At 45.5% G+C, this 106126-nt stretch overlaps 2 protein-coding genes and 1 long non-coding RNA gene across 5 annotated transcripts; 2 read left to right on the top strand and 1 right to left on the bottom strand.

Annotated features, from left to right (window-relative positions):
- Window positions 1-15805: 15805 nt before the first annotated feature.
- On the bottom strand, window positions 15806-21287 carry LOC130190751 (uncharacterized). Of its 3 annotated transcripts, XR_008831029.1 has the most exons (5): window positions 21114-21287; window positions 20934-21031; window positions 17947-17981; window positions 17282-17503; window positions 15806-15893 (listed from the first exon to the last, which is right to left on the bottom strand). It is a non-coding gene; the product is annotated as an uncharacterized LOC130190751 (long non-coding RNA). The 3 variants fall into 3 exon arrangements; XR_008831030.1 differs by lacking the exon at window positions 21114-21287 and having other exon boundaries at window positions 17282-17365; window positions 20934-21106; XR_008831028.1 differs by lacking the exon at window positions 21114-21287 and having other exon boundaries at window positions 20934-21106.
- A 10139-nt stretch (window positions 21288-31426) lies between these two features.
- LOC130191942 (myb/SANT-like DNA-binding domain-containing protein 2) lies at window positions 31427-39699 on the top strand. Its single transcript, XM_056411704.1, has 4 exons — window positions 31427-31858; window positions 34874-35129; window positions 35203-35266; window positions 36987-39699. Exons 1-4 carry the CDS (start codon window positions 31427-31429, stop codon window positions 37828-37830), a joined length of 1596 nt encoding a protein of 531 aa, XP_056267679.1. The 3' UTR covers window positions 37831-39699.
- Window positions 39700-44101: 4402 nt separating this feature from the next.
- esama (endothelial cell adhesion molecule a) lies at window positions 44102-104780 on the top strand. The gene is made up of 7 exons (XM_056411488.1): window positions 44102-44534; window positions 97074-97225; window positions 99072-99273; window positions 99396-99551; window positions 100752-100874; window positions 101061-101199; window positions 101960-104780. The coding sequence occupies exons 1-7, from the start codon at window positions 44468-44470 to the stop codon at window positions 102465-102467; spliced, it is 1347 nt and encodes a 448-aa protein (XP_056267463.1). The 5' UTR covers window positions 44102-44467; the 3' UTR covers window positions 102468-104780.
- Window positions 104781-106126: the final 1346 nt, after the last annotated feature.

Raw genomic sequence — 106126 nt, forward strand, 5'->3', positions numbered from 1 at the left:
GCACCTCCATGTTTTGGGCCATTTACAATAAGGAAGGGAGAATAACGAGCTCCTCTTCCTCCAGATCATCCACCACAACAACCATCTGAAGCAGAACTTGCGACAACAACAGGAGCGTCACAGACGAGAGCACCGCCAGGCCAGAGAGTGAGGAGTCGTGTGTGTGTGTGTGTGTGTGTGTGTGTGCTCTCCACCACAGTTGGTCTGGCCAGTCCTCCCGGTCATCTGACATTCTCTTTCTAGCTGACTACAAAGTCCCGGCTCCGGCTCCGGCACACTGAGAAAGGTCACATCTAATGATCCGGGCGTCACGCCGCGTCGAGGTCACGCTTTGACAGGAAGTGTTTGTGCCCGAGTACCTGGCGGCTTTGAATAAGCGTGCGTCTGTGCATCATTGAGTTGCTGAGCGAGGCCACGGCCGCGCTAACGGCTGGCGGCGACGGCGGAGTCGGGCTGAGGTGAGGCCGAGGGGGGAGACCACTGGTGGTTCAACTGGTGGCTCTCGGCTCATGCTATGAATAAAGATCTTCGGCTTCCCAAATGCTCCCTGGAAATCAACATTAATAATGCATCTCCACCAGCTGAATAAATGAGCAATACAGCAGCAGTGTCGTGGATCTGGTGGAGAGCGTTCTGGACCGGAGGAACCGTTTTGGTTCCGTCTCTTCGTGACTCCTCCATCTTTACATGTTTGCTCCATGCCGGTACCGGCTGGATCCACGTGGCTCCAGATTGACAGTCGGCACCAAACAGCCTCCACGTGGTGGAGATGAGAGAAGCTGACCCCTCCTCTCAGAGCTCCTGGTGGGCACCGTGTGTGTGTGTGTGTGTGTGTGTGGGGGGGGGGGGGGGCTCCAGGAGCCTCTTTTTGGCTGCAGCGCGTCTCCGTCAGTGTGCAGGCGGGGCAGGTAAAGAGTCTCTGCTTCCCTTCTGCACACATACACATCCGTTCAAATGATGGGATTTGCATATTGAAATATTTAGATGGAATTAGCTGGGAAATATCTACACACACACACACACACAGAGAGAGAGAGACACACGCAGCGTTAATGACTCCCTGGCAGATTTATGGTGAAGAGAGCAAAGGGGAGTCTACTTGACCTCCATGACGGGACAAATGGCTGCATTAGCGCCCATAAATTACAATACATTCACACATGCAATTACACGGCACACAGCATCAATGCAATGGTGCCATCATGTGTGCCCCCCCCCCCCCCCCCCACACACACACACACACAGAGGCACACTTTTAAATCCAAACCACAAGTTTATCTGAAAATGACCTCACACACACGTTGAATAAATCACTATGAAATGATATTGATTGTTCTCTCTCATTGTCCAGCCTCACGGCGGACCCAGATCCGGCTTCACGGCCCCTTCAAGCTGCACGGAGCTCCGGACACCCGCAGAGCAGAGCTGCAGTCAGATGAGGGTTCTCTGAAGGGCCTCTGGGGCCTGGAAACACCGCCGCTGTTGTCCACAGGGACCCCCAAAATCAACTCCATGTTTAACTTAACGACGTATTAATATGGAAGATGTATGTGGTAGTATATATAAATATATTTTGTTTTTTGTTTTGTTGTTTTATTTTCTTCTTTATTTTATATTAATTTGCTGATTTATTTTGATTTCAATTTAGGATAGGAATTTATAAGCATTTTTTGCTTCTACCTATACCTTTTCAGTCTTTCTCTTTTGTATATTATATAGGATAATATTGTGTTGTATTTGATTTGATTGACTGAATAAAATACACAATACAACACAATACTTCCACAGTCGCTTTAATAAATGCTTTGATTTTTCAAAATGTGTCCCTCTCCTGTTCCCTTCGTGTTTGTTTTGTTGTTGGGCGGGGTAGTAATGACACCGTCGGTGTAAATGGGGGAAATCAAAGCCTAAAGAAGTTTAGACCACAGAAAGGATCGAATGTATGAAATGTGCAGTAAATACAAACATACATGAATCAACCTTCATCTGTGACTTGACTGTTGGTTACGTGGTGGTCAAAGACAGAATGTGTAAATATGAGAACCTAGATGAACTTGTCCGGCCCAGCAGTCCACTGCTGTGTTTCAGTCAATTGTCCCATTATTTCCCAGATTGGTTATCGGGCCGCATCGATTTCCCTCTGAGCTCCACGGCCGCCCACACAAGCTGTCCACCCACTGCCCGGCTATTGAGCTTCTCGCCCAGTTACCCACGGTTTGACCCCCCCATACACACACACTGATGAATCAGCACATAATGGTCGGCGAAATACATCTCTGTTATGCCAAACAAATATATATATTTAAATGGGGTATCAATTTGTATCAGGGCAAAATCAACAAAGGAAGTGAAAAGGCGAATAGTGTGTTTGCCGAATGAAAGTATTGATGTGTGTCGCACCTGGAACGTTAGATATCAGTGTTTGTCTTTCATTCTCTCCATGCGGTCGATCAATTACCTTCACACCGGTTTACAACAGATACTTTATCTCATTGATCGCTGATTAGCAGAACTATTACATTCACCCGTCTGCATTTACACTCCCAGAATGCGTCGATGCCCCCTAAAGATCGTCGGGAGGAGATGCAGTTTGAGGGGAGCTCTGGGGAGAGATCTCCCGGAATATGAAGCCATAGATTCATTGCTCCTCCTCGCCTCCCCTGCTTACGTTCTCATCAGGCCGCTATGGATCCTCAGTCAACCCCGCGCTCAATCTACACTCCATTAGAGCGTGAGGAGGAGAGGAGGATGCAAAGAGAGAAGGAAAGACAAGAGAACAATGACAGAGGAGCTATAAAGTCTGCAGACGCAGTGATGCGGCTGAGGCTGCTTATCAGCACATCTACCTCATCAAAAGATCTCACTCACCTCTAACACAGATCCTTACACACACACACAGTGACACACACATACACACACATAGGCCTACACACACACACGCAGTAACCCTGCCACTGGCTCCAACCACCAGTCGATGCACACAAGCTGGGAAGCAGCTGGATATTTTAGAAACCAGCTCGGAATATAAAGTGGGATAAAAGAGACAGGATAGGAAGGAAGGAAAGAAGAAAAAAGGGAGACAGGAATGAAACAATAATGAAATGAAGGAAGGAAGGGGAAAAAAGAGAGAGATAAACTAAGGAAGGAAGAAATAATCACTTGCAGTTTAAAGCAGGTAACATTTGTGAACATGTTAAGATACACTTGACAGTGGTGTGTGTGCGTGCGCGTGTGTGCGTGTGCTCGTGTGTGCAGGCGAATGCAGCTTTCATTGGTATGCACTGACATGGAGACAAAGCTAGGGTGCTCATTATAGTAGACATGAAGGTGATGTGTTAACTTAACTATATCCTATAGGCTACTATACCCCCCCCCCCCCCCCCCCCCTACACACACACACACACACACACACACTCATGTATATCGCTTCCATTAGAGCAGAGCGCAGCAGGGACAGCTCGTTACAGTGTGTTAATAAGCCTGTGCAGACACACGGTAAAAAAAACACGAGACTTTTATGAATCCCTCCCTCGTGGAGCCGAGCGGGCACGAGCCGAGCGGGCACGAGCCCCCCCGGTGAGCCAGGTGGACACAGTCGAGCGGACACGAGCCGCCCCGGTGAGCAGAGCGGACACGAGCCGAGCGGACATGAGCCCCGGTGAGTCGAGCGGACACGAGCCGAGCGGACACGAGCCGCCCCGGTGAACCGAGCGGACACGAGCCGAGCGGACACGAGCCGCCCCGGTGAACCGAGCGGACACGAGCCGCGCCGTGAGATGGAGCTCCGCCGCTGACCGAGAGCCCGGGGGCAGAAGTTACGGAGCAGTGTCCGCTCCGGTGCGTCGTGGTGACAGCAGCCGGCTCCACGAGCAGCAGACAGCGGGAACAGCACCGCGTGTTACTGGATGACGCCGGTTGTCACATTTGACTCACAGCTCACAAAGCACTGACACGGTGTGATTGAGATTTGGGGGGGGGGGCATTTCTTGACTGAACGACTTTAACTAAAGGAGCATTGCTGCTGCTTGCTCAAGGGCAGCAGCCACGAGACGAGCATCCAATGGCTGATCTCCCTGACCCATTGAACAGGCTCTCACTGAACTGATGTCAACACTTCAGAGATGCTCATTGTGAAACCAGGAGGCGCGGGACACTCACACACTGGAGCTTTATCCTGGAATCAGCTTTAAAAAACTGCGATTATCAACTCAGCTGTCGGTTACGAGTTCTTCCCGCTCATCTGAGAGCAGCACATCTGATCTCCACCTCATCCGATCGTCTAACAGCCATTCATCTCCCATCTCAACTCCACATCTCCATCACAGACAGACCACTCATCGGTGTTTTATATCTTTTCCCCAAGAAACCCTGCGAGTCCTCTGCGTTGGGGGATAGGGAGTGGAGGTTAAAGTGTGTGTGTGTGTGTGTGTGTGGGGGGGGGATTGGTGCGCTTACCGTTGAAGCCGGTGAAGTTCCCCCAGTCGAGCAGGGAGCCGTTGAAGGAGGCAGGGAGCCGTTGTAGAACGGGTCGGTGCCGTTGGACGGGTTGCGGCCGCCGTCGGTGAACAAGTTCATCTGCAGCAGGGTCTTGATCAGGTAGCGCAGCATCTTGACCCCCGAGGTCCCCCCCCCCCCCTCTCTCTATACCCGCCTGACCTTTCACCGGCTTTGGTGCTGAAGGAAGAGTCAGAGATGTCCTCTTGATTCCAAAAAGTTGATTCAAATAATTCAACCGATTTGAAGCAAACGACAAATAATTTTAAAAAAAAGTAAGATAAGTCTTGAAGAAAAAAGTAGCCCAGAGGAAGTCAGGAAGCACGTTTTGGCCGATTGGTCGTCGCGGATGTCAGAGTGGGCTTTCGGGGGCCCCTCGCTGTGCTTCCCTCCGCTCCCTTCCCAGCATCGGATTGTTCCTTCCTCCGTGTTCCTTTTGTTCTGGGATCACATAACTTCACACGCACTCAACAACAGCCTCTCGCCGGTGTGAAAGAATCCAGCGATGTGACGGTGACCCCTTCGGATTTGCTGCTCTCCACACTCCAACCCCTCATTCTGGCTCCTCCTGTGTCCCCTCCCTTCCTCCCCTCTCTTCCTCCCTCTCCTGCTCTCCCTCTCTCTGATGGGGTCCCCGGGGGTCCAGAGGCGAGCGAAAGAGAGGGAGAGAGATAGAGAGAGATTGAGCGAGTGAGAGAGAAATAGAGAGAGATAGCAGGTGCTGTTTGCAATACATGTTTAATTATGACATTAAGAATCATCCCAGGAGGCTCAGAATCAGGGCGCTGGAGAGAAAGACTTCCTGTCACTGTCTTACACATAAAGCACACACACCGACTCATACACATAACGGCATACAGTATGTGTTCGGTAGACAAACCCCCCGAGGCTGTGTTTGTTCTACTGTCACGCGTTGTGAAAAAGTCCCTGAATGCATCTTCAGATTCACAAACTGGACATTGCATCATGAAAACGGAGATCAGAGTCCACGTGTCTTTGAGAAAAGCTGCATGTTTCCATGTTTCCATGGAAGTCGCGGTTTTGTGCCATGAAATGTTGATTGAATAAGTTCAATGCAGCATACTGCAAACATCTCGACATTTCAAAGTCTGCAATGCCAAAGAAATGGATTTAGAATTGATTTGAAAAGTTTAAGAAAAAGCCGGAAACATCCGGTTATCCGCGTGGGAGAGAGCAGAAACAATACAGCAATATAAATCTGCTGAAGCTCTCCTTCTCCAGCGTTACTGAACTGCCAGGTGCTTTGAGGAGGAGAGTGAAACCAGGCTGCCCGCATACCTTTGAGCCCTGATGCCCGTCTACATATCATCATCGTCGCGCACGTGCGGTCGTAGCAGCGCGGTCGCATGTGGCGCCCGGACGCCCCGCTGACAGCCTCAGTGTGACTCCTATTAACAGTGCCCGTCCCCCCCATCAGGACTCTGTCCTCCCGCTTCATCACCGGGACAATGGGAGCCGGCCTGCCGACAAAGTTGCCGTGACGACCCCCAGTCCCGTGCCCTATTCCCGGAGTTCTCTCTCCGACCCCTTCCCCTCCCGTGCACCGCCTCATTTCACAGGGCCTTCTATTCATGGGGCATCTGTGCCAGCTCCGTCCACACATGTGAGTGGGCGTGCACGGGCACGGCCGGGGAGGAGGGCGAGCGGGATCAGAACCTGTGAGGGAGTCGCCTCGTCTGATCCAGATGTTTCACGTGGACGTGCTTCCAGTGTTCCGGAGGAGGCTGGGCGTGTCCCACTCAGATGAAGGTACATGGAGGATTGTTCGGAACAGCGTGACCCCGGACCAGCAGAGTGAGAGAGGAACGCCGTGTTCCACTCAATCCATGTCTGAATATGCAAATAGGGCTTTATCTTATCAAATACGTGATCTTTGGAATACATTTCCGGAACATAAATCGGATCGTTGGATAAAGCCAGGTGCAAAAGTCTTGTTTCATTTTGTTGACGGTTCAAGATTTCCACTGAGGTGATTTAAGATATCTCTTTCCATCACTCCATGAATCAGAAAATGATGTCAACAGACAATAAAAATGAATTTCCATCCAGTAGAAACCCTCAGAATACAGAGAGGAAAGAAAGTGTTAAGAGCTGCTTTCTGTCTAACTCCTTTAGAGAAAACTAATAGATGTCAATAATAAGAAAAGCAACTTCCCCAGTTGATTACGACATTATGACAATTATGTTTGGTTGACGAGTTTTCTGAAGTTATATTAAAATCTGCAAATGAGGCGTTATCTAATAAATGCAAACAAAAAGTATTAAAATCAACACATCAATGTGTATTTTGGATGTTTTCTTGTCTGAAAATATCTAAAAGAAGATGTTATTGAAGCAATATAGCCCCAAATCTCTCCTATTAAACTGAGCATAATAAACTATGTTTATACCTGAAGGTTCTCCCCTTAAAAGATGACTTGTCTGATGTATTTTTCTGTTTGTATGTACACTCTCCCAAAAATGTTCAATGTTATTTAATTTGAAAGACAGGATGGTATAATTTGAATACTACACCTGTGCTGTTGTATACTTTATAAATTAAGATACAATCCTAAAACGAAAGAAAAAAAATTATAAAAAAAAAAAAAGATGATTTAAGAAATTGTGTAAAAATCGAGAGAATTAGTCCAGTTATATTGTGTGGGAAGAGTTTATAGTGGATTATAGGTTGGACACAAGTATCGGTACAGATTGCAAAAAAGTGAAATTAAAGGTTGTCTATCTCTACCGATACTTGTGTCCAACCTGTAATCCTAAAACCTAAAATTGCAAGATAGAAACTACGAATTATTCACAGCGCAATATGCTGGGAAAAACACAGGAGACAGCGAATCATGACTTGCACATGACGATAACGTCGTTGCAATTATCTTCAAAACCAAATTGTCTTTTTATTTCACTCATAAACTAGCCGTAATGAGGCGGCTCTGAAGTGCCACTGCAGAGAGATGTGTGTGTGTGATTGGCCGCTCCCCCGTTCCTCTCCTCACACACTCAACCCTCAGCGAGGACTCGCCACGGCCACCGGGCGTCTTCCCAGAATAGACGGAGGCGTTCTAGTCCGGGCTTTATGGCCGTCGTGTGTCGTTTCATCCATGTGACATCAGTGGCGTTGTGCGTGGCAGTATTAAAACATGGCACTTGTTTTTCAATCTTTATTTAAGGCTTTTCCATGGACAGTGGTCAGTGTGCCCACAGTGTAGGCCAGCAGGTAGCTGCACGCTGACCTTGCTGACCTTGCTGTTTTGTCAGCGACACGAGGAACTCCGCTTGAAGCATGAAACCACATTTCATGCAGATCCATCAAACTGAGGCATGAATGGCGGCCCTCTTTCATACAAATGTAAATGCAGAGCTGGACGCAGGTGGGTCATTAATGTCAGCGTCCCGTCTTTGTCTCACAATGACAGTCATTGCGATTTAAAACCTTTTTCTACATTCCCACACTGCTCTTATGAAAGATCATTTCATGACTGACATTTCTATACATCAGTGTGATTCCTTGAATCACTACGCGTGTGTTTGGCCTCACGCGTACATCTGGACGAGTACACAATGAGACACAACCCAAGTAGAGCAAGCATTGTGAATAATGATCCTTATAGTTAATAAATACTTGTCTTTCTTATTATTGCAATCACTTAGCATTGCAGTGTTTGCTGTACAAGAAACTCTTTATGTCCCTGTGAAACTGAAGCGTCTTTATCTTCTGTATGGTGGCGAAACTGAAAGTGTGAGCGATGTACGGAGGGATTTCAATCAAATCTTTTAAATATGATTTGACCCATATTGAATATTGGATATGGAGCTACAGAGGACTTTGACTCCAACAATCTCCCAAGAAGAGTGCCAGGCTTTATAGCAGATTTGACCACTGTTGGGTCCGTCACGGGGCCCAACAAGACGATTCCCCATCGACGTGCATTGACCCAGCGGATCGTCTCGTTGAGGTGAATCAACTCCCCAGTGCCCATGAGCAAACGTCCGCTAACATTACCACGATGACCACGCCAATGTTTACCATGAGGAAAAGTCCACCACAGTCCAGGCGACAACTTCCGGCTGTTCTCATAGTGTACGTGGATCTCTTCCATCCCCGTCGTTTCAACCCATCCCTGCATGATACGGATGCAGCATTAGGAGGTACCTTCGGGTCAATACATCACAAGAGCGCATGACGAGGTAGAGAGGAGCTGTTTCTCACAGGTGAGAGACAGTTTGGAGAATGTGGTCTTAATTAAACTCTTATTATCCACTTTTGTTTCCCACAGCCCAAATCTATCGACAGAACCTTGATTGATGAAAAGAGTATTAAACAGATTATCTTTTGCTGAAGGATTCTACAGTTTTAATGAAGCGCCTCGGCTCACAGAGAGCTTTGCTCTACTAGCTCTATAGAGCTGTCCTCTTTAAGTCTGCAGCATCCTCTTTGTCCATGCCCAGTCCAACCCTATCTCTCTGTAAGCGTATGGACATGTGTGCAGTTTCAGAGTTAACTCCATTGCTCAGAGCCCCCCCCCCAAGCTGTGAATAAAGGGAGACGCATTTGATTATAAAATGTGAAAACATATTCAATGTTCTGATCCTATTAATATTGCAGGAATAAAACTGCTTCAGAGTTTGAAACTTTAATGAAAGAGCTGTATCATATTAGGCGAAGGCTATGACCGTTTTAGATTCATTAAACTTGGATTAGAGCCATGCATGTTTCATGAGCCACACTTGTGTTTTATTTTTTTGCGCATTTCATCAAGTTTTCTTTCTAAAAAACAAGAGGACCGTGTTGATACGTCCGGCCAGGGGACCGGGGAGCTTCACCTCTTGTGTGCACGACAAAGGCAACGCTGGTGCCGATTCTGAACGTGGAAAAAGGAAAAGCCTCTGGCCTCGTCGCAGCAGCTCATTGTCATGTCTGTCGGAGCGATGACAGGGTGCGGGGTCCTCTCGCCTGGATGAGTGTCAGCCGGGATGAAGGGCGGCGCGAGTCTGACTCGTCGTGAGCAGCGAGACGTGATTGCTGCCAGCGCCTGCAGTCAGACGGGCATCCGGACGGCAGAGGCCAGGCTGGAACATCTGTGCCCGGGTCTGGGCGCGTGCACTTCTTGGGGTCTGCTGCTGCAGTTTGCCCCCTTGGGGACCTGAGCTGGGGTAAAGACAGCCGGATGCATCCCCCACCCCTCCTCTCCCAGCTGGATAGTGGAGGGCAGGCAGACTGCAGGTGTATGAAACTCCCCCCTCGCCCTTTGCCTCCTGCACTGATACATCTGATTCACTGATACACAACTGCCATCAACAAAGGAGGTAGCAGTAATTGGGGGCTGTTTTTTTAGTTTTTGGCAAGAAACATGTGTCACTGACCTGGAGCAGTTCCATCCAACAGAGCTGGCCGCCCGGCACTGCCCATATGCCAAAGTGCCATAATTGGTGCGTCTGTCCTATATATTTAGCGTGCACAGCATGCTTATTTACAGCACATGTCAGCAAGGAAATTCAAAGGGCTTTACATCAAAAAACAAAAGAAACATACGTGTCACGTAATAGTCGGACATTTAGGTACAACTATATTTGTTTTAAACACGTTGGAATAAAATAAGACAAGAACATAACAAAGGAAGGATAAAAGATAAAGTCGAACAACGTGTTTGGTTAAAGTCTTCAGCCTTGATTTAAAAAATGTGAGAGTTTCAGTTGACCTGCAGTTTTCCAAATAGGAGTAACCTGTTCCAGATATAAGTAGCATGACTGAGCGCTGCTTCTCCGTGTTTAGTTTTGACTCCAGGGACATGACGAGTCCCACATCACCTTAAAAGTCTGGATGGTTCATAATGCAGAAAATAACCACTGGCATTTTTAAAAATCCATACTTTGCCCGACAGGATGCCGGAATAAAAACCTCAGAACTGGAGTGATGTGATCCACCTTCCTGGTCTCAGGGAGGACTCCACAGCAGCGTTCCCAATCGGATGTCCAACACATTCTTTAGGGAGACTCTCTGTCTCAGCACAGAGTCTTCTGAAGAAAAACAGATTAAAGATTAAACAGCTAAAACATACATCATTGATTTAATCTCCAAGTGTTAGTAGGCAGACTTTGTAATTGTCTTAATGTGGCGGGTGAGATTCAGGTCTGAGTCCTTGACGACACCTCGATGGTTGTCTTGGCACGGACTTTTAATCGTTTCTCCAAAAACAACGTCCTCAGTTTTGTCTTTGTTTAAGGGGAGAAGGATTAGGTCAGAAGGACTGCCCCCCCCCCCTTCTCCCCTCCCCTCCCCAGCAAAACCTCCTCTGGCTCCCTTCAGGGTTCTGCGTCCAATCAGGTCTCTCACAAACCGGCTCTCCGGGAAACACTGGGGCCAATTTCCTCATTTCATCCAATTGCCTCACAACTTCAAAGGCGACTTCAAAGCGTTCGGACTGCCCGCTACCACGGCTGGAAGCTAGACGGCCGAGCCTCTTTAAGAGCAATCTTTGTGTCATCTATATCCATTTCTTCTCATCGACAGTCATATCGCAGGCAGCGTGACTGGGAGTGACGGAGCCCATATGCTTTCGTCGGGGGATTATCGCTAAATTACACGGGGGGCCACGAGGGGAGGAAGTCAAACAAAGCCCGAGCCACAACCCCAGAGCCCGACTATCTAAACCCTGAGCAAACTCGGGGTAATTGCACAACAAAAGCACAATTAGCCGCGACCTCACGGATATTAAGTGGTAAAAGATGGACCTGCCATTTATCCCATCGTACATTTGCATCTCATGAATTCCCCTCCACACACCTCTAAATATACATTTTCATACTATTTTATTTTCATGCAGATGAATGCAAAGTAGTCATTTAAATATGCATTAGTATTATGAGCGGTCCCACCTGCCCAAATCGAAGGTGGTAATCTTAAAGAGCCCCCGACCGTTTGGACCCCTCCCCTCCTGCAGCGCAGCGCCACCACCTTCAAGTGCCGTTTGGACCCTGTGCAGCCACACTCTGACGTGGCTGGCCAGGGTAAGGACCTCACGCCGTTTAACGAGGTTGGTTCAAGTTCCCACAATCAGTGTGTGAGTGTGTGTGTGTGTGTGTGTGTGTCTGGATCTCCGAAACACTGAAACTCTTTCCAATTAGAGTTGGAGAAAGAGGGAAATATTGCTCAGCAAGAAAAAAAAAGGGTCTGCGTCGTATTGATTGGAGTGAAAAAAGACGAGTTATTTGTCAGCCTACAAATTTGAAGGAGGAGAAAACTTTTGAGCTTGATTGCTTTTGCGCAGCGGACAACAAACGTTGAACATTCCAAGAGTAAATCAATGGCAAGCCGCAGTCGCAGCTTAAAGTGCTTTAACCGGGATGTAATCTGATGAATCTGAAATCTCTTTACATCCATTAAAAGCCTTGATAAATAGTACAGTAATATGCTGTCACCGCTGCCATGGAGCCCAAACTGCCACTAACTGCACTCCCTCAATACATATTGTCAAATTCTTGGGAAAACAAACGAGTGATTTAAGAGAAAAGCAGTGAAAACATGTTAAATTATTTTTATATTATTTTAAATTTATTTAACCAGGAAATGCCTCATTGAGATAAAAAATCTCCTTTACAAGAGTGTCCTGGCCAAGACAGCAGCAGTAGCACGTCACACAAAGTTTCAGACAATATAACATAAAACAGTGACAGACAATATAAAAAACAAAATCACAGCATGAAATAAAACCAAAACTAAGACTCAAGTCAACACAACCCAGCTTACACAGGAGCACATACCTCCGTCATAGAAAACATTTACAACTAGATGAATTTCCCTCCAATTCTTTGAAATAGTTAATAGTCAAAGACAGAAGCTAAAGCTCCACAGTGTAAAAGTGAACCCCCCACATCACTTCCAGACAGAAGACAATGAAACTAAGGAACAACACTGACAATGATAAATGGATCTGTACCTGTTTTGATCCTTTCTAGTCTTCTGAGGCAAATTTGTAACGTGTGATATTGGGCTGTACACAATAAACTACATTGAATTGAATAGTCTTCCGACCACTCAAAACTCTGTAACACTACTTGTCATCATTCACACCCATTCATACGCCGATGGGAGGGGCTATCATGCCAGGTGCCAGCTGCCCATCAAGTCTATCTAATCATTCCACCTACAGGAGCTATGTGTGGTTAGGTGCCTTGCCCGAGGACACATCAACATGGACTCGCGGTGCCGGGGATTGAACCGCCGATGCTCTGATTGAAGGAAGACCCTGACCTCCACTGATCCACAATCTCCCTCAAAAGCAAAAGCAGCATGTGTATCCATTCATATACCTTCATTAGCTAGCTTAGCATAGCATAGAATTGCTAGTAAATAATGTGCTAACATACTCTGCTAATGTTAGCTCCACAGGCTTCTATAGAGACGTGCGGTCTTAAGGTGCGTTCACACCAAAAGCTAAACTATTTTTCGCGTCGCCCAAAACGCGTGAGTTTACTCGCTCGACCGTTCACCGTGTTCACGCCATGAGCATCGAGACGCTCCGTGAGGGGCGGGGCTTATCTCCGTGTCTCGTCTCCGTAAAGACCGTTATCATCTCCTTCATCCACCAGAATAACTAACCACTAGTTCTGCTTTATACTTGTTGTGGACGTCTCACACACTAACGCCCTCAAGTTTGGGTTCATGACATCACCCGTAGGCTCACTCAGCTCGGTCACTTTCACCGATGAAGTTACGGTTACGTCTGAAAGACTTCCGCCTCCAGCGCTACGAGAGCGGAACTCGAGAGCTGATTGGCCCGAATTTCGAGATGACCGCCTCAAAGTTGAAATATTTCAACTCGGGGCGAAAATTGTGCCGCTGTAAACGCGTCGCCCACATCGCGTCGCCCCAAACGTCCCAAACCTGCCGCCCGGGAAAATATCGCGTCTATCGCAGCCACGTGCGTCTGTACGTTGACTTTTCATGGGATTCGGTCGCGCGAAAAAATAGTTTCGCATTTGGTGTGAACGCACCTTTAGAAATGTATGTATCTCCTTCCAACCTCTCCGGGTAACGAGTATCACCAGTACACGACGTTTAACCAACGACGAGCTCCGGATCCACGAAACCAGCCTGAACACGAAGAACATCGGAAACATCGGAAAGAGAGGAAGCTTAAGACGTCGATGTGACACTGCTGTCGTGGCAAATATGATGAGATGCATCTCGTTTGTTATGGTTTCATGCATGCAGCATTCCTGAGAGGGATAAAGTGCATTTCAGCAACTTGATCATGTGGGCACGCTAGAGATTGAAAACCCATGCACTTTTAAATGCACATCTACCGAGGTGTGCCTTGCTTAAAATGCCCCAGGGCTGCTAAAACAACTGCACCACATGCACCAGTGGCTGCCACCCCGCCTCTTCTCTAAGTGCCAGTGCAGGCCGGCCAGCTGCCTGCCCCCCCCCCCCCTCTGCCACCGGCCTGCCTCTCTCTCTCTCTCTGTGAGGCTGATGAGCCAGGCGCTGTAACAGGTAGACTCCCCAGGTGCTGAGACATCCTCCCGGCTCGCCAAACTATTGCACCCCAGCTCGACAAAGCTGAGCCTAATTAGCCAAGGGGGGGGGCAACGACTGGCCAATAATGAGCCATGGGGAGAGTAATGTCATCGCATGAAACCATGTGGAAGGGGGGGTTCCAGGGTGGGGTTTTTTGGGGTTGGGGGGGGCGGTGAATTATGGATTTTAACCATCTGGTCGTGTAGGAGGGGCAGGGAGAGGAAAATGATATGCCTGACAGACGACTTTAACAAAGATGTGGCAGGAGAGAGGGGCGTGTCCGAGATCACAAGCTGAGTTATAGCCAGCGTGACTGGGCTATTGTTCGGTGTGATGGGTTGCTTATTCACAGCTGGGGCAGCCCAAATTGTTCTTTTATATTCTTTTATTCTCCTTTATTGACGCCGGAGGGGCTTGGGAAATGATTAACAGACAGCACAACACATCAGAGACACTGTCAACCTTTCCCTCTTAATTTAGTCCCCATCCATTTATGTTCACCACTGTGATGCAAATGCACGGGCTTGCTTGGTTAACTGCGCTGACGCCGGTCGGACCCCGGAAAATCCGTTGGGATAACACAGCGGGTTCAGCGCGGGGGCCGACACCTCGACTTGTTTTGGCCTCCGTTTACATGCAAAACCTCAGAATGTAGAATGTCTCTGGTTTTTTTTTGCGAGAAGAGTTTTTCCTGGAACTTTACAAAAGTCTTTCAGCAGCCGGCTTTTTACAACGCAGCCTTCTTCACATCCGCAGTCATAATCATCCCGTGACATATGCGCACACAGCTCGAGAACAACAAGGCGCACGCAGCCAGCCAAGTTGCCCACCGTGCTCCATGCTCAACCCCCGGCCTCCTTCTGCTCCGCTCCTCTGTTATGCTTCTTCCATCTGGTGCCCATTTTGCACCTCTGCTGGTCCTTGGAGTGGGGTGGGAGTGGGGCAAAACCTCCCAAATTCACCGGTCCCCCCGTCCACTCCTTAAACCCAACTAGATGGCGTTTTCACAGCTATTAAGGGCGGAGGGATGAGGCGCCTCTCTTCCAGGCACCCACTGGTCCTCCCCTGCCGCTGGTACCAGCGCTCTCACATCTTCCACACTGAAACCATTAGCGCGGCGGGCCTCCGGCAGGGACTAATTGTTGGCCTCTCAGGAAGTGACAGTAGTTCTAATGGCCGCGTCGCCATTTAGAGGATCAGAGACAGTTGGTTTACAGCTACTGGAGGTGCTGACATGTTTTTTTTTTTTACTGGACCCATTTCAGACGCAGTCATTGGTCATTTGTGTCTGCTGAACTTACAAAGTACTTTGATCTCGTCTTGACGTGTTGAAACGGACCCATCCTGCACATTGCATTCCATTAACATTGCGCATCTACATTTACAATTGGTGTCAACAAACATGGAACATTTCTGTTCAGTTTCTGTCGTCGGGCAGAGAGAAGATGTGTGTGTGTGTGTGTGTGTGACTGCTGATTGTTGGATGTGGAGTGCGTACTCGCTGCAGTTCCTTAGCAACACCTGAGTGAACGGCGTTGTCCTCTCGTGGACAAACGGAGCCAACGAGACATCAAAGACATTAAGTTCTCTGAATTAATAAAAGAAATATCTTTATAAAAAAAAAACATTTAATGGACAAAACAATGTGGCACATAGGAAATACATTTCAGATTTTGGACATTATTATGCATATATTTTTCATTTGAATTGTTGATAGATAGCCTGCATCGTGCGAACATGCATTGTTTTGTAAAAGGGGGACATGACAGGTGAGACTTATGAAGGATTAAACCCAACGCTGTGTGTATTAGCCAAGGTCCGAGGCGGCCTGTTGTGTAGGCTTCCAGGGAGTGTTTCTGCCAGGCTGGAGAATCCATGAAAAGAGAGAGAGAAGAATAAATAAAGTTTTCCCGGCAGGGGGGGCTAATGATATCCCATTGTCCCTAAGTGCCCCCCTCCTCCCCTCTGTCCCCCTGCAAACCACACACACAGGCAACTCTCATCTAATTAAGTCACTGAGCATTTCATTGACATCGTTAGGAGAGTCTTGTTAAGATGTGATGCTTGATCACCCTAAAGCTGCAGCCTGGTGGTGTCAGACACAATGGGATGAATACGTTATGGTATGTGGGGCGCATCGTACAGCATGAGCATGTGTTTTGGGCAGAGAAGATGTTGTAGCTGAATGCTGGAGTGGGACTTGTGGTCATAGCATGACTTAAGCCTCTGTCACACATTCACTACAATCTCGATGGGTCCTGGAGGAGCTGCATGTGAGGACAGTTGGAGCAGACTTTGGACCAACCTTTTCCCTGCCAGCGCCCTATAGGACAACGTATGCTTATTGTCTGGAGAGGTCACAGAGAGCATTTCTTCCACGCCGCTGGTGTAAATAATAATAATATAAACATCCATAAGAGCTGTCTATATGAATGCCTGTGGCAATAAGAATGTCTACCTAAAGAGACGATGAGATGGAGTAACTTCTGTTGGTAAGGGCGTCGCCAAAATGGCCAGACAAGTTCCAGGAACGGTCAGAGAAGCGCCTCGTGTGTTAAAGCTGCATTATCTCTAGTGACCACTAGGGGGACACTATAGAAATCAAGAAGAAAATTATTCTCTCTTGATGTATTCCTTCAGTAAACATTGAAAACATGAGTGTATTGTCTCTATCTATAGTTTAAAGTCTTCTTCATGATGTTCATTTAGTAAATTGTGGTATATATAGAGTCATATACACCATAAAGCAGGGTATGCTTTAGGGCGGGGCTACTTTGTGATAGACGGGTAGCTCTGCCTGATGAAATCGCCGAACTCGAGGCTTCATGACAGCAGTCCACAAACTGACAGGTGACTTTGCGATTACTACGTCCACTTCTTATCCTATGTTTACGACCAGTATACAAGCTACCCGGGCGCCACCTCTCACCGGGACAAACAGAGTATTTCTGTAGGTCTGACACTGAAAATCTCTTTTTGTGTGCTCCACATGTGTAAAAGGAAGACTTTAAAGTCTTGACCGGATTCTCCGGCCGTTGTTCATTTGAGAAAACGGCTGTCGTCTCAATGTTGTACAAAATCACAAGCTTAAAGCTGAAAAACTATTATTACGTATGACTCATTTAAGGCAAAGATACAGCCTAGTTGGTCTTCTTCATCGGACTGTGACTGCGATGCTATTAAAAGAATGTCTGCCCCTTTTTTCATTCTACTGTTCATTCTCTTCAGCATGCAACGACAGCAACGACGTACACATCTCTCCATGGGCGAAGCCTATTGAATCCATCCAATCACAGCAGGTCTGAGCTCATGGGGAAACGCTCGGGTGGCCTAACTCTGCAACAGCAAAAAATTGTTAAAAGTTTTCCTTAGGATTATATGTCTGGGGTGATGAATAGAAGAAAATAAAATGGGTACATAACCATAAATATTGCTGTAACTGTGGTTCATTATTTTGTATCTCTCACAGGTATCCTAAACAGACAAACACACATATTGATTCAGGATGACTCATCAGTGAGAATCACACATTAGAATAGAGAGTTTGTTTTCCAGAGGAAATGACCTGATTATTTGCATTGTGCCCTGATGTGATGAAGAGTTTAGCAGCGTGGCCAAGGCAGACCTCAGTATATCCACTCACAGTTTGACATCCACCAATGGAACCATCAGTTCTCAGAATGCAGAGTTCACTATAGGAATAATAGCATCCTGTGCATCTTTTTTGTGTTATTTTATTCACTTTAAATATGAGTTCACCTCCTGCAGAAGTATACCCATTAAACTTTCACGTCTCTACACTTTTTTGTTGGCCATTCTTGGATTAGGTGTCTCAACTTTTTCTTTTGGGACTTCTTTGCCTGCAGTGTCATGCCCTTATATGGGGATGGGCCTGATGATTACAAAATAATAATTACCTGCTAATGAGGATCAACTCGCACACGCCTTCAATCTACGAGGACAAAGAGATTCATTATAAGAGCACAGGTGCGATTCTGTGGTTTAACAACACGGCATGAATCGGTCTCAGACTTTTGTTTGGAACTTTATACAAAGAGGTGAATACAGTAAAAGTAGAAACATGACAATCAATAAATCAAGTCTTATTTCTCAACTTGTGCTTTTACACTGTCCCATTTCAACCAGTATGTTGTGATCCAAAGTATCTTGTGTGTTTGCAGGTCAAATTTTATATTTTAAATTCAAAATAATAACAATCAAAAGAATATATAGGGCTTTTTTATCCATTCATAACCACAGAATATATGTTTACTTTATTTGTTATCCCTTTAAAGGAAACTTTTAACTTGCTGAAAATCTCTTCATCAAAATATAGGGTGAAATATGACCCACGGCTTTTTAATAGTATAGCATGCAGCAATAAAACATTCTGGGTAGTTTTGTGGATCAAACACAATTCAAACAAGACTTTGAGACACGTTAAATAAAAATGTGTTCGCCACAGAATTACCAAGACTTTTAAAATATTTTCTTCCGGGTCACATTTGATCCCCAAACAGGACCGTCAAAATCAAATAATGAAAAAAAGTTCCAATACAAGAAACTGCATGCGATATCTTAACTTGGAACAGATCAAAATGACCTACAAAAAAAAAGCAGGGTTAATTGTGTTTAAAGTATTTTTTAAAAAACTGTCTCCAACCGTCTCTTCTCTTTATCTGCTTCTTCCTCTTCGCGCTTACACGTGATAGGTAAAACCAAAAGAGGATAATGGCTTTAACTTGAATTCACATCATTAAGGAACCGTTTCACAACAAAAGGAAGTGCTGACCTCATACCAGTGTGTATTTGTTCTCTCTTTATGCTCTTATCCCCTGTTTGTTCGTCCACACAAAGCTCATGTCTACCCTGAGCTGTGAGCGATTACGGTTTATTGGAAGGGGCAGCCCTTTAATTAGTCGGGGGGTCTCCGGGGAGCCATTACCACGGGGGAATCTTGCCCCTCTTTATTAGCCAATTTTAATATTGACTATAAGGAAAGAGATACACTGGGTGGGGCAATTTGGTTCCCTCAGACGGGACACCAGCTCCTGTGAATATGCATGTCGGGATGTGGGCTGGGGGGGTTTGTTGGAGGGGGGGCGGGTGCGTGTGACAGGGGTGACGGATGACACGAGTCTAGCATCATCTGGGGCCCCTCACACCGTAACAAAAGGGATGCGAGTTCCGTTGGACTTAATGAAGAGACTGCGGAAATGGAGCAGCAGAAAAGAAGAAACACTTCAAATGAAAGGGAGGCGAAGTAAAGGTTTGAGGAAGTCACTGAGATAGAAAGGTGTGCGCTAAACATCTGGATCCTGAGGCTCAAAGTGAGGTATGGATGAGTTGCTCATACAGATGCTGTGTCCTCAAGCAGCCCTGTGTATTCTACAGGAACAATGTTCCTAGAGAATCAAACTGAATTGAGAATTAATTCAGAAGGAATCGTACTTTTTCGTGTTTTTTTGGCGGAACACAAAAACTTTTCAAACGAGTCCACAGAAGTTAACACGAGGAGGAGATCGGCCGTAAAAAAACACATTCTACGGCAAACTCTGAACTGTAGTGGCAGTAATTTCTCCCAAAAATGAAGTCCTTCCCATCAAATTCGGCCTTTTTGTCTCACACCAACAGACGAGTGAGCCCGTCGCGGTGCAGACCTGATCTCTTTCAATTGCATCCCTACACCTCATTGAAAGCTGCTTTAATTAAAAGTCAGGGGGGAAAAATTAACACACTTCCCTCCACCACGCTCTTGTCTCTTACTTTCCTTCTCTCTCTCTCTCTCTCTCTCTCATCTTGAGTACATGTTCATGTGTCATTGTTCCTCAGCTGCTCATTTCAAACCAAGTCAAATCGAGAGGGGCGTCTGAGGGTCTGACTAATTACCAGCCCTGATGCATGTATTTTAGCCATCTTGTTGTGGAATAGAGGGATTAAGGAATTGAGAGACATATGTTGTCAAGCTCCGACCTTGGAGAGACCTGAGACGCGTCTTCCACCGCTAAAGTGTCTTCAGTGGGATACCAAGCCTCTCAGAAACCTCCCGAATGCAATTACAGCAGGGGATTATGTCCCTCACTCCATACTAGGATAAACTCAAATTGGCCACAGTGTGTCCAAGTGTATGTTTAGTTGTGCATGTGGAAGTGGAAGTGCTTGTTATTGGCAGCTGATCCCCCCCCCCCCCCTCAAGGTTTTGTGATGCAAGCCTGGCATCCTGTTTGGGCCGGAGCAGCCTGGCACACACAGAAGACTTTAATATTCGGTTTTGTCTCATGTTTATGAGATGGGACATCAAGCGGTGAAGACTGTGTTTCAATGAGGGCGTGGCTGAGTCTACATACATATTTGGAATATTGCACCGCAATCTACCAATAAAGGTTGATCTATCCAGGTTAAATATAAAACAATGATTTTGGGGGTAAAATTCAACACATCAGTAGAAGAAAGTCGATATTTATCGTGATGAATAGAGTGAGGTTGATGAGATACAGGCAGAGGGACAGATCCAGTGATGGTGGAAAAAAGAAATGTTTTACTGCTTGAAGAGACACATGTTAGAATACACAGAGCTTGTTTCAGGCATTTAGCCAAAAACACGTTAAAAAAACATATCGACTTTGAGACGAGGGAACCATATGTGCAAAAATGTTGACTCGTTCCTGGGTCTTATTACATATCCTTGACAACGATTTTGTATGTTCTGCACGTAATCATGAACGAAGAAGTTTAAAGACTGCAAAAGAGCACACACAAGTCTGACAGAGATCTTCCAGCCAGGAGGCGAATTTCCACACTTGAACCGAGAGGCCGATGTGGATTTACTGCTCACAAATCATGCATAATGTAAACTCACGTGGTTATTTTATTTTGTCAAGTGACCATCTTTTCGTATACGTACCGAAGTAGTTTGGTTGCCTAAACCCGAGTTGTTTCCTGTGTAGAGGAAGGTTCCTGAAGCGTATAGCCACGGTCACGAGCGGAAATTGACATGTGTGGCTGCGGTGTTCATAAGAAAACGCACAAAAACTGACGATGAGATATTAGCTGAACCGTTGTCGGAGGAAACGTTGCTACTCACGCTAAACATCCTCCTGCTGAGATATTAACCAAACACAGAAGTTCCAGAAACGGCAGTTCTTCGGATGTTCCACAGCTAACAGTACGGGGGGAGAATCTTATATGACTCACACTTTATAATTATATGAAGTGAGCTACTTAAAGTTAGGCATATTTGAGGGCGTGGCCACTTTGAGTGACAGGTGGGTGCCACCTCAGGCCACTCGCCATGAGCTGTCCCCTCTGCTGAGTCACCGACTTTGAGCTTCACAACGACCCTTCAGAAACAGATAGGTGGCGTCAAGGAAACTACGTTCCTATTTATAACAGTCAATGGTTGAAGCTGAATATGCTCGAGGCCACGCCCATTGTGGTCACAAGACCGCACCCCCAACTTCCCTGTCCTGAATTTCACCTCAAAAACAGCCGTGAAGGTAGAAAGTTGAGTTTTCCGTAAAGTAGCCATGAGCTCTCTTTAGGTACAAACAATGAGGGACATTCACATTTCCTTTTTGGGAGAAGAAATCAAATAAAATCAAAAGGAGAATGAGTTAGCTGGCTGGGTTTTGATTGAATGCATGTCACACACCTGAGTTACCAAATACAAGTTATTTAACGTTACTCTGTCAATTTCTTTGTCAAATTTCATTTTAACTCGAGAGAAATCTTACAAAACAGGACTTTTCCATCCTTGAGCCGACACAATGCAGCTTCCCGTTGATCTCCTCTCCACCTCTCAGCTACCGGGTCACATGTGCGGCAGAGATTGAGAGGCATTAGTGCTCCACGGTAATCAAAGGCAGGGGATAGAGAGGGAGGGAGGCGGGGATATAAAGGGACTCGGTTGGGCGCCAAAGCAGCCCCTCTGCACCCAGTTCCTTTTAATTAGGCTCACAGCAGGGACGCCACACGAGACACACACACACAAACACACACACACACACCGCTCATCACTCACACACAGATGCATGCACATGCTCATATAAACTGACAGCCGCGTACCTTTTCCTGCTTTATTATTCCAGATTCATCTCCATTTTCTGTTAAACTGGGGGTTGCTGTGTTCTGACGTTGCCTGACCCTCTTCTTTCAGGTGATCCCGCTGTGTCGTGAGCTTTTAATCTAACAAAGGGATTCAAGGTGTCCGACATGTTCAGCTGAAATCTATGTATAACCTCGAAAGTATTGCAAAGTATCTGTATCTGCAGAGGAATGAATTAAAGAAAAGGCTGTTTTTTGTATCTAAAATGATTTTTGTAAATTCTACACTGTAATACTGGAGGGAATTCACTCATAAATTCTCCTCCATGAACATAAACTTTAGTATCCCAGCTCATTTGATGTATTGACAAGATCAATATTTTTCGAAGCAGAGGCATGAAACACAGTCGGCCATCTGCCTGTATTCCTCTGTTTGCTGACATTTGGTCAGCGACCTTTAACATCGCAGGGAAGGGTCACGACACCAAAAGTCACAGACCCTAAAAATCATATATTTAATGGGTACAACCATTCAAAGTCGTTCCTCTGAGAAACACCCTCACAGGACCAAAAACAGCTCAAATTAGCGCTTGGATATTTTTTAGTTTTCCACCGGGACTGTGATGATTTTTACACGCCAGGTGCACACTACTTCACATGAGTTCATGTCAGTTGAGGAGTGCTGACAGTGAATCCTGGGCGGGGGGGCCGTCTTTGATAGATGAAGGTACAAAATGATACACTTTCATCCGTTTCCTTTCCGTCACATTAAAAAGGGATTCAGTCTGAGCGCTCAGGATATCATCACAACTTTTTTTTTACCTGGTGTGTGCCGTGTCTGAAAAGAATCTTCGGGGGGGGGGGGATTTTAAATCGTGTATAACAATATCCGCTCATCTGTGAAATTATTCAGCAAAGGCCAATTCAAGGCCATGCCAGTTACTCATTGATTGCAATCTCTTTGCAAGTGTAGAAGCAGCTGCTGAAGCCTGTAATAGTTTGACTTGTTTTGGACTGAACCGATCAGAGGTCTCCTTGTCCGTCCTCTGTGTAAGACGAGGGCGAAACAATGGGGAGAAGTTCACACTGACCACGTTTCCGTCAATGTTGTTTATGCACATTTTAAAGTATCGCACTGTATGAAAACGGCACATTATAAAACATCCTAATTGGTACTAAAAATGTTCACGCTCACTTGAGCTGCTTTGGGCCTTTGTCGATGAAGGGTTGGAAACGCCTCTCCCAAATAAATTCTGACGCAACGAACATTTAACTGAAGAATGATCATCCGTTTCATCTGTAAGCGTCTTCACAGATATATTACATTTCATTTAGCTAACACTTTTATCCAAAGCGACTCATACACCGTAGACACAGCTACGGGGACCATTTCAGGGTTAAGTGTTTTCAAGGACACATCGACTAGGAGTGAGCGGGCATAGACCTGCTGCTAAACATATATATATATATGTATATATATATATATACATATGTATATATATAATATATATATATAATATATATATCTTCGTCTCTGGTCAACATGAAAGAGCTCTTCAAACTTGCCCAATTGAAACAAATTCCTAAAGACCTCTCTCCATTTTTGTTAGTAGATGGTTCAATCACCATGGTTTTGTTTCACAACCTTTACTTCTTCTTCTACAGTAATTACTGCCAGATTATACAAATGTGTAGCCTATAACAACAACAATTAATTTGCTTTTTTTGGGTGACATTTGGCTTTAAAAGGCACTTGTCACTTGCCGAACAACACAACAAAATAAAATGTCTCTCAAAACATCCCAAATCCCATTGACCTTTTGTAAAAGGAACCAGTTTTCTGCAAAGTTCTGTTGGCCATCAAAAAAACATGCGTGTGGTTAAATTATTAGTACATTATTAATGTACAGACTCCTAAAATGAAGTATTTCCCATTAACACAACTGACACACTGCTCCGTTGTTAAACTTGTCTCCATAGGCACCAATTAGTGCGTCCTCCGGCGTGGACAGTCGGCAGCCAAGTGGCCACACCGGTCAGGTCGGCTACAGAGGCTAATGGTGTATTGAGCTGTGGGTCAAGGGGCCTATAGGTGGTTCAGCTGCTCCACACCTGGGGTCCAGCAGGGATGAGGTGGGTGGGGGGGGCGGATCTCAACACTCCAATCCAACATGAATCATCCCTCATCGAGTCCATCTCTCCATCCAACCTCATGAATCCCCCCCCCCCCCTCTTAACAGCCCTCTCTGAAGGGACAGCAGATCAACAGAGAGCGATGACCATTCGCCGTCCTTCATTCCTTTCTGTCAACTGTTTTCCTTTGTCTTTTCCCTGATGCCTGATATTCTGGGGAACCAACACACTCCATCTCATGCGGCTGACTGCAGGAACACCTAATGGGGGATTTGGGAGTGTGCATAACCAAAGCTCTGTCTGAAATCATGTACATCTGTTTGCCATGTTAACTCTCTCATAAAATAGCACAATGTGCGGCCTTGCACTAGAAAAGTCCCTCATCACTAAAACAAGAGCACCGCGTTTCGATTGGGGATTCACGAATATCGTCTGTGATGACGCTGCAAACCACATCATCACCGGAGCAATTATTTGCCTCTCGTTTTAACATTCATGAGATGTTAATGAGCTGAGAAATGCCTCTAATTCAAAAAGCTGTCTGTGATATTTCGATTTAATTTGGTAATGGGGCCCAGCTGCTGGACATTTTGCTTTCAGAAGCACGGGTCACAACATTGTTTTCGGTTTTCCCTCCCATCAAGTAGATTTGTTTCACAAACAAGGCGACATTTTGGAGAAGGCTGATTTTGGAAGAGGTGGTTGCATTTTTGCTGCTCTTTGATCAACACAAATTCAAGACACTTAAATCGTGCAGTGACTCCCAAACCCAAATCTCATGAGACCCTCCAAACAAAGTATGGATGGATTACCTCTGAAGCATCCACGAGACAAAGGGCAGCTCTCGACTCAAGTCTGCTGCGCTGTCACTCCGCATTCTCCTTCCTCAGTGCTTGAACTTGGATTCCCTCACTCCATCCCCCCCCCCCTCCTCCACCTCCTCCTCCTTTAGAGGGAGGGAGGTTGACATGACTTTGTCCCTGACCCCGGGCCCTACCTGGATGTTTTGTTTGGAACGGGTGGAGATCAGATGTTTTTGGTCATCACATCGCCTCTCATTAGGTCTCCCGTCTCTTCCAAGCAAACCTAATGAGACAGTGTTTAATGTCCAGAGTCCCTCCCCGCCCCTGATGTGTGTGTGTGTGTGTGTCAGGGCGCGCAGAGCCAAATTACCCCGACGTCTCGTTCAGTGATAGCACCTGGGCCCCTTGTCGCTCGGGGGAGGTTAGCTCAGGGTAAGGGAATCCACTGGGGTTGGGGGGGGGGGGGTGCATGGACCCAGCTGGAGGAAGTTAAAGAGCTAAATGCTGATTGGGGTGGCTTGGATGAGAGAGGTGTTTGAGTTACAGCATCAGGAGAACCAGCGGGAGACTCATGGGGGTTCTTTTGTTTGAGATCATGTTGGAGAATCCAACCCGAACAGTCCTGTGGACAATTCAAGAGTTTTTAATTCAGCGTTTTTAGGCACACACCACAGGAGACTCTGTGAGCCAGACCTCTGGGACGTCAGGTGTGTGACGGGCAAGTAAACAAGACCAAAATTAAAAAACAGAAAAGTCCCACTGGTCAGCCCTTCACTGGGTGTGGAAACTTGAAACCTATAGTAATGTGCAAATAGAGAAATCCAACGCATGTGCTGCTCACATGCATGTTGTGTCTGTACACAGCTACTCAGGAATAGAAACTACCGGATTTAGATAGTCAATCAATCCTTTAATATATTTGAGGTGTGCAATAAAGAACTCTGAGTGCAGTATGTTGCCAGCTCCGGACTTACAGAATAAATATCAAGCTTTTAAGTTGTTTGGTTTTGTTTCATCCTGCAGGTTGCTTTCATGCCGTAGGAGTGCAGGGCACACAAACACAACATGCAGGTATCTAATGGAAGAGCAATGTTTGCCTCATTACTTTTCCAAATATTAGGCTGCAGGCTAAATGAAGCTGATAATTTATGAAAATAAATGATTACTTCCTGGGATATTCGGGTTGATGCTTTGTGTTTATTATTACAGTTTATAATATTAAAAAATCTACCAACTCGTATGTATCAGTGCAGAGCAGGCATGAACCACACTCACAAAGAATGAATCAGTACACAATATGACAAAGGTCCAGGTGGAGATGATGATTCAGTGTCTTTAACCCTAAGGTCACCAGGGTGCAACCGATTAAGAACAAAAAGCAAATATTTAAAAAAAAATATTTATTTAACCAGGAAATGCCTCATTGAGATTAAAAATCTCCTTTACAAGAGTGTCCTGGCCAAGACAGCAGTAGTAGCACATTACACACAGTTTCAGACAATACAACATAAAACAGTGACACACAATATTTAAAAAAAGAAAGATCATTGTTCTAGATGACAGCATGAATAAAACCAAAACTAAGACTCAAGTCATAATAACCCAGTTCACACAGGTGCACATACCTCAGTCAAAGAAAACATCTACACCAAGATGAACCTACCACCAACTCTTTTAATCTATTTTTAAAAACACCTATTTTTTTTAAAGAAATCATGGTTTTGTTAGAATTTTATTCAGTAACAAGTTACAGCAAAAGAGTATAGTTTACTGCTTTCTTCTTTTCTCCAGGACAGACTTCTCAGTCCTTCTTCTCCGTGTGGTTTCCTGGTCTGCATGTGAAATGCAGGGGGCACAGACATGATTTCCACCATGACGGCTCTTTTTCAGCCCGGTGTGCTAAAGACGACACGTCTCCTGCAATCAGAATCAAGGAAGCAGCTCATGGTCATGGTCCTTTCACACCTATTTGGTAATGATCCAGGAGCAGCACTGGGATGATGGGAATGGGATGGAACTGAAATTGATGGAAGATATGAAAAGCTTTCTCTAAAACTGATGGCTCATTCTCAAAGACGTCATGAAAAACTAGGGGCGGGGGGGGGCAAAATGACTAATTATAGCTGAGCAATCATTTTTACCGCTTTTCACACCATTTAAATGCTGAATGAATATTCAATGTGATGATACGAGAGCACGCCGGGCTGCAGGGCCGAGGGAGCTTACAGATGATGTTGTGACGTGTAGTTTAATGGATTCATCAATGGATCAGTTAATCAATAAATCAAAGCGTGCAGCCTATCCACTTTAACAATAAAGTGAGTCGTTTCTAAAGCACATTGCAGTCCAGGAACAGGATCCATCACGGAGAACTGTTAATAATTCAGACCTAAAATATCCTGCTGCATCAGATACTATTTTAATGTCTGTCACATGACTTTTACCACTTTTACCACTTAACAAAAGAAACAGACCTGCAGGTGCTTATACCTGATCACATGACTACCTGATCGAAAGTTATCTGACAGGCCTTACCTTCATAATCATCGCGTCACTTCATACATGTAAAGTAATGAGTTTGGAGCCATAAGTCGGACTTCACTCAGATACGCCTAAATGAAAACACTCCAGGGCATTCCTGGCACTGTCATTAATACTGAGGCTCATGGGTAACAGATGTGGTCCGATCAAAGATGAGCATGGAGACGGAAATAAATCCATCACCCGACTGAAGGGGGGAATTAATCTTGCAACCGTCAGCACAACAAAGGTTGATTTTCAGACCCCTAATATAAGCCTCCAGATTCAGACTTATGAAAAAGGACCTTTTGGACAATTTGTTTCATCTGCAAGCCAAGGCCACGTAATTTAATGACAATCGTAACCAGCTCTCTCTCCGGTCAACGAGATTGCACGGACAACAAAAAACACAAATTCCAACGTGAAGTTGCAGACAATGACAAACGTCCTTCATGGCCCTGTCTACACGTAAACAGATAAATTCTCTTGGTCGACACAACACTTGTTTTATTAAATATCTAAAGTCACACTAGAGTGCAAAACGGCACTGTGGCAGCTGTCCCCAATTCCCCAATCTGGCCTCGGCTGCTGGCTGGTTGGTAATCAGTCAGCAGCCGATGCTGCTTGTATAAAAGGGCAGCAGAGCTGGAGGGAGGGGGGAAGTGAGCAGAGGCACAGTGTTGCGGTCTGCTCGGTGTGTGTGTTGCCAAAATAAACATGTCTTCGAACGAAACCTCTTGGTGCCTGGCTGATCCTTGGTGCTGGTGGGGGAAACCCACGGGTAGCGGCGTGAGACCTGCTACAGGCACCATAAAGGCCATAAATAAAAGACCAGAGGAGAAGAATATAGAGGGGTGCAGCAATACCAACACAAGTTTAGTTCACCTGTATGCTAACAGAATGGAAACAAACCGGTAGTCGGCAACGTATAGGCATACACAAAATAGAGACAACGTCATTGTTTCCCAAAAGCTGCGTTTTAAACTTACAAAGAAACCAGAGGTTTAGAAAATCTTTACTTTCAGATGGCATTTTCAGAAATCTCAGTTTTAGTAAACCTAAAGAAAAACCTCAACATGTTAGGTCGAGGAGCAACACAAAAAGTATTAAATAAAATGTTAACTAAAATGTTGTGGTATGCTTACTCCAATATCCTCGCTCCATCTGTCAATTCAGTCTTAGCATTCAAATACAATGTCAGAAGAGCAGTCCATCCCTCAGGTGAGAATCCTAATGATAAAAAAACATCTTCCAATTACCCAAAAATACCTTTGAATTCATGAGGCGTCAGCAGAGCTGCTGGTACTAAAAGGTGAAGCCGGTGTCCTGAACATGTGCAAATAAAGTCCCATCTCATTAACTTTAAGTTATGTCCATACATGTCCCATGGAACATACCGGCCGTCTCTTGACGACGCGTAGATTAACAGATCCTCACTATTTTGTCCGCCTGTGCTTTCAGGATTATTAAAACACAAATGAGGCCACAGAAGACTTGACCTGCCTGATTTGGAATGTGCCAGTGGAAAATCCAGGTGGTGCCCACTTCTCTAACAAGTTTAGTGTTTCTCATTCAGATCTCAGCCCATAAGAGCATTACGTAATGGAGGACCCATGAGCCATGTGAAAGAGGTGATTGTGCACACGGCATCTGGAAGAAATGAAGGGATTGTTCACAGCTTGACAGGCGGAGTGTGTGCAGGACAACCACACAAGTGGTCAGACAAGTTGTAAGCAGTCCCCGGTCTATCTGGTCTACATCGGTCATCTGGCCGTCGAGACGAGAGACATTCACTTGATCAGCAAACTTTCGTTCCATTTGCCACTTGCTGATTTGTGGTGTGCACACAGATTCATGATGCCATGCACCATGAGAGCGGGTCTTGTGGCTTCAGTCTGTGACGGGAAAACAATGTTTTACTTTGCTTCTCAGAAATATGTTGCGCTTCTCAGAAATCTGTTATGTTGTTTTCACACTTCTTGGGGTCCTGTCACAAATCACCTCGCTCTTCTTCCTCTATGACGCAATACTTGTTTCCTGCCACCAACCACAAGAACTTGTACCAGAGCGCTCTGGCTCTTGCGACTCACCCCTCCTTTCTGTTCTATGTCTGATTCAGCAATTGTGGAGGAAGTGCACCAGAGCGGCCTCTCGCTTCGGCATCGCCCCTTTGTCCGACCTCGCTTTGGAGACACACTTCTTCCTCTTCTGCAGTGTGTCTACTTTTCGAGTTATGATGATAACAAGTGTTGTGTTTTTCTGAACTATCTATGTGCATTGATGAGAGAGAGACAAATACATAGTGTCATTGTTGCATGTAATCACATCTGTACATCTGTGCATTGCTTTTTCTATGACCCGACCAACCTTTTCATCCAGATATCCACACAGCTAGTGTGTCAGTTAAAAAGAAGCAGCTGAACGGTACTTAGAGAGCACTAAGCAGCACATTTGTAGGGGACTATTTTCAGCTGAGCATTATTACACATTCTGACCACTGTTCGGGTCAGCTAGACATTGTATGTATAGGATTGACTGAACATAAACTAGAGTGTGTGTGTGTTCATGAAGGAATATTCAAGCAGTGTGGCTCTGTGGCACAGAGGCAGAAGATATATATCTTCTTGAGTACACATGATACATTATTTCATGGTCTAGTTTTGGTGTTTTCACATATTTAGAATATCCCCAAAATCATAATTTCTTGTCGATCCTCTTCCAGATAGTCGTTATTGGGAAGAGATACTTCAGGCACATATCATGGCACTCTGACAGCACACATGACAACTCATTGACAGCTGCAGCTTTGACATGGAAAGGTTACACTGGCCACTGTTTCCTGTCTTTGACCGGTATTTGACAGCTAGTGTGTAGACCCCATCCTCCTGTCCCTTTGGCCAGGTCAGGACCTCACTGACCACACACACACACACACACACACACACACACAAACACCGGACAGATGGCAGAGGAGGCTAGAATGACTTGTAGTCCCTGCGGGACGCTAATCACACATTGTCATGGAAAATATGAAGTAAACAATGACATAATCCATCACTCGAGCCATCAAAAGACCAATTATACACTCAAAATCCAATAAAATGTATCATATAGGCTAGTAGGCTCCGGAGAGATTGCAGGGACTTGTTGGACAACACATCACTGTGAGCGTGACAGATTCTACTCTTGTGACTTTTTAATTGTATTGTCAATTGGCATTTTTTTAAACAAATAAGACAATTATCCCAAATGTTCCAATGTGGACAATAAACATAGGCTATTGTGAATATAATATGTTTCCTAACTTTTCTCAGTTAAAGAAGCTGTACAATTATAATCACAATGTCTATGAAATAGGCGAATACCATCTTTGTTTGTCTTCTGTTTGGTTGAGCCTGCAAAACTCTAATGTCATTCCCATGGTTTAAACTAAGCACGAGCATTAGCATGTTAACACACAGTGGTGAAGGAAGTATCAGATATACATGTATTTATTTTTCAGAAAAAACACTTTCAGTATGAATAATACATTGCAGTGGGTTATTGGATATTGTTACTTATGTTTACCCTTAATGTGTATCAAAATAAGTAACGATGCACATATGGAGCTATAGCGCAAGTTCAGACCGGAAGTCCAAACAAACATTACATACATAACGTTATATGAGGCGGTCAAACAGAACTCTGTCACAGTTATAGGGCGCGAAAATGACTCGGTCGACGCGTCGGGTGTTTATTTGTTTGTTTTTGTTTACCAGCAACTCAAACAATCACAGGATCCCCCCTCCCTCCCTCCCTCCGCTAGGATCCACCCCGTGTTTTCCCCATGCCTTCCAGCGTACAGCCCCGACGTCACCCTCCCTCCCTCCCTCCCCCTCCCCTTAGCAACAGAGGCAACATGGCGGCGTCCAGTACAGCGGGGCATTCTCCAGAGATATCGACGCCGTTAAAGATACCGAAAACCGAGGTGCCATCCCCCGAGTCGGAGGATTTGAGTGACGGCAATCAATACCACTCCAACCCCTCGACGCCGAACCGCTTCTCGCCTCTGAACGTGTGCTCGGGGACCGCGGGCCGGACGGCGGCCTCATCCTCCTCCAACAGCTTCACGGCTTGCCGGGGGATGTCGTGGACCCCGTCCGAGACCAACGCCCTCATCGCGGTGTGGGGCAACGAGAGGCTGACGGAGGCGCGGATGCAGCAGCTGGAGGTAGCGGGCACCGTGTTCTCCGGTAAGGCCCCCGGGCCCGCCATGTACGAGCGGGTGTCCAGAGCCCTGTCGGAGCTGGGATACGAGAGGACCCCGTCCCAGTGCAGGGAGAGGATGAAGGTAAATGGGGAGGGGAGGTGGGGGGGGCGGCATGTCCGTCCTCCATCGTCAGACAGGGACGCAGACGCCGGTTGTTGACCTGACATGACGTCAGGGCGTGTTCAAAAACACACAGCTCTCTAACTAGAGGCCGGCATCGGTCATAGACATCACTTTCCCCCCCTCCTTTTCATTTAGCTCCGTTATTTCCTCGTGATGATGAACATCATTTCTTATCTTATTACAACATTGCTCTATTCGGGTTAAATCAACACGTCACCAACGCTTTCATGTCTGAATCATTCATCCCCATGCTCCAGACAGACCAGAGACACCTGTCATCACAGAGAACAGACATCTGTTGTGTCGACATATTAATGTGACTTTGCCATCGTCCCATATCTTTTACTTTTCAGCTCCACTGTATATTAAATATAACATAATTAGATTCCAACAGGTTGACGAACATGAGCAGTAACGGAACAGATCGGTACGTTCTGCAGGGCCTCGTAGGTGTTGCGTCAGGTGTTCTCATGAAACTCGAGCACAAGGCGCAATCGGCCAAAAGCTCTTTTTTTGTTAAGTTCTCTGCTGGCTGAGACACAGCCAGGAGGACGGGGCTAGAGGACAGCAGGTTAAAGGATAGAGGACAGGATAATAAATGGTGGAGGACAGGAGGATTAAAGGATAGAGGACAGGATAATAAATGGTGGAGGACAGGAGGATTAGAGGATGGAGGACAAGATAATAAATGGTGGAGGACAGGAGGATTAGAGGATGGAGGACAAGATAACAAATGGTGGAGAACAGGAGGATTAAAGGATAGAGGACAGGATAATAAATGGTGGAGGATTAGAGGATGGAGGACAGGATAAAACATGGTAGAGGACAGGAGGATTAGAGGATGGAGGAGAGGCTAATAAATGTAGAGGTCAGTAGGATTAGAGGATGGAGGACATAATATTAAATAGTAACGGACAGAAGTATTAGAGGATGGAGGACAGGAGGATGGAGGACAGGAGGATGGAGGACAGGAGGGTAGAGGACAGGAGGGTAGAGGACAGGAGGGTAGAGGACAGGAGGATGGAGGACAGGAGGGTAGATGACTGATCCTGACAGATAGCTGTATTTCATTCTTTATTAACTTCATCCAGGAATGTAATTTATTTCATTAATATTTCTTCATTTGTTTCCAGTGAAATATGAATTACTTTACAGAGATACTTTGCTGTCGTAAACATAACTGTTGGTGGTCTAGAAACAATACGTAGTTACATCTCAATTATAAGTACTTCTAATTTTGTTGTGATGTTTAGAATTTATCTTTTTTCAAAAACTATTATTTAGTCATGTTGAAGAACCGAGTATTGGTCAGAGTAGCCCCTCTTATTAAATTCCTCTCCCTACCTGCAGTTCTCTGAAGGCGCTGAGCCGAGGGCTACCGGTCACAGACCGCTGGACGGCACTAACACACACACACACACACACACACACACACTGCTCCTTTCACTCATCATTTGAATTCCAACAGGGACAACTTGAGGTAACAGAGTTTGTCTCGTCATAATCCCACCGGTATACTCCCCCCTGTCCCATGAGTGGACACAACATGGCGTCCAGGCTTGTCTTCAGTCAAGTAACGTGTGTGTTGCTGCTTTATATTCTGGTGTCGTGGACCCGACCGATTTGGACCCGACGAAGTTAAAGGGACGAGAGCTGATGCCCACAGTAGATGTCCGTGAGATTCAATTCAGTTTATTTGTATAGCCCAATTTCATAAATTACAAATTTGTCTCAGAGTGCTTTACAATCTGTACACATAGACATCCCTGCCCCAAAACCTCACATCGGACCAGGAAAAACTCCCAAATAACCCTTCAGGGGGAAAAAAAGGGAAGAAACCTGCAGGAGAGCAACAGAGGAGGATCCCTCTCCAGGATGGACAGAACAATAGATGTAATGTGTACAGAAGGACAGATTTAGAGTTAAAATACATTCAATGAATATGACAGAGTGTATGAATAGTTCATAGTAGGCATATTCCACGATGGAGACCTCCACGATCCATCAGGCAGATGGAGGTAGAGAGGAGGAGTGGGCGGAGTCTCAACAGATGTCTTGTTCGTCGGCGCTGACGCTTGAGCCGTGAAGACTGTGGTCTGGTTTCACACCTCGTGTAGAGAGCAGAGGGCGTGTCCCCGTCACATGTCGGACTGGCAGAGAAAAGAGACGGGCCTGAGCCAATTGAAACCCTTTGTTGATGCTCCTCTGATGAGTCCGCCCTGGCAGCCGGTAACGACAGCCTATCGTTTGTATGTAGCTAGGTAGCCATCAACCTTTTCACGGAGAAAATGACGAAAGATAAACAGTCAAAAGTGTGGCGGCATTTCTCAAAATGCAACATAATTGATTGATTGATATTCCTTTATTCGTCCCACAGTGGGGAAATTTCAAAAATCACAGCAGCAGTGCACATCAGAGCATCAATGAAAATAAATATAAAACACTAAACTTTGGCGTGAGCCCGTGCCGAGCACACCGGCAGTCTGGGCCTCCCCGGCACCGGCAACGGAGAGGCCGTTCCCCCTGGACACGTGGAGACCGCTGATGACAACAGCAGCCTTTTAACTTGTATATCATGTATTTATTATGATACTTCTGTTGCACTTCTGGTTAGATGCCAAACTGCATTTCGTTGCTCTGTACTTGTACATGTGTAATGACAATAAAGTTGAATCTAATCTAATCTAAAATTAACTCTGGAGTCTCGAGTCTAAATGAGACGACTGGACGTCCTCACTTGGACACTGGTCCTCTTTCAGCTTGTGGTGGGACATTCACTTCCTGGTTTATCCTAGAACACGACATCGCCCCTGCTGCGCTGTTGGGTCCATCATGTTTGCTCACCACAAAGAGCATTGTCAACAAACGACGCCTTCACACTTAACACGTCTCGACTGTGCAGCTGTGCTCCCTTGCGAGTCGCTGTTCTGTAGAACTGACCCAAGCCTCCCTTTGTCCCGCCCCCGCTTCCAGACGCTGCGGCGCTGCTACAGCCGCGTGAAGGAGCACGGCATCGGCAAAAGGAAGAGCAGCTACACCATCGAGCAGCTGGAGAAGGTGTTCGGCCAGGGAGGCTGGGACTCCCAGAGCTGCGCCCCGGTGCTGATCAACAGCAGCGGGCTGTACCAGGAGATGGAGTCCGACGGCAGCACCCTGGAGGACTTCTCCCAGGAGGACTGGTGCAACCAGGTGCTGGACTCGGCCTTCCAGGAGGGGGACATGGAGACGGGTGAGTGCGAGTGGGCAAAGAGCCGCGAAAGACCCGGAAATATTAGCTTTCACCTCTATTTCTTTCTCTCTAGAAGAAATGCAGGTGCCGAAAAGCCGAGCTCTGCAGATTCAAATCGAGCTGTCGGAACAAATCCAGTAAGTCGAGTAGAGCACACTTAAGTTACGCATGTGAACATATGATATGAACCTGTGAGCCGGACGTTGGGAATGAGCCTCGTCATGGGAAATAGCCATTAGCGAAACCAACTTTGTCATTTGTCAGACACCCAAACACACACACACACACACACACTTTAGTTCTCAATCTGCCACTTAAAGCAGGTCAGGACCCAGTATCCCAAAGCTATGTATTACATGAACATAGCTTTAAGATATTTATAGAAATGGGTTGGATCTGTATTTCTTGAAGAAGCTATGCTGATTCCCATGTCTATAAGGCATTATAATCTGCTCATAGCATATATAATTATTGTTATAAACACTCAAAACTATTACAAACTATTCATAATGCTATACAACAATAAGGTAATATATCATAATACTTTATTATTGCTGGTCTCTGACTAAAATTTTTTCCACCAAGGATCAAAGTAAACTATAATTCTCATTGTTGTCGTATATTATAATCTTTTTATGAAGGTTTTTTTTAAAGATACATTTTTGGGGCCGTTTATTAGCCAGGCCCTATTGAGAGAGGAGTGAGGTGACGGAGCCCTGCTCCACCAGGTGAGCTGCTCCACGCCCCATCTTTGTTTGTGTGCATTATAACTTTGTTATGAAGTAATATAATGTAATGTGATATTTAGTTACTGAACTTTATACTGTGGGGGGGGGGGGAAATCATGAAATCTATTATAGTTATAAGCACTCATAAATATTCCTCTTGCTTTTATTCCAGTAGTAACTAGAACAACGATCCAAACGCGGTTCAATTTGTAAAATGAATTAGTACTTTACTTAAAGAGAGCAAACCAGGTCAACAGGTGCATGAGAATATAGAAGAAAGAAAACCTCTTAATATCTCAATTACCACTTGGAACTAGCGCTTATACTCATAATATAATGAATTACAACACAGATTATAATGCATTATGAAAATATAATAATGTGATACAACTGGGAATTCTATATCCTTGCAAAAGAAAATAATAACATATGCTACTTGACCTTATTTGTTATAAAAACCCTTTATTATGTGTTAAGACTAGTGTAATAAAGCATTGTGAATATGTAGTGCTATTACTATAATTATGCAATGCTATAAGCAGATTATAATGCATTATAAGTAATGCATTACAGATAAGAGCCTCATAGATGTTGTTACCCTCGAGCAGGGGTCAGGAACCTTTTTGACTGGGAGAGCCATAAAAGCCAAATATTTCTAAATATATTTCATTGAGAGCCATAAAGTATTTTTAACGTCTAATAAATTCAATATGTCTTGCTTTTAATGCGACTTCTGGTGCTGCAAGAACAAAGACGTCTTTAAGAAAAGGACCTTAAATTACTTCTGCTGTAATCTGGCGCTATAGAGAAAATTACAGGGGGGCGGGCGGAGGTTTTTTTTTTTTTTTTTCAACTCAAAATTGTCTGGGAGCCATATGCCGTCACCGAAAGAGCCATAGGTTCCCGACCCCTGCCCTAGAGGTTTTAAATCCTCTTCTTTGTGTTCTTTTGTTTTACATGTGCATGTAGCCCCTATATACTGTGTCAAAGGCCATTCAATACTTCACGGAGGATAACAAGGTGCTCTTTATTACGCGTGACAGCTCACAGTAATATCTTTTCGCACGTTTCTCAAGGGAGATATTGTTTTACTGCCGACTCATTGTTCTTTACGCCGGGTTCTCTGCAGAAAAAGGGAAACGATGCAGACCGTCATGCGCATCCTGGAGTCGGTGCAGCTGAAATGGGAGCACTTCCAGACGTGGACGGAGTTCTCGCGGCTGCACCTCTCCAACAAGCTGGCCATCTTCGGCGTGGGCTACAACACGCGCTGGCGCGAGGACGTGCGCTACCACTACGCCGAAATCAGCTCCCAGGTGCCGCTGGGCAAGAGGCTCCGCGAGTACTTCAACCCGGAGAAGCCCGAGGGCCGCGTCGTGATGACCCGGGTCCAGAAGATGAACTGGAAGAACGTCTACTACAAGTTCCTGGACATCACCATCAGCGAGGCGCGCTGCCTGGAGCTGCACATGGAGGTGGACTGGATCCCCGTGTCCCAGTCCGTGGCGGCGGGCTGCGGCAAGGGCACCTCCCACTACCTCCTCCCCGGGGACATCCCCAAGGCGTACGGACTCTACGCCATCGGCTACGAGGCTCCCGGCGACGGCGAAGACCGCGGCTCGGAGAACGGGGCGCCGAGTCGGGCCGACGGGGAAGCTTCGGAGACGTGGGACAGGACTGGGGGTGAAGTCACCTACTGCTACCTGGGCGTCGCGGAGGAGCGGACCATACAGCAGAGTCTCTTCCAGCACTTCCAGGGCTCGGGCAAACACTACGCCCACAGCGAGCCGTCCGCCGTCACGCGCTTCCTGCAGGAGAACTGCCGCGGCGGGGACCGGGGCGCGGCGCGGCGCGTCGCCATCCACGTCAAATTCATCGAGGTGGAGCTGGACTTCCTCTCGGCGGGCTCCCTGCTGGAGTGCCTGGAGACGGCCGTCGGCTGCCCTTTGAAATACAACAAAGAAACGTCGTAAAAAAATAAATAATTTTAAACGCAGCCGGCGCCGTTTTTGGATCGGGCTCGAGATCCGACGCGCAGAGCGGCGTCCGTCTGTTTGAACGCATGGATGTGTGCGGGAGTCCGGCTTTTGTTTGCAGCCTGTTGAACTGATTTGTCATCGGACCCTCGTGAAGTCTAAAAAGAGCTGCGGTTGAAGCGGATTTATTGTGCAGAGATGCGGGAACGCCGACTTCAGTATGACAGAGCTGCAGCGTCCAAGAAGTATGTCCCTATTATTTAAGGCTTATGTGCACTACAAAGGTTTCCGTTGCTCGTTTCGTGTCGATGCGTATTGCCTCATCGGGGAGCGTGGGTGGGGTCGGCGAGGCGACGACGGCAGCATGCATCCGTCTCCCTCAGGAGGACGGAGCGAACAAGGCAGCGAGGGACCGCGGCGTGGATTTATTCTCAAACCGTCCTTTCCTTTGACCGTCCAGGTCTGGACCTGAACTCAGAAGCATGGCAGAGCAGCCAGAGTCGTCGGTTTACGCCTTGTGTTTTTTTGCACGTGTTGCACCGTGCAGCTGGGGATGCCTCCATGCAGACGAGCGCGAGGACGAGCCCTCGACCGACGCCGATACTCCGGGCACGCCGAGCCAGACGCGTGACGACGGCGCTGTAAATACCGCTGACTCATGGAAACACTGTCGATCCGATACCAGTGCTTCACAAACAAAAAATATACATATATTATTGTATTTTGCGGAGGAGCTTTGGATGCTATCGCTCATGTTAATCAACCCCTTTTTGTAAAAACGTGAACAAATACAAAAAAAAGTGAATGAACGCCACTTCGTTTTGTTTTCTAGTTTGACAGTCGTAACTGGAAAATAATTTTTAAAAAATGTAAATATTAAAGTATAAAAAAAGTCGAGTGGAGATGGGAGCAGCTCAGGAGAGACAGTGGGCTTCTTTCTCATCTCCGCCGAGTGGCGCGCTGCGGTCGGGTTTGCCGGTCGGCCTTCTCACCGGCTTCGTTTCACGGTCTTTCAGAGCTCTCGGGCACATTGGCGTGCCCGACTCGGTCTGCTCCTGCACGGGCGGTCGCGAGATATTGTGAAACACTGCCACACCAGTTCAGGGCGTTCATAATTATGTTTCGAATCACCGGTATGAAGCCGATCTGTTTTCCAGTGGACCTTCACAGTTACATTGGGATCCACCTGTCAACGATTCGCTGTGTGCCATCCTCAACATCCACCTTTTTGGTTTCGGAAGTGCTTTAAAAAAAAATAAGAATCTGACGACGACAGCATCTGTGAGTACCGGTAGGCCAACATCTCCATGGGTGGAGAGCAGGCCTGGGCGCCGAGCGTGAAGCTGCAGGGGTGAACTCGTCTTGGACCTGTAACTTTTATGAATCGGGTTCCTGGGGTGATGTGCAATGTGCCAGGAGAGGACTGGAGAAGAGAAGAATCAAAAGGGAAAAGTCCATATTTAATCTGTGTATGAAATCTACCTTAAATATCTATAATGTGTATATATATATAATATATATATACATATATATATTTCAAAAATATCAATGTTCTTGAGCATTCCGGCTTTTGCAAACTTGCAATGTTAATTTGTTTGGGTATACAGTATATGAAGATGAATATGATATTTTCTATTTTATTGGTTGGCACCATGTCTTGTATGTGATTGTTTTAAAGTCACCGTCTTGTCTGTTTACATGTTTGAAAAAACAATAAATGGGGTGCTCACTGTCATTTGCCACACGGTGAGAACGGGCCGGCGAGTGTTTGTGTGAGCTCACGGTGGAGAAGAGGAACAGCGGTCCTCCACCACGCCATCGTCCAGGCTCGCCATGTGGACGGTTCGTGCTCCGCAAGCATCTGGAGTCACCTCGTGTTTCTGAGCTTCCATTTATTCATAGAATAAGCTGAAAAGGTTTTAGAAGGGACATTGTCTCAAAAGAAACTCGACATTTCCTAGTTTAATGTTGTCAATTTATGACAACAAAAACGTGTTCTCAAAAGATTAAAGTTGTAGATATATTATTATTATTTATTTATTTCCCCCCCTAGATGTCAAGGAATAATCTGTTTGTGGAAAATGCAAAATAAAAAGTTATTAAAAAAAGATTAAAGTGGCCAGAAAACAATTTGGAAAATTACTTATTATTAATAGAAAGGTCGGAAGCTCGATGACCTCAACTCAGAGGTGGATGTTTCATAAGGATGGCAACCTTCTTGCATCCAATCACAATGTCCTGATTATGGGAGGAACATGTTTACAGAAGACATAAAGTTTCAAAACACCTAGCTGTGCATGTTGCCTCTATTCATAGAATACAATGACAGCTCTGTTGGGAGAATTTACATTCGTATGTGTTGTCGTATTTAAACATAATGGAAGAACTAATGTCGATACGGCACGCTGATGAAGATTTAAAAAGGGTCCTCTTAACAGAGAGGTCGTGACCCCTGATGCACACCAGCGTGAGGCTGCAGCAGCTGGTGGGAGCGCCGGGCGTGGGCAGCTGTAATGCACCCATGTGACCAGCAGATGGCCCCCGGGAGCTGCTGCTGGAAGGCCGGTACCTGATTTCAGAAGCACGGAAGACATGAGGACCCACGCTGATGATGCAAAGGTTCCTCTGGGGAGGCTGAACCCACGATGACAGCACGCATGCGCATGCGCAGAGAGACAACAAGGCCTCACACCTTTCACAAGTCTCGACTTTGGAACAAATCTACTTTTTCTTTTGTTTTATAAAGACATGAACAAAGTGTCGGCTGGAGTTAATGATTGATGTTACGTTTTTCCCTTTTCTGTTTCTTTTACAACATACTTCTGACTCAGTGACATACTATTTAAGACAAATATGACATATCTTGAAGATGTATATAGAGATCAATCAATCAATGTGTAACAACCTAATTGTCGCTGAATATACATTTGAATAATCTCCATGTGTTGTCATCGAGGCGTCATGGTTACTGAGCTACTGAGCGAAGTATGGAGTTAAACTCTGAAACATGGAAACATGGAGAGCTGACGCCAAATCAAATACAACCTGTAGTGTCTGTAGGTCCAGAAGAAGGAGGAGGACACGACTCTTCCTCATGTCTCCGGTCTTCCTCATGTCTCTGATCTTTCTCATGTCTCTGGTCTTCCTCATGTCTCTGATCTTCATCATGTCTCTGGTCTTCCTCATGTCTCTGGTCTTCCTCATGTCTCTGGTCTTCCTCATGTCTCTGGTCTTCCTCATGTCTCCGGTCTTCCTCATGTCTCTGGTCTTCCTCATGTCTCCGGTCTTCATCATGTCTCTGGTCTTCCTCATGTCTCTGGTCTTCCTCATGTCTCCGGTCTTCCTCATGTCTCTGGTCTTCCTCATGTCTCTGATCTTCATCATGTCTCTGGTCTTCCTCATGTCTCCGGTCTTCCTCATGTCTCTGGTCTTCCTCATGTCTCCGGTCTTCCTCATGTCTCTGGTCTTCCTCATGTCTCTGGTCTTCCTCATGTCTCCGGTCTTCCTCATGTCTCTGATCTTCATCATGTCTCTGGTCTTCCTCATGTCTCCGGTCTTCCTCATGTCTGGTCTTCCTCATGTCTCTGGTCTTCCTCATGTCTCTGATCTTCCTCATGTCTCCGGTCTTCCTCATGTCTCCGGTCTTCCTCATGTCTCTGATCTTCCTCATGTCTCCGGTCTTCCTCATGTCTCTGATCTTCATCATGTCTCTGGTCTTCCTCATGTCTCCGGTCTTCCTCATGTCTCTGGTCTTCCTCATGTCTCTGGTCTTCCTCATGTCTCTGGTCTTCCTCATATCTCTGGTCTTCCTCATGTCTCCGGTCTTCCTCATGTCTCTGGTATATCCTCTACTCCCACAGGATCCTCCATACTGTTTCCAGGGGGGTGATGGTGGTGACACATGAACTACAAACAGTTTATTTATGCTCTGAAGAGCTTGTGTTGAATGACCAAACATGACGGGTATAAAGCCGCCACACCCCAGCACTCTTTCCCTCTGCGGCCGTGTCCATTGTCATGACCTGCAACAGCAAACATGGTGACTGCATGTTGCTGGTTTTCAGCGTTGGACTTAAGACCTTGGTGGTTCCCTCTCCCCGGTTATGAGCATGCAGAGCTGTTCCTCATTGGAGGGTTTCCAGTGGATAATAAGTGGGGCCCAAAGTGGACCCTGATACGTTATATGCATAAGACTTCCCTGTTGGACATGTTTCACGATCAAATCAGATTCCTCTGGTGAAAGTAATCGTTAGTTGCTTCCCGATATTCCATTATGATGAATGTTCATGCTCAGTCTATGTTTGTAGATATGTATTTATGCACACTTGTCTATTACAATGTGCCAATAAGTGAAGGCTGCATATTCATATATAAAACAGACCAGGTGTGTGTTCATATTTATGTATAAATAAATACACTTGTTAACATTATGATCACATGTGAATGTGGCATGTTGGTGTGTGTGTGTGTGTTTAAGATGACAGTCGGCAAAAGTACTAATTCTTTATTTTCGTAAGTATTCTTTTATTTCTTTTATTGGGAGTTGGGTTTGATAGGATATGGACGTTGGTATAGTTGCATATTTAGATGATGGTGAAATGCTTTATGTTTATTGCTGCACTTTTATGTTCTTTTGAGACAAAACAATATATCAGATTAGGAAAGACAAAAATGATCTTTAAAGATGTTTTATACGAGAGGGCCTCTCAGGGCTCTCAGCATGGAGACGGCTGAGTTGGCAGAGGCGGGGTTGTATAGGTTTCCACGGCGATGTGTGGGCCGAGTATCATTACAGCGGTGCAGAGAGACGTAAGCAAAGCACGAGAAGCTTGGGTTACAACACACACAGAGGGGGAGGGACTTCAGTGCCTCAGTTATTACTCCACATTACCTTTACATACAACAGCTGATTGGTGCTATGCAGATGCTCTGAGTATGATATTAAACTATTGCACCAAGCACCATGTTTGGCCTCCAGGTGTCAGGTTTGCTCGTCGTTGGACCGGACTCATCTGTTTGGATTAGAAGCGTGGTCCAGAATCCAGGATGAGCCTCTCTGGCCAGCTCAAATGATTTTTGCAGCCAAATCAAAACAGGCCTGTTTTGACAGACTGGCCCTGAATGCTGCAGATTCAAGCTGAAGGCCCAGATGCAAGTTTACAGCATGACAACAAAATCTCATCCCTACAAGGCTTGGATCCTGCTCCTTTGGATTTAATCACAGGAATAACCTGTGTTCACCTCTCATAATTGAGCGGTCGCCCCGCATTAGCCTCGCTCTTGTTGCTGGGGCAACAGGGCAACGTTAGAAAATGAAATTAAAAGGGTCTGACCGTAGTGGAGAGCACAGGTCAGGACATATTTTTACATCGGGGGGTGAGCTCACCTTGGGAATTCACGTCAAGCTGAGTCCGGTCTGTTTCTCTGCTTTCAGGCACACCTCTTCACACATGATAGAGCAGGAGCTAAACATCTTCAAGGGGAGGCTGGGAAAAGGATGGAGCTTTAGTAGTGTGGGTTTGTTGTTGACCAAAAAATGCTTGAGCCAGTGTATTCAAATTTGGCAAATAGCACACGTGTATGGCTGCCGAGAACACCCTTTTTAGTGCGGTGAGACATATAAACTATGATGTTTTTATAGAAGATGCCTTTATAAGTAAATTATTTAATCTGTATTTATATATCTGTATCTGAGAAACATGAAGCATGACAGCATGTTTTTCACAATCATTTGGCTTCTAATGTCAATGCACACAGACATTTTTATAATTTGTTTTAACAGCCACCGCCACTGTTTTACATTGTTTTATTTTATTTAAGTTAATATTTTTAAGGAACTTTGGGGAAAGACATTTACATTGTTCACAGATCGTATGACATGAAAAGTAGTCCGTGCACCTGCACATGACCCACACAGGTGTTCCTGCGTCGAGCTGCAACATGTCGGCGGCGAAAGAACGAACGTTAGACAGCTCGTCCTTTCACAATAAGAGCACACTTTCATGACAAGGCATGTAATTGAAGCGTGTGCGTAAAGACCGGCTTTTATCTTGAAGCTGGCAACCGGAAGTTGCCTTTAAATTATGACAAACTTGATGCCAAGCAAGGTGGTACAGTACAGCTCTTCTCTCTCTCTCTCTCTCTGTCTTTCACTCTCTCTCTCTCTCTCTACCACCCCCCCCTCTCTCTCTCTCTCTCTCCCTCTCTCTCTAAATGACAGAAGACCACAACTTGCGGAGTTGTTGCTACTCGCTGCCGCCTGGACACGGAGGGAAGTGCGGATGCAGCGGAGCGTTGAGAGGAGGAGGAGGAGGAGGAGGACAAGTGCCGCGCAGTACCTTCGGCGTCGGAAGCGGTGATACGTGCCTCTCACTTTATCACCAGCTCGCCGCAAAGTCAGCGAAGAGGGGCTCCTGCGGCGGCCGCGGGACGAGACGGCTCAAGACATATTCTCACCCCGGAGGAGTGCCTCCCCCCCCCTCCCCCCTCACTCCTCGCCTCACCTCACCTCACCTTGCCCGACGGACGTCTCTGATTTGACGGGAAGCCACTTGACGGACTTGGAGCGGAGCTGTGGCCGGAGGCGACGCGGAGCTCAACACACTGAGCCGGGGAGACCGCGGCTGCGTCCACCATGGAGGTCGGCACTACTTGGAGGAAACTTCCTCTGCTCTCGCTCACCTTGCTGTGGGGGCTCTCAGGTCAGTGCGCCGCTCTTTTTTTAATTTAACAAACAATGCTTGTTATTTCGCACACCACACAAAATTCACTTCACACCCAAAAGTCTACATTATATATTTTACAGTATGCTTATAACACATTGGCCCTCAAACTGGTCTCGTGACAAGGTGACAAGGTGACACTAATGCAACACATTTTCATCCAGTGTATCAAAGCAATAGTCCATATCTCCTGTGAGTGTTTTCAACATGTTTCCTTTTATCATATGTTTAATTGTTGAATATGTGAAGTGTATTCCTTCCAGCTGAATGGTGTTTGAAACCGCCCTGACGCCCCTAATAACTGATCTCAGGTCTGCTCCTGGGGGGGTATTTCCTCCTGTATGTGTGCAGGGAGGGACTTAAATCAGAAACACCTGTCCTTTTTTTCACAGGATTTGAAACCAGTGTGTTACACATGATTATGGCTTCCAGGGAATAATAATCCCTTCATAGCCGCTGCAACATTGGCCCAACCGTCACTCTCTAGCAATGTATTAGACTCCTACTGTAAGCAGCCTACTTTCACCCCCCCCCCCACCGACACCACCATATCTCTGATATATAAATTGGGGCATGGTTCAGCAGCCCGAGCGTTTTGCAAATGTTTTAAGGAATGAGAAGTTTTTATAAATTATTAATCGCGTAACAATTTTGACAGCGCTACCGAGAAGGCGAGCATCGTTTTACAGGTACAGGCCGCTGCGGTTTCGTCGAGAATTTCTTCAAACGGTAGTTTTCTGTGCAACTCAAGGTCAAGTGAAGGCTTCTGATTTGTCCTCCCGAAATAGCAATGAAGGGATGGCTGTGAGTTTGCACTAATCTGGTCATGCATTTTCAATCGTCGTCCCGTCATTCCTCTCGCCTCGACCCTCGGCATCGACATTTCGTGACGGTCGTGAGTGCCTCCAACGTTTACACTTTCGCAAACCATCCGGCGTGTGCTTCAGGTGAGTGCGTATCGACTCCAACAGAGGACTTCCGGGAGACATGAAAGCATTTTCCGCTTCGACTTCTCACTGCGCCTGAATTGATCAGAGCTGCCCCCGAAAGCCGGTGTGTGCTTTTCGGCACTGTTGCCAAAACAAATCAATGTGCTGGCATATCTGCTCGTTCGGGTCGGGCAGATGACCTGAGGAAGGCTGCCCATCTCCCACACAGAGGCCTGGGATGGAGTTACGGTTCAGGCCTTTTAACCCTCCTGTTATCTTTAGGGTCAATTTGACCCCATTCAATGTTTAATGTCGGTGTTCTTTGGGGTCAATTTGACCCCATGCTGTTTTTCACTGTGTCAAACATATAAGAAATATCAACTTTTTTATATATTTAAAGGGCTATTTAGGTAGTCAACAAACAAACATAAAGTACCTCACACTTAAACTTGGGAAACAATATTAATTCTAATAATTTTCTGGAGGTTTTAATTGCTGGGGTCAAATTGACCCCGAGGGTAAAATATGTTAGTAAATGTGAAGGTAACAGGAGGGTTAAGGACAGGTGGCTAGTAATGCCTCCTGCCGACTAACTTGTAGGTTTTTCAGAATAGTTGTCGATTCGTAGCCACTCGCGGTACATCGGGACAATACAAGCGCGGGGGCGGCGGCCTTGATCTCGGCAGTGTATTTTTCCATCAATCGTGCCGCAGGTGTGTCCTGAAAACACGGAACGGTCACGATGCAGGCAGGAAATGTTCATGAATAGCAGCCCGTGGCAACAGGAAAAGCCAAGCGCTCCTCGGGCCCCTCGATGCGGGGCGGGGGCAGGAAGCGAGCGAGCGGCCGCCGGACGCTCACGCCGAGGCCTCGTTTGGGATTTCTCGATCGAGAATCCGAGCAGTGGAGAATGTTGTCAGACTGTCGATGACGGCTGGGAGAATTATTTCAGCACATTTGATTTGTGTGTTGTGAGTTTTCTTCGAGTGAACGGCGGGACAAAACTAGACATCTGGTGACGCCCACTTGGGCTCTACAGAATCGTGACGTGGCTATATCGATTAAAAAAAAAATAGCGATTAGTCACAAAAATATCAGCCGAGGAATCAAATGGAAAAATCTAAAGAGCGCAAGATGGATAGATAAAATGGGGCTGAGCAACTGTGGACAAAATATATAATTATGATGTCATTATTGTAATTATCTTGAGGTATGATTTCCGATAAAAAAGGTAATAATTCTCCTTTTCTCTAAAAACTATTGGGTGTGATGGGGATCTGTATTTTTGTTGTTAATGTTCAGGTAGAAACAAGCTGATAATACTCAGTATTAGTCAGTCATGCACCGACTTCAATATGTCCCTCGGTTCTGTCCACTGTTATTTGTTTTACTTGCCTTTTTAGTACCTTTAGTGTGTAATAGTTAACGGTGGCAACGATCCATTGAGATTGCCTCAGAGAAGTCCTGTTTGGATCAATTATGCACCGGGTTCTGATTGCGTCAATTCATTTGCCGAAGGCAAGTCAACGCAAGAGACGCACGGGGAGAATTTAATCTTTTGTCTCGTTTTATTTCTCTCTTGCCAGTAAAAGCGTGTAATTCAGTTTGTGTATGTAATTCATGGGAGGCTTAGGGCCATGCAGACAGCAACACGGTCTCACTAATCAGGGCCAAAACTGAAGTGGGTGTTCAATCTTGTTCCCATCCAATGGAACTGCATCGTTTGTTTTTTAACTGTCAGAAGTATTTTTCTAATGATAGGATGCAGAAACAAACCTAACAGAGTCGTGTGGTTTGTCTTTTCTTTGTATTAATCTACAATTGGACAACCACATGTTTAAAACTAGAACAGGCACTCGGTAGAGTGCATACCTTCGCATATCACAAGATTGGGCATTGAATTATGAATAATTTGGCATTAGTTGCATGCCAATTGGATAAAAATGGCTATGGTAAAAAGAAGATTTTGACCTTTTTATGACCTTGACCTTTGACCCGATCGATCCCAAAATCTAATCAAATGGTCCCCAGATAATAACCAATCATCCCACCAAATTTCATGCCATTCAAGAATACTTTGACCTTTTCATGACCTTGACCTTGACATTTGACCCGATCGATCCCAAAATCTAATCAAATGGTCCCCGGATAATAACCAATCATCCCACCAAATTTCATGCAATTCGGTTTAATACTTTTTGAGTTATGCGAGTAACACGCATACAAATAAATAAATACATAAATACACTGCGATCAAAACATAACCTTCCGCATTTTCAATGCGAAGGTAATGATTTAAAGCTGCGACTATAATCTGTGAGTAAAAAGCTTTCCTTTGAAACAGAATGCAGAAGGCAGTTTAGTTGTATTTAAATGTACATTTTGTCGGAGACATGGTTGGTTCATTGGCGAAAACCTTTACAAGTGCTTCAAGGTGCTATTCATAGGCCTTCTCATGAGCTCATGCTGCTGCCACGTCACAATGTTAGGAAGTCGGTGTATTTGACCGAACAATAGGAGAATAGTTTGAGCCATTACGTCGACACTCGGTCCTCCAACTCTGAACCTGTACGACCACAACTTGTTCTAGAGAGAGGTCATCTTGAAGCCAGACGTCCCTCTGCAAAGGTTTCTCAAAGCAGTGTGTAAGCCATGCCTTATCCATTGACCAACAGTTGGACATTTGCTCCTCTATCCTGGACACACCATCCGGTAGGAGAACGTCTTCATTTGTTTTCCAGGTGGGTCCCACAATGGACTTAAGTTATTGAACAAGGTCAAACCAGACAAGCTTCAAAGAGTCCATTGGGATCGGGGGGCGGGGGGGGGGAGACATCTGTGCTGCCACTGCTGATTTTCTGTGGTGACTTTCGGTGATTTTGAGTCGTGACGAGGGCTGCCAGCGTTATTTTTAGCTACAAATATTATTTTAACCCGGTGCCATTTAGGGCCCTGGTCCTTCCCCCATTATACCATAACAAGCCTTAAAGCTTGGCATACTGGCATACTCTATATATGACAATCTGACAACTGGTTTGCTTCCTCTCTCACTCCCCATTGTTACCCTGACGACACTTCATCCCAAAATATATTCGATGTCCCTGGAGACTGCCAAAGGGAGGGCCACGGAATGCAGTTCGCCCAATTTACGACTATGGCCTTATCTCTAATTGCCTATTTCTTAGAATAATACCCAATGGATGTGCGGCAAAGCCCCTTTCCACTCTGAGCTGGGATTACAGCAGTTTGAAGCATGTATGCGTCCCCAGCAACTGGTGCAATGTTGATCTGAGGAGGGAGATTGAGGGATTTATCAGGACGTACGTAATGACACAGAAATACAATATTGCACTTTTGCGCCTCCGGCGAGACAGTTTGTGCAAGTGTGTCAGTGCCTGTTGTAATCCCATGTATTTACACCCCCGGAGAACAAGAAGCTGCCAGGGAGATTAATGCAGGTTCAACCTGACAGTGACACAGGGGGGGGGGGGGGCATCAACAGTCTCACCATACTTCTGTCTCAGTCTTCTTCCTCATATCCTGTGAAACATCCCCCGTTTGTCGATATGTTATTGGCCTATAATCATAAACCGCTAGTGTCCAAGTACGTGACTCTTGCAGGGCTACAAGATGAAAAGACACAGAGTGATGTCATGGAGTCGTTTTGCAATTCATTCTGGGGATTTTGCATCTTTGTGTCGTGGCTTTGTGTCTCCCTCTGGCCATTTTGTATCTCTCAAGTCTTTTTGCATCTCTTTGTAGTCTTTTTGTGTATCTTTGTAGTAGTTTTGTTTCTCTTACTGGTCATTTAACATCTCTTTGTAGTCATTTTTAATCTCTTTGTAGTCATTCTGTGTTTTTACGTCGTTATGCTTTTCTTGGTCGCTTTGTCTCCTTTTTTGTTGTTTTGTAGCTCTTTGTTCGGTTGTTTTATCATAATAGTGCATCTCTTTTTAGTCATTCTGTGTTCTTTTGTAGTCTTTTTATGGTTGTTTGCTTGAATTTACAATGAGAAATGTGAAATCACTTTAAACAGAGTCATGTACATCAATATCTCAATCTCAGTTGGATTCTGAAATGATTAGGCCTGGGGTCTTGTCAACACCGCAACCTAATTATATTACTTTAATTAAAGTCACATTCACAGGATTAATGCTGTGATTAAAGAATGTGGAGCAGTGCAGTGTAAGCTGTGTGTTGTAAAGGCTGCTTTGACCTCTAAAGACTAATCAGTCGAGGTTTGGCAAGTTCAACCGCTGCCCTATATTCACTGACATACTACTATTTTTAAGTCTCCACAAACATTCATGTTCAAATCTGGGAAAGAGGCATGGGAGGTCACAATCAGTCGCTCGTTCCCTGGAGATGTGTCGATGTGTTCTTGTCACTGAACTTGCGACCTATGCACACTTTGTCCGTGTCGTCTCTCTGCCGGGCTTCCTCCGATGTCCCATCTCCATCCGTGGACGCAGAAGGAAGAAGGCCTCCTCACAGGGGTCATGAGAAAGGCACTCGGCGACTTTCCCAACGTTTGTCCCCAGGCCTGAGGTCTCTTAAAGGCACAGGCGCACATACTTTGTTACGTCACCTCTCTCCTCCTCTTCCCTCCGTCTCTCTTTCCGTCCCTCCCCATCCGCCCTCTCTTGAACGGGAAGAGTCCTCCACCCAGCACACATGGGCATCGTGTTGATGTTATCCCCGTCAAAGTGATTGACGCCTGGAAAGATGCCCGTTGATAGAAATCTCTGGTTGACAGTAAAACATGGGTTTGTGTATTGTTTTGCGTATGGGATACATAAACAGAGCTATTCCCAGCCGATGTTAGCTTGTCGCCATTTGGGTACAATAATAGTTTCTCAACAAGGCCTTACGTTCGTTTCTATAAATACATGCAAGAGGTATAGTATATTTATATATTATCTCGATTTCTGCAGGCTTTACCGAAAGTCATAATAGTGGCGTAGGTTGCTGTATCGCACACACAATACAAGACTGCAGCGTCAGCCTCACACCCAGCACTTAATTTAGGGACTTCTGTGAGGCTGCCAGCAGTGACAGCACACCGTCTAACAACTATTTACAGTCAAGAGAGCCACGCAGGGCGTATCAGCTGCTTACGGAGGCCAGTCTGGTTGCTTTTCTGGCCATTCTCCCTCCACTCTCAGCCTCACGTCGGACTGCTGATGTCAGAAATCTCTTCCTATCACGCTACAGTATAATAGAAACCACGAGTAATAACTACTAATAGGTGACCGACTTGGCGGTCCAGTGACGGTTGATTTAAAGCCCTGCAGGAACGTCCCAAATTTAGGATGAAGTTGTGCAATAGCTGCCTGTTCTTCCTGTCTTTTACCCCCCAGCATCATTAATAAACGTCCAGAGCAGAGCAAGTCCGCGAAGGGCGGGAGGGAGGGGTGCCGAAGGGGTTTCAAACACACACAGGACTTTATCATCCGGCATTCGTAGCTATACCCGCAGAAAATACTGCACGAGATATCCCATGAAACCGTTTGATATGTTATCTGATGGGCGAGGAGAGCACTGTCCGGCCCCCGTGAAACGAGAAGGCAATGTTGATGTTTTTGTCTCGGAGCTTTCCACCGTAACGACACCGCCGGAGTTATTTTACCTGAATGACCATCTTTTCCGAAGCCTAACCCTAAACTGAGTAGTATCTTGCGACTACTGAAGTTTATTTTGAAAAGATCATATGCCGGTTGCGAGCGAGAAATGAGTGCAGGGCTCCAAACTGCGACCAAATGGTCGCATTTTGCGCCTAAAATTAGACACAGTGCGAGTACATTTTTCATCAACTCGCGCATGCGCGACCAGTAAATTAGCAGATTTTTTATTTTTTTGTTGCTGACAAAACTTGTTCTACACTTCAGCCCACTATAGTTAGCGGTAATGCCTGAATGACTGGTTTGCTAACCGACATTAACTCCAGAAGAAGAAGAAAGGAGACGAAAACAGAAGAAGAAGTCTGGCCTGTGTGTGAGAGCGGGGGGGGTGGGGGGGTGACCACGGTTATAGGCTAATGTGTGAAAAGAGGCGGGTCTTGGGGGTTATCGCGCAAATCCAAAGATTTTACATAGCGGTGTCTCCTGTAAACAATGGACAATGGCGAAGCGGACTATCAGTTCGTACTTTCTTCCGAAACAATAATGATATAGAGAAGATAAATCCCGAGAATGAGTCCGACTCAGATTGTGAGGAAACGGTCGTGGCGAAAAAAGGCAGGAAATTCAGCTTTCGCGATGAGTGGCTGCGCGAGTTCACCTGGCTGAGGTATTTCAGGGAGACCAACTCAATGAACTAAATTCTGCTGTCGATTCCCACAACATGCGGGGAACACGACATGTGCTGATAAGACCGGCACTACACAATTAAAACACGACACGCTGATCAAACACAACGCCAGTCTGAAACATAAAATGTGCCGCGACCTGTGCAATGAAAGTGCAGCTCCACTCCCAGTCGCATTTAGAAGACAAGAAGCTGCTAACCAGTGCGCCGAGGAGGCCGAATTCAGGGCTCTCAAGTGTCACGCATTGAGCGTGACACTCACGCATTTCGGTCTTAAGTCACGCACTCCCGCCACACATCGTATTTCTCACGCTGAAAAAAACTCGGCTATTAAATGTTTTAATGTGCCGCGCCAACATGAGCCGCGCTGCCCTCACCGTGGAGGAATCAAGCGCTCCCCTGGAGTTCTGCTGTGAGGTGCCACTTATCAGCCAATCAAAAAAAAGAAATGGGCTACACAATAGCCAATCAGAAAACAACCCGTATCTGGGTAAGATTCAATCCAGCAACCAATGAAAATATAGCATCCTGGAATTGCGCGCGACTGACTAATATACGAAAATTAAGTTCTGGGGGGGGGGGGGGGGGTATTTATCAGTAAGTAAAAATGATGGGAACACTTTGCAAATCGATTTATAGCGTGCGCCCCTAAATTTTCTGCTTGCGCCCCTAAAATTTTAAGTTAGGGGCCACTGTGCTCCTAGTAAAAAAAGTTAGTCTGGAGCCCTGGAGTGGCTGGCTGTCGTAGGACAACACACACAAAATGTAACGAGGAGAAAAGATAAAACTTTATTACGAACAGATGAAATGTTATGATACAGTCTTGACAGAGTCTTCGGTGCTCGGACTCCAGGGAGATTTGTAATGGAGGGCCGTCCTCCCTGGTGGTGGTGGTGGCTGAGGAGGCTCTGAAGATGGGTGGAGATGGGGAGGTGGAGAGGCACGTAACAGCAGCAGGAGGATTCAATTGGTTCAGAGTGACTGAGGATAACTCATCTCTGCAGGAAGAAGAATATGTTTCATGTTTTCTGAAAAGCTGCGTGTTCCCCGAAGGTCAGGGTTTGTAGAATTGTACCAACCCTGGGGAGACCCCAGTGACTAAAACCGAGCCCTGATGCTGCGAAAAGGATACGCGGCAGTCTTGCCTCCCAGTTAGCCAAGCGAAAGCGCCGCCGTGAGCAAAACGCAGCTGGCTTCCAGCGCCGCCGACAGATGTCGCAAGCAGAGGTCAACATCAGCCGTAGCCACACGCATCCTTCTAAACCTGTCTTTCAAAAAAAAAAAAAAAGAAGCTGTGGACAGACGGGAATTTAGGGCACGGGCTTAGACAAGATGGGCTGTTAAATAATTCTTACTTGGAGGTACTTGGGAGGGTGGGGGTTAGAGCCTGATGCATTTGTGACTTCAGGGTCGTCTTCAAGTGTTTGGGCGGCTCATAATCACACGCCAAGCATATACCCATTCGTGAGCTGCTGAATTGTTTTAATTTCCCCTCCTTAGCGACAGCCTCATTTTATATTTCACTTTATATTTCATAAACAAAGTGTTCCTTCAGTTAATCGCAACAGTGTACGCAATGTGAGGATAATATTCCATCAGTTTAAAAGCCTTTTATACAGGTTGTAATTCCTCACAATGAGCACAAGGCGTGGTCACAAAGTACACCAGGCCAACACAGTGTCTTTACACACACACACACACACACACACACACACCCAGAGCCAAGGAGCCCTTTTGTCATGGATGCTGACATCTCTGTGCTGAGAATATAGCAGTAGTATAATTACGGGGGCCCACTGAAAGCCACACAGGGTAATTGTGTACGAGGTGACACTGGCAGCGGGCCGCTATGGAGGAAAAAGTAATTACAGTCCGACTATGAAGCAGAAGCATCCGGGCCGATTCCTCAGCGAGGCAGAACGAGTGAAGAAGTGCAGACAGAAAGGCAGTAGGATGCACAGGTAAGGATGCTACCTCTCGTCTCCAAACCGATGACACCATACGATTACCCACAACAGATATTCCTCAAAGTCGACTCTCATCGCGTGATACGCAACTCTGCTGTTACCATAGCAGCCATCGTCCGACTACTTCCATGACAACATGCTTTATCGGACAACTTTATTTTATTAATCCCTTGAAATCTTAATTATTGTGGCATGTCGGCCCCTCCGACACAGTGACACCCATCCACCCGTGGGAGACAGTCCCGTGGTGGAACTGCTCTGAGTTGTTCTCTCCTTCATCGAAGTTCCAGGGAAGCTCGGCTCTCGCGGAGCACACTGTCCGCCACAGGTGCGGCATATGTCAATACCTGACATGGATGGTTCCCTTTTGCCCGTGGGAAATGATCACAACATAGGATACAACTAGAACGGGCACTCGGTAGAGCGCATACCTTCGCATATCACAAGATTGGGCATTGAATTATGAACATGTTGGCATTAGTTGCATGCCAATGGGATACAAATTGACCGTGCTATGGTAAAAAGAAGATTTTGACCTTTCCATGACCTTGACCTTTGACCCCATCGATCCCAAAATCTAATCAAATGGTCCCCGGATAATAACCAATCATCCTACCAAATTTCACGCGATTCGGTTTAATACTTTTTGACTTATGCGAATAACACCCAAACATATAAACAATAAATAAATACACGGCGATCAAAACATTACCTTCCGCATTTTCAATGCGATATTTTCCTATTGGCTGCCTGAGCCAGGTTTGACATTGACGAGCGGTGCGACTCGGACACTGAAGAGTTGAGAATATTTAACATTTAAGGCGTGTCTAAAAAAAAAAGTGCACTGCAAGAGAGGAGCGCACGCCAGATGCACCGAGCATAGGAAAACTACGTGGACGCGTTTTGGTGTGATCTCACCTCATTTCCTCGAGCGCGTGTGTACACTTTTTCGAGATCACATTTGAACACATCGTGATAAGGTTATGAGTCACCTTTCTCTTATACACTCCATTACTGAATGGGTTTAAACGCCCAGTGTAAACTGCACATCCATTAACTTTCCTCACACAGCTTTAGATCAATGTCACCACCCCCACCAGAAAAGTATGGGATATTTTTTTATGAATGGTGGATTTGGCCATAAACGCGTCAAAGTGTAACTTCACACATCCATTAACGACCTTCACACAGCTTTGTAGATAGATCACAAGCCTCACTCACCAGAAAAAAGTGGTGAGATATTTGATATGGATGGATTTCGTACATTTTAGTAGTCGTTCCATTAGGTCTCTCATTGGGTCCCAATAACATCAGAGGTGTGGTTCCTATGAGCCAACATGGCCGTCACTGAATGCCGGCATGATAAAGCACGGCACTGTGGATTCAGCCGGATTAAAAGCCCAATTCTGAAGGTGCGTTCACACCAAAAGCGAAACAATTTTTTCGCCCGACCGAATCCCATGAAAAGTCAACGTACAGACGCGTGTGGCTGCGATAGACGCGATATTTTCCCGGGCGGCGCGTTTACAGCGGGGCAATTTTCGCCCCGAGTTGAAATATTTCAACTTTGAGGCGGTCATCTCGCAACTCGGGCCAATCGGCTCTTGAGTTCCGCTCTCATAGCGCTGGAAGCGGAAGTCTTTCAGGCGTAGCAGTAACTTCATCGGTGAAAGTGACCGAGCTGAGTGAGCCTACGGGTGATGTCATCAACCCAAACACGAGGGCGTTAGTGTGTGGGACGTCCACAACAAGTATAAAGCAGAACTAGTGGTTAGTTATTCCGTGGTGGATAAAGGAAATGATAACGATCTTTATGGAGACGAGACGCAGAGATAAGCCCCGCCCCTCGCGGAGCGTCTCGACGCTCATGGTGAGAACACGGTGAATAGTCGAGCGAGTAAACTCACGCGTTTTGGGCGACGCGAAAAATCGCTTTGCTTTTGGTGTGAACGCACCTTGAGGCAGTCAGCGCCGGGTGGAACGCCTCTACAAGAGGCAACTGTCTTTAGAAGGCTTCACAAACTACGGCGATGGTCTCGGAGCTCAACTCCCCTGGTTGGAGACGTGAGAGAAGCTGGAGCCTCTCGCGAGGGACTCGTGAGAGCCGGGGTTCGCAGTCTCGTGCCCACCGGCGGGGGAAAAGAAACCGCTCCATCAATCACATTACTTCACTCGCTCGTGGCTGCGATGTTCCAGAGGGCAGGACCTCCTGTCAACTCAGCACCCGCTGCATTAAATGTCCCCCTGCTCCCTCCCTGCAGCGAAAGCCATTTAATGAATAACATTTGTTGTCACTGTTCACGGAGGAAGAGCGACAGAATGATCGGTTGAGAAGGCGTCTTCTTTTGTTTCCCCTCTTGTTGTTACAGTAGACCCCCTCTCCTGGCCCCATGCGTCCTTCATCAACATAATTGCACCTCTCCCTTCCTCTTCCACCCTGCCCACTTATTTTCTTCTTCATCTTGTCGTCCAACCTCTTCGTCGTCTTCTCCTTCATTCTATCCCTCCAGCATCAGGGCTTTGGTACACCAGCATGTGTGTAGCTGCTGATTTCTACACATGTTTATGTCAGTGTGGATAGTTTTGTTTAGAATGTGTGTTTTTTTTTTTTTAAGTGTACGTATTTGTGTGTATGTCCTCCGCCCTTCAGCCTCCTACTTTTATGTGTGTATACTTCCTTCCTTCAGCTATCCTCCATCTCTTCATTTCATTTTTCTGTATTTTTTTACTGGTCCATTCCTCCCTGGGTGGTGTGTGTGTAATTATAAACTCGTATCTTTTTTTTCCGTCACACATAACTACACTCCGGAGAGAGCTCAGTTGATGTCATTATCTCCGATAATGGCTCAGAGGTGCAGCCCCCCCGCTCTCCTCCATCCTCACCACGCTCCAACATATAATTGCTATTTATTGAAAATATCTCCCACTTTGCTGTCCTCCACTGCGCTCTCCTTTGGCTGATGCACCCTCTCCCACAGACCGTCATGAGAGCGGATATGTTATAATATGCAGCTAATAAGCTCCTTTTTTTTTTTTATATACGAAGGGATCTCTGCCAACACTCCGAATTAGATTTCTTGTTCTTCATTTTTAAGTCCAAGTGACAACAGCCCTCAGTGAAAACATGTGTGCTGTCATCAGATTAAGCGCCTTCTATCTACCTATCACACACCGACATTCATCTGCACAATGATTCCTCTGAATGAACTGGCAGAATGAGTCATGGGTCCACATCAAGTCCCAGACAACTAGAATGTGTCACTGCCGTGATTAAGGTTATGGAACGAAACCAGTCAACGTCCCCACTCACATCTGAAATGACGACACAGAAAATAAACCCCGGAGCCCAAAATTATCAGAATCCTGATGCATGAATCCACTGAGGAGAATGGAGCTGAAACAAGAGGTTTGATAACCAGATATTGTAACAGTTTAGCTCCACGCCTTCCTTTTTGTATCAGTTGTTTTCATCCTGTCACTAACTATCATGTCATTCCAGATCCTGCTTCCCATCTCGTCAGTCCAACTCCCCTCACCTGCCTCTGGTCACTCCCTCGTTAGTCCCTCATTACCTTCACCTGGTCTTCATGCCCATCTCACCTGTTGCCCATTCCCTCGTTAGTCCCTGTCTACTTAGGTTCCCTCACTTCCACTTGTCCTCTGCCAGATTGTCTTGTGTTTCTCAGACCAAGCCCTTGAGCGTTCCACTGTGTGTTTGTTTATTCGGTCTGTTCCGTTCCTGACAACACTTCCAGTAAAGGATCTTTATCAGCATTATCTGTCTCCTGAGTCGTGCATTTGGGTCCACCCTAATCCCGCCTTGACAGATATAGTGCCTAGATACAAGTTTCCTCTTGTTAGAAGATGAGAATAATATGGATATTGTGGCTTTTTTTGATTGACATCACTTCACACCTGAATTAACAGAATTTAAAGCCGTCAGAACAAAGACACAATTGTTTTATTATTAGAATATATACACATATATACAGTTCATTATGAAATCCGACCGTAAATATCGTTGAGATATGATTTCATTTGATATTGATGTTCCGGACCATTGCATAAGGGATTCTCTCACTGGGCCTTGCTGGATATTAATTGGATAGCCCTGCCTTGTTCTCTGTCCCCTGGCTTCCCGTCATGACGACTGCGTCTGCTCGAGGCAGCGCCGCGTGTCCCAAAGTGACGCTTGACGGGTAGGCGGAGCGCCATTGTACTCCAAGCTGCCGTATTTGAGGAGTTGGGAGTGAAATCGTGTTGTGCCGGGAGCCTCCCCACCCCCACACACAACCACTTTGAAGTAAATCCCTTTTGTAAGGTATCCGCTGCTCAGGTCCAGCTGTCCTCACATGCAACCATTGTTAATTGTGAAAGTCACCGAGGACCTGTGGCCCACGGAAAGGCTAGATCAGTTTCCTTGCAGGGAATGTCTGACGCAAGCTCTATTTTCTGCCGCTCCGGCCGAGGACAATGGCAGACAGACTGTCATTTAACAACAGGGGAGCACAAAGGGAATGCTTCGTACTTGGTGTTGAATGCACGGCCCAGAAGCCTGGACGTGCCTCGGCTGTGGCCCCGACTGCCACATTACTCCACCTTCATTCATCTCTCTGAACATGTCTCCGTATGCAGCGGCGCCACCGTACACGGGCACTGAAGTACAGTACGGCAGAGCCGCAGAAAGCCCCCATAATCCCCCTGCACATGTGTTTGAAGAGGTGGACGTCTCTCAACTGAATGCTAAACAGGATCTATAAGCATTAAGTCGGGATTTCAGGCAGTTTAGCTTATTGCTGATGCTGTTTCAGGACTGGGAATTTGGAAACGCTCGCTACTTGAACCACACAGCGGCAGATTTCTCTCATGTCGCACGCTGAGCCACTCTGGCACACAACTTTTTTTCTTTTCTTTCTTTTTTTCCGAAAGCACCAATGGACAGAAAGCCTTTCGTTTGAGGCTCATCATCGATGTTTTGGGCGTTCATTAGTGACCGGTCATTACGCTCACTGATTTCCCGAGGCCAGCCGTCCGTGAGAGCCCATTAACCCTAGACATTAAAAGGTAATTAGGCATAAGTGCTCACTTTTTGTGCAGATATTGTTCACGTGGATGTGTGCACGGTGTGCTGCAGGGCAATTGGCATCTACATTAGGTTAGAAATTGACCTCCTGTTGCTCTATTCCAGTATTACAGAGCGACGTGAATTCCTATAGACGTGACTCAGTCAGATTCAAGAGGGAAAGGATGAAGCATCATTAGTCGCGGTAGTGCTCGGAGGGATCCCGTCTCACTCACATACTCCGTACATACTGTACATATACATGCTCCAGGCCTTATTAAATGTATTCGTCACACTGTCATATGAAATGAAAATCCTCATTTACATGCAACATGTTTTGCGTCCTCCTCCTCGGAGGCGGTGCGCCGCAGCGGCTTCCTTCCCCCTCCCTCGTACCGCACCGTATCCACGACACTCCAGCCGGTCTCCTCGATGGCAGCACTTTAATCAAGATGGCAGATCCATATAGCCCTGTGTAAAGAATATATATTATAGCTTAGCATAGCCTAGTAGTGTATTGTGCATAAATGTTATGTGGAAAAACACTGGACGAGAGTTAGAAACATCAGCAGGGCATTCCGGCGCCTGAACTGATCAAAGAAGATAACAGTGACACACGAAAGTACTTTATGCACCAACGCTCACCCTAGATTTGAATAGAACAACGCAACACTCATGAACAGGAGAGCAACAGAGACAACTACTGAGCGCAGATAAGATAAGGAAAGGTCCAGCTTTGACAATTAATATCCGGATTCAACCACAGCCCTCACACACACACACACACACACACACCTACACTGGCCCTTTGTAAATATCCTGGGAACGACCTTCTCGCCACAGCGCATCCCACCTAGGAAGAGATAAGACTATCTTAGAAAACTCCCCAGCTCAGTCAAGGAAGCGACATGTGAATTCCATCTTCCTTTCTCACACTTTCACAACATATGCTCTCATTGGCTGGCCACAAGAACCAATGAAGGAGCGACAACGGCGGAAGCAGAGGAACAAGAGCCAATGAGAAAACCCCACCCCCTTATCTCCTGACCAATCAGAACTGTTCCTTTCGGCTATTTAAAATGGCTGCACACTCTGAACCGGCGTCTTCTCTCCAGCGCTGGGGCCACTGGTCCCAGCTGAGGAGGGGGGTCCATGCATGATGTCTACTTGTATCCTGATTTCTGAATAAAACGCTAATAAATGTAATGTAGAAGTCTACCGCTCTTTCTTCCAGTGAGTCGTCCAGGTGGTGTGTCGCTGCATAACTCCAACACCCGCCTCTTGCACACACACACACGTTTTAACAGTCATCCTCTGGGAGGACGAGAGGCAGGCCTCATCTGATCCGTAATCGCTCTCTCGAGTGTCCTCCTCCGCTGTCGCGAATAGTCGGGACAATTATTTTCCGCATTCCGTTTAATAACATCGTCGGCATGCACGCGGAACCCCACAGAGGAGTACTAGTCTCTGGCTCAACCCCCCCCCCCCCCCCCATCAGCGAGCAAGACATCGCACAGGAGAAGCGATCAGAACTCCCCTCATCCGCCGTAACCTGTCGCTCATCCGTCTTTTACCTCCTCCCCGTGATAAAAATAGTCTCCAGTGCAAACCACAACCCCTCCCCCCCCCCACACCCCTCTCCCGCCAACAAGGTGAAAAACCACTTCAAGGAGCCATGACAAAGGAAGCCCCAGAACGCCCGTTGGGTGTCATCTTTGAACTCGGTCTTGAGCGTGCGAGTCATCAAGGCGACACAAGGCGACTAGAATGCTCGGTGGGAATCAGTGCTGAGCTCCTCCATTAGTCAACTGATGGAGTGTAAAGAGCGAGGTAACGCGTGAAGTGTGTGGGAGGGGAGGTTACAGGCTGGCTGTGTGGTAGAAGTAGAGATCTGTCAATCACCTTGTAGCCACGCCCAAAGGCATACCCTGCTTTACGGTCCGTTTGACTCTCAGCGGACCATCATTTACTAAATGAACATCATGCCGTATTGAAGAAGACTTGAAACTAGAGATTTAGAACATAAACTCATGTTTACAATGTTTACTGAGAGAAAAAATCAAGAGAAGTAGTCATTTTATATAGACTTCTAAAGAACCATAGGAGTCGCTCCCTGTTGGGCATTCGAGAGAATGTATGTTTAATACATGAAGCAGACTTCTATACAACCATAGGAGTTGCCCCCTGTTGGGCATTCGAGAGAATGTATGTTTAATACATGAAGCATGGACTTCTATACAACCATAGGAGTTGCCCCCTGTTGGGCATTCGAGAGAATGTATGTTTAATACATGAAGCATGGACTTCTATACAACCATAGGAGTCGCCCCCTGTTGGGCATTCGAGAGAATGTATGTTTAATACATGAAGCATAGACTTCTATACAACCATAGGAGTCGTCCCCTGGTGGACATTAGAGGAAATCCAGCTTTAAGACACGTTTCAGACCTGAGGTACTCACCTGGTGAAACAGTCAACATTGACTTACTATTTCTTTTACTTTAAATGTCATACTTTGCACCCAACCAAGTAGCTGTGTTGCATAAGTAAACCTAAAAACTAAGTTCATGAATACCTCTGTGAATTGTTTTTGATTTAGCTATTTATACCCAATCAATACAGAACAGATATAATCAAGAGATACATTTTTCTCAACTGCAGCGCGAGTTTGTATATGTTTCATCTGGAGTGGATTTAACTCGACTGTGGCAGCGTGATCTCTTCCCCTACACGTCATGCTTTGCCACTTGGACAGAATTATTTTGTTTCGTTATTCCGTTTCACCAGACACAAACTATGTCACCTCATTACAACACATATACTGACACACACACACACCGTTTTAATGTTTGATTGTTATCACAAACGGTTGGTTCATTTAGTGTTTGATGAATGGGTTGTGTAAATAGCTGGTAGTGCAAATGTGTGTCTGCATGTCCAGATGGATGAGTGTGATTCATTGCGCCACGGCTTCTGAAGTTAACCCTGTGTGAGTCGGCCATTTTCAGAGTAACATTTTTAAATTCGAGTCTATAGTCTGTTTTCTGAAGTGCAGGATTCTATAAATGTGTACATATTTAGCGTGAGCGGAAAGAAGATAAGGACTTTGCATGAAATACATTAGCATGAAATCAGTTTGTGGTTCACAAAGAAGTCCTTTTGTTGTGGGATTGATGAGGCGATATCTGAAGCGCCGATATGCAAATGTGCTTCACTTGAATGTTTTATCGACTCTTCGCTCGCATGTAATGGAACTGAATGAGAGATGACTATCATGTTTTTTGTGGCCGTGCTTTTGACAGTTTCCACTGAATTAGAATTGCCAACTATTTCTGCAATTGTAGAAAAATGTCTGACAAATTAAAATGTATTTTGAGCAGATTTGGGGTATTGAAACCACGTGACAGTGGAGTGGCACAGAGTGCACTGAGGTGTATTGGTCCCAGCCTAGTTACCTTCGCATTGAAAATGCGGAAGGTTATGTTTTGATCGCCGTGTATTTATTTATTTATTTGTATGCGTGTTACTCGCATAACTCAAAATATTAAACCGAATCGCATGACATTTGGTAGGATGATTGGTTATTATCCGGGGACCATTTGATTAGATTTTGGGATCGATCGGGTCAAGGTCATGAGCTTCTTTTTACCATAGCGCGGTAAATTTCTATCCAATTGGCATGCAACAAATGTTCATAATTCAATGCCCAATCTTGTGATATGCGAAGGTATGCGCTCTACCGAGTGCCCGTTCTAGTTTGACTTGTACTCAGTGGGGTGATGTCAGCCCAAGGTTAAGTACACTGAGGTGGTGCGTTGACACCGAATGTTTTCAATAAATCATAAACCCATAGAGAGGAGGAAGCATGGCGGTGTAGTGTCAGAAAAAAAGCGTATGAAATAATACAGGAAGAGTAATTGGGCGACCAGAGAACAGGTTAAACACAGTGAGGGGGTCTTGATCCAGCACATGGACTTCCAGGCGGATGATGAGTCTCTCATGCTCAGCAACAGTTGTCACCTTTACCCCAGAGCTGCAATAGTTCATGAAGACATTTCTACAAGATGCACATTGGGATAGGAGATTGTCCACGAGCCGAGCTCGAGGTCAGAATGCCACTGCGGGTCTCGGATTCCTGTTTGACTAAATAATCGTGTTCTTCCTCAGCGGAAGTCGTGTGTTGAGTCGTCATGGAGATGATTTAGTTCATCAGCGTGTCCTAAGTATATCATTTCATTGGAGATGGTCGGAAATGATCTTCAACGTTGGATGCGAATGTCCTTGATCTTACAGACTCCTGTTCGATGACCTTTGACCTCTGGCTTGACGATTCTTTGAGCGGTTTTAGTCTGGCGTTCAAAGACAGCTGCTGTTGGGGGGGGGGGGGTTAGGGTTTCTGGTGTCCAGGGTCAATAGTGTTCCTGAGTGGCTGCGTGGGCGTCTTGGTCTTTGTTTATTCGTGAACAGAATTGACACGAGAGACCTGAGTTCCTGTTTTAATGTATTTCAAGAACATATTATTGCTGTCATTACAGCTGCCTATGGAGGCGAGCATAAGCCAAGATGGCTAAACTTGCACATTTAGAGAATTGACTCCTAAAATGTTCTGGCCGTGTTTTACACATTTAAAGCACAATTTAAAAACTGGACAAAACCGTGCTAGAGACCTGTCAATCACCTGGCAGCATACCCTGCTTTATGGTCTGTTTGACTCTAAATGGACCATCATTTATGAAATGAATATCATGCTGTATTGAAGAAGACTTGAAACTAGAGACACTCATGTTTACAATGTTTACTGAGGGAATAGGATAGACTTCCATTCGACCAGCTCCTTGTTTCCTGTTCTTGCTCTTTTTGGTGGCTGAACCAAACCACATGTGGCTAGATGTGCAGAGGACGGACTGGATTATTGCGGTCTGCAGCAGATCCCGAGGCTGGTTGAACTTCCCGAGCTGGCGCAGGAAGTACATCCTGTGCCGGGCCGTGTTTTCCTGATGGCGTCTGTGTCTGACCATCACATCAGTCGGATGACATCATTTGTCTCTACCTTGCAAGTTGAAAAATGCATCTGTTATATGACGGTACCAGGCTATCTATCAGGCACATAAAGGACTCGCTTGCTTTGGGTGAGAATATGAACTCTGTCCAGGTCAGGCGACCTTCATCATGATGGCTACAATAATGACCACGTGTCGTGGTAAAGTTTACAGAACGCTCATGGTCATGGTCAAAAAACGGACCGATCCATCCACCCCAACCTCGTTCGTACTTTATCACTCTATAAAAACGCCACCTGGCTCCCTGCGCTGCTCCTGACACGCGCGAGTCATAACTCCTGTGGCTGCCGGAGCATGCTTGTCACCGGACGGTGGACACGTTGCTTAGGGCACTTGTTTGCCCTTTTTCTGCAGAGGAAGGTCTCATTCCGTGAGGCAGAAGGCCATTTTATTTTTTATGTTCAAAGTCAAGACACTGAAGGTGTGAACAGAGACACACGCGTTAGTATTTGTACACTAGAAGCACGAAGAGGTCTTAGTACACCAGTATGAGCACGCCACACAACCATCCATATACACATATACACAACCATCCACATCCACATATACACACAACCATCCACATATACACACAACCATCCATATACACCTACACACAACCATCCATACACCTACACACACAACCATCCACATATACACACAACCATCCATATACACCTACACACAACCATCCACATATACACACAACCATCCATATACACCTACACACAACCATCCATATACACCTACACACAACCATCCACATATACACACAACCATCCATATACACCTACACACAACCATCCACATATACACACAACCATCCACATCCACATATACACAACCATCCACATCCACATATACACACAACCATCCATATACACCTACACACACAACCATCCACATATACACACAACCATCCATATACATATACGCACAACCATCCACATATACACCTACACACAATCATCCATATACACATATACAACCATCCACAAATACAAACAACCATCCATATACACCTACACACAACCATCCACATCCACATATACACCTACACACAACCATCCACATCTCTCTGGCTCTCTCCGAAGGCGGTCGCATTTTTTCTCTCCCCCCCCCTTCCCATGACCTTCCCTTCCCTGCTTGGCTTCTCGTCATGTCTTGTCTGTCTCTATACTGGAGAGACTCTCACGATCGCTCTTCGAACTAAAACCATGGACGTAATCAACTGGTCCTTAAACGCACTGACACCATCTTCTCGACGAAGCTCGGGTTCGGGAACCTGCCTGTCCTGCTGGGACGAATGTTGCTGGATACACGATGGACGCGTGGGCGAAGTGGCGGGTCTTGTGCCTAGCACCACTCTCCGTGGAGGACGTAGAAGACATCTACCTATTCGGAACTATGATTACAGGATTTCTGCTGTTTGGATTTGGCGCTGCCCTGGTTTATCGGAAAATTAAGGAAACGGTGACAGCTGTAAAAAGCCCCCTAAGGCTGCCCGACATGATTGACGCTGGGTAGAGTTGTTGGCACTCAGACTGTGGCATTAAACCGCCAGAATGATAACATCGTGGAGAAGCTGACGGCTCTGCAAATGAAAGTGGATCGATTTGAAATCCTATTGGCAAACGGGAGGAAGATGGAGGAATAGTGGTTGCAAAATTGAAATGCAGCTACTGGAAGACCAAACAATCCCAATCTTATCTGCTGCTCCTTACCAGAACGGGCCTTGGCCAAGGCCGTTACTGGAACAACAACTCCCGAAGATCACTGAAACGAGAATCTCTCTCATTCCTTCCCCTATCCACAGACACCTGTGGTTGTTTTCTTCCAGCACCCTTCAAGGCTATCTCCATGGCAACGACCATCTTGCGGACTCAGAACTTTGTCTGTTGTGGCCTGGGGAGGACGACATAACAGGCCACGCACACGAACTTAACATACACTGAAATGCATTCACTACCCCTCCCCATCCCACGCCTTCGTCTGCTTCTGTCCCCAGTGTGACAGGACGGGCCTGTGATCGGCGCTGTAATGGCTGAAGGACGGGCTGGCTGCTTGTCGGTGCTGGTCACCTCCTGCCCCAATGGCTGGGCTTAGATCACCCAGTCTTTGGCTTACCTCCCCTCCCCCCTTCCTACTCGTTGCAATTTATGTTTAAGATGTATGTGCTTATGTGCTAAGGTGTTTTTTCCTGCTCCCACACTGTACCCCTAGGGCATAGTCGGGGGTTGTTTTTTCTCGCCTCTCTTCCCTCATGTTATGCTGTAATCTTCCATCCCCTTTCTTTTCAATTTCGTTGCTTCTGTACCTGTACTCTATGCAATGACAATAAAACCCATATCATATCACATATACACCTACACACAACCATCCACATCCACACCTACACACAACCATCCACATATACACACACAGTAGGGGACCGATTTATGATTTTTTCTGGACCAAAGAGATCTAACGGTGAGCTCATCGAGAGTTGTGGACCTAGTTTCCCAAACTGAAGCCCTCTGAAGGTGAACTCGTGCTTCAGTTCACTTCAGGTTTCATCTGATGTACGAGAGGCGTCTGGGCGAGGCGGAGACCCAAAGAGAAGACAGTGGAGACTCAGCGGCAGAAAGGCTGAAGGCCATCAAGACTTTCTGTTGAGTCCAGAGGGCATGGGAAGGGAGACAAAGGGAGAGCTGGGAGAAAGTGGAGGAGAGTGAGGAGTTTGGCAGATAGAGCCAGATACTGAGCTGGAGATTTGACTGTCTAATCGAGTCGGCGAGGATTATACCCGGATTATGTAGGAATTGCAACATAGCAGCAAATTAGCCCGGTATCTTTAATCTGAGAGGCGGACAAAGCCAAAGTACTTGACCAGACACCAGTGTGTGTGTGTGTGTCAGTATATGTGTTTAATGAGGAGGTGACAGTTTGTGTCTGGTGAAATGTACACACTTCCCTAACTGGCTTTGTGGGCTAATAATTCTGTTAAAAACGTCATAACAAATGTGATATGTGCTATAGGTAATGTAATAGGGATGGGGAGTTATTTGCAAAATATCAAATTTAGGAAAAATGTCTTAGTAAAAAAAAAAGGATATATTACCTTCTTATTAAGAAATACATATTTCTATTTAATTAATTTATTAATATATATGTTGGTAATAATATTACTACCAGGCGCTGGTGAAATGCATGTGGCACGTTAGGTTCATTGTTTGTTTTTCACTGTTGCTGCAGTTGTTGCAACTGTTGCTGTTTTTGTGTGTGTGTGTGTCTGTCTACACCACATTCACTGTCTTAATTTTCTAACAATTAGGTTAAAATAAGTCCCTAATTCATCAAGTTAGAACAACTGCTAAATGAACATTAATTCAACCCTCACGTATAACAAAATATTCCGGCCCAATCCATACTCCTTGTTCCTAAGACTTTTAAAACCGTTTTCCCTGCGCCCCTGTAGCCTTACAGGGCCGTCGAGCAGCAATCTGACAGGACCACGAATTACATTATACAACCAGAATAACACAATATTTTCTTCATAATATGAAAACAGACATTCAAATCTTCAAAAGAAAACTTCAATCAAAGCTTCAATTGTAGAAGAAGTGACATTGAACACAGCACTGACAATGAAATTGTTCTTAATCCACAGTCCATAAAAACAGTAAACAGCCCTGCATATTCCGACTAGTTAAATCTCCAATATTCACGAAAACATATCCCTAAATGTAATATTAAATGTAGTGTGAAATCTATCTAACATACATTTGACAGTATGTGTCAGGTTCTTGTGACGGGGTGAGGCTCAGGCGCAGAGTGACAGGCTGGACGCAATATGAATAACAAAAAAAGCACTCTTTAATGAGGCAAAACAGTTTACAAAAAACAAGGTCCAAAAGGGGCAGGCAGGGTCAACAGGCAGAACCAGGAACACGGACAGGACGACGGGAAAATGACACAGAACCATAGACAACAATCCGACAGCAGACAAGGGAAAGACTGACAATATATAGGGGGGGAAACACAGGTGTACGACATCAGACAGTAACGAGGCAAGAGTGGCTGAGGGCAGGTGCAGGGAATTAAACAATTAAGACACATAGGAGACACGGAACACAGGGGAAACAGAACAGGGTGTTACAGTATGTTGAATTGTATCCTTCCGTGAACTATTGGTCAATGGTAATGACATCTGTAAACATCTGTTTCTAACTTATGGAGCAATCTTTTCCTTGTACAAAAATAAAATGCAGACATCTCTGTTGTCTTGACTGGATTTTTGACCGTTAAATATCTCCCCTTCAGGCGACCCTCGTAGTGATCACGAGGGCTTGTGAAGTGTGAAGCCATCCATGTTTTTAGCCGGGCACAGAGTCTAACAGGACCCCGTCGTGTCCTTGGTGTTGAAGGTCGTGAGTTCGATCTGGGGGTGATGCAGAGTAAACCGGCTGATGCCTACCCAGGCGTTGTGCTGCGTGAGTTCCAGACGCACAACTTCTCGTTTGAGTCACAGTTCTGCTTCTTCCTCCTCAGCCTGACCCCGGCTCACCGCTGCACGGCAGACACAATCTATATTTTATTTAGTTCCCTTCTCGGAAAACAAAAGAGATTCACAAATGAAAACACTTTGGGGCTCCGGTTTCCTCACTGACTCACATCCACAGAATTAGAGCGGCAACCGTTCTTCAGTCGATCGGAAGAAAATTAACTCTTGATAACCGATTCATTGTTTGAGTAATTTTTCAGGCAAAAAACGTTCTTTTGGTCAGACAAGAAGTCAATCGAAAATATCACCTTGTGCTCCAGGACGTGATTTAGTTTTTATTTTGCAGCCCTCTGGGTTGAATGCATCTGACTGGTGAATCAAGTGATTTACATTTACTTTTTAGAATGCGGGTCACTCTGAAAGGAAAAAGCTCCGTAAATCTCTGAGCTCCTAGCTATAAACAAGGAAGGGTGGGGCGGGGCAGCAGGAACCAGCAGTCCAGCACCAATGAAACCCGATCTAAGCAGGTAGGTCAGGCACCCATGACGGCAGACACAGCCCAGTGAGTCCTGCATTCAGGGATCAGCGTCGACACGACGCACACGCATGCGCACAGCTCGTACCGCCTCACACCTGAGTGGGTCACACACACACACACAGGAAAAGAAAAAGATGACAAACTGACTGTCCACCTCTGTGAATGAGGATAGATGGGGTGTAGAGGACAGCAACATATCTGAGTTATGACTTATTAAAGGTGTGTGTGTGGGGGGGGGTGGTATTATAGAGGACAGGCTGAAGTTGCTTACATAAGAGTTCATCTCCAGTCCATACAGTAGCACCTCAGCTATAGAGAACCTGTGGAGCCGCCTCGCGTCCTTTCAACCACCAGGACCCAGAGCTCGGCACGCCTCACTTACAGGCTGCAGACATCCCTCACACACACTCCACCACTGGGGCGTTGTGGGCAGTTGTTTTCATAGGACCGGGCCAGGGCAACTTATTCAATGCTTGTGTTGGTTTGCTGCTCTTCTAACCCATTTCTCATCTTCTTCGGCGAGATGAGAAGTGAGGAAACAAAAGAATTGGGAAAGCTGCAAAAACATTCAGATCAGCTGTTGGGTTCCCTCTGGGCTACAGATGTTCTCTGTTCATTAGGAAACTCAGATGTCAGGTTATGATGGGATGGAGGCACTTCCCTGACCAAAAGGTTGACCGAAACTATGTATCTCTCCATTGAGCCATAGATATAATTCCATTCTCATGCACCCAGGGGATCTTTTCTAATTCTTATGGTTTGTTTATTTTAAATCACTTACAATGAACTTGAGCCCACTTGACCTGTGAGCAGCACATCTTACAAAGCAACTTTAGAGGTAGATTGTGTCCGTAAGGACAAGATGAAGTGATCACGGCTGCTAAGAGCTAATGATTGATTATTTTTAATGGCAGAACTAAATCGTCTCTCCCAGTCTCAATCGTGTTGATTCAGACAGATCGGCTGGAGGTTTGCGGAATGGACAGATTGGGAACCAAATAGAAATATAACAAAGTGGGGAGGGCTGTACCGAATAGCTCGAAGCTTTCAAAATGTTTGAAATCAAATGATTCTTATAGTTTGACTAACAGAAACGTTACCTTCCGCCCTCTCGGTCTCAAGCACACACACACGTACACCCACCCACACACACAGTGACTACAAACTGACAATACAAAATATTCTGGGTCAATCCATACTTGTTGTTAAGCCTTATCAAAACAAATTTTTCTCTGCGCACCTGTAGCATAACAGGGTCATCCAGCAGCAACCTGACAGGACCACAAAATACATTACGTAACCACAGGAACACATTATATTTTCATAATTGTCCTGTGGTAAAGATGAGTATAACATAGGAAACTAGAACGGGCACTCGGTAGAGCGCATACCTTCGCATATCACAAGATTGGGCATTGAATTATGAACATTTTGGCATTAGTTGCATGCCAATTGGATAAAAATTGACCGTGCTATGGTAAAAAGAAGATTTGGACCTTTTCATGACCTTGACCTTTGACCCGATTGATCCCAAAATCTAATCAAATAGTCCCCGGATAATAACCAATCATCCCACCAAATTTCATGGGATTCAAGAAGATTTGTACCTTTCCATGACCTTTGACCCGATCGATCCCAAAATCTAATCAAATGGTCCCCGGATAATAACCAATCATCCCACCAAATTTCATGCGATTCGGTTTAAAACTTTGTGTTATGCGAGGAACACGCATACAAATAAATAAATAAATGGCGATCAAAACATAACCTTCCGCATTTTCAATGCGAAGGTAACGACAACAGACAGTCCAAGCTTCATTAGAACAGACTGACGTTGGATACAGCTCTACGATGATGCCCTTCTGGCTCCCTGGCTCAGTGGATTTGAATATGAGGAGAGACCAGAGTGGGAACTTCAACACTGGGTTGACTTTTGGTTTCACACGTGACGCGTGTAGCAGTCTGCTACGTGAAAGACCTGTGTTTGTTTAAACTTCGTCACCTGACTTTGTCTTGTTCGCCCATCATGACATCATGATACTCGATAATTGATATTCATCGAATGTGTTATAACTCTGTAATGATTCCTTCTGTACACATGACATCTCTTGCTTCCGTCCATCCGGGGAGAGGGATCCTCTGTTGCTCTCCTGAAGGGTTCTTCACTTTTTTCCCCCGTAAAAGTTTTTTTTCTATTTTTTGGGAGTTTTTCCTGATCCGATGTGCGGTCCTCCTGGGACAGGGATGCCGTATGTGTACAGATTGTAAAGCCCTCTGAGGCAAATTTGTGATATTGGGCTATATAAAATAAACAGAATTGAAAATAATGTAATTGAATTATTACTCTGGGCCCCAGAAGCAAACCAAAATATGGTTGGTAATAAGCTGCTTGTAAAGACGACTTATGTGTTATGAGGTGTCACGGATGTCGCAGCGAGAGAGTACCCAAATGCCGACATAACTTCTGCAAAACCAAGATTTAATTTCAACAAACTAGACAGGACGACAAAACGCGGACCAAACGGAACGACGCCACCCTGGGAATGAGACGAACAGGGTTTACATACACAGGCAAGGTGAAGGTGATTGGACAACGGGGAACGAGACACAGGTGAACACAATGAGGGCGGGGCCAGCAATCACACAGAAGGAAACAATCAGGACCAGGGCAGACAATCACAGGGAGACAGATGACACGAGGACTTCAAAATATGACACAAAACGAGACACAAACTCCAGATCATGACAATTTGTATCAATGAAGACGCCCTGAACTCCACCGTCGCCTTTTTTACAGGACGTGATTTGAGAAGGACTTTGACATCACAACACACACTTTGACATCGAGGCGACAATAAGCACATGGCTCCTGGTTCACAACTATTTGAATATTCCACTGTTTTATGACACAAAGCGCACACTTTCTGGCTGACACGGCCACGCCTCAACCTCCCGTCTTTCCTCTGCAGATTTGTTTGTCTAGCAGTCTAACGACACGGCAGGGTTGTTCCCGCCACCCGTGGGACCCGCTCGGCAGGTCGAGCGCAAACGACTCGCTTCCGTGGCATCGGGCAGGAGATCACCATCGTCGCCCGCCGCGTAGCGACGAGCCCCGAAAGGGGCGCGCGGTGCCGTCGGACGATCGTTGTCGCAGAGCGGAGACGCTCAAACCGTGGAGCCCCCCGGCTGTGGACGGCTTTTCAGGAGGGACGGCGACGTCCTGCAGAGTCCAGAGTGCTCGGTTCAGTGGAAGGAGAGTGTCCTGCATAATGCATGGTGGTTGTTATTTTCATCACATGGCGCTGTCGGGCGTCACTGTCGTTCCTGCCCCGTCGGCACAAATTGCAGTGTGTTCACAGACTGCTGTTTTGGTGTCTAGTTTACCCCCCCCCCCCCTCTCTCTCTCTCTTACTGCCTCCATTTTGGTTCCTCCCTCTCTACTCTATTCCACTGCGTTATGGAAATAGGGTGAGGAGAGCCCGTGCGTTCCATTAACTGGTCCCTGTCTCCAGAGTGGGTGTGTGGAGGGACAAAGCTGGCCCTGGCTCTCAGGCCACTCGGGAGGGGGGGGGGCTGCTCTGGAGTCCATGCATTATTTCACACAGCAAGTGACAGCACAGCACACAGGCACAAATGCCAACAGACGCCGTGGTGTCAGTGAGAGGTGTGTGTGTGTTGATGTGCACACGGCCTCCTGAACGTGTGTATGTGTTTGTGTTTTCCAGCTTTATGCCACTGCTCTCAGCATACAGCATCCTCCGCAGCCAAATAACCTAGATTAGGCCTGGACAGAATTCCGTGAAGTTGTTGGACTAAATCTTCTGAGGCCGTGTTTGGTAAAGATGAGTGTGTTCCTCAAAGAGCTGTTCCCAGGTTCTCAAAGCACTCCGTCACAGTCTAGACACAAAGGAAAAGTGATCCGAATGACTCGGATCAGCCACCCGGGATGCACTTGTTCATCCGCTGTGTGGAAACTCGATTGTTTTTCCGGAAGAAGCCTTTCATGATGGAAACCTATTTGTTCAACGCTCTCTTGAAATGACATTGGTCTATGAAGGCCCGTTTCATGGGAGAGCGACTCACTCGTTTGAAATGTGAATGTGTGTGATGCATCATTATGTCGGAGCTGCTCTCGATTAACACCAGACTCGAGGACCAAAAAGAGTGCCGAGCGATGTACTCTAATCCCAAACACAAAAACGGTTGAAAAAAAGATCCAGCTCCACCATCCAGCGCCATATAGCCGCCCGCTTGTCAAATGTATTCAGCGATTCCTTTCTAAAATCTATAATGTGTTGAACCCTATCGTGTCAGGCGGGTCAACCAAACAGCCTCCCTCGGTTCGATATTCACTATTATTGAATATCTGTGATTATGCTTTCCCTTTGTGTCCCGCCCATTCCATTTATTCTGTCTAAATAATGCTGATGCAGTGAAATAGGAAGAGAGAGAGGGAAGGGAAACAAGAAGTTGGGAGATAGAGGAAACAAAACTGAATTCACAGAGACAGGATAGAGATGGGAGTTGTCCATCCCTCCAGCATTGCCCATTAGGCAGGAAATGGTGTGTGTGTGTGTGTGTGTGTTCACTTGGCTTTGTACACGCCGGGCTATACGTGTGTGTTTGTGCGTTACATCCAAGCCCACTTCCTCTTCCCCCCCCCTGACGTTCCACTTCCTGTCACAGAGGCCTGGCGCTCCCAGATAAGGCCCCTCCAGTAATTCCTCCTTCCTGTCGTCGCTCTCCTCTCCATCCACACCAATTCCAGGCCTGCGGCGATCAATCGCTCCGATCACGATTCGCCACCAAAATAAATAAACGCATTCTGTCTTCTCCACATCTCGGCACAAAAGGCCGTTCGTTGATAACGGCCTCAATTGTCGTGGGCGGAGCGCCGGGAACAACGAGCCGTCCACGGGGATTCGCCGCTCGTGGTCGGGGGGGCCTCAGCTGCTCAGCGAGCGCGGATCAATATGTCCTCACCTTTTTAAGGGTGATGGGAATACTAAGGTTCCACGGACTTGAGTTAGTCTTCAAAGGGGCAGAGATTGCTGGTGTTGGCCAGTGCGAGGCCGGCGCCAACCCGATCCCCCCGCCGTGGCAGGAGGGGGGGGAGGGCGGGGTCAGGCCTCGTGGGGAGAGCGCGTGCACGACTCGTCTCCCGTTTCTGCTCATGAGCGCGGGCGGGGCGCACAGGTTGGTCGGTAACTGGAGTCGGACCCCATTGTCCATTGTGTGCCGAGGGATTCTGGGTCGTGGAGCGGGCCGCGGCGCATACAATGGCTCCATTTAGAGGGAAGGGAGGCTGTTACCTGGAGAGCTGAGGTGGCTGCTCACGCTTTAGTGCTGGATCACGGGCGTGGGGATGCTAGCGCGGCAACTTGTGTGACGGCCTGCTCCTTTCGAGAGGAGACGGATCCTATTCCAGCAGACGGCTGAAATGAATAGGGGGGGGGGGGGTATGGTACACTTTGCTCAACACCTTGACGTGGGGCAACATTTCGAGCCATGCAAAAACTGACACTTGAAAAAATTTAACTAATATTGACCTTATGCTTTCCTTCATACTTTTTAAAAAAGGAACTGGCAGGGTTTTTCCTGCATAGAGAAAATGTGGGCGCGCGCCTAAGCCGTTTTCCCGAGCGCCTAAGGCAAAAAAAAGTCCGCAATGGGAAAAAATAAATAATAAAAATGTGTTCATCACGTTGCATGTCAGCGAATATGTTCTCAATAGTATGTTTCAATTAGGCTACAGCCGAAGCCTCGTTCTGTTTTGATCAACAGTAATCGAGTTGATAAGCGTGTCTTCTTGTCCGATCAATACGCAACTGTGAGGTGCGCGAATGGACAGAGCGGCACAGACTGCAAAAAAAAATGTTGGGAGCACCGAAGACTCATTTTGACCCAAGAAGAACCCTGACTGGTAATGATGCGGGATCCAACCACATTGTAGTGGTAAGCAAATTACATTGAGCACAGAATAAGCACCGTATTTTCAAATAAGCAGGAATATCCAAAGTTCTGTTTTAGGGGTCCGGAGGAATTAACAGCGAGTGCTGCCACCATTGACAACAAGCATGATGCCGAATGAACCGCGAAGACTGAGCCCCGGCAGAGTGTCATACGCTGACCTATCGCCTGACCTACAGGGGCAGACAGTTGTGCGGTCCTGTTCCGCTCAGAGGAAGCTTCTCCGCTCCTCTCGCTGCTCCCCGAGTCTCGCCTCCGCCCACCGTCTGTGTTCAGGACACGGTCTGCTCACGCTGACAGAACGCATCCCGTCACACCGACGCTCACGGCTCACCTGTTGCTCTCAGAGTTCACTTTGTGATTCTCCACGCAAAGGTTTTCAGTGTGACCTTTGATATCCACACCTTTTTAATAAATGTCATCATCTCAACGGTCATTTCGTCAATGTGAATGCCAGAATTTCAGTTGGAATTATTATAATAAACCAAGATTTGTATTCGCACTTCAATCCGACAAGAATTTGAACATTTCAAAAAATGCGATCTCTTTTGTATGTATCCTTGTTTCTCTTCTTGTATTTGTAATTCAATTCTATTCAATTCATATTGGTACAGCCTAAAATCCCAAATGTGTCTCGGAGTGCTTTAAAATCTGTACACATACGACATCGTCTGTCCCAGGACCCTCACATCGCAATGGAAAAAAAGCCTGAAATGAGTTGTAACTTTACCTTAAAAGCCCCGGACGCAAACCCTGAACATGGTGTTGATGTTGCAGAATCGGATCGTACGAGCACAGGAGTATGAAGCTAAGTTCAACCGCTTCCACCTCTGATGCCTTCCGGACTAGTTAAATAGTCCTGGTTAGCATGGACCAGAATATAATATTTGTTTTAGCAATGCTATCTTTCCATAAGCTTTCAGCCATGCTAGCGTCGTGGATCAGTGTTACTCAGTGCGCCCACCACTTTGCTCCAGAACTTTTGCTTTATTACCTTCGCATTGAAAATGCGGAAGGTTATGTTTTGATCGCCGTCTATTTATTTATTTATTTGTTTGCGTGTTACTCGCATAGCTCAAAAAGTATTAAACCGAATCGCATGAAATTTGGTGGGATGATTGGTTATTATCCGGGGACCATTTGATTAGATTTTGGGATCGATTGGGTCAAAGGTCAAGGTCATGAAAAGGTCAAAATCTTCTTTTTTTTATCCAATTGGCATGCAACTAATGCCAAAATGTTCACATGACATCAAAAAAGTGGCTGCGGCGAAGGTATGCGCTCTACCGAGTGCCCGTTCTAGTTTATGAGTTGTACCAAGTTGAACGTTGGTGATCCTCTGATTTTTCTTGTGTCCAACAAATTATTTATTTTTGTTTACGACCAAATACCTGCAAAAGCATTGATACCAGCCTGCGCTGTGTGATGTGTTTGGTGCTGATGAGGAAGTGTTAGCACGCGGACACGCTACTGACTTTCGACTTTCGACAAACTACAGTCCCGTTTGTACTAATAAACAAAGTTTGACCAGTGTGAACCCATCAAACATAAAACTCTGATCCTGATGAGACATACGGCCAGTGTTGCGTCCACAGCCTTCACATACGGTGGCTGTTCATTTGTCTCGAGTCCAATAATGTTGTGAGTTGCCTCATAGATACATGTGCTCCATGCAATGGGCGTGACGACACTCACTGTCGTACACGACACTCGTTTCATTTCAACCTATGCCGTCTCATTAAAAGCATCTCCTGGTGACAGGCCGACCGTCTGCTCGCTGATCGAGAGAGCACTCGGCGGCGGCGGCGCAGCTCGGCTGCCGGTCTTCAGTCGGCAGGAGCAACTAATATTTCTCACTGGGAGTTTGATTCCCATCAGTGACATGTTTACTGTCAGTCACTTTTATTTATAGCTGCCAGCGATGTTTCATTAGTTCGGCCACACATGTTAGCAGGTGGATGTCGGTGTGTGTGTGCCTGTGTGTGTGTGTGTGTGCCTCCCTGTCAGTCTGCTGCTCCCGTCCCTCCACCCGGCACCAGATGTGCTCGTCTCTTCGGGGAGCCTCACCTTTAGCGCTGCCTTTGAGCGCTGATAGGATTAGGAGTGTTGAGGCTTAGCACAAAGTCCTCGCCGCTTTGCCATCTAACCCAATCAGCTCAGAGTGCAGCGGAGATGAGGGGAAGAGCTCCTGTGCCAACAGCTCCGTCCACACGCTTTCATGTCGCACACTCACACACACAATATGCATTCCCAGTTTTTTTTCTTTGTGAAATCCCTCGTTTTTTTGTGTTAATGACTAAAGCGAGACATACTGTATATCCTACTGTGCTAAACTGAAATATATCAACATGTGTTTGACTCACAATGCCTATTCCAGTATACTGTTATATGTCTGTGACTTCCAGCTAACGTGGCATAATAAGAAGACTATGTTCCATGATTTGAATTTTAATAATGTCATATTTTAAGTTTGAAATGTAAAGAACATGAGGGTTAAAATTCTACTTTAGATTGAAACCTTTTTGGTTGTTGTCCCACATGTCCGGATTTATATTTCACATGTTGTCGGCCTTCAAAGCCGGTCAAATATTCCCAATGGGGACTCTGGTGTGGAAACTCTAGCTGTGTTTCCAATAATATATTTGTATGCACATTTTGACGTTTCACATACAAAATTATAAAAAAATTAAACAACTTTTTAAATTGCTTAAAATATGTTTTACAGTCGCTCAATGTGTTTTGGGACCTTTAAAAAAAATATATTTGGCACTTGAAGGACGACCCTGCTCAACACTGAACCACAGTCGCCCACAAATGCGGTGTGTGGAAATGAATTGTGGAAACACTTTTCAATTTATTCAATATTTTGGTATTGACTGTGTCTCCAGACAGCATGAAACATGGCCAATACAGCTGATACAAAACCATAAAAAGTCGACCAATTGAAACACATACCTGAGGACCTCTCTTAATTTGTCTCTACTGTTTTGTTTCCTGCTCTCAAATTCTCCTTCTTCTAGTCAGCTCACTGGCGGATTACAGCCATGCTGTACTGCGCTCTCACTAAACTACGCTTTGTGTTTATTCTCTCCAAACCAGCTGATTTTGATTGAGTGACTGGAAACATGGCTACTCTGTGTTCAGTGTCGTACCGTGAACCTGTCCAGGTGAAGAGAAATACAGATTTCAGTGTTAAAGCACTTACATTTTCCACTTTTAGCATCATTGCACCTCCCGTCACAATCAAAATATACCACATCTACGGTTTAGACCTTTCTAGTCGAGAGGATTATTCTGGCATTTGGACTCAAGGTACTTCATTGATTCATTTCAAATTCAGGCTATATTTAAAGTTCAACATGGGGTTTTGTCCAGCAGAAAATCAAACTGCCGACTCAGCTAACCTCTTAAGCAAAGGTCGCAAAGGAACACTGACCCTGAGTAGAATACTCAAAGGGTAATCTCTATGAACAGATATCTGCAGAATCGAGTCCGAATCGTATGGACCAATCTCATTTGAGCAAGCTTTGGTGGTTTGTAGTTAAACGGAGTGGATAGCAGAAGAGGAGCATCCTGGGAACCCTTCAGCTATCGTCTGGTGATGATTTAGCTGTGTGTTAGCGATTGATAAAAAGGTATCTGCCTAAATATAACAATCCGTTCCTAGATGTCGTTTATAAACAGTTGATCAATTTGAAATAATCAGCATTTTGACATTCAAATGGAACTTGTAGTAGTGTATACGAGCTGAGATCTAAATACAGCGGGACTTAATGGGCCTCCATAGATTTGTATTATACAACTCAAAATGAATGATAAACTGTACATGTCACCATGAGGAGCTTATTTAAAAATAGATCAGCATGTCAAAAATAGGACTGGAATTCATAGCAGAGAAATAAATACAATAGCTGACTGTGGTATTATAATGTAATTTAAAAAGTATCAACGTTATCAATACGCTTTACATTTACAAAGAATTACATAGGATTTACTACGTCAATCATCGTGGTCGCAATCAAAAAGTGTAGGAGGAGATTAAATTAAAAATTACCTTACAAGTGTGCAAATTCATACAAATGTATGGAAGAGACTCGTTGCATTGAACGTGCAATTACACACATTGATATGACAATGGTATATTTTTGGTCTATGCCTCTTCACAACAGCTGACAGGAAGAGACTAAACAAACTGGAGAAGGCCAGCAGTGTGCTGGTGCCCAGTGGAGGTGGTGGGGGTGGTGGAGGTGGTGGGAGACAGGACGCCCAGCAGACCACACAACAATTCAAAACACTCCAATCACTTCATTCACTCCAACCTGTGCAATAATTCTATCAATACACTGTGAAAACAGCCATATTTATTCTACTATTGTATATATATTGTTGTATTTACTGTTTACTGCCTATTGTTTATATCACTTGTTTTGATCTTACTATGCTGCTGTAATCCTGTATATTCCCCCTCTGTGATACATGATTATCATAAAAGCTGGAACCAAAAAGTAATTTAGACTCTGGGTCCAGGCCTCTTTGACCTTTGAATTTATAACACTGAAACATTACTTGCAGTTTTGGGACCAGCAGAGGTTTTTAAAAGCATAGATGCCATAATATTGATGAACTAGTACAAAGAGTATACATGAAGTATACACGTTAAATGAGCGATCTGGGTTGAGACTCTTCTGGGATCAGATGTACTCTTGTGCATACTGCCATTGGTGTGTTAATGCTGGCTTTGTGTCCGTGACAGGGGGGTGTAGTCTGGTAATTATATTCTCTCCAGTCATAGCAATGATTACAGCATAAAGACAGGTTCCCTCCCCAGGAGTTGATTCTATTACTACCAGCAGGCCACACCAACAACCACATCCATATAATTACGTGGCACAATTGCTATTATTATAATACACATTTCATACATAATGCCTGGAACACTTATTAAGTCGTTCAATATGAGCCCGGGGGACAGACGGGGCTCTGGCTCTCCACTTCAAACACCGCTCACTCAACACAGTTGAGCACAACGATTTGTGACGGCCACGAATTCAACTGGACTCGCCGATGAGATCCGTCATTGTCGAGCAAGAGAGCAGCTGAAGTGACATTGTCTTGAGGAGTTTTTAGGATTTACTGTTTCTAAACAAGTTCATCACGGCATCATGGAATATCCCAAAGTGTTAGGATTTAGTGGTCTAGCTGCTACATAATCAGTGTGTGAATGTTGGTTACTCCTGGTGGACAGGTGGAACCTTAGCTCCACCCGCCAGTGTATGAATGGATGAGGTCCATTTACATGCAACCTCCTGAAAGGCCCTCCGCAGAGCCAGTGACGGCGTGAAGAGGACCCTCTCTGTGCAGATACAAAGGGCTCGTCATCGTTTCAGGCAAACAGGAATCTTAGTTTCAGACGAAACAATCACAGGACTTTCACTCAGAGGACCGGCGCTTCTCGTCCCGTGTGAAACCAGAAGTTGTGTTGTTTGGACTCACCACGTTGGGTCACGTGATGCTATGTTTGGACTCACCACGTTGGGTCACGTGATGCTATGTTTGGACTCACCACGTTGGGTCACGTGATGCTATGTTTGGACTCACCACGTTGGGTCATGTGATGCTATGTTTGGACTCACCACGTTGGGTCATGTGATGCTATGTTTGGACTCACCACGTTGGGTCATGTGATGCTATGTTTGGACTCACCACGTTGGGTCATGTGATGCTATGTTTGGACTCACCACGTTGGGTCACGTGATGCTATGTTTGGACTCACCACGTTGGGTCATGTGATGCTATGTTTGGACTCACCACGTTGGGTCATGTGATGCTATGTTTGGACTCACCACATTGGGTCATGTGATGCTATGTTTGGACTCACCACGTTGGGTCATGTGATGCTATGTTTGGACTCACCACGTTGGGTCACGTGATGCTATGTTTGGACTCACCACGTTGGGTCACGTGATGCTATGTTTGTTCTCACCGTGTTGGTCCACTAAGCCGCGTGACGTTGCCTCTGTCGCTTACGTTACTGGACAAGCATACACAGGGTTGAGTACGGTCATGGAAAACCTGGAAAAGTCATGGAATTTTTATAATGGTCATTTCCAGGCCTGGAAAAGTCATGGAAAAAACTTAAATCATCAAAGTTTGGGAAAGGTCATGGAAATTTGTTATCACATGTTCATTTACGCCAAGTTTGAAATAATTAATATGTTTTTTAAAGAAAGACACTCAAAATGTAAGCCGGCAATACGCAACATTTTCTAAATTGTTCATGTTTATACCGAGATTTCAGAAATTTGGTTTAAAGTCCTGGAAATCCATTGGTCAACATGTGTAAGAACCCTGATACAATACAAACCAGCATGTTTTGTAACCCCAGTGAAGTGGTTTTGTTGCCTAAACCCGCGAAACGCTTCGGTGTCAAGAGACTATACGGGGAAAAGCTGCCGAGCATCATTACAGTGATGCCATTATCCCTCTCTAGCATATTCAATGGAGTAAAGTGAACTTTACACTTGTGACTTGAAGGTGAAACTGGCACTCAACCCTCCCAGTGTCGGGTCGGGTTTTCTTTTTAAGCACTTGATGCATCGGCTCATAGATTAAAGGCTTCTCTCTAAGCTCTAAACTGTCACTTCCACAGCCACAGTTACAGTAACATGCAGATAAATAACACTTTTATCCCAGTCTTAAGGCTTTTATCATGCCAGGCAGAGGCAATGCAGAAAACACAGCTCGTTCCTCACTGGAAAAAAACCTTTCATATTCGAGTTGTGTTTGATCTTCATGGACAACAATACAAGTCTTTCTTTTTCCTCCCTCATTAGAATCCAACAAGAGTTAAAGCTGGAAAGAGCATGTTTGTTTTGTCAAGATATTTTTTCAGGAATGTTTGACATGTCTATCTTTGCTCGGTGTCGTCACTCTAGGCCCTCTGCCAGCCGAGAGCTGACATGAAGCAAATTGGTATTTTTCCATAAACAATTCCTCATAGCTTCCTCAGAGACGGATGTCCCTCTGAATAATCCGTCCGCAAGTCGCTCTTTGATAGATTGTCATGAATATTCAAGGGGGCTGTTTCTCCTGTTTTCTTGCCGCCTCTTAAGTCGAATTCTCGGCAAATATGTGTAATAGCTCCACCTTAACCCTCCTGTTACTTTTCGGGTCAATTTGACCCCATTCAATGTTTAACGTCGGTGTTCTTTGGGGTCAATTTGACCCCAGGCTGTTTTTCACTGTGTCAAACATATAAGAAATATCAACTTTTTTATATATTTAAAGGGCTATTTAGGGATTCAACAAACAAACATAAAGTACCTCACACTTAAACTTGGGAAACAATATTAATTCTAATAATTTTCTGGAGGTTTTAATTGCTGGGGTCAAATTGACCCCGAAGGTAAAATATGTTAGTAAATGTGAAGGTAACAGGAGGGTTACGGTGTGATTTATTTATTTTTTATTTTACTGACGATCCACAGCGGACAAAAAAACCCGTTTCAATTACACCGAGGCTGGAGGGGATATCAGAGATCAAACAGCACAAATAACAATTTCCTCTCGGGACAGTGAACTTTGCTTTGTCACTTCCCGTCCTTCCAGAGCTCTTTTGTTTGTGCTTGATGCCCCCCGCCCACGCCCACATGCTCGCTCTGGGATCGCGAGCTGGTCTAATTAGGATATGCAACGTCTTCTGTAAGAAGGAAAGACGGGATGTTATCAGAGGGCGGCCGAGTACGGTATGGTGACATGTTAGATGTACAGTTTAGCAACTGATTGGATTTGTATCAGTCGGCTTATCACTCTACATGTTTGTCACCAGGCTGAAAGAATTCAGCTGCCCTCAGTTTATCCTTGGCCTCAGATCGTATAATAACGATATTATAATAATTTAAAGACAATTTTCTAACACTGATATACTTATGATACAATAGCTGAAGAATATTCAATGGAATTGGAAGGTGACGTTTGTTATAGCCCTACATAGACAATCAAAGAAGATAAGAAGTTAGGATGTTTTCATTATGTGATGTAAAGTATCTTTGAGTAGCTTGAAAAGCACTCTATAAACCTAATACAGTATTAACATCAAAAAGATTGAGTGTGCGTCACCATATATCGTACGATAAGAAGATAACATCAAAATGATCGGAGTCATCTCATACGTGATATGAGAAGTCGATGATGTAAAAACGATCGAGGTCAGGTCCATATAGATCAGGGGTCAGGAACCTTTTTGACGGAGAGCCATAAAAGCCAAATATTTCCAAATATATTTCATTGAGAGCTCTGCACCGCGCGAGACGGAGAGCCGAGAAGTGCTCACGCGACACGTAGAGACAGAGTGACATGCTGCTGGTTAGATACGATCAACAACAGACGTTTAGTTTAATAAAAGAACAAAGACGTCTTTAAGAAAAGGGACCTTAAATTACTTCTGCTGTGATCTGGCGCGATAGAGAAAATTACAGGGGGGCGGGCAGAGATTATTTTTTTCTCAACTCAAAATTGTCTGGGAGCCATAGGCCGTCACCGGAAGAGCCATATATGGCTCGCGAGCCATAGGTTCCCGACCCCTGATATAGATCGTACAATAAGTGGATAACATAGACATGGTCGTGGGTGTGTCTGTATATTGTACGATCGGTCCATCGAGTTATTATTGTGCGAGGCCCAGTCACAGCAAAGAGCTGCTCTGTTTGAGAATATCAGACCGTGGAGAGAACTTCCATCCAAAAAGAACTTCTCTAAGTCGGAGATAAAACCAGCTGGAGGAAGAAGTCCGCCGAAAAGCTGTTTCCAGTCTCTATGCTAAGCTAAGCTAACGAGCTCCTGGCTCCAGCTTTGTATTCACCTTACAGACACGAGAGGGGCGTCGACCATCTCCTCAGATTCTCCGAAAACGACCTAACTAACTGCCGGAGGACTGTGACAGAAACACGCCGTATTGACACTCCAGCTTCCACCAGTAATCCTCCTTCAGATGCTTGATCCTTCTGCAAAGATGACAGTGTCTGTGTGCGATGTGGCTGAGAGTGGGACACAGTGTGGGAAACACGCTCCCTGAGAAACGACCCGAATCCAGAACTCTGTGTCAAGCTCATCATTTTCTCCATCTGCCGTCCGTCATCATTGTACCAGTGAAGATGTGAATCCAGAAAAGTGATCATTGGTAGCCAGCGGCTGTCTTTAGACATTTACACTCATTCCAATCAAGGACAAACAACTTCACTTAGCATTAGCCCGCGGCGGACGACCCCCCTCATACATTATCAGTATTTGTATCAAAACCAAATGAATGCCTTTCCCTCTCTCCTTATCTTTGATTCCAAGCATCGTCCTCCTCTCTCATCCCTTGCCTTTTTTTTTCAAGGGTGTTCAGGACGAGGCTCTTCATTTGACGCCAAAGCGTTGCATCTTATCAGAGATAACGTAAAGGCTTGTATTCTTAATTTGAAATTGTTGTACGTTTAATAACAAACATGACCGTCCTTAAAGTTTTCGGGAACTGGTCAGATTTGCTTGTGGGGGGTTGAGGGGGATTCCACACCTTTGAGAGCGTCATTTGACCACTGAGAGCCACCGTAGAGGCAAACGTCATCAACCCAAATGGCATCTGAGCACTTCACTACAAGCCAGGTGAAAAATACAGAGATGCAGAACTTAAAGCTTGTAAAAAGGATGGAGATCAGAGTGCTGCTGATTTCATTCATTCCCGTCTGGGTCTCTAGCAAGTCTTGATTTTTAATAGATGGAATTTAATTAACCCTCCTGTTACCTTCACATCTACTAACATATTTTACCCTCGGGGTCAATTTGACCCCAGCAATTAAAACCTCCAGAAAATTATTAGAATTAATATTGTTTCCCAAGTTTAAGTGTGAGGTACTTTGTTTGTTTGTTGACTACCTAAATAGCCCTTTAAATATATAAAAAAGTTGATATTTCTTATATGTTTGACACAGTGAAAAACAGCCTGGGGTCAAATTGACCCCAAAGAACACCGACATTAAACATTGAATGGGGTCAAATTGACCCTAAAGGTAACAGGAGGGTTAAATACCTATTTGGCTTCTTGCACGACAGTCAATCGTGTTTTTATTGTCGCGTGCAGGGTTTCTCTGCATTAGACATTTTTATCCGATAACTGAGTCCAAAAAAGCCAACAGAAACAAAGTACGCAAGGAGAGGAAGCTGACGAGTGAACAGAATGAACTGGAGGAAAAGGAGAACTGAGACAGTGTGTCTCTGCTGTACGTTCACACACCTGAGCCCTGACTCGCTAACGAGGCAGGTGGAGAAGTTGTCCGCACCGAGCTGCTCGGCATCGGAACATCAACATCTGCTCTTGCTAGTTCTGAGAGTGTGGGAGGCGGAGCGAGTGCACCGCGGGCATCGAGGGCCAAATGGCGTCATCGCGGTCCTCGCCGGCTCCTTCAGCTCCACAACAACTGCTTTCATCTCCCCCCCCAAAAAACCAAGACCTTCCTCCGCTCCCACGTCTTCATCAGACTGCTGCTCCCCAGGTGGTCGGCCGAATTCCCATCGCCTCTCCTCGAGTTTTGTGACGTGGGTATTTGGTCCGAGAGTCGGTCGAGTCAAAATGAAAGGTGAAATAGATGATCACCGTATTGGATCAGTTTCAACCTCAGCCGGGCGTTGTGTGGGTTTTACTCGTCATCCATTCATGTGGCCGGTACACACAGACGTCCTCACTTCAGAATCCCATCTCTCCTGGTTTCCCCTGATCGTCTGTCAACCTCTAACCATGCCACCACATCTCTTTAATGGCATCCACTGACACACACACACACACACACACACAAATCATCTCCGTCTGTCTTCTCTGACAAGACGGTCACGTTACACCATAATGTTTCACATCTCTTGATTAAAGCCATAACATTATAACCAGATTCACAGGTTGAAGGCTGGTGGGTTTATAAATGTCAACACACTATTTGTGTGTGTGTTTGTGTGTGTGTGTGTGTCTCACACATACACCACCCTAGCAGCCGGAGGAGGGGAGTGTAATGGTGTCCTGAGCAGATCATGTCTCCTGTCATACTTCCGTCTCGTCCAGATTGATCACCACAGCTGTCAGTGACTCCTTGGGCAAATCAACTCTCTTTACTGTGTGTGTGTGTGTGTAACATGCCATGTTGTATGACACTCAGCTCCACCCTCACTGTGTGCTCTCTGTGTCCTGAATAAAGGGAGGAAGTGTTGCCTCACGCTTTGTGTTCTTCAGAATGACACTGATTAACCCGAGAGGCCCAGCAGGTACAACTAAAGTCGCATATTTATCACTGATTGGTCCAGATGGCGACGTTTATGTCTGATGACATGTAGACTCTCGCTTCGATTCCTTCTGCATGGATAACTAGAATGGGCACTCGGTAGAGCGCATACCTTCGCATATCACAAGATTGGGCATTGAATTATGAACATTTTGGCATTGGTTGCATGCCAATTGAATAACAATTGACCGTGCTATGGTAAAAAGAAGAGTTTGACCTTTCATGACCTTGACCTTTGACCCGACCGATCCCAAAATCAAATCAAATGGTCCCCGGATAATAACCAATCATCTCACCAAATTTCATGCGATTCGGTTTGAAACTTTTTTTGTTATGCGAGGAACACGCATACAAATAAATAAATACACGGCGATCAAAACATAACCGTCCTGCAGTTTATGCTTAACGGCATCGGCCTGCTGAAAACATTACTCTGAGTAAGTGGAGGTCACTGAGTCAATATTCAAAGGTGGGAGGAGCCCGCCAGCAGGTGGCGTGTTGGAGTGGGCTACTTCCTGCCTGACCCCGACGCCGTAGCACGACCTACCAAGACAAACAGGCTAGTCCCGGAATAACGCTCCGGCACAGCGCTATCAGGACGCACAGCTTTTTCCTCCCCGCTATCATCCACACAATGCAGAGGAAGTGTGTATGCGTGAGTGTGTGTGGTGGGTGTGAGTGAGGCTGCCTTCTGATTGTATTTATTTTAGTGTAGACGATGTGAACTTTTGCTTCTTCTGTATTTTTGCATAATTATTTTTCACTTCTAATCAACGACGGCAGAGAGCTTTTTTACGCGTCTGCTTCTTTTTTGTGTGTCTGAAGCTGGATTTGAATCGAGGTGCCATTGAGTCCGACTGATGCTGTCGGATGGACGCGGTCGGCTTTTAATCAGCTGGTCAATAAGAGCCTCAAGCTCTGTCATTTGACAGATTTCAGTCATTACCTTCACATTGAAAATGCGGAAGGTTATGTTTTGATCGCCGTGTATTTATGTATTTATTTATTTATTTGTATGCGTGTTACTCGCATAACTCAAAAAGTATTAAACCGAATCGCATGAAATTTGGTGGGATGATTGGTTATTATCCGGGGACCATTTGATTAGATTTTGGGATCGATCGGGTCAAAGGTCAAGGCCATGAAAAGGTCAAACTATTCTTGAATCGCATGCAATTTGGTGGGATGGTTGGTTATTATCTGGGGACCATTTGATTAGATTTTGGGATCGATCGGGTCAAAGGTCAAGGTCATGAAAAGGTCAAAATCTTCTTTTTACCAATTTCTATCCAATTGGCATGCAACTAATGCCAACATTTTCATAATTCAATGCCCAATCTTGTGATATGCGAAGGTATGCACTCTACCGAGTGCCCGTTCTAGTTTCCTCTGCAGCAGTTCTCAGGGCGTCGCGATCAGATGGACGGCGGCTCCAATGAAACAAAGCGCTCTGTTCTTGTGCTCGGCTCAGCCGCTATCAGGAACCGCATGTGAGAACAGAGATATGAGAATACATACGGTGTGATTCATGAAGCACCGAGAACACGCAGGAAGGGGTCCGTGTTCCTCAGCAGGAAGCAGTTAGTTACAGCAGAACTCATTGCAGTGTCATAATGACCAGGGTTCGTACGGTCATGGAAAACCTGGACAAGTCATGGAATTTTAAAATGGTCATTTCCAGGCCTGGAAAAGTCATGGAAAAAAATTTAAATCATCAAAGTTTTGGAAAAGTCATGGAAATTTGTTATAATCACATGTTCATTTACGCCGAGTTTGAAACAATTAATATATTTTTTAAAGAAAGACGCTCAAAATATAAGCCGGCGTACGCTCTCAATACGCAACATTTTCTAAATTGTTCATGTTTATACCGAGATTTCAGTTTGGCCATGGAAATTTGGTTTAAAGTCATGGAATAGTCATGGAATAGTCATGGAAAAGTCCTGGAAATCCATTGGTCAAAATGTGTAAGAACCCTGTATGACATTATTGAATGTAAGACGGCGCTCATGTAAACACTGTAATGTGATTATGTGTGTGTGATGATGGTCACGTGACCAGTGTAGTGCCTGTGATGTGTTAACGTGTTGCATCGCTTTGTTCGTGGTACAAAAGCTCAGATTACATGTGTGTGTTGTCTTTGAGCTTCCTGTTAATGTGGTTATGGCGGCGTATGTATCGCCGGAGGAGGATACAAAGTCAAATGAGCCAATGTTTGGCTGGATGGAGTGAATGTATTTGTAGCTCACAAATATGATATAATATATATTCTGTTTGATTGGCAGATTACAACCATGCGTAGACTGAACCGCCAACCGCTGACCAAGTTCATTCTCTCCAAACCAGTAAATCAAAACATGTCTCATTCAAGTTTCTTTTTATTGCGACATTTCAACGGTTCTCTTCAAATTGAATGGAAACAGAGCGTTAGTTGTTTTAAAACACTGTCGCATGTCAGCAGTAATGAAGGCCACTCATAGTAGTGCGTGCGTGGTAGGTATATGGAAAACCATATCCATCAAAATAAACTTGTGCATGAACAAACACAGAGATGTCTACATTCACACACACACACACACACACACACACACACTGACCCTCCTGGCCTCCCACTATCTATGTTCCCCCAATTAATCTCTCTCTCTCTCTCTCTCTCTCTCTCTCTCTCTCTCTCGTATCCAGCTGATGAGTTGCTGGTAGTTTCGCGGCTCGAGGACGGAGACGACCCACTGCTCTGTCTCCTTTAATTATACTGGGAAGAATGACAATGGAGTCTGAGTTTGCTTTGCAGTTCTCTTTGTTTTGTCATCAATATGTATGGCTTCATTATATCTTCACTGTCAGACAAATATATATATATATATATATATGAATACTGTGGAAAAAAAGGTAATTCAGGAACAGTTTGCCGTGATGGGTTTTAAAGTAGAGGAATTCTTCTGAAGGCTTGGTACCAGATCTAGTTGAGTCTCCACAGTCCCTCCTTCAGGTGGATGTTTTTGTCCGTCTCTTTGGTCCCATTCTCGTGAACTCAGCGTCTCAGGATCGTCTGGGGAGACGAACATCAACCTGGACTCGAGAAAGAGCTGATTAGATTTGGGCGGTCGAAGGTCAAAGGTCACCGCGACCTCACAAAACACATAACTCAAGAATTTCTAAAATGATGAAGTGATGACGAGTTATTCTCGTCTAAGTTGTGTGTTGCTGGCTAGTTTGTTCCTAACGTGTGCTCTGAAATATTCACACGCTTGGTTCTACACGTCAGGTAGAGGGTGGAAGTCGGCGCATCGCCTGCATGTAGCTGTGAATGTAAGTGTGACTAAATAATTCAAAATACTCGTGTTATTACCTTCGCATTGAAAATGCGGAAGGTTATGTTTTGATCGCCGTGTATTTATTTATTTATTTGTATGCGTGTTCCTCGCTTAACACAACAAGTTTTAAACCGAATCGCATGAAATTTGGTGGGATGATTGGTTATTATCCGGGGATCATTTGATTAGATTGTGGGATCAATCGGGTGAAAGGTCAAGGTCATGGCCATGGAAAGGTCAAAATCTTCTTTTTACCATAGCACGGTCAATTTGTATCCAATTGGCATGCAACTAATGCCAAAATGTTCATAATTCAATGCCCAATCTTGTGATATGCGAAGGTATGCGCTCTACCGAGTGACCATTCTAGTTATGAATGCAAAGCACATGAAATAATGTAAAATTGATTATGTTGAGTGTTTGTTCTGTAAGCTGGAAGTAAATCTGCGTTTGAATGCGTGGCGACTCACGACCAGAACCAGGGATGTGAACAGATAACGAGCTCCGGCCCGATCCCAACGACAGCCAACGTCTTCGAGACACTCGGCAGGTTCCTCCTCACGCAGCCTCCGTCCGGTTTCACCACATCAGTCGTGCAGTGAAGGATGAAGATTCACTCGTGTTGCAAAGCTGTTGTTTTCATCTAATGATGTGGTATTGAAGTCGGTGGTTCCCACAACGCTTTCTCCTCCTTGTAAGAAAGGCTGAGCTCCCCCACCTCCTTACAGGTTATACATCGGTTAACAAAACACTCAATTTAAATCAAGTGATCAAGCCTCTTCTTTATCAAGTCAACTTTCTTTCATAAATATAACTCGTCAATTTCTGTGCAAGCACAACAATGAAAAATATCTTTTGAAATATCTTTATACACATTTGTATTTGTATTATGATTTAAGTTAAACATCCTCAGAGCAGACAGGCATATATTATTTGTATTGTTACCTTCGCATTGAAAATGCGGAAGGTTATGTTTTGATCGCCGTGTATTTGTGTGTGTGCGTGCGTGTTATTCGCATAAGTCAAAAAGTATTAAACCGAATCGCATGAAATTTGGTGGGATGATTAGATATTATCCGGCGACCATTTGATTAGATTTTGGGATCGATCGGGTCAAAGGTCAAGGTCATGAAAAGGTCAAAATCTTCTTTTAATCGCATGAAATTTGGTGGGATGATTGGTTATTATCTGGGGACCATTTGATTAGATTTTGGGATTGATTGGGTCAAAGGTCAAGGTCATGAAAAGGCCAAAATGTGGCTGCGGCGAAGGTATGCGCTCTACCGAGTGCCCGTTCTAGTTGTTGTTATAATCTTTATTTTTTTATTCTCAGCCACCTTTTCAGAAATCTGTTCACTCCTACTGCTCCACAGCTTTTATTCACACTTAGTTTATTCACCAACATTATTATTGATACATTCATGTTTATGGTTCAAATATGATCTTATTTACATTGTTCCGTGTTTACAGAGTTGTGTCGTTGTTGTTCATTCATGACTCATTGAGCTGCTCACACACTTTAGCCCAGACAGCCGCACACGTGACCACCTGAACCATGGAAGGAAGCGAGCTTCTTGTGGGCAGGAAAATGAGAAGAGAGAGGGGATGGAGTGAGAGGAAAGGGAGTGAGAGAGGGGATGGAGTGAGAGAGGAGATGGAGTGAGAGAGGGGATGGAGTGAGAGGGGAAAGGGAGTGAGAGGAGATGGAGTGAGAGAGGAAATGGAGTGAGAGGGGATGGAGTGAGAGAGGAAATGGAGTGAGAGGGGATGGAGTGAGAGAGGAAAGGGAGAGAGAGGGGATGGAGTGAGAGAGGAAAGGGAGTGAGAGGAGATGGAGTGAGAGAGGGGATGGAGTGAGGGGATGGAGTGAGAGAGGAAATGGAGTGAGAGGGGATGGAGTGAGAGGGGATGGAGTGAGAGGGGATGGAGTGAGAGGGGATGGAGTGAGAGGGGATGGAGTGAGAGGGGATGGAGTGAGAGGAGATGGAGGAGAGGAAAGGGTGTCATGATCTGGAGTTTGTGTCTCGTTTTGTGTCTTGTTTTGAAGTCCTCGTGTCGTCTGTCTCCCTGTGATTGTCTGCCCTGGTCCTGATTGTTTCCTTCTGTGTGATTGCTGGCCCCGCCCTCATTGTGTTCACCTGTGTCTCGTTCCCCGTTGTCCAATCACCTCCGCCTGCCTGTGTATGTAAACCCTGTTCGTCTCATTCCCAGGGTGGCTTCGTTCCGTTTGGTCCGCGTTTTTGTCGTCCTGTTTAGTTTGTTGGAATAAATATTGTTTTTTGCGGAACTTATGTCGGCATTTGGGTCCTCTCTCGCTGCGACATCCGTGACAAGTCATGACAAAGGGAGTGAGAGGGGAAAGGGAGTGATAAAGGAGATGGAGTGAGAGAGGAGATGGAGCGTTTCCCTTTGTGCCGGAAAGCGTGTGGAACCCTTGAATGTCATCTTCTTGGCGTCTTGGCACACGTGAAACTTCTCTACGCCGACATCCATCTCCAGTAAATATGAACAAACGGATTATTTCATCTAAACCCCGATTGGTGCTCTCCTCCCACTTTGATGATGTGGTGAAACGGGGATCAGCCGTCCCGTGAGTAGTTTATCTCCGAGAGAGAGACGGCGTGACGTCTCCACCCGGCCCCCAGAGGGAGGACAACGCCGCTAATCACCCAGATTACATCGTCTCTGTCTTTTATCCTTCCTATTCTCATCCGTTCATCTTTTATCAGGCGTATGAACCAATGCATTAAAATGTGGACGTGGGGGGAGGGACCGGCAAACGACTTGCCGAAGACGTTCTCATTTTCCATCTTCACTGATGTTAGCAGTTTCCTCAAAGAGGCTGATAACGCTCCCGGAGGAGGCGACCGGCCGCTCCACCCATCTTCTTCTCAGCAGTGAGGTCGCTAGTGGAAGTCAAACCCCCATCAAAGGCTGCGGGGAGGCCTGGAGAAGTAAACGGGCTCAATCGGAAGTGTTTCCTGTAATTAGGAGATTTGCACATGTACAGAAACATAAACTCAGCTATCTTTTCTTCAAGGGGAAGCGATCCGCCTCTGTTCTGCTCGCAGACCGCCAGCCGACTCGTGTGTGCAGTCCACGCTCTGAGGTTCATACTCTCACCCGAGGAAATGGATCTCATCAACGCTGCTCGAGCCCCGGCGAGTACAGAGAGAGTCCTGAAGTCCATTAGAACTACACTCACAATGGAGTTGTGCTTCTGTTTGTCACTGAATTGACCTACTCATGCAGGAATGTGTGCTTTGACTGTTACTGTCAATAACAACGAAACGGCCCGATGGGGTCGGGCGTTACTCGCCATCTCATTGTTACCTTCGCATTGAAAATGTATTTATTTGTATGCGTTTTACACGCATAACTCAAAAAGTATTAAACCGAATCGCTTGAAATTTGGTGGAATGATTGGTTATTATCCGGGGACCATTTGATTAGATTTTGGGATCAATCTGGTCAAAGGTCAAGGTCAACAACTTATTTTTGCCACAGTCAATTTCTATCCAATTGGCATGCAACTAATGCCAAAATGTTCATAATTCAATGCCCAATATTATGATATGCGAAGGTATGCGCTCTACTGAGTGCCCGTTCTAGTTTTATTATTGCTGAGTTGTTTATCTTCAAGGAAATATGATGTAACAGTGTGTGTAATAGGAGGAATGCTGGTTGGGTCACAAACACAGGAGACCTTTGTTTGACTCTTACTATTGTTACGTCACATTGTTACGTTGTCGTTTAAACAATAACCATCATTATTTTCTTCATCTTAACATAAAGTAGTTTTGTCCCTTAAACGGCCCCGGGCCAACGCCACTGCAAGATTTATCATTTTACCATTGTTCATATACGTAAAAAAACAAAGATCATTGACTACATTTTTATGTTACGTTTTCAAACAAACAAAAGCAATAGATATCATAGTCTCTGTGTCAACAACTGTGTTGAGTATGCAGCGATGCCGCAGCTAATGACATAACAACTCAGCCGCCGGTTGTCACAGTAACACAACACGCTTTACGGCTCAGGAGCTTTTCAGGAGCTCAGCAGTCAGAAAGTGAAGGATTTGAAACGGAGGAGAGAGCTGTACCCCAGCACCCGACACAGCCACACAGTGTTCAAAGCGCACCTGTACACTATATATGCGTATTATTTTTGGGGTTGGGTGGTTCGGGATGCCATGACAACCTATTTAGTTTGAATGGGTGCTGTGGTTTTTTTCAAATTGGAAAGCAATGCCTGAAGCAGACAATATTTCCAAATGCACCCTTCCCCTATTGTAAAGGTATTTATTTATTTTTAACAAATGCACACTGACCTATAAAAGCCACCATGGTACATCTTGTTAAACCAGACTCAGTGAAACTGCCCCATCACGTCCAGAGAGACCCATCCAGGCCTCATTACTCCCTCTTCTCTCCCCACGAAGGGAACCGGCTCCCATCGGCCCCGCCATCAGGCACCATGGGATATTTAAAGCCAATCGTCACGAAGATTCAGACGTCCGAGTGGATTTCAGACCTGACCCGTCAGGAAAGATTAAGCCTCACTGACCAAATGAAGAGTGGAGAGAGCACGTTGTGAGCGTGACCTTGTTAATTTCTCTATTTATGCCTCCAGTTCCCATCTCCCCACACATTCATTCATCTTTTCCTCTGGTGGGGCGAACGCTCATCAGAGGATGGATTTCTGTCAGGAAAGCTTCTTAAAGCAGCACTTGGCAAGATTTTTTATGAGAGGGGGAAGAAAAAAATACACCCGTCTGATCAGTTTGAATCATGTCCCATCTGCACTAATGAGGAGCTGAACATTTGGCCCATTTTCCCAAAAGTGAAATGAGGACGTCTGGGTGGTACCTGCTGGGAAGTCTTGTCCAGGTCACACATTCCAGATTTAGAACAAAGTCCGACCTTTTTCTCGTCCACAATAGTGCGTAAGCCCCACGCAGTGCTGGACTCAAGCAACACATGAACCTCCAAAGTCATTTTAGTCCCACAAGGAACACAAAAATATATATATACACTAATTAGCTTTCTTTCCAGTAGTTGGACAAGCATATTGATACCATTCTATCTGACAAATCTGAAGCTATCTTGCCATGAGACAGTTAGCTCAGCACAAAGACAGGGAGCACAGCACATTAAAAAAAAACCAACGTTCTTTGTGCACACTTTGTTTTTAATTAACAACGTATCCAGTGGTTCACCGAAGCGTTCAGTGGCAAGTGGGTTGCGAAATGAAGAGGTGTTTCTCCCAAGATGCACTGCATTCATTCTAATTACATCTCTGCAGACGTTCACCTCCTACTCGCTGTGGCTTTCAGAATACGAGTCTTTGCGTTGTGTGGTCTCTCAGAACATGGTCCTCGTCCCAGAGACTTGTATTCTCCGTCAGTGTACAGCCGGTCCTCCACCCTTCTCCTGGAGTCCGTTACCGGCTTACTGCAACCATCAGAGAGCCGCTCCACTGTGGCTCAGTGCGTTGATGTCTACGCCTCTTTCTGGCTTCTCTGCATGTCCACTGATCCATCCATCAGGTCGCACCTCTCCAAGAGGTCTGCTTCTCACTGCCGCAGCAAATCTGCTGAAAGGCTCTTAAGAGACCTTTTTTCCCTCCATCCATCTCCTTCCTCACCTCTGTCGATAGCGTAATGACTCCACTGGCGTCACTCTTTATTAGAAACAATGTTCATGGCTGACACTTATCAGCTCCAATCCGTCTCCACAGAGACGGAGGAACTGATACCTACACCTGCTCCCTGTGGAGATCTCTTTACGTGGTGCATTGCTGCCGGTCTAATTTCAGCTGTGCAGAGAAAACACAAGAGGTGTCCATCAAAGTAGTCGTCGGTCTTACAGCTGGATCGTTCATAGAACCCGGGGGGAAAAACAGATTGAAAACAGGTTTTTTTTTTTACATTATCCTGTTGTATATTGCATACATGCTTTAAAGTGTCTTCATGCTTTAGTGATGAACCCTGTGAGACGGATCAGACCGGACTGCCTGGAGGAGAGGGCGACGGGTCAGATCAGTGAGAGATAAGGAGAAGACCAGGGGGGAGGTCACGGAGGGTGATGGAGAAGCGCGTGTGTGTGTGTGTGCACACTTCACCCTCTGCTCTACTCCCTCTGTGATATCATCTGTTATCATAGTGAGGGACAGAGACGTTGGCTCAGATGAACGCTCTGTGACCAACCACAAGATCCAAAATCTAAATCATTGAGTTTAATGTCAAATACATTTGAATTAGAAGTAAAAATGAATGAATTGAACAAATTAATAAATAAAAACAATAAACAGTAATACAAACTGTAGTAAATGATCCAAACCTGGACATTGCTTTTACAAAAAAGTGTAGACATAAAAGTGCAGAATAAGCATTTTCACGTGTTTCTGTGCACACGTGTTTTGGCTCTCTGCTGCCCTGCTCTGGCCAAACATGCGCACTACATTTCCCTCTGTAGTTCATCTTCTTTGTATTTCGTTGAGCTCCTAATTTGACCTTGTGATGCTAAATACAGGAATCAACGAGATATTCCAGCTATTAGAGATCAGCTGCAGTACTGAGATGAATCCAAGTCAAACTAATTACTGCATCACCACCTGATTTCGGTCATTTCTATTGGGCCTGGAGTTAATTAAATGAATACAGAGGTGACATATTTGGACATTATTATAAAAAGCTTATTTTTGTTCTTCAAAGAGAACTCTGCACTGCTGTAGCATTTTTTTTTTATTAAATGTGCTCTCATTTCAACGTCACATGAAGTCTCACATAATTCCCTTCGATCAACTCTGAGAGGCGAAACACGGCGAGCTCTGTGGACATGTTGTTTTTCTGCACTGAGTGTGTTGTGGACCTTTGAGGACTTCACCCCCACACACATGCATGGATATCCTCCATCGTTGGTTTCATTTCATGCTTGACTTTCAATGCATAGTAGACATGATGCTATTCCACTTTGTTTGTGTATTTTGGGGATTTTTAGTTACGACAGAGGGTTATAGATTATTAGAAACATGTCGGGTAAGTCACAAAGAAGCATAATCCTGTAGTAAATACGTAAACAATGCAGGTTTGTTGTCGGGGAATGACATGTTTAAGACACCAGGTTGGGAGACTTGGCATGCCATCAGCGCCACAAGCAGTTAAAACACTACCGGAGATATGTATCTAGAAATGTTGATGTGGAACATATTTCTGGTTCAGAAACGTTTATATTCCACATATCCATGTAGAAGGCCAACATTGTACTGTCGCCACTGGACTCTCAGCCCAGATCCTTGACATAGTCCATCCGTCTGCTTAGTGATTTTATATTGTTCACAATATTTCTATTATTGAAGTGGTATATAAATAAAGTTTCATTCACAATGTTTGTTGTCATCGTTAGGAATGATCTGACGGTCTGATCATATGGACGTGTGTGTGTGTGCTCGTGACATTTTTCGTCTAGTTTGCAGCAGGTGGATGACGAATGACCAAACGACATGACGCAAAGTAATCAGATGTGTTCAGCTTCACGTCGAGTGTGTGTGAAGGCCCGTTTCTCAGGTCTCCTCTCTTCCCTCCCCCTCCCTCCATCCAGGCATCTGGGCCAAGATCGAGATGCCCCAACAGAGCATGGAAGTGGTCGAGGGTCAGATGGTGGTGCTGAGGGCCACGTACAGCTCGGTGCCCGGCAACGACCTGAGCACCAACACCATCGTCTGGAACTTTGTCTCCAACAGCACACAGCTGGTAAGGAGGCCCGCGGGAGACGCTGCATAGGGGGGGGGGGGGGGGGGGGCATGAATCAGCAGCCCCGGGGAATCTTTTACGTTGCCCTCCGTGGCTATAATATCTGGGATTACAGTTGTGTTCTTCTTTTGTTAATCTTGCAAAGATTAACTCTTCCTTTGGTAAACCCTTTGGAAATGAAACAAGACAAACCGGCCGGAGCTTTTGACGTTGTATATTAGTTCTCCCCCGCTTTAATAAACCACGCTGTAGGTTTTGTGCGGTCGGAAATTATGAGGATGAACGTGTTTCCCCAAATCAGATCATTTATGTGGAAAAACATAAAAATGAAGTCGAGGGGTTTTGTGTAACAAGCCCAGCTTTTCCCCTGTGCCCAGACGGCCATCAGTGTCTCGCTCTGCTGTTGTTTGTAGCCAAACAGATGAATAAAAAGAACAAACTCTCTAACGCAAAGCCAATCCTCGATGCACATCCGTCCCCCAGCGTGGGCAGTCCAGCCGATATGAGGTCGTCCACTCTCATAGAGGAACGAGTGAGCTGAACAAAAGATGAAAACAAGTTCAGTTATTTACAAACTAAGTGGCTTTTCCTGTTAGGTGTCCCACGTCTCCCCAACTCGCCTCCGTGCACTCACTAATAACAAGGTGTGGACTCAATTAGCATTAAAGTTTCAGAGAAACTAAACTGGTTGTTACATCCGGATATGAATCGTTTTTAAAGCTTCGTTTCTGACCCAGTTACTGTTGTCATGATCTGGAGTTTGTGTCGTTTTGTGTCTTGTTTTGAAGTCCTCGTGTCGTCTGTCTCCCTGTGATTGTCTGCCCTGGTCCTGATTGTTTCCTTCTGTGTGATTGCTGGCCCCGCCCTCATTGTGTTCACCTGTGTCGTTACCCGTTGTCCAATCACCTCCGCCTGCCTGTGTATGTAAACCCTGTTCGTCTCATTCCCAGGGTGGCTTCGTACTGTTTGGTCCGCGTTTTTGTCGTCCTGTCTAGTTTGTTGGATTAAATATTGTTTTTTACAGAAGTTATGTCGGCATTTGGGTCCTGTCTCGCTGCGACATCCGTGACACCTCATGACAACTGTATGTTTTTCAACCAGCCGTTAGGACTTCTGGTTGTGATGCTATCAAGGAGCTACATCAGGGTCACATGACTTCACATCAGCGCCAGTGTCCTAGTGAAGACGTTCAGTCGCCTCATTTAGAATCGTGTTAAAGACACGTAAAATCTTCTGAACTCACCCGACGGGTTTTATGTCTACACAACTTTCTATTCTCATCAGCTCGTTTGTGTCGACCACAGACCTTATTAAAAAAACTCTGGCGTTGAAACGAGGGAACCTGGGCTTTAGGACTTATTCCTGCAGCACTCTGCTACGACTCAGCCACAAGCCCACCGGTCCCTACAGAGGATGCTAATCTTTAGAAATTGGTCACACAACATACAGTTTTGTATTTGTAAAATAATCGCCCAAAACACTCCAGTTTTGAGCATTCTTCAAGGCAGAGTGCATAATGCTATTACTTCCAGCAGGGCTTTGGTGCTGTAGAAGCTGTGTGACTTTGTGTGTGTGTGTGTCCATGGCGATGAAGGAAGTGGTGGAACCGGGCCACCAATGGGCAGGACGTGACTCTCTGACTTATCAGCGGAGAACAAATTGTGTTCCATGTGACCCGGCCGACTCTGTACTGCATTCATCCAAATGTTTGAAAAAACAATCACCGTGTTCTGGGCAGGATTAAATTCTGACCCGGGGTGACCGCCACACACGCGCTCCGTCACACAGCGGCGGCTCTTGAGCGCCCTCTTCTGTCCACGTCTGACTTTGGCTCCTCTGTGGTCAGATCATCTCCTACACCAAAGACTCCATGAGCGTGGGCAGCTCCCAGTTTAAGGGCCGCGTGGGCTTCTCCTCCAGCATGCCCTCCCGCAGCGTGTCCCTGTACATCAACAACACCCAGGAGTCGGACTCGGGACGCTACCTCTGCCAGGTCATCATGCCCGGTAATCCCGGCTTCACTTCTGAGCTCCGCCTGGACGTGAAGGGTAAGAGCCGCCTCCTGCTTCGTGCGCCTCAGCTCGCCTGCGGTGCATTTTTAACAACTTCTAACATTTAATTATGATCCGGATTCTAACAAAATAATCCCCTCTGAATCCTCTCGCCTCAGTCCCTCCCGGGGTTCCCAAGTGCTCTCTGTCAGGGAAGCCGGTGCTGAAGGGGAACGTGACTCTGAGCTGCGAAACCAGCGCCGGGAAACCCGTCCCTCTGTACAAGTGGAAGAAAACCAGTCCCACTTCGGAGGTCTTCTTCTCTCCCATGCTCAGTGAGTGGAGACGTGTACCTGCTCCTGTTGAGCAACTATTGAATTGTCTGGGTATTTTGCATGATTTTAATTCTATAAACCTGTGAACAGTAATGTGAGAAGCTAATTTAATCCTAATTGCATGTGATTGACGGCCCTGCGTGGAGAGGTTATGAAACTTATTGTTCAGATTTATACTCTCGCTACGAGTCACCCAACTCAGCAGCTTCTCCATTATGTATGCCAGATTAACGTGATGTCATCACTGTAGCAGATATTTAAACGGGTGATTGGTTGGAAGGGAATACGTCAAGTTTCAGGGAAATCGACTTTTTCTCTCGCTTGCCAAGAGTTAAATGAGTGCATTTATTTACATTTATATTTTTGACCTCTGGCTCACTGTTTCCAGGCCCAATGCTAAGCTAAGCGCCTGCGGTACGTAGCTGGATATTTAACAGACAGATATTCATTTAAATTCAGTTTATTATATTTGATATTGTCACGACGGGATTAGGGTGGACCCAAATGCACGACTCAGGAGACAGATAATGCTGATAAAGATCCTTTACTGAAAGTGTTGTCAGGAACGGAACAGACCGAATAAACAAACACACTGTGGAACGCTCAAGGGCTTGGTCTGAGAAACACAAGACAATCTGGCAGAGGACAAGTGAGGGAACCTAAGTAGACAGGGACTAATTAGGGAATGGACAACAGGTGAGATGGGCATGAAGACCAGGTGAAGGTAATGAGGGACTAACGAGGGAGTGACCAGAGGCAGGTGAAGGGAGTTGGATTGACGAGATGGGAAGCAGGATCTGGAATGACATGATAGTTAGTGACAGGATGAAAACAAATAATACAAAAAGGAATGTGTGGAGCTAAACTGTTACAGATATAGCCCAATATCACAAATTGCAAATTTGCCTCAAAGGGCTTTACAATCTGTACACATACGACATCAGATATGAGAGTGGTATCAATCTTCTCATCCAACTCTCGGTAATAACAAGCATATTTACACGGCATAGTGGGCACATAACAGCTGAAGCAAGGAATACTTATGAAGCATGAATTACCATCCAAAGAGTATATTTCCGGATAATAAAATGAAGCATATCCATAACGTCGAAAGTATTCTGTGTCAAAGCATTGGCTGATTTTGTGCTGTCATGCGTGTTCATGTGCACGTGGAATAATGTGCATGTCTGCTGTTTTCAGACGAGAAGACCGGCACTCTGAAGCTGAGCAACCTGAGCAGCAACATGTCGGGGAAGTACGTGTGCGCGGCCAGCAACTCAGCGGGATCCGAGAGCTGCTTCATCAACCTGGAGATCGTCAGCTGTACGTAGAACGTCACCGCGCACCACAACGCATCGGCGTCTGATTCATTTGCGTGTTTATTTGTCGTGAAGCCAGACGTTCCCAGTCCAGTCCTGTCTTGACTCATCTGAGAGAAACGCGTTCCACGAGCTGTGGCGCCGCTCTGGTGACATGTCATCGCTGTGTGTCCCATGACTCTTCCTGTAGCCACCAATGTGGGGATGATCGTCGGCGCCACATTGGGCGCTGCGGTTGGCTTGATCGTCCTCATCCTCCTCCTCGTCTGCCTCGTTTTCCTGTTGAAGAGGCGGAGAGACAACGAGGACGACATGGCCAACGAAATCAAGTGAGTTCATGAGGACGACCTCCAAGAAGCCTTCGTCACATGTTGCATCATGACACACTTGTGCTCATACATGTGCGCATGTATGTACTCAGACATGTGCTCAGACATGTGCTCATACATGTGCTCATATGTGCACATGTATGTGCTCAGACATGTGCTCATATATGTGCTCATACATGTGCTCATATATGTGCACATGTATGTGCTCATATATGTGCTCAGACATGTGCTCATACATGGGCTCATATATGTGCACACATATGTGCTCAGACATGTGCTCATACATGGGCTCATATATGTGCACATATATGTGCACATGTATGTGCTCATACATGTGCTCATACATGTGCTCATATATGTGCTCATATGTGCTCATACATGTGCTCATATATGTGCTCATACATGTGCTCATATATGTGCTCATACATGTGCTCATATATGTGCACATGTATGTGCTCATATATGTGCTCAGACATGTGCTCATACATGGGCTCATACATGTGCTCATACATGTGCTCATACATGTGCTCATACATGTGCTCATACATGTGCACATATATGTGCTCATACATGGGCTCATACATGGGCTCATACATGTGCTCATATATGTGCTCATACATGTGCTCATGTATGTGCTCATACATGTGCACATATATGTGCTCATACATGGGCTCATATGTGCACATGTATGTGCTCATACATGGGCTCAAATGTCGAATGAAGCCAAGGTAACTGACTCTGTGTCCCCCCCCCCCCCCAGGGAGGACGCTCAGGCTCCCAAGCGTGTGTCCTGGGCGAAGAGCGGCATGGGTTCAGACATCATCTCCAAGAACGGCACCCTGTCCTCCATCGCCTCCAGCCCGCACCACAGAGAGCCGTCCCACGACCACGACCACCACCACCTGCATCAGTACCCCCAGCGCGCGCCCTCAGACACCGCCTCCATCATCACCGCCACGGGCAGCATGGCCGGCTACCGGCCGCCCCACCACCACGGGGCCTCCACCCCCACCCACTACGGCGACAACAACAGCGCCGCCGCCACGCTGCCGCGCGGACAGGCCGCCTCCTCCGAGGGCGGCGCCAACGGGAGCGCCCTGGCCGGGCCGGAGCGCTACACCCAGCTGCCCCAGGCCCAGCTGCAGCACCAGGCCACGCCCTCCCCGCCGCCGCTGCCCACCTCCACGGTCACGGCCTCCAACATCGTCCGCATGGGAGGGGTGCCCATCATGGTGCCTGCGCAGAACCAGGCCGGATCTCTGGTCTAACGCCTGCTGCGCTGGCCCAACAGCTGTCCACCAACCAAACAGTCCCAGAGGGTCAGCTGCTCTCAGCAGAATTACAGTCCGGACACAACGTCCAGCTCGCTGCGAGAAGCTCAGCGAGACGTTCAGACACAGACTGTTTCCTCGCTTTAAGTATACTCAATTCTTTTATAGTGTGTATGCACCGCATACATTGCAATGTATATAATATATAATTGTCATACATACATTTGTTCAGTATCTTATTTTCTACCTTATCAATGCATTTCTATTTTATTTGTGGTATTTCTTGTTCTTCAAATGTTGCTTTTTAAAGTGCATATGTATTTACTAATTCCACCAAGTGAACAGCAGGGGGACCGTCCCCTCATGGGGGAACGTTCGGATGTGATGAAGAGGGGGATGCAGATACTTCAAAACCACCGACACGAGGAATATTCCAGACCAAATGGGTTGAAGCTCACTGTATGTTGCTGGTGAAGAACTGGGTGAGAAATATGACGATGTTTGTTTTTATTGAGAATATTTCTGCAGCAGAAAGAAAGACAAAACAGCATTATAGATATGATCATGTTTGGCATTGCAAAGTATTTTAATCCTTCTTGTTTTGGCTTTATTTCTGTCGGTTGTTCATCTTATAAAATGCTCTCAGACGCGTTTCTTTAAACACAGATTAGCAGAAGCTTCTTATAATATTGAGCACTCTTCAGAACTGCAGTGGGGTGACTTTTCTAAAAACACAAGTCCACACTATTTTTAAAGTTGCCTGCCAAATTGAAATTGTAAATATGATATTTATTTTTTGATAGATGTGGAGCTTATTGTTGGCCACAGCCGGCATGGAGCGTATAACAGAGGTCACATGTTACGCTGAACCAAAGACAGACGGTGGGACGTCTCATTAGAGAGTTCACGAGGTCAGAGACGGACCTCCTCATGACACCGAGATAATCTGAGAGTTTAAGACTCTCTGATCTGCACCGGGAGAAGATGGAGGAGTCGGCGTTCCTCCAAAGGGGAACGTTACAGGTGGAGGTGGTGAAAAGAAAAAGAAACATTCTCGTTCATAGACATCATAATAAAACTTTCCCAGTTGATCATTTACAGAAAATGACCGTAAACAGACATACATTAAATGTTTTGGCCACGCTTTTAGTAATAAAATGTGAAATAAATCAGACTATAAATGACATGAACAAACCCCTCCGTAAAAACCCTCAGAATACCGAGAGGAATGAAACGTCAGAGGTGCTGAAGTGAGATTTATAGATCAGAGTTATTGAGTTATTGATGTTTATTAAATTACAATATGAAGACTACAGCTAAATATGGTCAAATATATACTTCTCCAGTTGATTACTGAAATTAAGACACAGAGTTTTCTATGATTATGTTACAATGTAAAAATTATAAATCTACAGACACAAAGAGACAAAGTCGTGAAGAGAAAGTGTCTTTAGGATGATTTATTTCCTCTAGTCTCTCCATCAACCCGTACATGACAAATTTGTAAAGAACTCAGCATATACTCAAAGATATGTTTGCTTAATATGATCGAACCAAATAATAACTGAGTTTTAGCAACAGAGCTGTAGTTTCTATTGAAAAATAAATAGAAAATAGTTGATGTATTGCGCTGCTCTTTGCTCAGTCAGCACTTCTGAATGGGAACAGCTGTTCGCTCCTGACACACAGGAGACAGCGTCACTCAGGATGAGTTGAGACTCCTTGTCTCAGAGTCGTTGATGCTGAAGGTCCCTGAACGCAACATCAACGTTTAACAAGTTTGGCAACAATACGCAGGCATCCAAGAGATATCTTTAACCGTGGCTTTGATATTTGTTCTTATTCTGAGCGCATTAATGTCCCACCAATGGCTGATGAACTATCAGGTGTCTGCTGATCGAGACCATGCTGTCTATTCTGCTGGATGTCGTTACACTGGAGCCGGCGTGGAATAATCCTCAAAGGAGTCATTTGAAACGTGATGGTTGTTCGAGCGTCTTTTTGACAGGACGATTCCAGTCAGTCTTGTTTGCATTGTTTTATTTATGCATTAAAACAACAGACGGAGTTCACGTGGGAAGCTGGCCGTGGGGAGGAAATCAGTTTCTACATTATGTCGACATGATGAACGTTAAAATGTATTCAAGAAATGCCTTTATTTTTATATCGTGATGATGTGTAAGAGCATGTGAGCTGCAGGCCGTGATGGATTGTACAACAGCAGGACATGGATGTGCACTTGTATCCTCCATATTTATGTTCATGGAAAATGCTTTGTATGACATTTTCAATTAAAAGAGAAATGATGAATTGTGCGTTGGTGTTTTTCAACAGAGCTTCCAAGATGACCCACGCAAATTATTCATTCATATTCCGTGTAACAAGCCCGCAACAAGTATTTTCTAATTTACATTATTAGTAAAACAATTGTATTTATAAGCATTTTTTTTAAAATTGAAAACCAATCGTGAAATAGTTTCTATTGTAATGTAACTATCCTAATTGATTTCACATTCTACTCGTATATTATATCCATTCAAGTTGCTTTTAGTTGCACATCTCCAGAATTCGTCCTGAGATTTAAGTTGGACCACCAGAGGGAAGCAAATGGACAGGAGCAGCGGTGGAGAACCCTCACAGCCAATCAGAGGAGACTACCGTGGTGCGAAGTGATGGAATCTGCATTCTGCTCTGTGACGGTGATGGACGGTCCGTGGACCGTGTACGTAATGTTATTTTGTTTTTTCGTTTCATTCCAAATACGGAATACGGAAATCACGTGGTTTTTTCGTTTTCCGTTTGAAAACCAAAAACGGAATACCACCTCCTTATTTCGTTTCTGCCGTCTGAAACCAAAAACGACAGAACGGAAGTGCTTAAAATGAAGTCAAAATCAAAGCCAGTGATACATATTCGTATTAACCTTAGAAGAATATTAATGAATCAATATAAAGAATAAATAATTAAACGGGGATATTGTAACGATGCAAACACATAGCAGGGTAACGTTAGAAGAATAAAGAATTAAACCTGGATATGTTAGCGACAGTGGTGACGACGGGAAGTTTAATATTCATGTAGCCTACACAGCAAGAATCACCTTCTCACTTAATCGTTGCATTGTTTGATGCAACACAGTTCCTAATGTAGATTAATCAAAGTAATGTTTCTGTGCAGAGTTGTTGTTGTACTATATTTCCACCTCATTCTGCTGCTTCTGGGCCAACACTGCAGAGCCTGTGTGTACGCAGAGTAAACGGTTCACCTTTATACCGCTAGATGGCAGTATACCTGTTATTGATACATATGTATTTAATGCCGTTTATTTCCTCTGATATTTATGTTCATGGTTAATTTCCAGCATAGTTGTATACATCATGTATTTACTTGTTTTATTTGGGTCATTTTGGAACAAAACATTCCCACATGGAAGAGTGAGGATATGATGACCACGAGGCAATACATATTGACAATTGAAAAATTGAAAAATAAAGAGACAGTTGAGTTTTTCTTATTAAGCAGCGTTCAGTTAGCACCCAGTCACAGCACCACCTGTGCTTCACCTGTAACCTTCATTACTACATCATCATTACATCAACGGTTAATGGGGACGTTTTTGTTTTGTTTTTCGTTTACTGTTTATATGCATGTGTGTA

This window comes from Pseudoliparis swirei, chromosome 3 (assembly GCF_029220125.1).
Source record: "Pseudoliparis swirei isolate HS2019 ecotype Mariana Trench chromosome 3, NWPU_hadal_v1, whole genome shotgun sequence".
In the NCBI taxonomy this organism is placed as follows: Eukaryota; Metazoa; Chordata; class Actinopteri; order Perciformes; family Liparidae; genus Pseudoliparis; species Pseudoliparis swirei.

Bases quoted from the DNA above. Each gene is read 5' to 3' on its own strand.
- LOC130191942 (XM_056411704.1), top strand. From the start codon at position 31,427: ATGGCGGCGTCCAGTACAGCGGGGCATTCTCCAGAGATATCGACGCCG. The intron at 31,859-34,873 runs GTAAATGGGGAG...CCCCGCTTCCAG, and splicing joins AGTGCAGGGAGAGGATGAAG to ACGCTGCGGCGCTGCTACAG. The intron at 35,130-35,202 runs GTGAGTGCGAGT...CTTTCTCTCTAG, and splicing joins GGAGGGGGACATGGAGACGG to AAGAAATGCAGGTGCCGAAA.
- esama (XM_056411488.1), top strand. From the start codon at position 44,468: ATGGAGGTCGGCACTACTTGGAGGAAACTTCCTCTGCTCTCGCTCACC. The intron at 44,535-97,073 runs GTCAGTGCGCCG...CCCTCCATCCAG, and splicing joins CTTGCTGTGGGGGCTCTCAG to GCATCTGGGCCAAGATCGAG. The intron at 99,552-100,751 runs GTGAGTGGAGAC...TGCTGTTTTCAG, and splicing joins CTTCTTCTCTCCCATGCTCA to ACGAGAAGACCGGCACTCTG.